Source organism: Sinohyriopsis cumingii, unplaced genomic scaffold (genome assembly GCF_028554795.1).
Source record: "Sinohyriopsis cumingii isolate HCF-2022 unplaced genomic scaffold, ASM2855479v2 utg000426l, whole genome shotgun sequence".
Classification (NCBI taxonomy): domain Eukaryota; kingdom Metazoa; phylum Mollusca; class Bivalvia; order Unionida; family Unionidae; genus Sinohyriopsis; species Sinohyriopsis cumingii.
This window is the reverse complement of record NW_028315897.1, coordinates 2,164,344-2,308,522: the sequence shown is the minus strand read 5'-3', so window position 1 is coordinate 2,308,522 and position 144,179 is coordinate 2,164,344. Positions and strand designations below refer to the sequence as shown.

Below are 144,179 nucleotides of genomic sequence, written 5' to 3'. Positions count from 1 at the left end.
ACATGGACAACCTGTAATCTAAGTTTGGTGAATTTTCATCCAGCCTTTTATACTCCTTCTTTAGATGTACAGTCTGTTGTTTTATCGTCTGAAAATGGCAAGGACAAAGCAAGGATAAGTTATAAGGAAGTGTGGTGAGAAACTTTATTACTAACACCTTTGTAAATTATTCATTAGTATACATAAACTTTATCTCGATCTAGTCCTCTGCATGCAAATAATCGTGGCTGGGATTAGCACGCAGTGGGAAAGAGTGAGATTTACTCAACATATATGTACTACCTGTCTAAAGAAAACCTTGTTTTCTTAGACAAATAGCCTTACTGTATTTAAGAACAAGTTCCCAATACTATTGATAGAATACAAAATTTAAAATTTTCTTTAAAATATTAAGTATTATCCGCTATAATTTAGGAAAATAACCCTTACAAAAACTTACCTAATAATAACAGTGTTGTGAGACCTGCAGTTTTTGTTTTTGTCTGAATGCAAGCAAGCAAGCAAGGCAACAATGGACCCGGAGACTATGCATACAGGACCATTACCGAGAGGCTCCAAAATAAAACAATACTTCAACGCCATAATAGAAGATATGAGGATGATTGTCAACCACCCAGACTGATGCAAGCAGAGAGGACGCGAAAAAAATTCCGGTCTTTTTCTACGTCCTTGGTTTCCGACTAAAAACGTGCTACAAGGGGATTTAAAATGATAGAGTGTGCCCCATGTGCCAACAGACAGGACATGGACATGGACTTAGAGACTGTCAAGCAAAAAATACCTAACCAGGGGGAACCTATGCAAGCAAGGTAGACACCCAAAAAAACCCACAGCAGCAGCAGCAACAACAACAACAACAAACAGGAAATTTGGAAGAAGGTTTGGAAATACTAAATCTTATAAAACAGATAACAGAGGAAAAAGACAAAGAAGAAGAAATTCGAGCATTACCAGAGCTTGACATTAAAAAATTGAAGGACAGAAGACTTTGGAGTGGGAGAAATATTTAAGCCCAAATAAAACCGGGAAGGTCCCCACACAAAGAACTGAAGGAGAGATAACTACAATGAACAAATTTGAGGGTTTAGAGATGGAGTAAAGCCATCAAGAGGAATCAAATGCACCCCTAAAATCAGCACCTCTACCCAAGAGAAACAGGAAAAGAAGGAAAGCAGACTCCATTTTCCACAAAGAGAGGGCAGCATCACCAACAAAGAAAACCAACAAGAAACATCAAACGAAATAAAAGAAGATAAGAGAAGAGGAAGATACTGATCAAGAGAGTGAAAAAGATACAATGGATGATGAAGAGGAAGAAGAAACCAACCTACACAGTAATCCTGGAGACAAATCGGAATATAAGACAGGGACAGAAATGGAAAATGAGACAGAAGAACACACTGAAAAAGAAGAGACAAGAGAAACAATAAAGACAGATACAACAGAGGAAACAAACAGCACAATGCAGGAAACAACAACTCCCATTAATACAGAAAATTACACTTAGCTCATTAGAGGGGGCGGGGAAACCAGTGTCCCTCTATGCAAATCTACAACTAATATTTAAATTTAAATTAATACATAATACAATTGTCTATAAAGTATAACCATCAATGCAACACCCTGGTAAGAGACAGGAATGGAAGGAATAAACTTGCAACTCCTGTCTATTAATGTAAATGGAATAAACAAAGACAAAATATTTAAATTCCTTAAGACTTAAAATATGATGTAATCTTTTTCCAAGAAACACACAACTGGTTTAATAATCGATATAGGATAGCATGTGAGAGTTATTTAGATGGTATACTTTTAACCAGTAATTATGAAGGAATGGATATTAAGGGGAGAGTAGCAACTCTTATAAAAAATAAAAGGGGTCTGGTGTGGGAAAGATTAGAAGAATTGAAATTTTTCAAGGGGAGACTGTTACACATAGTTATTGTGAACACACATTTCATAAATGTATACATGCCAGCAAATAGAGATCAAAAGAAAACTTATTTAGAAAATTTGTCAAAATATATGGAAAAGTACTCCATGGAAAATATAATTTTAGGGGGCGATTCTAACTGGGTGGGTGAAAATATAGACATAGAAGGAGATTTATTATCAAATGACATAAGGATAAAACCAGAAATGGAATTTTTTTATAAAGAAACATAAATTAATATATATACATATAGAAAGCAAAATTTATTAAGAAAACAATACACATATGAATATAAAATAAACAAAGGAAGTAGATTAGATACATTTTTATTCACCAACTATAATGAGAAAACACATAAAGAAGCAAATATAACTGATTTTAAAATTTCTGATCACAAATTTATAAACATGACTATGGAAATAACTAGTAGGATCAAATGGGGAAAAGGAAGATGGATGTTAAATAACTCGCTAATAAAAGATACAAATTTTACACATGATATTAAACAAGAAATAGAGAATTTTTTTTAAAAAATGGGAATTTGGATATAATGACAGAATGGGAAAATTTAAAAATAAAATTTAAAGAGATTGCCATAAAATACTCAAACATAAAAAGTAGGAAAATGAAAATGGAAAGAGAGGCAATTAGATTCCAACTCCAAAAATCAAATGATAGAGACTTAGAAACCAAAATAAAAAACAGATTGGATGAATTATCAAGGGAAGAAACTAGAGGGAAAGAAATAAGGGCGGGAAAATTTACACAAATATATAAAAATAGAGGAGAAAAGGATGGGGGGAGAAAAAACACTAGATAAACTAAAAATAGCTGGAAATGTAATAGTATCAGAAAAAAAAAATAATGGAATCTATTAAAGAGTATTACGCAAAACTATACAAATCGCAGGACATCATAGAGGGAAAAATAGATGAATATTTTTTTAAAAATCCCCTGCGAGAAAATTACGAATGAACACAAAATCTTGTGCGATGAATTTATCTCGCAGGAGGAAATAGCAGAAAGCATTCAGACCATGAATAAAGGGAAATCACCAGGAGGAGATGGACTTTCCGCAGAATTCTATATGAATTTATGTGGAGAGTTGTTGCTCATACTTGAATGGTTATATAATAATATTCTTTTAAAAAATAATGAAATGACTGAAACAATGAGAGAAGGTATTATTATTTTGATATACAAAGGAAAAAGAGATAGAGATGATTTAAAAAACTGGAGGCCCATCTCCCTCTTTAATACTGATTACAAGATATTAAGTAAAATATTAGCAAATAGGTTAAAAAAGGGTATAGACCAAATAATCAATATAAATAAATCATGTGGACCCAATGAAAGAGACATACAAAGTAACATTAAACATAACCACGATTATAGACTATTTAGAGGATAAAGGACAAAAAGCTGCTATGGTACATTTTGATCAAGAGAAAGCCTTTGATAGAATTGAACATAACTATATACAGAAAGTTTTAGAAAAATTTGGCTTCTGAGAAACCTTCCGAAAACGGACTAAAATACTATACAATAATATAACCTCGAGAGTACAGAATAATGGAGCTATGACAGGAAAATTTGAAATAAAAAGATCAGCGAGGCAAGGATGCCTTTTGTCAATGCTATTATACGTAATAGCAATCGAAATGCTAAGTATCAGCATAAAACTAAACAAGAAAATAAAAGGTATAAAAGTTCCAAACTTAAAAGACGAAGTGAAAATGCTACAGCATGCAGATGATTGCACGAACTTTGTAGATGATCCGAAGTCCTTTGAACACTTAATAAAGGAATAAGAAAAATTCGGACAAGCATCAGGATCGCAAATAAATCAGGATAAAACAGAAATTCTAGAGATAGGCAACTGGCGTGGTAGACACTCGGCTATACCAGCCCACCTGTTTAAAAATACAGTTAAAGCACTAGGCATATACTTTGGAAGAAATGTAAATGAAATAAAAAGGAATGTGGATATATGGGCACTTACGCCACTATGCTTAATGGAACGGGCCCAAGTGGCAAAAACTTACATGTATACAAATAAAAACTATATTATGAAATCAACAAATATAAACAACGTTACTCTCAATAACATAGACAAACTGATTATTAAATATATATATGGGATTTTAAATTACATTATATTAATAAGGAGACTTTATATAAATCTAAAGAAATGGGGTGGGGGGATTGGGCTGCCGAGCCCCATACTTTTAAAAGTAACAAATATTTTAAGTAGGTTTAACAAAATAATTGCTGATTCAAAATTGCCGTGGGAGGGAATTTATATATATTGGTTTGGTTTTATTCTAAGAAATAGGGTGGACATATATAATAACAATAAACTTACAAAATTATTAGAAGCTCCGAGAAAATTTAAAAAGTATAAAAGACTTATTATTAAAATATAGGGATAGGAAAGAACTGTGGGAAATGGATGAAAAATTAACATACCAATGGATTATGAATGATATAACGAAAAAAACTACCTTGTAAAATAGACAGGGAAAATATGTATATAAATTGGAAGAGAGCATGGGGGCACTGGTCTCAACTAGGCTCCCTCAAAATTCAAAGCGTCTCCTTCAAATACATGCATGATGCATGGATGACGGGAGAGGCGGCAGCGAGAAGGCACATGGTCAGGGCACCGCCAAAATGCCCGCGGTGCAAAATAGGCCCTTTTACAAAAAAAAAAAAAAAAAAAAAAAAAAAAAAAAAAAAAAAAAAAAACATACAATATTACAATGCAGGAAAACAGAGGACAGTAGGAAAGAGCTAATAACAGAAATACAAAGAACAGACACATATAAACCACAGAATCTACTGGATCTAGATGGGAATTTTGGAAAACAAACACTTTACAAAATAACAAGCTATATAATTAATACAATGAAAGAATGTCGCCAATTCATAATCATTGATACATAGGAGCCCTCAGGAGGAAAGTACGGATAAGGACGTTATGGGGCTATGCCACATGGCGCTACACGAAGTGAACAGGCAGCAGCAGAGGGACTGAGCCCACCAACCTTAAAGTCAAATAGGACCATCTATCAAAAACCTTTCCGACAAAAAGGTCTTATTTCGCAAAAAAACCCTTCCAGCCAGAAACTATGATGACTAAATCCTCTTTTCTGGCCGGAAGGGTTATTTCGACACTCGCGAATAACTCGCTATCGAAAACAGTTTCTTCACCAGGATGACGTCGACTGCGGCTTGGTGGTGTAGTCACTCTGCTGCTAATCAATGCTAGGAATTTTAGTTAAAAAATGTATCTAACCCAACTCGGTATCGTGTCCGAGGATCATGTAAATTTATCGTCACAAACCCGTGTGGTTTTCGTTGAGCATGACTAAAGAAATTTTTAAATTTATTGATGTCCATGTCACCACTGCACCAAGTCTGATGAATATTTCTCAGCGTGTGTGCGTCAACTCCGTTAAACACCGCAAGAACGTTACAATTATCTCTGATCACTTTTGAAATTTGTGTATACCGCTGAGTCACATAAATGACATCAGTGTTTTTGTGTTGACCGCGGGAGAATATTCTGGCTGGATTTTTTTGTTTATCCAACATCACATCGTCGTACACAACTAGGTTGTTAATTGATCCATCAAGGTCGTCGACGGATGGAGCTTCTTCGATGTCAGTTATAAAATCAATAACATCTTCATGAAAATCACTTTGATTTTCCATTATCGATTTTGCACTTTCGTTAAAATCTTTTAGCACTTGATAACATCGCTGATCGTCCACTGACGGGGCTATCAAATATAATTTATCCCACTTCATCCACTTCATTATTAAATTAAGTAACAGCTGTGTTTTACCCGACCCAGATGGGCCTATGATAATCATTCGAACAGAATTTGGTAGCACTGAGTTATGCTTGATTGGCTCTCCTCGCTTTGTCGCGGAAAAGTCAGTGATTTCCATTAGATATCTCATAAAATAATATGGATTTATATTGTGTGAAATGCCGAGCACGTACCCCAACTACGGATACGACAACAATTACAACAAAAACTAATCGACAAGCGCTCACGGGTAAGTGTGAACGATGTGGCACAAAAAAATTTAGATTTATTTAAAAAAAAAGCGGAGGTGATATCGCAGCCAAGTTAACAGCGCTGCCAGGAGCTCCGTGGGCTAAATATCCAGGAGAAAAACATCTTCCAGGATATAATTACTGTGGTCCAGGAACCCGACTTGATATCAGACTTGATGCTCAGAATCAACCAAAACCCGGTGAGTATCCGATAAACGCTATCGATGCAGCGTGTCATGCTCATGATGTAGCTTACCGAAGCAAGGATTTGCAACAGCGCCATCTCGCGGATGTGAAATTAATTCATGCGTTAAATGCCATCCCTGATAAATCTTTCAAGGAAAGGTTAGCGTCCTGGTTGATTAAAACTGCAATGAAGGGTAAATTAGCGTTAGGCACTGGTATATAATGGAGTCGATTTATTATTCCCCAAGCGGATATTGGAGAGGTAACGCGGCAATTGATAAACTTGCCAGCGCGGCATCAGTAACACGAGCGGTTGCCAAAAATTGGTTATCCCGACAGGCAATATGGCAAATTTATCTACCGCGCCCCAAACAAATTCACTTCGCGCATTTCGATGTTAGTGTACCAAATGAGGTTCATCAGGCTGATATATTATTTCTGCCACATGATACTATCCGGAGACGCACATACAAGTACGCGTTAACCATAGTTGATGTTGCCAGTAGATACAAAGATACGGAACCGTTAACGACTAAAACATCATCTGAGGTTGCTTCTGCGTTTGAAATAATTTATCGGCGAGGACCTCTGCGATGGCCACATCTGCTACAAGTTGATCCTGACAAAGAATTTCAAGGTGCAGTATCATCGTTGATGAAACAACATAACGTCACCATACGACGAGGACACACTGAAATTCACCGTGATCAGGCAATTGTTGAGCGATTCAATCGAACACTTGCTGAGCGGTTATTTGGATATCAATACGCGAAGGAATTCATTCAGGATACGAGATCGCGCGAATGGGTTGCAAGATTACCAAGCGTGATAGCTGCGCTAAATAATGAAATAACTCGAACAGCCAACATGAAACCTTCCATTGCGATCACGAAAAAAATTATACCCGTACGACGTGATTCTTCAGCGCAGCCGATACTGGGTAATGTTACTGTAAGATATTTATATGAACCAGGCGAACTTGAAGGTGGTAAACGAAGAGCAACTGATCCCATCTGGAGTGTTACCACACATAGCATATCCACCATGACAAGATCCACTGGCAGACCAGCAATCTACAGGTTGGATTCAACTGCTCCTCAACGCGGATTCACCCGTGAGCAACTTCAGGTAATTCCCGAGGACACACAATTGCCGCCAAAATCACTGAAGTGACTTAACTAGCGCTGGCACCCCGACGTCGATTACACTCAAGACAGGTCAACATGACATTATCACGTGTATGACCGCGACTGTTATCTTTTCTATCTACGGTAAATTGTCTTGAATTTTTATTCGAATACTGCCATAGCATTATACAATTACAGCTCGCACAGTGATTATTCTGTTGTTGTTTCAGCGCAACAACGAAGTCAACATCAAGATCAAAATCGCGATTATTTTTTTTTTGTCACTCTGTTTGTAACCGGCGAGTTTTTTTCTTATTACATCACCATCGGTGATGCTGTTGTTTTCATCGCTATCAGCGTTTGATTTAAAATCCGAAGGATTTTCCAAGACAATTCTTCGCAGTTGAGATATTCTTCTGACTCTGGACACCGCCAAGTAGACTAAGTTGGACCATTCGATTCGATCATCAATGATCCAGACAGTTGTATCAGAGATAGTCAGTCCTTGAGAACAATGAATGGTCATTGCGTATCCTAGCGTCCACGGGGATTTATTCATCGCTAGTGCATCCTCGACAGCATCGATGTCAACTAGCACAATATCATTCAATACTAAATTCTGTTTCTCTGTCTTTCCTGGAATATCAACATCTATATTTTGTAACCGCGTATCAGTTGGTCTATAACATAACGGCGTTGGCAGCATTGGAAACTTTATTTTTTGTAACCGAAATAGCTGTTGTTGAAGTGTGTCTCTGACTATCTTTCTACTTGCCACTATCAAATCGTCTGGTTTCCACACGCGTAAAAAGTCATTCATCGAAGTTTCAGGAATCACCTCGCGCATGATTTCACATTAAATTTTATTCGGTTGTAGCCTGATTAGTGTTTTAAATTCTTTCAGCGTTGCATCAAGTGCTCGGTAATCATCAGACACTTCTTCGTGATAATCAACAAAATTCCTTAGCCAATCATGCGGAGATGCGCCGACAAACGGAGGTGGTTGACCGTGATCGCCGCACATAATCACTGCGGTATTTTTCGTTAGCAGCCAATCAAGAAATGTTTTTAACGTTTCCAGCGGCACCGTACATATCTCATCCCAAATTATTATATCATTGATATATTTTGTGCCCATTCGATCTGGCGTCCACGTACCGCCGCTGTATTTGAAAAAGCTGTGATAAGTACAAGAATTGACTCCTCGCTGTTTCATCTCTCTGGCAAGTCTGTGTGTACGTGTTAGCACAATCATATCTGAATTCCGAAATAATTCAATCGCTCGAGTTGTTTTACCAGACCCGCCCGGCCCGTTCAAATAAACAGTTTTATGTCTGGTGATTGGATCATCCACAGACGGTGCGGAAGATATTTCTGGCATTGTTGATTTATAATAATTATCCTCTATTGCAACATCAGCGGATTCACAATACTCGTGCAACATCTCGGCTTTTATTCTCCACGAACCCCATTCATCTCCGCCGCAGAATTTCATTATACCGGTCAGTGATTCTGAATATTTCTTGTCGATGTAAAATGAATCCGTGGCAACTCTGACTGCGTTACCAGTATGGTAACGGCCAGGAAATCGATTTACCATCGATAACAAATTTATAGAAACATAAGCCAGCATTGAAGATCTCAAATGTGTGTATTGAGGCGATTCTCCGTCGATATAACTTACAATTGTGCCCAACTTTTTCCCGTCGGACAAGAACACATCCTCCCTGTTACAAAATATGTCTCTGGCAACCGCGTCGGCGATTATAAAATCCAATTCAGCTTCATCGATAATCAACCGCGAGTGATGCATTTTATGATCAAATGCTGCACCCTGAGTAAATTTACCGATTATTCTTCGTCCAAGATCTTTCGCTGTGATTTCACTGTTTTTGAGCCTAATCTTGAGAATTTTAGGAGCCTCACTGACGATGACATCCATCGGGGTATTTGGACACTCTCGTGCATACTCGCCGATAACTTCTACGAGAGTTACACGTTCTGGTGTTGGCAACCAAACTGAGGTCTGCAGTCGATAACATATGATTGCTTCGCTGACAGTCAACGATACCAGTATGCTGCTGTCAAGCATGTATCGCAATAACACTATTGGTACCCAGCGCTTTTCGACGAAGTGTCTGCCTAACCAAACATAACAGCACGGATGAAGTCCCGTGGCGAATTCAAACGAAGTCACACGAGCAAATCCTGTCAGGTCAGCGTCGGGTAAAACGCCGTTTACGGCGACTCGTGTCATCGAGTTCGTGGGGTGTCCAAACCGCGTAAAGTATTCGCGGCACTCGCCGTTTCCGAGAAAGCTTCCTGGGTAGCAGGCAATCATATCCACGGAAATCATGTCCCGGTAGTCATACCGGGTATTCCACAACCCGCCATGACCATACTCGACACAACTTAATTGTATATCCGAAAGAAACTGACTTCGGGTTGGTCTCCACGAATTTCTTTCTCTGGCGGCGTGAGCGGCAACACTTGGAACTGTAAAACAATTAATCAATAATTGCTCATCGCTAGCATCTCTCATATACAATTTTGCGAGTTTTTTCATTTGTTGGTGCAACAATTCTGTTCTGTATAATTCTCCGTTGGGTCTCACAAATTGATCATAGTCGCCATCTTCAGAGCTCCTAAATAACCACACCGACACAGGGTCGGTTTTACTCAGCGCGTAAATAACCTCGTATATGTTTCCACGATAAAACTTGACAACACGGTCTCGTGGAAATATTGTAACCGCATCAGTCCACGCGTGCGAATTATGATCAATAATTTCAATCGGTGTTCCTGACTTTTTATATTGCTTCGAACTGTATAATATTTCCCCGGTTAGTGTTTTTACTGTTATTGAGTATTTTAATTTACTTGATAGCGCAGCAACATCATTTATTGTTGCCCCGGTATTCTTAACCGATTCGCCCCAGGCTGTTATTTTTTCACGTCGCAGGTCGATTAAACCGTTTCCTCGTTTTGTGTTTTTAAAATGTTCCATTACTCGCTCGGCTACACAATTCAGCGTAGAAATGCGAGCATTTCCAGAAACGCTTGCGTTTCCAGAAATGCTTGCGTTTCCAAATCGCATCGGAGCGAGTTTATCAATTTTTGGTTTTTTTACCGGGTATATTCCATAAATGACTGCGGTTACAGGATACGCTCGAGCGTAATATGGTATATCAATCCCGGTGAGCATTCCTGGTTTACAATTGCTACTTAACAGAGCGGTCTTTCCGTTAGCAAGAACAGGGTCGAGTTTGTCACGGATAATCCACGTATCGTCGTCGACGTTGACAATAAATTTTATTCTGAAAAAATATTTCTTGTCGCGTTGATGAATATAATCAATAATTGTTTTTGCTCGGGCATCAGTCATTGTAGCATCGATGATTTCTTCGTCGCGGATAATTTTAAGTGTCGACCATACATGAGATGCGCCGTCGTCGCGGAATTCTTTCTTACCCTCGTTGATAATATCGAACAGATCAGTTAGATGCCGTCGTCGTGGATCCGGGTTTAGCCTGTCAAGATCGAATCTCCCAGCGCCAACTGCGGATAACCTCGAAAACTCCTCCATTGTTATATTTAAGACAAATATTTAAATAAGAAAATATTGTATATACAATGAACAACTGCAGATGGTTAAAAGTTGGATCTGTAACAGTCTGTGGTAAGCCCTGTAGGAAGGAATTCTGCGGTGAACATATACAGAGCATCAAACGAGGAAGCACAGGACCTATTCGTTGCCTGCGATGTGGCATTGGTGTCAGGGGTAAAACACAATTATGTGCGGGGTGTGGGGGAAACGATACCGGGAACTCAAGCGATATTACAATAAAAAAAAATAACGGAGACGCGCTAAAATCCGAGAGTGATTATATAACTAGGTTTTCAGACAAATTATAAATTAGACAAATATATTATTATATACATGAATCAAGAATTTGTCTCACATCCCACAATCAAGAATTACGAAGCATCACGACAGGGAATAGTCAGACACTGTAAGTTGAAAAAGCCAGTTGGTGTTGTTAATAATGCTGGTTATCTCCAATTTGTTGCTGGAAAGAAACATTATTATAACCACAGGTTTGTGTTCGAGTGTTTCCGCGGAGAGATCAAAAAAGGTCTTGTAATTGATCACAAAGATAATAATAAACTTAATAACTCTCTTCAGAATCTGCAAGCCATTACACCAAGTGAGAATTCTGCACGAGGTAGCACTGGTAAATTTGCAAAAATCCCCAGAGCTGTAAGATCTCTCAACAAAAATACTAATAAAGAAAATATATTTCGCTCAATGAGCTTAGCTGCAAAGTATTTTGGTATTAGACCGTGTTCGGTTCAACGTGTCGCAGAAAATGTTATCAAATCAACTTTTTCAAGTAAGTTTGATAGCTGGATTATATTTTATTACGTAGATAACTCTGCAGCGACTGCGTAAAAATCCGAAGGATTTTTCAAGTCAATGATACAATTATCCCCCCTTGACGCTGTCAAGAATGTCAACAGCGCGCTATAACACTTTACAGGTACGAGCAGACGATTTTCTGCACAAGGAAGTAAATAACTCCCCTTGTTTTTCCCTTTGACAAGTCAAGGTGACAGCCCAAGAATGATTTTATCTTCCGGATTTTATCAGACAAACGTGTATTTATCTTTTTTTTCACAGACAATATCGCTATTTTATTACACTTGTTCGGGTTTATGGTTCATCTGTAGTTTACACACGATAATATTTAAGAAAATACGTTTTAAACAAATCACGCTAAGCTATTTCTGAACCTTCGGGTAACAGTCAGTTTATATACAATATGATCCCGATACCATATTGGGGTTTCGAAACCCAACGAAGTTGCACACGTTCTCCGTTATCGCCCCGTTTAGGGGTAACCTTTTACCCGGAAACAGGGCTGATTTCAGGGGTACGTGTGCAACTTCGTTGGATGTAGAATTATAACCCCGCATTGTGTTTGTGCCGTCTTAGGATAAGTTATGTGTTTGTGCCGTCTTAGGATAAGTTATATGTTTGTACCGTCCTAAGATAAGTTATATATACAATTGTAAAATACAACTGCTGTAAATAGCTTCTACTGCTGTAAATACAACTGCTGCTGTAAATAGCTTCTACTGTAAATACTATATGTTTGTGCCGTCCCTAAAATTAAGTTATGTGTTATGTGTTATCCCCATATGAGCCTTGCTAGCATATCAAATGGTAAGCTAGGAGGTTCACAAATGGGGAATGTCTCGTCGTTTCGCAAACACACCCTCTGAGCCTTCTAGACTGTTATTTGGCGGTTTAGGGGCTCAATCGGGGGTAAGTGTTTCCGCCCCCTCCTGAGTTTGGTATGATGTCATAAGACACCCTAGAGAGTCAAAGGAGATGTGATGTTTTTTATTTCTTTAAATATTTATAAATATTTAAAGATTTAAAAATATATATAAATATGAATCAAGAAAATATCAATAATGTGATTGATGCTATTCAAAAATTAGAAAAACAAGGATTTAAAATATTACTAAATGTTGAAACTATTCTGTCAGATTTTGAATCATTATACGAAGCTAAACGCGTAGGGCGTTATATTCTTCCTGCTCAATATCGATTCATAAAGATGATCCAAAATAATTTGTATAAATCGCTAGCCAGCGTAGCGGAGACACAAATAAATGAATTTGTTGCACTGTCACGTGCAATCGAAAAGATCAGGCTGGCACTGGCAGCCGAGTATGAAACTAAAAAGATAATTAACAATCGGGTCCGGAAATTAAAGCATTGTATGTCCCTTGACTTCGTCAAGGATGACAGCGTCAAGGATGAAAATCCAGAGAATTTAGAAAGCAATGATAGCTTTGTCACCGATGACGAAGTCATCCTTGACGAAGTCAACGGGAAGTAAATACCTCACCTTGATTGCATTTTACCTGGAAGTGAAATCGAAAGTAAAAGAAAAAGTAATATTTTTTTTTTACTGTGTAAATTATGCAACTGTCCGATTTCGTTGGTTTTCATAGCAAAATACCGTTATGAAATCGAGGAAAATGGACAGTGGTAAAAAAAATATTTTTAAAGGATGGAAATGTCTTTGACATTTTTAAAAATCCTAAAGGATTTTCACTGAAGGATCTTATCGAGATGATCCCGTGAAATGCACGAGTGAGCAACATTGAGGATTTGGTCTGCATCACAAGTAATCATCGTGATATTGTTTTCGCGGAGTTGCTTCAGCTGAAAATCTGTCAGTAAAAAGTCATCATTGCCGTGTTTATCGATGATTATTTTAACAACGTCCCCCGGGGAATGATTTCCGGTAAATATTTTTCGGATGAATTCTTCAAGCGCACGCTTGTCAACGATGGAACATTTCACGTGTTGATACATGTGCTATGTTATTCGCGTTCATTTAATATAATTTATTGTGACAGTGCTGTCATTGATGATGATGCCGTTAGCGTTTCCCACAGTGCTATCATCGTCATCGTCGTCACTGTAAATAAAATCACTGTCAGAATCACTCTGTGATTCACAATCACGCTGTGTTTCATCATCTTCATCACTGACAATGGAAACACTTTGTGTTTCACAGTCACTGTCAGAGACATCCTCGTCATCATCATACTGTTGGTAATTCGAAGATTTTTTGGACATTATTATGATATGATGTTATTAATTGAAAGTCCTTGAAAAATACTTTGTATTTTTACGATGGAAATCGTTTCTGAAATTCTTCGAATTTCCATTGAAAGTCCTTAGGACGAAAATCCTTGAAAAAATCGAAGATTTTTCAGGATTTCACCAGCAGGTTAATACTAACAGTCTCCCCACGCAGGTCCAACAGTCTATGTTGCTGGTCAGTGACTTTAAAATTTATCCTTGTCAGCGTCGGATTCAAACACCGCAACGATACTGGATTAATTGGCTCTTGCACAATCAAAAATCCAGGCGGTTGTGTCGGAGTAAACGAATACAGTATAAACCCTTGCTGGGCTTGATTCGATGTTGTCGTGTCTATGTTGTAACTGCCATCGATGACATCACATACAAGATTGACCGCGACGACATCAGTGATTTCTACGATGCCCGGAGAAATATGCCGGCCATCGCTCGCTGTGGAATTATTGTGTGCCAAGATAACGGGTTCTGGTAGTGTTCGCGCGTGCTGTGCAAGTATGTCATCGAAGTATTCATCGACGATATCAGTGACGAATTTTCGCAAGATGACCGGGGAAACATATCCTGGTAATTTAAAATTCGGCAGTTCAGCTTCGGTCAGCGAGTACTTATCCAAAAATTGTTGTTTAATGATGGAGCTACTGTCGGTTACTACCTGAATCATTCGTTGGTTAATATATTCCATATCTGCGGCAATCTGATTTAATATTTCGATTTGCTTAATAATTTCTCCACGTGAACCTGTTACATCGGAAATGTGTTCTTGGAAGCGTTGCCGTAGATGCGCTAGTTGCGCGCGGTGCTCCAAATTAATAGTTTTAAAAAATTCAGTAATTTCGCTTAGATAAACACGAAGTCCTAATCCTCCCACCCCCGTTGAGTATGTTGCACGAGTAAAAGTCAACACAATATCGCCGCCGTCACTAAGAGGCGGAATCCACCTATCCACCGTTGCACCTGTTATGTCATCCAGACGCGCCCTATAACCTGGTGTAATTCCGTGATATGACTTCGCGTCAGTGATATAATCGGATTTTTCTGGTGCAGGTGGTATTGGTGGTGTCAGTGGTGGATTTCGAGGCCATCCTAATATTGTTCTGATTGAACTGTTATAGATATCAACGGCGTAACCCGGTGTTGAGATTTCGATGATCGTGGACAGCGTTGGCTCGTGTGCAGTGATTGATATTTTTGCTTCTTTTCCGGTGATACGTTTTATTTGACGCTGTATTTCTTTGTTGATTTCCTCTATCTGATAACTCCCAGTGGGTAACGCAATGACGTTCCAATCTGGTGTGCCATCAGCGCTATTCTGCTATGAAAATACAAATGAGTTGTTCGGGGATTGTCCGTGAAATGATGTCGACCTGATATTGGGCCAACTGTGATATACTCGTAATTGTGCCAACGCGATTTCGGTGACCGGAATTGCAGTTGGAAAATTAATGCTGAACTCTGGTTGCGTCGAGGACACTGATATCATTGTGGTCCTTGTCGGAGTTGTATTCGCGGCTATGTCGAGCAACGCTTGGCGCTGAATTATTTCCATCGTTATTGTTATTGTTGGTTTTCAAATGAAAACCTACCCCGCGCTCATAGTCGTTATATATACCGGACATCAGCGTGAATTCAGAATCTGATATGTTGTTGTCGTCTACACTGGATGATATCAACGAGGACAATTTCGAGTAGGCGCTGTTGGCCGCGTTGGCTAGTTGCTGATACTCGTGTAATTTTGTTATCGCACACGAGGATATTTTTTTCGCGATGATGTTGGCGACTCCCGCAATTGTCGTTGAGGCCGAAATCGCGATGGGGATCGCGATTGCAGCAGTTACTGGTGTCAGCGCAGACAATAGCACACCAGTGGATGCAACTACCGCGGATACCGAGTACACTGTTATGTCCAGCACGATCACACGACGTTTGTATTTTTTTATTTTTGTTGCGCATCTGTCAATGGTGTTTTTCAACGTTGATTGCCATTCGCGTACCTGATCATACCGGTATTGCTGAGCGCTTAATGACTCTGTCATCGGTGTTGTCGTTGATGCTGATTCCATTATTCAATTACGCGGTAACCAATTGAGGCGTTTCAGCGACGAATTCCAAACACCACCAGTAAGATGTTGCGGTTAATTTCTTGTCTGCGGCTTCAAGTATAAATATTTCTTCGGTTCCGCTGTTTAGTATTACGGTTACAACCCCGGAATACTTATCGGTGGAATGTCTCCAGGGATATGTTGTGAAGATTTCAAATTTAGCGGCTGAAAACACAGATAGCCTGTACACGCCAGTGACCGTTGCTGTGTATTTGATAGTGCTATTTTGTCGGGACCATGTTGCGAATCCCGATGATACCGTGTATACGATGTTGGTGATATGCCCGGGGGTAACTCCAGTGGGGACTTTAATCAAACTGGTTTTGTTAACGATCTCAGGAATTCCCGATACGACATCCTGCTGTGTTTGTTTGATCGTGTCAATGTTGGTTTTGATTTCAGAAAGCTTCATATCGACGACCAAAGTAGCCCCAAAGAACTTATCCACGGTCTCGTCGGTTTTTTGATAATTTCTGCGAAATCTTGCAAACGCGCCCACGTGAACATCATACTCTGCCCGCAACGTGGCTAGTTTACCGTCAACGACGTCTACGTATTGTTTGTTTGCGGCATCTTCGGGACCTTCCGGATTTTTTAGAATGGTTATTTTGTAGCCGTTCATGCTGAGTTCACCTGTCATTGTATCACCGGTCTTCGCTACGCGCGTCGCTGCGACTCTTCGTGCATCATCTCGCAGCATCGCAATTGATATCGACGAATCTCTGATTCTGCCGCTGTCAGTAAATACAACGATGTTGTCCGTGACAGCTCCAATAACCCTGCGAATTATGTCATTCCACTTAATGTTACTGGTTCTTAGTTTGCCGTGCCTGTCCTGAAAAATAACAACCTCATCTGGGTCTATCCCGGTTAGATTTAAAAGGTCATCAATTTCATCTTTGGTCGCATACTTCGATAAATCGATATCATTTTTTTCTTCCTTGGTTCTGCATGATCTTCCGTAAATATAAACCATTATCTGTTATGGGGGTGTTTAAATTTGGAAATCATTGATGATTTTTCAACGTGTATTCATGCACGACCTTGTGAGGAGGAATCGCTGGATGTTTTGTTATCGCGGCGAGAACATTCAAGACCTCTTGACCACATATCGGAGGATCGGTTCGTGTTTGTGTTGGTAACGTTGACTGCCAAACTGGAATTGAAAATCCTTGGACGTACCTAAGAAATTCAACTGGCGGTGCTAGCCCGTACGAATCGAAATAGATAATTCCACGCGGATCGATCGCATAAGCAACCCAGTGAGTCCCAGGGCCTTCCTTGTTGTCAAGATTAATAATTCCTGTTTCTGTGCTCGCCGGTCGTGCTGGTAATTGATCTCGCATAAATACACCTTTGAAGGATTTTATACGTAATTGTTTAGCAGCATTAAGTAAATCAAAATTACTCGCTGGAAGCTTCAACATCGGTGTGAAAACGCTAGCGTTTTTCAAAACCTTTTTGGGTACCATGACGCCGGAGTTCCCGGTAGTCTTAGACCGGATCCCTTTTTTTTGTATCCTTTCCAGGTGGCTTTCTTTAGTGCCATTCCAGCTGTGGTTCCAACAGCTCCTAACGCGGCTGGCTTTGCGACTTCGGGAGCAGCAGCAGCTATCAGTGCTGGTATCGCTGCGAGAAGAGGAAATATGCCGCCGGTTTTAACCATATCTTTGACCGCGGCCGGAGAGAGATCAAGTCGAACTCCAGTCGTTGATTGCTTCGCGCTATTGAAATGTTTTAGCTGAGTTTTGGTCAGCGACAGCTTGTTTGGGCCGCCCGCTTGCTGATCGTGTTTTAACGTTATTGATGTCCCACATGTGCTCGCGTTTTTCGATTGTAATTTCTTCACCTGACCGGGAGTCAGTGTGAGATTAACATGACTGTATGACATTTTATTTAATACGATATTGATCTAATTGCGCTTTTGGAGCACCTAAAGGTTTTCCACTGGCGCATCAACGACTGTCATTCTGCCGCCAGCGCCCTCAAGTAACATTGATTTATCGGAAAGTATAACCGCGACGGCTCTGTAACTAGCTATAGCAGCTCCTCTGTTCACGGTAGCCCTGAAGTGAATATCAACGACCGATTGTCTGGTCAGATCAAGATGCTCCAGCGAGAAGTAATAGATTGGATAATGAGATATAAAATCCAATTGCGATATTTGCAAACCAGTGTCGATATTTAGATCACGCGCTAGATACTTTGTCAATCGATGATATGCACGTGCAACATGGTTGTTAGCGAAATTTAACTGTATATTTTCAGATGGTTCTTGATGCCCGTTTATTCTCAGAGAAACGTCAGTGATTCCAAGTTGATCAAATATCATGTGCGAACGTGTTTGCGAGTTTAATCGATCATTATTTTGAAGAACAATGAAAATGTGTCTTGGCGCTGAAACCCCCTGCTGTGTTGCTATATTCCACATGAATAAACCATTGATGGTACTTTGAACACTATCTGTGGTTGTTGTAAGCCACGATAGCAGCTTTTTGCCACCTTGATCCATAAAAGAAAGCAGTTGCCGTTCTTGGGTAAGTGAAGGAGTCAACACTGGCATCCACAGCGACAGTTTTGTTATTAATATCTTACCAGCATCACCAGCACCAGCACCAGCTTCTCGCCATAGCGCATCATTGTCATCGCCTTTTCTAACAAGCACGACTGTATGTTTTGCTCCGAAAATTACCTTTCTGACATCTCGGCAAAATCCAAAAATATGAGACAGTGGAATCGCACAAGAAAATTTTCTACTATCTCCGATCAACATTTGTCTGCGTGAAGCGAAACCTAAATTAAATTCTGCATTAGCACCATGAACCACCGGCCACACATCAGCGTCATTGTTATCGGCAAAGTTTCTTGGTCGTCTAATATGATACTGATCACTATTAGGAAAATTAGAGGTGTCCTTGGCAAACATCATTGATGGACCAGTTGATCTTGTATAATCGTCGGAGTATCTTGCCAGACCAATTACTGTTGTGGCAACATCAACATCCTTCTGGATTGATTCGATATTTTTTCCGTCAATGCTGTAAATGGCACTATCAAACAGTGCCATAATTCCGTTGTTGACAAAACCAACTTTAAATGCAGCATCGTAGTCTGTGTTATCATGTTTCTTAATTTCACCCTCTATTTCAATAAATGCCTCCGCGGGCAGGAAATATCTACTGGTATCCTGAACCTGAAGTTCAATTCGTCCTCGTCTGTTTGGTTCTCGTGCGTCATAAGAGTAATACTGATAATCACGCACTGATACATTTTTAGAGACTGGCTCGGTTATGGCGAATGCTGTGTCAGACTCATATTTGTACATCTTTATTATAAAAGTTATCGTCTAAAACGAAGACCACTCCCCGCGACCAAACTCGTATTTATTTGTTCAGGAATTTCGTTAACTAGCGCGGCTAGCTTTTGATTTGCAGCCTCATTTATTACCTTGCTGACATCCGCTGGCATGTCTGCGGTGGTTGGTAACGCTACCCGCGAGGTTTTCTTTCTGCGTATCAGTCGTGATAGTCTGTCCTTGATCGCCGTGAATGCTTTACCGGCAGCGCTACCAGCAGCACCAATAGCGCGATCTTTAATAACATCAAAGGCTTTCACACCTAATTGTTTTGCAATTGGTATTGCTTTAGGTGCCACTCCCGCAAATAAACTCGTAACAACATCGCCAAATCCATCTCCGTAAGTCATTCTGTATACGGGCAGTCTTGAATTTATCACCCTGACCATAACTGGTCTGCGTTGAGAGTTATGTACTATCATTTATTTATTATTAATATTTCTCTAATCGTCGATTAACTCATCAATAAGTTCTCTGTAGACATGAGAATCCATGATACCGCCACGAAATAGTCGCTGACAAATATCTGCGGCTTCATTAATTATTTCTGGAGAGTTATTTCCGGCACGTTTTCCTCCGATGAGAACTTCTAGCCGAGATACGTCGTTGAGAATATTATCAGGACAAGTAATGTGACCACCAAGACCACTACCTGTAGTCGTAAAGCCAAGATCTTCGAAAACATCATCAGAACCTTCATCTGGACGTTTCTCTGGTGGCGGTGAATAGGGAGGAGGAGACCCTTGTTGCACACCTTTGTGAAGTTTATTTATTTCGTCTATAAGTGCTGAGTATTTCGGATCGTTAGTTTTAACAGTTTTCTTGTCGTAGTGCAGACGATAAGCCCACTTAACAAAATTGTCATTAGTCGTGGTCTTATACTTCTCGGCTAAAAATTTTTTTTGTTGCGTAAACCTTCTAACATCACTTCAGGCAATTCTTTTTCTGGTATCTTTTTAAGAATTTTAATAAAGACCGGATCAAATCTTGCAGTTAGTTCGGCAATTTCCTTTGTTGGTTTGGGTGTAGCAGCTTCGGCGACTTCAGCGGCGGGCAGAGGTTGAGCTACAACAACGGGCGGAGGTTGAGCTGCAACTATTTCAGCTGGAAGATCTTTTAAAGCCTTTTTTGTTTGTTTGGCTCGCTTTGCAATCTTTTCAGTCCGCTCAGCAGTTTGTTTTAGCACTGGTAGAATACCCGGTTTTGTTATATTTGTTGGATCTCCCAGTAAAGCTTCCTTGGTGAACTCCCCAGCCCTTTCAGTAGCTGCTGTAACGGGTTTAAATAATTGTTCTGCACCTGTTGCAAATTCAACTTGTGCTAGCTGCCGTGCTTGTAATTTTTCTCTGACACTATCTCGCACAGGAAGAAATTTTTCAATCGCCGCTAGTCGCTCTCGAGCTAGTCTAGCGGAATGTGCTTCTCCGATGTTGGCCATTATTGTTAACCCGAATTGTTAATTCACAACAGAAATCCTAGCATTGATTAGCAGCAGAGGGACTACACCACAAAGTGTTTCGTCGACGTCACCCTGGTGAAGAAACTGTTTTCGATAGCGAGTTATTCGCGAGTGTCAAAATAACCCCTCCGGCCAGAAAAGAGGATTTAGTCATCATAGTTTCTGGCTGGAAGGGTTTATTTTGCGAAATAGGACCTTCTATCGGAAAGGTTTTTGATAGATGGTCCTATTTGACTTTAAGGTTGGTGGGTTCAGTCCCTCTGCTGCTCAGGCCCATAAAAGAGTCTGGAAAATAAACCCTCTTGAGATAGGCAAAATAAACGAAATAACTGGATTTTCCATCTGACTTAATATAATCTGTATACTACTAACAATAGCGCAGCTCCTTACTGTGCTACAATGGCTGATATATATTGAAAAAAAATTAAAAAATCGGATCCTTCCATAATAATAGACAGACCTGCTCCATGGGGGAGACGTACAAAAAATATAAAAAGTGTGAACCCCTCCTGGAGCACAGTCTTATCATCATAGTTGACAGGTGATCTTAATACACACATAAAAACCCATCAGGTTTCAAAACTTAGATTTAAATATCATCGCTCGCCAAAATTCCAAATTCTTAATATACATTCCCGTGGTAATTATAAACACAGGATTTGCTAAGACAACTGGGCTCATGATACAGATTGGACAAAAAATGCTGTCCCAACAAGTACACAAATATAGCAATCATAACACATAGCACAAACACATAGCAAACACGGGACATAGGAGACCCTAGCAAGGTCACCAGAATACTAGGGGAAGTAATCTGAGAGGGCAATAGAAATCACTCTCGGAAGTACACCCCTATAGGCACACTAGGGATGGTACAAATACCCGGATCCTATTTATTCTCTTCAAAAGAACTCTAAAATAATACGTAGCTACACATCTGGTGGAAAACAAAAACACATAAAAAATTTAGACTCCTATTTGGAAAAGGGGGGTGGGGACATCTGGCTGGTGCCCCCCACCAAAAAAAAAAAAATTTTAAAAGAGCTACATACAAACAGTTGGATAGATGAATGGGCAGAAGGAGTTAATAGTTAATATTATCCCTTTTTGTGCTCATTCTTTAAATGCTGGAATACAAAGAAATAAATAATTGCACAATAAAAATTGTTTCATGAACCGGAATAAAGTAATAAAGGGACATAACTCATCCAAGAATGAGGTGCAACATAATCAGCTGGTCCAGGATTAGGTAAAACATTTTTTGGACATCATCCCTATTAATCATTCATTAAAAATACACATGGCCATGACCATCAGCTTAATGGACATTCTGGAATGGCCATGGGGAGACAAATCCTCCCATCCATGGGTAATAAGCTTTAACAGCTTTTAAAATATGTTTGCCAAGGATATTTCTATGGTTTCCCAGTAAAGCTCTGTTCTTTAATAGTGATAATAATCATATACAGGAGATCATTTAAAGAATAAATTGGAGATGGTTTTGACATATATCCTATTTAATTATATTTATCCCAATTAAATGATGAAATTGTTGATGCTTTGAAAGAAGTAAGAAAAATAACTATTAAAGGGATTTTTTTATGGCTGGAAAATGTGTCAGCCAATATTTTTTTTACCCACTCCAGACTATTTGGTCAAAGATGAATAACTTATTATAGTAGTATTTGTTCATTCCATGTTAGATATAAAACATGTATGCCACACCAATATAAATGTGAGAAAACTGTATCATGCTCTTTGGGAGTATGCCTACAGAAACCTCATTAATTCATTAGGACCATCAACAATAAGAATGCAATATACATCAGAAAGTGATCAATTCTGCCATCCACACACATTAAAAGGACCAATTATGTATACAAATCTTATTTAATACTATTTAGATGCAAGGTTCAATTTTCTAAGTTTAATTTGACCCCTATGTACAAAACTAGCTTTATGATAAAAATAAATCAGTCTTTTTTAAATCCATTATGAATTATACCACACACTTCAATCTCCAAAAGGATGTATCTAGCACAATTACAATCTACCTGATAAATATGTATTCCTTTCATAGCTTTTAAATTATTTTAATCATGCCTTGCTCCATCCATGCAATCTTAAGAAAAATCAAAAAGTGTAGTTGTAAATGGTAAGCACAATGCTAAATTCTTGTACAGGTGAAACAAATCTCAGTATAGACCTACTGCTCTGCTCTAATGGCTGCAGTTAAATTATATATATATATATATATATATATATATAAACATGCCTACTCATCTAATTGCTTTAGATAAAAAAAGGGGCACAAAATAAAATTGTCAGTTAAGTATAGTAGCAAAAAACTGTTTACTCCATTTTGATAACATTAGGACCTGCCTTGAAAGACAACTCCTGCCAAAACTTTTTGATAACATTAAGACCTGCCTTGAAAGACCACTCCTGCCAAAACAAATTGGTCTTAGAAGACAGGTGTTCCCTCATCACATATCACAACACTATTTAATGTACAAATCTACATTAAAAACCTGGTCTCTCAAGGCAATTAGTATCTCATACCAGCGGTCTTTCATGACAGGCTTTATTGTGCATACAAAACATTACACAATAATGTACTCTCTCATTACAGGTATTATTGTATAATTACACCAAACAATATACAGTAATGCAGTTTCATGTGACAGGTTTGACTCAATATACAAAACATCACACAATAATGTAGTCTCATATGATATGTTATATTGTATATACCAAGCATTACACAATCATGTAGTATCTCATTACACATTTTATTGTAAAATACCACAAACATTACACAATAACATCTATACATTTTGCAAATTTAATATATAAGTAGTATATGCCATATATAAAGGTTCAAACTTTTCACCACATAATCTGTATCCTATATCACAGGTTATATATATATATATATATATATATATATATATATATATATATATATATATATATATATATATATGTGACATAACATTTTGGGGATGAAAGATCAAATTAAACTATTCTCACATGTTTCTAACTTTGCAGTTATTAAATAAATGAGCAAATGGACAAAGTATATTGACCTATCTAGCATCTACAGCATTTTTATGACCTACTGGGTGTAAAGCCATGTAGAATAAGATTTCAAAACAAATATGAAATGTATCTTAGAGTTTGATTTTGTACCATTGGTACAATGAAAAGGTCATTGGTCTCTTTGAAAAATCCTGATAAACCAAGAATGCCCCTCAGAAGTCAAAGTTGTACACTACTAGCACTTGAATTTGCTATCCTTTAAGTTTTTCCCCTGTATGAAAAGTACAATCGCAATTGCCAAGGCATCTAAATCAATGGAGATGCTTACAAAAAATACTATGATACTTATAAAAAATACCATGCTATTAAAGCTTGGCAATATTACACAAGCAAACTGGATAGTTACAAATGTCTGCTTCTGAAACACTGGCAATTATTCTGTCAATTAAAAGAGATTGAAATATATTGACAACTCTCTCTCCCCTTCTCAAAGAATCCATGCTAACTTTCATGTAATGTCATTGCATTTAGCCCTTCATAACTTATGTTAAATTAAAGGACACATAACAGACATGTTTGCCACATAACATTAAGGTTACTATGATTATGTTTTGAAGTGAATGGTCACACCATCCTTTGTCCTAAATTGAACTCTATAGAAGGAAAACAATGTTGCTTTTATACACAATGATAAGTTTGAGGATTAAACATTTAATATTGAGATCAGGTGATCACACTAACAATGACTGCAAAACTGTACATGAAAAGTTGTCTGAGATGATGTGATGCTAGATTCATCATCACCTCAGCAAATGAAGTACTCTACCATTAAAAGTGTTTGAGAAAATAATTTTTTTTAAGGAAATGAAGCATAAATTATACGTGATGTAATACTTGCAGACACAATTTCCATCACTATTTATGAATCTACAATGGAAATTAACTTAAAATACAAATGCTAATGTTCAAGAAACACAGAAGGACCTACTTACGTATATCTGAGCAGTATACTCATAGACATACTGGTCCCACCAGGTTTCTTTACTCTAACATGGACAGAGCCTAAATAATTAAGGAACTTAAGTCCATTAGTTGACTCGTTATTGAAGAGTCGAATATGGTTGACATATCTTGATGATATAAACTCATAGCACAATATGGTCACAGCTGATGGTCAGTGCATTTTCTATTCAGTTTCCTGAAGAACACCTCTTTGGGATAAATGTTTTGATGCTCTGGACACTGTTATGGAAGACAGTATGTTGACTGCCTCATGGGGGCAAAGGTTTAGATACCAAGCATAGTGTCATGGATGACATAAATATCATATTCTCCTATTCAATATATTGTAACTGAGAAATAACACTCTTCATACCATTTCAGTGAAACAACATAATACAAATTTCACTACTCCTGTACTTGTACAAACAACATAATACAAATTGCACTACTCTTGTACTTGTACAAACAACATAATACAAATTTCACTACTCCTGTACTTGTACAAACAACATAATACAAATTTCACTACTCTTGTACTTGTACAAACAACATAATACAAATTTCACTACTCCTGTACTTGTACAAACAACATAATACAAATTTCACTACTCCTGTACTTGTTCAAACAAATAATACAAATTGCACTACTCCTGTATTTGTACAAACAACATAATACAAATTTCACTACTCCTGTACTTGTACAAACAACATAATACAAATTTCACTACTCCTGTACTTGTACAAACAACATAATACAAATTTCACTACTCCTGTACTTGTACAAACAACATAATACAAATTTCACTACTCCTGTACTTGTACAAACAACATAATACAAATTTCACTACTCCTGTACTTGTACAAACAACATAATACAAATTTCACTACTCCTGTACTTGTACAAACAACATAATACAAACTGCACTAATCTTGTACTTATACAAACAATAGCACTTGCTGTTGTCGCCTATAAGTATTATTAGCTTGCTGGAGATTAGGTTGTGGGAGACTGTAGGCTCAGCATTGGTATGATTCTGGATATCCCTTTTCTTTCACTTTGTTGACTAATCCTCTTGAAGATCACTCCTTCGGGGCAAAGACATGTATGCCAAAAGTATGGTCTCATGGACAATGGAAAGATCATTTCTCCTAATCAGTCTAACTCGTTCTGGTTTTCAAACACTTTGTAAAAATGAAAAAGAACAGAATGGTCAAAATGAGAAATAACACTGTTCATATTATTTCTGTGTAACTTTTGATAAACAAATTTACCTACAGTGAAGTCTAGCTGTTACTTTCAACAGATAAATACAAAGCTAGGCATGCTGTTATTCACACAACACATTTACTTACAGTGAAGTAAAGCTGTTACTGTCAGCAGATAAATGCATAACCTAGGCATGCTGTTATTCACACAACACATTTACTTACAGTGAAGTCTAGCTGTTACTGTCAGCAGATAAATGTATAACCTAGACATGCTGTTATTCACACAACACATTTACTTACAGTGAAGTCAAGCTGTTACTGTCAGCCGATAAATGCATAACCTAGGCATGCTGTTATTCACACATCAAATTTACTTACAGTGAAGTAAAGCTGTTACTGTTAGCAGATAAATGCATAACCTAGGCATGCTGTTATTCACACATCAAAGTTACTTACAGTGAAGTCAAGCTGTTACTGTCAGCCAATAAATGCATAAGCTTTGCACACATATCATATTTTACTTTATTACACATTTCCTTTACAATTTGCATGAAACGGACAGATATGAAGAACCATGACTGTTTGTAAATGCTGATTATGTCAATTGCACAAGATATTACTAGGGCACAGTTCCATACATATCTAATGGAAATTGCAAAATAAATGTTGAAGTTCTTCAAAAAATGTAATTAAAACGTAGGGGATATGTCGGTCTCTTACTTTTCCTTTTACTAATGAACTATTATAAAGTTAAATCTTCCATTTGACCCAAGGCAACTTGGAAACTTAAACTTCAGAGTTTTAAATCAAATTAACAGAATGAAATATTGGAAAGAAGATCATCTGGGTTTGACACCCATCTAGAAGATTGAATTAAAAGAAACAAACAGTCATAAGAATATAAAAGGTTTTTAATGATATTAAAGGTTTCACTCACACTGAAAGCAAAATACACATATTTTACTTTAAATTGTAATTCATAGTGAGGCCATATCTCATCCATCCATTTCACAACAACACACACATTCATACCAAAGAACCATGAAAGTGCTTGTACAGTACATGATATGCAATCTCACAGATACAAGAAAATACTTCACTGTTTCTTCCTGCCTATCATTGTATCCACATGAATTTGTTAGGGATAAAGGCAAATTAAATCACCTTGTGGCAGGACATCCTTCAACATCTCTACTTCCATTTGGTCCAGACTTCTTTGTTTTTTGAAATATGAAAATCAATTAAGCAGTATTAGTTAAGATTCATAGAGGATTCACTTTAATTTCTATCATTGCCTAAACTTCTTAGATTCGTTTATCCCACCATTATAATTTGAATAATTTCAAGAATTTACCTTGTTATCACAGGTGTCAGTGAAAGCAAAACCTGGTTTGTTTTGTGAGTTTTAATGACGTTGCTCAGCACAAGACAGATTATATATGACAGCCAGGTTTTAGGTGGAGGAAGACACTTACAATCTAAGAAAGAGTCATAGACCCACGGGAAGATAGCAATATTTCTCACATACTCACTATGTTCAAATGGTTAAGCTGGGACATGAACTCAACCTTATTTTTAAAGGTGATCACCATAGACAACTCATGCACCTGTGGCCCCTGATGAAAAATACATGTAGTTTTAAGTAAATAACTTACACCTGTACACAACTTGTAGTAGATAGAACAATATATAAATGGAGATGTGAGGTGTACTGAGAGAGGTTACTGCAGGTAGATATAGATGTGAAGGGTACAGACTGAGTGACCAATATATGGAGATGTGAGGGGTACAGAGAGAAGGACCAGTAGATAGATAGACAGGGATGTGAGGGGCACATACAGATGGACCAATATATGTATAGATATGTGAGGTGTACAGACAGAGGGACCAATAGAGATGTGAATGGTACAGACAGAGGACCAATATATAGATAGGTGAGGTGTATAGACAGAGTGACCAGTGGATAGATAGATATGTGAGGTGTACATACAGAGTGACCAGTAGATAGACATGTAAGGTGTAAAGACAGAGCAACCAACATATAGTTAGATATGTGAGGGGGACAGACAGAGGGACCAGTAGATAGATTTGTGAGGGGTACAGACAGAGGGACCAGTATATAGATAGATATGTGAGGGGTACAGACAGAGGCACCCATACATAGATATGTGAGGTGTGCATACAGAGGGACCAATTTATGGATACATATGTGATAGGTACAGATAGAGGGACTATTTAGCTAGATAGATATGTGAGATGTACAGACAGAGGGACCAATAGATAGATATGTGAGATGTACAGACAGTGTGAACAGTAGATAAAGATGCGAATGGTACAGACAGAGGGACCAATAGATAGATAAATATGTGAGGGGTACAGACTAAGTGATCAGTAGATAGATATATATGTGAGGGATACAGAGAGAGTGACTAGTAGATTGATAGATATGTGATGTGCACATACAGTGGGACCAATTTAGATAGAAATGTGAGGGGTACAGACAGAGGGAGCAATAAAAAGATAGATATGTGAGCATTACTTGCACCAATAGACCAGGGTAAATGTACCTAGTGTTATTATGATTTCAAATTAACATCATAGACTCCTACCTGTTACATCTTGATGAACCAGTAGATTAGTGTATATAATGTTTGAATTTGTGTTTGATATTATGGTTTCCATTTAACATCATAGACCCTTACCAGTCATCACTTGATGCAGCATTAGATCAGTGTATATAATGTTTGTGTTTGTTATTGTGGTTTCAAATTAATATCATAGGTCCTTACCTGTTATAACTTGATGAACCAGTAGATCAGAGTATTTATTGTTTGTATTTCTTATTTTAGTTTCAACTTAACATCATAGACCCTTACCTGTTATAACCTGATGCATTGAATCTATGTCATTATGATTTCAAATGAATATCATAGACCCAGATTTACCATCAGACACTGTATCAACAGATCAGTGTCAATGCTTTTTGACTTGGAGCTAAATGGCATAATCTTGAGAATACAGCTAGTCTTACAGACGTCATCATATTATGATGCAAAATTGTGCATGGCATGGTTATCATCTGAAATTGAACATAATGGCAAATAATGATTATTGTCAGATTTACTGCCATTTTTGTCTCACCAATAAATGGTTTGATTACAAATATAATGTCATTATTTTTGACAAATTGATGTTGTGGTCATTTGAAGATGCACATACATGTATCAGCAAACTGAATTGCTCCAGAGATTTGTGTCAGTTTCCTCTTCATTTATTTTAACTTTATGCTGGCTGTAGTATAATATGACAACAACTAGTCTGACACATGTTTCAACATAATGAAATCAAATTTTGTACATAAGACAGCCATATTAAGTTATGTATATGGACCACTCATTGTGACCGACACCAATTTTTCATTAGATATGCATGCAGACCAATTATTGTATTGTCACTAGTTTTACTGTATGTGTATGCAGAACAGTGATTGTATTTACAATATTTTCAGTAAATATGTATGCATACAAGTCCTTGTATTCCTAGCAGATATGTAGGCAGACCAGTCAGTGTATTCATACTATTTCAGTGGATATGTAGGCAGACCAGTCAGAGTATTCATACTATTGCAGTAGATATGTATGCAGACCAGTCAGCGTATTCATACTATTGCAGTAGATATGTATGAAGACCAGTCATTGCATTCATACTATTGCAGTAGATATGTAGGCAGACCAGTCAGAGTATTCATACTATTGCAGTAGATATGTCTGCAGACCAGTCATTGACCTCCCGTATCCGAGGCAGACGCTCTAACCACAAGGCCACCGGAGCGGTAAAAAATAAAATTATAAAATCAACTAAATTTACAAATTATGTATTAGACTAAATTAAAAAATCTATATTGAACACAAAAAAATCTATATTTTACTAAAAATATAAATTCTGTATTAGACTAAAATTGTAAATTCTATATAAGATTAAAATTACAAATTTTAAATTGACTCAACCTAAAAAAATTTTTTAGACCAATATTATAATCTTTATATGTGTGTGTGTGCCTTGGATTTTTAATGTAGATTTAACAATTTTTCAGTCCTATGGCTATGATGTCTGCAGTGTGGCAGCATATGGTGATGTCTTGCTCTGGAGCAACATGCTGCTGACATGTAGCATGATGTCCCACCCAGTCGCATTATCCTTACACCAGGCCGACCAATCCTAACACTAACCTCTTAATGCTGAGCACCAAGCAAGGCAGTTGTTGGTACCATTTTTGTAAGTCTTTGGTATGACTTTGATGGGAATTGAACCCACGACCTCCTGCATCTGAGGCAGATGTTCTGACCACTAGGCCACCTGAGCGGTTTAATCTTTAAATTAAAATAATATTAAAAATTCTATATTAGGCTAAAATTAAAATATCTATCTTAGACAATAATTAAAATTTCAATATTTGACTAAATTATAAAATCTATATTAGACTAATATTAAAAATTATATATTAGACCAAAATTAAAAATGTTATGTATCAGACTAAATTTAAAGAATTTAAAAGACTAAAATTAAAGCCTGTATTTTTCAGACAATTTTTAAAAATTCTATATTTTACTCAATTAACAATTCCATATTAGATTAAATAACAAATTCTGTATTTGACCTAATTAAAAATTCTGTATTGGACTAAATTAGAAATTATATATTAGACTCCAGTGAAAAACCCTATATTAGATCAAAATTAAGCATCATACTTTAGTAGCATGAAAAAAATTCTTTTATCAAGGAAAATTAATTAAAATTGTTATATTGGGCTAAAAGGTAAAAATTATATAATTGACTAAAATTAAAAACTTGATATAAGGCTGAAGTTAAACACCATCTTAAACTAAATTGTAATCAATCTATATTGGACTAAGAATAATTTATTTTTATATAATATGTAAATTCTATAATGATCTAAATGTGAAACATAAAATCAACTAAAATTAAAAATTCAATATTAGACTAAAATTAAAAATGCTTTACTAGAATTTATTAGTTGAAATTCTATATTAGACTATTTAAAAAATCTATATTATGCTAAATAAACAATTAAATATCACACTAAATTAAAAATTCAAGATTAAAATAAAATTAAAAATTATCTATTAGTCTAAACTAAAAATTATATTTAGAAAAAAATAAGACTTCTACATTAGACTAAAATGATGTATCTGTATCAAACTAAATTATAAATTCTATATTAACCTAGGATTAAAATTTTTATATTAGATAAATTTTAAAAATGCTATATTAGACTAAATTAAAAATTATATATTGGACTAAACTTAAAATATTTATTAGACTATATTAAAATATTCTATACGTGAATAAAATTAAAAATGCTATGTTAGAATAAAATTAAAAGTCCTCTATTGGACTAAAATGTCAAAATTGTATAATCAGCTAAAACTGAAATTATATTAAATTAAAGATCCTATAAATGCTATTTTAGACTAAAATTAAAAAACCTATATCTATGTTGTAAAGGAAATGAATCATCTAAAATTAGAAATGCTATATTAGACAAAAAGTAAGAATTCTATATCAGAAGAAAATTTAAAATCCTGTAATCCACTAAAATTAATCACTTTATATTAAACTAAAATTGAAAGTTCTATATTAGACTGCAATAAAAAAAACAATATCATAAACAAAAGTTACAAATTATGTGTCTGACTAAAAGTTAACAAATGTACAATTAACTAAAATTAAACTTTCTTTATTAGGCTAAAATTATAAATGTTATATTGTAGAAACAAATACAAATTCTATACTAGACTAATATTGGAAAAATTATATAATCAGCTAACATTTAAAATTTCTAAAATATTAAACTTAATTAGAATTTCCATTATAAAGAAAATTAAAGACATTCTATATGAGACTAAAATGACAATGACATTAGACTAAGATTACAAATCTAAATTAGATTAAAATTCAAAATTCTGCTTGACTAATTAAAAAGTCCATATTAAAATAAAAGTAAAAATTCTGTATTAGAGTCAATTAACATTTATGTATATACCAAATTATAAATTCTATATTAGACTAAATTAAGAATGTTTATATTATACCAAAGCTAACATTCTATATCAGAAAACAATTATAAATTCTATATTAGACTAAATTAAGAATGTTTATATTATACCAAAGCTAACATTCTATATCAGAAAACAATTATAAATTCTATATTAGACTAAATTAAGAATGTTTATATTATACCAAAGCTAACATTCTATATCAGAAAAAAATTATAAAAACTATATTAGACCAATATTAAATATTGTAAATTAGACTAATTTTAAAAATGATATATCAGACTAAATTAAAATGTTTATATTTGACTAAAATTTAAATATTTTATTGGACAAAAATGTTAAAATTATTTATCAATTAAAACTGAATAGTCTATGTTAAACTGAAATTAAAAATCCTATATTAGGCTAAAATTAAAAATCCTCTATTTTACTTAGATGCAGAAAGTTCATTCTTCAATAGAAAAATAATGCTATATTAGACTAAAAAAATATTTTTTTAATAGATTAAAATGAAAAATCCTATATTGTAGTGAAATGTCAAAATTATTTAAATCACTATAAAAATACAAACATTATATAATACTAAAATTAAGCTGTATTAGACTAAAATTTAAAAAAATGATTTAATCAACTAAATTTACAAATTACAGATTCTGTATTAGACTAAATTACAAATTCTATATTGAACAAAATAATAATCTATATTTGACTAAAATTAAAAATTCTATATCAGATTAAAATTGGAAATTCTAAATAAGACTTAAATTACAGATTATAAATCAGACTAAAATTAAAGATTCTAAATTTGACTAAAATTGGAAATTCTATATAAGACTAAAATTACAGATTCTAAATTAGACAAAAATTGGAAATTCTAAATAACTGAAAAAAATAAACATCGAAATTTGACTAAAAATAAAAATTCTATATTAGACTAAAATTGGGTATTCTATATAAGACTAAAATTACAGATTCTAAATTAAACTCAAACTCAATTTTTTTTAGATTAATATCAAAGTTTTTATATTAGAATAAAATAAAAATTCCATTTTGGACCAAAAATGAAAGTTATGTATTAGACAAAATTTATAGAATTTAAAAGACTAAAATTAAAAACAATATTTTAGACAAATTAAAAAATTATAAATTAGATTAAATTAAAAACTATGTACTAGACTAAATAAAAAATTATGTATTTGACTAAATAAAAAATTCTGTATTAGACTAAATTAAAAATTCTGTATTAGACTAAACTAAAAATTATATGTTAAACAACAATGAAAAACTCTATATGAATCAAAATCAAGCATCTTATATTTTACTAGCATGAAAAACACTTTAATCAAGAAAAATTTAAAGAGCTATATTGGACTAAAATTAATAATTCTATATTAGACTAAGAGTAATAATCCTGTATTGGACTAAAATGTAAAAATTATACAACTGACTAAAATTAAAAATTTATTCAAGACTGAAATAACACAGCATCGTAAACTAAAATTTAAAAAATCTATATAGAACTAAAAATAACAAAAATATATAATATATATATTCTATATTAGACTGAAAGTAAAACATTTCAAGGCCAACTAAAATTAATACTTCAATAGCAGACTAAAATTAAATTTTCCATATTAGAATTAAATTTAAACTTCCATATTAGAATAATATTATAAATAATTCTATATTAGATTAAAATTAAAATTCTATATCAGGCTAAAATTACAAATACAAAAAAAAAATAAGAATTTGTTGACAAGTCTATATTAGAATAAAAATGAAAATTCAATACTTGTCTAAATTAAAAATGATATATTAGACTAAATTACAAATTCTATATTAAGCCAATATTGACAATTCTATACTTGAGTAATATTGAAAATTCTATACTGGACTAATATTAAAAACTATATGTTAGACTAAATTAAAAATTATGTATTACACTAAAATTACAAATCTATATTAGGCTAAAATTAAAAATGATTTATTAGAATTTATTATTAAAAGTTCTATATCAGGCTAAGTTAAAAACTCTGTATTAGACTAAAGTCAAAAATTCTAAACAAGACTAATGTTTAATATTTTATATTACACCAACGTTAATTTTTATTTTATGGGCTTTTGTAATTATGCAAGAAAGATTGCCAGCAAAGTCCCATGGCTTCACTATAGTGTTTGCATGAGAAAGATTGCCAGTAGAGTCCCATGGTTTGACTAGAGCGTTTACATAAGAAAGATTGCCAGTAGAGTCCCATGGCTTGACTATAGTTTTTACGTGAGAAAGAATGCTAGGAGTCCCACAAAAGCAAACAACTTTTATTTTAACCAATATTTGTGATAGCAGGGTAAACATTTAATTTTTTTAAAATCAAAATGGTAGTGGAATATACAGATATAAGTAATTTGGGCAGGGATGGAATGTAAAGTCTGTTTAATACTGATGTGTCCTTTATTAGTGTTAATTAAAATCCTCAAATTGATTTTCATATTTCAGAAGACAATGAACTCCTGTAGGAAATAGTCAGGTTTGGAAATTTGGCCTGCCTCTCATCAATGTAATTTACCATTGTGACCAGCACATTTATGTGGAAACAGTGAGAGATGGAAAGAACTGGTAATGTGTAAACAGTGAAAAACAGGAATAAATGGTTATGTGAAATCAATGAGAGAAAGGAATAAATGGTTATGTGGAATCAGTGTGAGACAGGAATAACTGGTAAAGTATTTTCTTGTACCTGTCAGCTGCATGTCAAACATAAACCATTAAAATATTGCAGTCATTTGGTATCAATGTGTGTTGTTATGAAATAGAGTTATTAGATTTGGCCTGATGGTGCCTTTTACTTTCAGAGAACATGTGTGGATATTTCATTCAATGTGTCTAGGTCATCTAGTGCAATCTTTGATACCATTAAAAAATGTTAATGTTCTTACATTCCATTGTTTCCATTATTTCATTCTTTCAAATAGATTAACACCCTGTAGTATTAGTTTCCAAGATACCTTGGGTCAGATGGAGAGTATAACTTTAGTATATTCCACCAGAACATGAAAAGTAAGAGATTGATATAGCAGCAAGTGTAAAACAACCATAACAGGGCAAGGTATCTAACCTGTTCTTCACAATGAAGTTGATCCTAATTGGCTGAAATATACAGAGTCATCAGCATAACATGGTAAGTAGAGGAAAAACCAGGAAAATAATCAACTGACAAGCTATCTCACATTATCCACATTGGCCAAGCCAGTCTCCAACCCATGAGGACAGAGGTGAGTTGTCGGTGATTGGTAAAGGCAAGCAATGGCCAAGGCAAACTCAAATCCATGAGGAAACAGGTGAGTTGTCAGTGATTGGTAAAGGCAAGCAATGGCCAAGGCAAACTCAAATCCATGAGGAAACAGGTGAGTTGTCAGTGATTGGTAAAGGCAAACATTGGCTAAGCCAGACTCAAATCCATGAGGAAACAGGTGAGTTGTCGGTGATTGGTAAAGGCATGCATTGGCCAAGCCAGACTCAAACCCATGAAGATAGAGGTGAGTTGTCAGTGATTGGTTAAGGAAAGCATTGGCCAAGCCAGACTCAAACCCATGAGGACAGAGGTGAGGTGTCAGTGATTGGTAAAAGCAAATATTGGCCAAGCCAGACTCAAACTCATGAGGATAGAGGTTAGTTGTCAGTGACTCGTAAAGGCATGCATTGGCCAAGCCAAACTCAAACCCATGAGGATAGAGGTGAGTTGTCAGTGATTGGTAAAGGCAAGCATTTGCCAAGCCAAACTCAAACCTATGAGGAAAGAGGTGAGTTGTCAATGATTGGCAAAGGCAAGCATTGGCCAAGCCAGACTCAAACCCATGAGGACAGAGGTGAGTTGTCAGTGATTGGTAAAGGCAAACATTGGCCAAGCCAGACTCAAACCCATGAGGATAGAGGTGAGTTGTCAGTGATTGGTAAAAGCAAGCACTATATACCACTCTGACATCCAAGGCACCATTGAATGAATGAATGAAGTTTATGTCACATATTTATAACTTTGCAATTGGTACATAACTGAATTGACCAGGTATATTGACCTACATGCATCTAAGGACGGTACAGCTGTAACGCACAAGGGATACAACCTTGTTAATCAATTCATTGGTCTGACAATTATAATCGTCCTGTGTCACCCCCATATCTGGAAAGCATACCAAATTTTATTAAATCCCTTATTTATGGGAGTTATTTTACAGACAAAAGTGTGGTAGGCATGCAGACCAATCCTATTTAAGACTTATACAAAAAGTGGGGGATATTTAGTTTACATTCCAAAATGAAACAGAAGTTTTGCTTTAATTAAATTTTAAGAAGTATTACTTTCTTCTACTCTTCCTTCATTTCAGTTTGCAATTAATATGAAGGAACTAAACTATTAATACATCATACACCTATGACCTTGACCCCTGATACAATGGTTCTGAAATAAAAAATAATTATATCTTGTTCATTAAAGGCTTTCCTATCAGTGCGATATCCACTGACCTAGCTTAATAAATGCTATAGTAATTTAAATCATTAATGGGTAGAGGGTAGACCTGAACCTCAGCAATGACGACAGTCAGGTAGGCTTTACTACATGTGCTATGTTGAAGTTAGCGTGTCTATTTCTCTTAGTCAATATGCTTCATGTTTAATGAGTAATACCTTAATCATGAACCTTGAACACAAGGGAGACAATCACAAGACACTACATGTATGTGTCTACAAGAGAGACCACCTTTCTATACTACTTGTGTGATCAGGAATAATACATTGACCTTGAATCTGGCTACAAGGGAGACAACCACACTATACATGTAAAATGAAGAATAATACACTGATCTTGCACCTGGACTGCAGGGGAGACAACCACACGATATGACATGTATGATGAGGATTAATACATTGATCTTGCACTTTGACTACACGATAGACAACCACACTATACTACATGTATAATGAGGAATAATTGATTTTAGACCTTGACTTCAAGGGAAACAACCACTATATACTACATGCATAATGAGGAATAATACATTGATCAAGGACCTTGAATACAAGGGAGACAACCACTGTACTAAATGTATGATGATGAATAATACATTGCTTCTCGAACCTTGACAGTAAAGAAGACAACCATGCTATGCTACACATATGATGAGGGAACCTGAAGAAGATTTACAAGAAGGTAGTTAATCAAATCTAGGCATACCTTTCAATCCTGTGCAACAATTATGCAGAAGAAACCATAGTAATATGTTACTAATATATGGTCTTAAACTAAGAACACAAAGAAGTAAAACCAAAAAGTTTTGTTAAATCACAAATAATTTAATTATCCCTGTTATACAAGAAAAATAATGAGGAAATTAGATCATCATGAGTTAAATCCCAAATAATCCTAACAGCTCTATTACAAGTCCATATACAAAAGTTATAAAAGAACTCCAATCTTGAATGTGTTGATGTAGTAACAGTCTTCATGTATCAAACTGAAATAATCCAGAACGTCTTTTAATGAATTCAAAATAATCAGAAAGTATTTTAATCCAGATAATGATCACTTCAGCAATTTCAATAAATGATTGAAATAATTATTCCTCTCAAATTCTATGTAAAAAAAGCTAAAAGTGGTTTCACAAGACTGATATTGAAATAGGAACAATGCATTTTACTTCAGGACCATGTATACAAAACCAAGCATACAATAAGATGACCAGGATGTGTGTCATAAGTTTGCTTCCAGAACATTCTAAGTCCAACAGGTCACACAAACATGTTTACATATTTTATCATAAAGTACCACCTACTTTTTCAGCAGGGTCCAAAAATGCTGTCTACCACCTACAATGTTTTTGTTTTTCTTGTTTTATGAAACATGTTTATGCCAGATTTATTGTGCACTTTAGGACATATGCAAATACCACTGGGACAAAAAACAGTAACAAACAAAACCTATACTTTTATTTTGAAACAGCATAATTGTATGATATTTGCTTTTACAGATCATATTTGATATTACTATTATTATTATTCTTATTATTATTATTATTATTAAAATTATTATCATTATTATTATTATGATTATGGTTATCATCATCATCATCATCATCATCATCATTATTATTATTATTATTATTATTATTATATGGTGCCTCAGCAGATTGGATGACAACTTCCAATCAATAAGGTCATGGTGTGTAAGATGATGTAACACATTGCAAATATTAAGTCTGTACAGGTGATGATGAGTAAGATAATGTAAAACATTGCATATATCGTGTTTGTACAGCTGTGGTGTGTGAGATGACATATCACATTGCAAATATCATGTCAGTACAGGCCATGGTGTGTGTACAGTATCACTGTGATACTAAACAGTTCAAGGGAATTCATTAAAATAATATCCAAGCTGCTTGGATGTGAAGCAAAACAAAACTAAATATAAATTTTATGTATGACTCTGATTGTATAACAAAACCTGAAACTGATCCTCCTATATATATACATAAAAGAAATGAATAATATATTCAAGTTCGCTACTTTTGGTGATATATACTATTTGTTGATGCAATATGTATTGATGATGTAATATGTATAATGTATTGATGATGTAATATGTATAATGTATTGATGATGTAATATGTACACTGTTTGATGATGCAATATGTATAATGTTTGATGATGTAATATGTATAATGTTTGATGATGTAATGTTTTGTTTGATGATGTAATATGCATACTGTTTGATGATGTAATATGTAGACTGTTTGATGATGTAATATGTATAATGTTTGATGATGTAATATGTTTTGTTTGATGATGTAATATGTATAATGTATTGATGATGTAATATGTATACTGTTTGATGATGTAATATATACACTGTTTGATGATGTAATATGTTTTGTTTGATGATGTAATGTGTATACTGTTTGATGATGTAATATGCATACTGTTTAATGATGTAATATGTATACTGTTTGATGATGTAAGATGTATAATGTTTGATGATGTAATATGTTTTGTTTGATGATCTAATATGCATACTGTTTGATGATGTAATATGTATACTGTTTGATGATGTAATATGCATAATGTTTGATGATGTAATATGTATAATTTTTGATGATGTAATATGTTTTGTTTGATGATGTAATATGTATTATGTATTGATGATGTAATATGTATAATGTTTGATGACATAATATGTCTACTGTTTGATGATGTAATATATACACTGTTTGATGATGTAATAAGTTTTGTTTGATGATGTAATGTGTATACTGTTTGATGATGTAATATGTATAATGTTTGATGATGTAATATGTTTTGTTTGATGATGTAATATGTATAATGTATTGATGATGTAATATGTACACTGTTTGATGATGTAATATGTATACTGTTTGATGATGTAATATGTATACTGTTTGCTGATGTAATATGTTTTGTTTGATGATGTAATATGTATCATGTCTTGATGATGTAATATGTACACTGTTTGATGATGTAATATGTACACTGTTTGATGATGTAATATGTATAATGTTTGATGATGTAATATGTATAATGTTTGATGATGTATTATGTATAATGTATTGATGATGTAATATGTACACTGTTTGATGATGCAATATGTTTTGTTTGATGATGTAATATGTACACTGTTTGATGATGTAATATGTTTTGTTTGATGATGTAATATGTATAATGTTTGATGATGTATTATGTATAATGTATTGATGATGTAATATGTACACTGTTTGATGATGCAATATGTTTTGTTTGATGATGTAATATGTACAGTGTTTGATGATGTTATATGTATAATGTATTGATGATGTAATATGTATCATGTATTGATGATGTAATATGTATACTGTCTGATGATGTAATATGTTTTGTTTGATGATGTAATATGTATAATGTTTGATGATATAATATGTATAATGTTTGATGATGTATTATGTATAATGTTTGATGATGTAATATGTATAATGTTTGATGATGTAATATGTATCATGTTTGATGATGTAATATGTATAATGTTTGATGATGCAATATGTATAATGTTTGATGATGTATTATGTATAATGTATTGATGATGTAATATGTATAATGTTTGATGATGTATTATGTATAATGTATTGATGATGTAATATGTACACTGTTTGATGATGCAATATGTTTTGTTTGATGATGTAATATGTATAATGTTTGATGATGTATTATGTATAATGTATTGATGATGTAATATGTATAATGTTTGATGATGTAATATGTATAATGTTTGATGATGTAATATGTATCATGTTTGATGATGTAATATGTATAATGTTTGATGATGCAATATGTATAATGTTTGATGATGTATTATGTATAATGTATTGATGATGTAATATGTACACTGTTTGATGATGCAATATGTTTTGTTTGATGATGTAATATGTACAGTGTTTGATGATGTAATATGTATAATGTTTGATGATGTATTATGTATAATGTTTGATGATGCAATATGTATAATGTTTGATGATGTAATATGTACAGTGTTTGATGATGTAATATGTATAATGTTTGATGATGTAATATGTACACTGTTTGATGATGCAATATGTTTTGTTTGATGATGTAATATGTATAATGTTTGATGATATAATATGTACACTGTTTGATGATGTAATATGTATAATGTTTGATGATGTAATATGTATAATGTTTGATGATGTATTATGTATAATGTATTGATGATGTAATATGTACACTGTTTGATGATGCAATATGTTTTGTTTGATGATGTAATATGTACAGTGTTTGATGATGTTATATGTATAATGTATTGATGATGTAATATGTATCATGTATTGATGATGTAATATGTATACTGTCTGATGATGTAATATGTTTTGTTTGATGATGCAATACATATCATGTTTAATGATGTAATATGTATACTGTTTGATGATGTAATATGTATTGTTTGATGATGCAATACATATCATGTTTAATGATGTAATATGTATACTGTCTGATCATGTAATATGTTTTGTTTGACGATGCAATACATATCATGATTAATGATGTAATATGTGTACTGTCTGATTATGCAATATGTTTTGTTTGATGATGCAATATGTATGCTGTCTGGTAAGTCTTCGTATTCATAGACAAGGTTATTCTGTTATGTTTACATTACATATCTCCATTATGTCTTCATACTGAAAATAATTATACAATGTTATTTAACAAATATTGCTACACAATTTAGGGTCTGTTTATCTGATTATTGATTATTGCAAGTGGTCTGATTATAGAATAGGTTTTTGTGGCTAAGTGGTCTACATATAGAATATGTCTTATAAATGTGGCCAGGTGGTCTAAATATAGAATAGGTTTTATACATGTGGCCAAGTAGTCTAAACATAGAACAGGTCTTATAAATGTGGCCAAGTGGTCTACATATAGAATAGGTTACATAAATGGTATCTGTTCATACAATTGAGTTACATCTGTTTGCAAAGAAATATGTAGATATCTCTAGTTCACTTAAAGACAGAGTAATTTAACAATAAAATGTTGTAAAAAAAATGAACGGAGAAGAATATGGAATGTAGACATAGTTTGACAATAACAGATTTAATGAGGAAGGATATGGAATGTAGACATATTCTACAGTAACATAATGGGGCAGATTATGGAAGTATATATGTTTTGACAGTAGCAGAATACGGAATGTAGACATATTTTGTCAGTAAACGTTAAATTTTGAGAGATTATATGTTTTCAAAATAAAGGTGAATCTGATCATTTATGCAGTTAGGTGTGCTTGTTGACTTATCTCCACTAGAACACAATATTGTAATAACTACTCTGGCTTGGTCAAGATGTAGATATCATAACATGGAGAATAGTCATAGTAGCGAGTTATGTCCCTTACAACACTATTATATAATGACTACTCAGGCTAGGGCAATATATAAATGGTGTCACTGTACAGAACCTGATTTTGCACAAGATTAGACTTTTAAAGAAAACAGCTCTCAGGATTACCTCACTAGTTATCCTGGCCATTTCAAAAAGACCTTAGGTATTGTTAAATAACTTTATTTGCCTTTATTGTTTGCATGATTGATGGGTGTAATTAGGTTACAGAGTACTTTTAATTGCCTGTATTGCTTGCATGATTGATGGGTGTAATTAGGTTACAGAGTATAAAGCTTTGCCTTAATTCAGATGAACACTCATGAAAACAAAAGAAAGAAAAAAGAACAACTGCAAGCTCTACTTGGTCATTTTCAGTTCCTGGACTAAAGATGAAAATTATAAATAAAAGTGATGATAACTTATCTTTTTTAATTTTTATATATTTTGTAATTAATTCATTGCACTTTCAGAAGTTGGTTTTGTCTAATCTGGAAAGATTAATTTTTCCTATTTTTGATAACTGGCAATAATACTGTACTTTGGACTAATTCGGGTTGATTTTTCGAGCACATGGGAATACCCATTTTGGTTAGATGTGTGCAATATTCATCTACATTTTCAAAAAGCACAATTTCCGAAGAAAGTACACCCACAGTACATAAAGGTAACAGAGGTGTGTCAACATTCTGACCACTGTGCAAGCAGAGAACGTCACCTTATACCTGTCACTGTCTTAGAAGTACATAACATCTGTAGACTGACCCCAATCGACATCACAACAGTGATAATATTCACAACTGATTTGTAGAGTTACCTCCTCCTCAAATATAATGTAGTGACTTATCTGGCTTGGGCATGATGTAAATGCATATCACAACATGAAGAATATTCACAGTAAGAAGATAAAGTGTCTTATACAAAAGAGAATTAATTGAACAATTTCACAGTCTTTTGGGTGGTAATGTAATGTATGGTTCCCTACAACTGTTATATAAAAAGTGGAAAACAAACGTTTAAAATGAAATGATCTGTATCAGAGTATACTTACATATTGGGCAACTTGCATGATTGTTATCTGTTGGACATAAAATGTAATATCAAATTGCCTATTTTAGCTCTTAAAGTGCCTTGTCAGCAAAACAGGTTGAATTTGACCTTATATAGACTATACTTGTATATTGGGTAACTTGCATGCTGGGAGGTTGACCTTATATAGACTATACTTGTATATTGGGTAACTTGCATGCTGGGAACTTGACCTTGTATAGACTATACTTGTACATTGGGTAACTTGCATGCTGGGAACTTGACCTTATATAGACTATACTTGTATGTTGGGTAATTTGCATGCTGGGAACTTGAACTTATATAGACTATACTTGTATACTGGGTAACTTGCATGCTGGGAACTTGACCTTATATAGACTATACATGTATGTTGGGTAACTTGCATGCTGGGAACTTGACCTTATATAGACTATACTTGTATATTGGGTAATTTGCATGCTGGGAACTTGACCTTATATAGACTATACTTGTATAATGGGTAACTTGCATGCTGGGAACTTGACCTTATATAGACTATACCTGTGTATTGGGTAACTTGCATGCTGGGAACTTGACCTTATATAGACTATACTTGTATATTGGGTAACTTGCATGCTGGGAACTTGACCTTATATAGACTATACTTGTATGTTGGGTAGCTTGCATGCTGGGAAGTTGACCTTATATAGACTATACTTGTATACTGGGTAACTTGCATGCTGGGAACTTGACCTTATATAGACTATACTTGTATATTGGGTAACTTTCATGCTGGGAACTTGACCTTATATAGACCATACTTGTATATTGGGTAACTTGCATGCTGGGAAGTTGACCTTATATAGACTATACCTGTGTATTGGGTAACTTGCATGCTGGGAACTTGACCTTATATAGACTATACTTGTATATTGGGTAACTTTCATGGTGGGAACGTGACCTTATATAGACTATACTTGTATGTTGGGTAATTTGCATGCTGGGAACTTGAACTTATACAGACTATACTTGTATACTGGGTAACTTGCATGCTGGGAACTTGACCTTATATAGACTATACATGTATGTTGGGTACCTTGCATGCTGGGAACTTGACCTTATATAGACTATACTTGTATATTGGGTAATTTGCATGCTGGGAACTTGACCTTATATAGACTATACTTGTATAATGGGTAACTTGCATGCTGGGAACTTGACCTTATATAGACTATACCTGTGTATTGGGTAACTTGCATGCTGGGAACTTGACCTTATATAGACTACACTTGTATATTGGGTAACTTGCATGCTGGGAACTTGACCTTATATAGACTATACTTGTATATTGGGTAATTTGCATGCTGGGAACTTGACCTTATATAGACTATACTTGTATACTGGGTAACTTGCATGCTGGGAACTTGACCTTATATAGACTATACATGTATGTTGGGTAACTTGCATGCTGGGAACTTGACCTTATATAGACTATACTTGTATATTGGGTAATTTGCATGCTGGGAACTTGACCTTATATAGACTATACTTGTATAATGGGTAACTTGCATGCTGGGAACTTGACCTTATATAGACTATACCTGTGTATTGGGTAACTTGCATGCTGGGAAGTTGACCTTATATAGACTATACTTGTATATTGGGTAACTTGCATGCTGGGAACTTGACCTTATATAGACTATACTTGTATATTGGGTAACTTTCATGCTGGGAACTTGACCTTATATAGACCATACTTGTATATTGGGTAACTTGCATGCTGGGAATTTGACCTTATATAGACTATACTTGTATCTTGGGTAACTTGCATGCTGGGAACTTGACCTTATATAGACTATACTTGTATGTTGGGTAACTTTCATGCTGGGAACTTGACCTTATATAGACTATACTTGTATATTGGGTAATTTGCATGCTGGGAAGTTGACCTTATATAGACTATACTTGTATATTGGGTAACTTGCATGCTGGGAAGTTGACCTTGTATAGACTATACTTGTACATTGGGTAACTTGCATGCTGGGAACTTGATCTTATATAGACTATACTTGTATGTTGGGTAATTTGCATGCTGGGAACTTGAACTTATATAGACTATACTTGTATACTGGGTAACTTGCATGCTGGGAACTTGACCTTATATAGACTATACTTGTATATTGGGTAATTTGCATGCTGGGAACTTTACCTTATATAGACTATACTTGTATAATGGGTAACTTGCATGCTGGGAAGTTGACCTTATATAGACTATACCTGTGTATTGGGTAACTTGCATGCTGGGAACTTGACCTTATATAGACTATACTTGTATATTGGGTAACTTGCATGCTGGGAACTTGACCTTATATAGACTATACTTGTATGTTGGGTAACTTGCATGCTGGGAAGTTGACCTTATATAGACTATACTTGTATACTGGGTAACTTGCATGCTGGGAACCTGACCTTATATAGACTATACTTGTATATTGGGTAACTTTCATGCTGGGAACTTGACCTTATATAGACCATACTTGTATATTGGGTAACTTGCATGCTGGGAAGTTGACCTTATATAGACTATACCTGTGTATTGGGTAACTTGCATGCTGGGAACTTGACCTTATATAGACTATACTTGTATGTTGGGTAACTTTCATGCTGGGAACCTGACCTTATGTAGACTATACTTGTATAATGGGTAACTTGCATGCTGGGAACTTGACCTTATATAGACTATACTTGTATGTTGGGTAATTTGAATGCTGGGAACTTGAACTTATATAGACTATACTTGTATACTGGGTAACTTGCATGCTGGAAACTTGACCTTATATAGACTATACATGTATGTTGGGTACCTTGCATGCTGGGAACTTGACCTTATATAGACTATACTTGTATATTGGGTAATTTGCATGCTGGGAACTTGACCTTATATAGACTATACTTGTATAATGGGTAACTTGCATGCTGGGAACTTGACCTTATATAGACTATACCTGTGTATTGGGTAACTTGCATGCTGGGAACTTGACCTTATATAGACTATACTTGTATATTGGGTAACTTGCATGCTGGGAACTTGACCTTATATAGACTATACCTGTATGTTGGGTGACTTGCATGCTGGGAACTTGACCTTATATAGACTATACTTGTATACTGGGTAACTTGCATGCTGGGAACTTGACCTTATATAGACTATACTTGTATATTGGGTAATTTGCATGCTGGGAACTTGACCTTATATAGACTATACTTGTATAATGGGTAACTTGCATGCTGGGAACTTGACCTTATATAGACTATACCTGTGTATTGGGTAACTTGCATGATGGGAACTTGACCTTATATAGACTATACTTGTATATTGGGTAACTTGCATGCTGGGAACTTGACCTTATATAGACTATACTTGTATATTGGGTAACTTGCATGCTGGGAAGTTGACCTTATATAGACTATACTTGTATACTGGGTAACTTGCATGCTGGGAACCTGACCTTATATAGACTATACTTGTATGTTGGGTAACTTTCATGCTGGGAACTTGACCTTATATAGACCATACTTGTATATTGGGTAATTTGCATGCTGGGAAGTTGACCTTATATAGACTATACCTGTGTATTGGGTAACTTTCATGCTGGGAACTTGACCTTATATAGACTTTACTTGTATGTTGGGTAACTTTCATGCTGGGAACCTGACCTTATGTAGACTATACTTGTATAATGGGTAACTTGCATGCTGGGAACTTGACCTTATATAGACTATACCTGTGTATTGGGTAACTTGCATGCTGGGAACTTGACCTTATATAGACTATACTTGTATATTGGGTAACTTGCATCGTGGGAACTTGACCTTATATAGACTATACTTGTATGTTGGGTAATTTGAATGCTGGGAACTTGAACTTATATAGACTATACTTGTATACTGGGTAACTTGCATGCTGGGAACTTGACCTTATATAGACTATACATGTATGTTGGGTACCTTGCATGCTGGGAACTTGACCTTATATAGACTATACTTGTATATTGGGTAATTTGCATGCTGGGAACTTGACCTTATATAGACTATACTTGTATAATGGGTAACTTGCATGCTGGGAACTTGACCTTATATAGACTATACCTGTGTATTGGGTAACTTGCATGCTGGGAACTTGACCTTATATAGACTATACTTGTATATTGGGTAACTTGCATGCTGGGAACTTGACCTTATATAGACTATACTTGTATGTTGGGTGACTTGCATGCTGGGAACTTGACCTTATATAGACTATACTTGTATACTGGGTAACTTGCATGCTGGGAACTTGACCTTATATAGACTATACTTGTATATTGGGTAATTTGCATGCTGGGAACTTGACCTTATATAGACTATACTTGTATAATGGGTAACTTGCATGCTGGGAACTTGACCTTATATAGACTATACCTGTGTATTGGGTAACTTGCATGATGGGAACTTGACCTTATATAGACTATACTTGTATATTGGGTAACTTGCATGCTGGGAACTTGACCTTATATAGACTATACTTGTATGTTGGGTAACTTGCATGCTGGGAACTTGACCTTATATAGACTATACTTGTATACTGGGTAACTTGCATGCTGGGAACTTGACCTTATATAGACTATACTTGTATATTGGGTAACTTTCATGCTGGGAACTTGACCTTATATAGACCATACTTGTATATTGGGTAACTTGCATGCTGGGAAGTTGACCTTATATAGACTATACCTGTGTATTGGGTAACTTTCATGCTGGGAACTTGACCTTATACAGACTATACTTGTATCTGGGTAACTTTCATGCTGGGAACCTGACCTTATGTAGACTATACTTGTATAATGGGTAACTTGCATGCTGGGAACTTGACCTTATATAGACTATACTTGTATGTTGGGTAATTTGCATGCTGGGAACTTGTCCTTATATAGACTATACCTGTGTATTGGGTAACTTGCATGGTGGGAACTTGACCTTATATAGACTATACCTGTGTATTGGGTAACTTGCATGGTGGGAACTTGACCTTATATAGACTATACTTGTATGTTGGGTAATTTGCATGCTGGGAACTTGAACTTATATAGACTATACTTGTATACTGGGTAACTTGCATGCTGGGAACTTGCCTTATATAGACTATACATGTATGTTGGGTACCTTGCATGCTGGGAACTTGACCTTATATAGACTATACTTGTATATTGGGTAATTTGCATGCTGGGAAGTTGACCTTATATAGACTATACTTGTATATTGGGTAACTTGCATGCTGGGAAGTTGACCTTGTATAGACTATACTTGTACATTGGGTAACTTGCATGCTGGGAACTTGATCTTATATAGACTATACTTGTATGTTGGGTAATTTGCATGCTGGGAACTTGAACTTATATAGACTATACTTGTATACTGGGTAACTTGCATGCTGGGAACTTGACCTTATATAGACTATACTTGTATATTGGGTAATTTGCATGCTGGGAACTTTACCTTATATAGACTATACTTGTATAATGGGTAACTTGCATGCTGGGAAGTTGACCTTATATAGACTATACCTGTGTATTGGGTAACTTGCATGCTGGGAACTTGACCTTATATAGACTATACTTGTATATTGGGTAACTTGCATGCTGGGAACTTGACCTTATATAGACTATACTTGTATGTTGGGTAACTTGCATGCTGGGAAGTTGACCTTATATAGACTATACTTGTATACTGGGTAACTTGCATGCTGGGAACCTGACCTTATATAGACTATACTTGTATATTGGGTAACTTTCATGCTGGGAACTTGACCTTATATAGACTATACTTGTATATTGGGTACTTTGCATGCTGGGAACTTGACCTTATATAGACTATACTTGTATAATGGGTAACTTGCATGCTGGGAACTTGACCTTATATAGACTATACCTGTGTATTGGGTAACTTGCATGCTGGGAACTTGATCTTATATAGACTATACTTGTATATTGGGTAACTTGCATGCTGGGAACTTGACCTTATATAGACTATACTTGTATGTTGGGTAACTTGCATGCTGGGAAGTTGACCTTATATAGACTATACTTGTATACTGGGTAACTTGCATGCTGGGAACTTGACCTTATATAGACTATACTTGTATATTGGGTAACTTTCATGCAGGGAACTTGACCTTATATAGACCATACTTGTATATTGGGTAATTTGCATGCTGGGAAGTTGACCTTATATAGACTATACCTGTGTATTGGGTAACTTGCATGCTGGGAACTTGACCTTATATAGACTATACTTGTATGTTGGGTAACTTTCATGCTGGGAACCTGACCTTATGTAGACTATACTTGTATGTTGGGTAACTTGCATGCTGGGAACTTGACCTTATATAGACTATACTTGTATATTGGGTAACTTTCATGCTGGGAACTTGACCTTATATAGACCATACTTGTATATTGGGTAATTTGCATGCTGGGAAGTTGACCTTATATAGACTATACCTGTGTATTGGGTAACTTGCATGCTGGGAACTTGACCTTATATAGACTATACTTGTATGTTGGGTAACTTGCATGCTGGGAAGTTGACCTTATATAGACTATACTTGTATATTGGGTAACTTTCATGCTGGGAACTTGACCTTATATAGACCATACTTGTATATTGGGTAACTTGCATGCTGGGAACTTGACCTTATATAGACTATACTTGTATATTGGGTAACTTTCATGCTGGGAACTTGACCTTATATAGACCATACTTGTATATTGGGTAACTTGCATGCTGGGAAGTTGACCTTATATAGACTATACCTGTGTATTGGGTAATTTGCATGCTGGGAACTTGACCTTATATAGACTATACTTGTATATTGGGTAATTTGCATGCTGGGAACTTGACCTTATATAGACTATACTTGTATATTGGGTAACTTGCATGCTGGGAAGTTGACCTTATATAGACTATACTTGTATATTGGGTAACTTGCATGCTGGGAACTTGACCTTGTATAGACTATACTTGTACATTGGGTAACTTGCATGCTGGGAACTTGACCTTATATAGACTATACTTGTATGTTGGGTAATTTGCATGCTGGGAACTTGAACTTATATAGACTATACTTGTATACTGGGTAACTTGCATGCTGGGAACTTGACCTTATATAGACTATACTTGTATGTTGGGTACCTTGCATGCTGGGAACTTGACCTTATATAGACTATACTTGTATATTGGGTAATTTGCATGCTGGCAACCTGACCTTATATAGACTATACTTGTATAATGGGTAACTTGCATGCTGGGAAGTTGACCTTATATAGACTATACCTGTGTATTGGGTAACTTTCATGCTGGGAACTTGACCTTATATAGACTATACTTGTATGTTGGGTAACTTGCATGCTGGGAAGTTGACCTGATATAGACTATACTTCTATACTGGGTAACTTGCATGCTGGGAAGTTGACCTTATATAGACTATACTTGTATATTGGGTAACTTTCATGCTGGGAACTTGACCTTATATAGACCATACTTGTATATTGGGTAATTTGCATGCTGGGATGTTGACCTTATATAGACTATACCTGTGTATTGGGTAACTTTCATGCTGGGAACTTGACCTTATATAGACTATACTTGTATATTGGGTAACTTGCATGCTGGGAACTTGACCTTATATAGACTATACTTGTATATTGGGTAACTTGCATGCTGGGAACTTGACCTTATATAGACTATACTTGTATATTGGGTAACTTGCATGCTGGGAAGTTGACCTTATATAGACTATACTTCTATACTGGGTAACTTGCATGCTGGGAACTTGACCTTATATAGACTATACTTGTATATTGGGTAACTTTCATGCTGGGAACTTGACCTTATATAGACCATACTTGTATATTGGGTAATTTGCATGCTGGGAAGTTGACCTTATATAGACTATACCTGTGTATTGGGTAACTTTCATGCTGGGAACTTGACCTTATATAGACTTTACTTGTATGTTGGGTAACTTTCATGCTGGGAACCTGACCTTATGTAGACTATACTTGTATGTTGGGTAACTTGCATGCTGGGAACTTGACCTTATATAGACTATACTTGTATATTGGGTAATTTGCATGCTGGGAACTTGACCTTATATAGACTATACCTGTATATTGGGTAACTTGCATGCTGGGAACTTGACCTTATATAGACTATACTTGTATATTGGGTAACTTGCATGCTGTGAACTTGAACTTATATAGACTATACTTGTATATTGGGTAATTTGCATGCTGGGAACTGGACCTTATATAGACTATACTTGTATGTTGGGTAATTTGCATGCTGGGAAGTTGACCTTGTATAGACTATACCTGTGTATTGGGTAACTTGCATGCTGTGAACTTGAACTTATATAGACTATACTTGTATATTGGGTAACTTGCATGCTGGGAAGTTGACCTTATATAGACTATACTTCTATACTGGGTAACTTGCATGCTGGGAACTTGACCTTATATAGACAATGCTTGTATATTGGGTAAATTGCATGCTGGGAACTTGACCTTATATAGACTATACTTGTATATTGGGTAACTTGCATGCTGGGAAGTTGACCTTGTATAGACTATACCTGTGTATTGGGTAACTTGCATGCTGTGAACTTGAACTTATATAGACTATACTTGTATATTGGGTAATTTGCATGCTGGGAACTCGACCTTATATAGACTATACTTGTATGTTGGGTAATTTGCATGCTGGGAACTTGACCTTATATAGACTATACTTGTATATTGGGTAACTTGCATGCTGGGAACTTGACCTTATATAGACTATACTTGTATATTGGGTAACTTGCATGCTGGGAACTTGACCTTATATAGACAATGCTTGTATATTGGGTAAATTGCATGCTGGGAACTTGACCTTATATAGACTATACTTGTATATTGGGTAACTTGCATGCTGGGAACTTGACCTTATATAGACTATATCTGTGTATTGGGTAACTTGCATGCTGGGAATTTGACCTTATATAGACTATACTTGTATGTTGGGTAACTTGCATGCTGGGAACATGACCTTATATAGACTATACTTGTATGTTGGGTAACTTGCATGCTGGGAACTTGACCATATAGACCATACTTGTATATTGGGTAACTTGCATGCTGGGAACTTGACCTTATAAAGACTATACTTGTATATTGGGTAACTTGCATGCTGGGAACTTGACCTTATATAGACTATACTTGTATGTTGGGTAAATTGCATGCTGGGAACTTGACCTTATATAGACTATACTTGTATATTGGGTAACTTGCATGCTGGGAACTTGACCTTATATAGACTATACTTGTACATTGGGTAACTTGCATGCTGGGAACTTGACCTTATATAGACTATACTTGTACATTGGGTAACTTGCATGCTGGGAAATTGATCTTATATAGACTATACTTGTACATTGGGTAACTTGCATGCTGGGAACCTGACCTTATATAAATTATACATGTATATTGGGTAACTTGCATGCTGGGAACTTGACCTTATATAGACCATACTTGTATAATGGGTAACTTGTATGCTGGGAACTTGACTTTATATAGACTATACCTGTGTATTGAGTAACTTGCATGCTGGGAACTTGAACTTATATAGACTATACTTGTATATTGGGTAGTTTGCATGCTGGGAACTTGACCTTATATAGACTATACTTGTATATTGGGTAACATTGCATGCTGGGAACTTGAACTTATATAGACTATGCTTGTATATTGGGTAACTTGCATGCTGGGAACTTGACCTTATATAGACTATACTTGTATATTGGGTAACTTGCATGCTGGGAACTTGACCTTATATAGACTATACCTGTGTATTGGGTAACTTGCATGCTGGGAACTTGACCTTATATAGACTATACTTGTATATTGGGTAATTTGCATGCTGGGAACTCGACCTTATATAGACTATACTTGTATACTGGGTAACTTGCATGCTGGGAACTTGACCTTATCTAGACTATATCTGTGTATTGGGTATCTTGCATGCTGGGAACTTGACCTTATATAGACTATACTTGTATGTTGGGTAACTTGCATGCTGGGAACTTGACCATATAGACCATACTTGTATATTGGGTAACTTGCATGCTGGGAACTTGACCTTATATAGACTATACTTGTATATTGGGTAACTTGCATGCTGGGAACTTGACCTTATAAAGACTATACTTGTATATTGGGTAACTTGCATGCTGGGAACTTGACCTTATATAGACTATACTTGTACATTGGGTAACTTGCATGCTGGGAACTTGACCTTATATAGACTATACTTGTACATTGGGTAACTTGCATGCTGGGAAATTGATCTTATATAGACTATACTTGTACATTGGGTAACTTGCATGCTGGGAACCTGACCTTATATAAATTATACATGTATATTGGGTAACTTGCATGCTGGGAACTTGACCTTATATAGACCATACTAGTATAATGGGTAACTTGCATGCTGGGAAATTGACCTTATATAGACTATACTTGTATACTGGGTAACTTGCATGCTGGGAACTTGACCTTATATAGACTATACTTGTATAATGGGTAACTTGCATGCTGGGAACGTGACCTTATATAGACTCTACTTGTACATTGGGTAACTTGCATGCTGGGACCTTGACCTTATATAGACTATACTTGTATACTGGGTAACTTGCATGCTGGGAACCTGACCTTATATAAACTATACTTGTATATTGGGTAACTTGCATGATGTGAACATGATCTTTTGAAACAGGGTTTTACTTTAAAAACAGTTTGGGAAATAAACCTGGAGTATTATTTTGTACATCAGATTAACATATGGATTATATTGACCTGGAAGAGGTTTATATCAAGTCAGTATTGACCTGGAAGAGGTTTATATCAAGTCAGTATTGACCTGGAAGAGGTTTATATCAAGTCAGTATTGACCTGGAAGAGGTTTATATCAATTATTATTGACCTGGAAGAGGTTTATATCAAGTCAGTAGAAAATCAAATAAAATATTGAGGCCAAATGGTTCTGTAAATTACAAATTATATTTTTTTAACATTACTAATCATGCATCTTTGAATTTAATGTCCATTTTTTTAACATTACTAATCATGCATCTTTGAATCTAATGTCCATTTTTTTAACATTACTAATCATGCATCTTTGAATCTAATGTCCATTTTTTTAACATTACTAATCATGCATCTTTGAATCTAATGTCCATATTTTTAACATTACTAATCATGCATCTTTGAATCTTATGTCCATTTTTTTAACATTACTAATCATGCATCTTTGAATCTAATGTCCATTTTTTTAACATTACTAATCATGCATGTTTGAATCTAATGTCCATTTTTTTAACATTACTAATCATGCATCTTTGAATCTAATGTCCATATTTTTAACATTACTAATCATGCATCTTTGAGTCTAATGTCCATTTTTTTTAACATTACTAATCATGCATCTTTGAATCTAATGTCCATTTTTTTAACATTACTAATCATGCATCTTTGAATCTAATGTCCATTTTTTTAACATTACTAATCATGCATCTTTGAATCTAATGTCCATTTTTTTAACATTGCTAATCATGCATCTTTGAATCTAATGTCCATTTTTTTAACATTACTAATCATGCATCTTTGAATCTAATGTCCATTTTTTTTAACATTACTAATCATGCATCTTTGAATCTAATGTCCATTTTTTTAACATTACTAATCATGCATCTTTGAATCTAATGTCAATTGCATAAAGTAAAGGTATGGAATAACAGTAAAGCCCGACTATTCAGAAAAGAGGTATGAAGTCCATAAATGAAACTACAACATAATTAAAAAGGCAAAATGTGTTTTCATGTACACACTAAATAATGTCAATGATGAGGTGTCTACATTTCCAAGTCAGGAATAGATTAAATATAGATCACAATGACCTAATTCTGATTTGTAAAAGTAGTAATCACTAAGCACTGCATTATCACTATATTTCATGAGCATATCACAAGATCAACTTGGACACAAGATAATGAATAAAAATGCTGCATGAAAAGCAGTCAGCAGTAGCAATCAGGTAGCTTTACTTGCTATTTCATCTAGGGATTCCAAGAATGTTTCAAGGATCATTCTAAATCAGGTATATTCCAACAGACATTAGTTTTCCATTTATTGTGTGTCTGTGTGTGTATTTTGTGTTTTTTATATCGTTACTGTAGCTTAAGAAATGTCAGCTATGAAGTCTGCAGTGTGACAGTTTTCTGTGATGCCTAGCACTGGGACATTGTGCTAGACATGTGACATTATGTCAAACCCAGACATATTATCTTGATGCAAGTGTGACCAGTCCTAACATTATTAACCTCTTAATACAGAGTGCCAAGCGAGGCAGCTGCTAATACCATTTTTATTTATTTGGCATGACAAAACTGGCTTCAAACCTGTGACCTCTGCCAACAAAGGTGGATGCTCTAACCACATTTATTGCAAAATAAGATTTGCACACCATCATCACAAAGGAATAATTCTCTAATTAATACCTGCAATATACTAGCATTGTGTAATATATATGCCAATATAGTTGAAGGAAATGTTTATTGCCATAACAGAGGAGAACTATTGGGAAAAATGTTGTGAATACAATAATTAGTCATATCTTCTAATGACCACCATTGTACATGCATAGTTTTACAGCAATCCACTAAAAAGTGCAATAGTAGTTTCATTAAACAAATTGTGACATACACTGCATCAAGCTATAATAAGGGCAATAACTCTTCCATAAATTAAGGAAAGACCAAGATTTGTCACTATGAGCATTTATGAATGATGACCGTATCATATGAACCACGTTTAAGCACAGTCCATAAAAAGGCATGACAACTTGCATTCACAGTGAGTTGTTTTGCACTACATTCAGCAGTAGGACAAAAGGAACAGGACCTCCAAAAACAATGGCAAGTAAAGTGATTTGTTGACATGTTTGTCTTCCAATCATGACCATATATTTAGCAACTTTCATGGCAGTCCATCAACACTTCTGGGACTAATTGTGTTGACAAGATTGTGTTAGATGGAAATGGGTGTTATAATATTCAGACAGATATAAACAATCCATATAAAACATTCTTGACTCATAGAAATCAAATGATCTGTGTTTTATACAACATATATTACAACAAACATAATCAAATTATTTACATATGCATACACAAATGTATAACAAGTTTATTTTTCACCAGCACCCAACACTCGCCAGACATTTCCCTGTAGCCTCTGTGGACGGACGTGACTGTCACGCACTGGGCACTTCAGCCACCAGTGCGCGTGCAGCATGCATGGACATATCTCTTCCTAAATATTCGCAAGCGAAGTCAAGCCAGCAACAATAACTCCAGGCCTTGTTAGAGTGAATACTGACTTAATTACTCCAGGCCTTGCAATATTAATTACTGGCTTCATTAATCCAGGCCATGCCATAATCATTACTGGCTTTATCACTCCAGGCCTTGCCATAGTTAATACTGGCTTCATTACTTACAGTGAATACTGATTATTCCAGGTTTTGCCATACTGAATACTGATTTAATTAATACGGGCCTTGTCGTGCTGAGTACTGTCTTGATTAATCTACATCTTATTTCAGTGAATTAAAATGATCAGTTTTTCTACTTAACTTACATGAGTTGCTGCTGCTGCCAGGATTTTATGGCTTCATATCCTCTTGGGAACAGCCAAGATATGAGTATGGACCCCATTGTACCCTGGAATAGTCATCGATCTATACCATTTCTGCTCAGTCTTTAAGTACATTCCAATACAATAATGATTGCCAATTTTAATTGTCTTCTTATGAAGTTATTATACTATTAAGAACAATATTTGTCTTCCGTTTTTATCTAATTGAATCCCCTTTACTTCAACACACAAGATTAATTAGGAATTTGTTTGCTAGGAAGAAAACACGAATGCTCACTATGGCGGAGGGAGCTAAACTGGTGGTCACGGATTATCCACCCGCTGCCAACAATGAAGTTGCAACAAAGATGTATGCAGATACACGTCGTGTCAGAAGCAACGTGGATTTCGTGCCCATTCTCTCCGGAAAACGGAGTTATAGACACCCAAAAATGCTATAAAGTGATACAGACTCCGTAAACTATTATAAAGTGATACAGACTCCCTAAAATACTATACTACTGACATCTGAGTATCGGACAGAGGCCAGAGAAGTGGAGATGCCGTAAAAGTCGGTATTGTCACGTAATAAGCTTGTGCGCAAGCGCAGTACCGGAAGGAGCATGTGATAAAGTACGACAAGTGTCGGAAGGACTGATTTTAAGTGTCAGGAGAACTTTAATTCATATGATGAGATAGCAATTGACGACGTTAAATTGGTCATTGATTGTATTTTTAGAAAAAATTGCGATGGCGAAATGTGTCGATGAAATTGTTGAATTCATCTGATATATTTTATTAAATTGTTATTCCTTTCACCTTGAGTTATTTATACACCTAGACCATCGGCATTAATGACTGGGGGCTCGAAGCTATTGAAATTTTAATTGTCCACCATCTCCGGTATTATAAATAATACAGTAGGAGGCACGTGACATATTCCTAAGTATTTTATGAATTTCTTGTACATTTTTAGTTAACAATATTTCACTTCTTGTTCCAGAGTTCTGGTACAATTCTTTATAAATCATATATATTGTGTTTATTTATACAGCTTAATATTAAGAATTCTTAAATTCTGGTTTCATGTATTTACTGTTGTATTATTATGAGGTTTGTTTTTCAACATCTGTTATGAATCTGTTTCTTAGTTGATATACGTCATTCGTACCATGTCTATCACAGACATTATTGATATGCTATACATCATTCATGCCATGTATGTCACAGACATTATTGATATGCTATACATCATTCATGCCATGTCTGTCACAGACATTATTGATTTACTATACATCATTCATGCCATGTATGTCACAGACATTATTGATATGCTATACATCATTCATGCCATGTCTGTCACAGACATTATTGATATGCTATATATCATTCATGCCATGTATGTCACAGACATTATTGATATGCTATACATCATTCATGCCATGTCTGTCACAGACATTATTGATATGCTGTACATCATTCATGCCATGTCTGTCACAGACATTATTGATATGCTATACATCATTAATACCATGTTTATCACAGACATTATTGATTTGCTATACATCATTCATGCCATGTCTGTCACAGACATTATTGATATGCTATACATCATTCATGCCATGTCTGTCACAGACATTATTGATTTGCTATACATCATTCATGCCATGTCTGTCACAGACATTATTGATATGCTATACATCATTAATACCATGTCTGTCACAGACATTATTGATATGCTATACATCATTCATGCCATGTCTGTCACAGATATTATTGATTTGCTATACATCATTCATGCCATGTCTGTCACAGACATTATCGATTTGTTATACATCATTCATGCCATGTCTGTCACAGACATTATGGATTTGTTATACATCATTCATGCCATGTATGTCACAGACATTATTGATATGCTATACATCATTCATGCCATGTCTGTCACAGACATTATTGATATGCTATACATCATTCATGCCATGTCTGTCACAGACATTATTGATATGCTATACATCATTCATGCCATGTATGTCACAGACATTATTGATATGCTATACATCATTCATGCCATGTCTGTCACAGACATTATTGATATGCTGTACATCATTCATGCCATGTCTGTCACAGACATTATTGATATGCTATACATCATTAATACCATGTTTATCACAGACATTATTGATTTGCTATACATCATTCATACCATGTCTGTCACAGACATTATTGATATGCTATACATCATTCATGCCATGTCTGTCACAGACATTATTGATTTGCTATACATCATTCATGCCATGTCTGTCACAGACATTATTGATATGCTATACATCATTAATACCATGTCTGTCACAGATATTATTGATTTGCTATACATCATTCATGCCATGTCTGTCACAGACATTATTGATTTGCTATACATCATTCATGCCATGTCTGTCACAGACATTATTGATATGCTATACATCATTCATGCCATGTCTGTCACAGACATTATTGATTTGTTATACATCATTCATGCCATGTCTGTCACAGACGTTATTGATATGCTATACATCATTAATACCATGTCTGTCACAGATATTATTGATTTGCTATACATCATTCATGCCATGTCTGTCACAGGCATTATTGATATGCTATACATCATTCATGCCATGTCTGTCACAGGCATTATTGATATGCTATACATCATTCATGCCATGTCTGTTACAGGCATTACGACTATATGATTCACTTGTAATTCACATACTCAAGGAATACAGAATAAATGGAAGAACCCTGACAAATGGTTATACAAATTGTGTGTGTGTGTGTGTGTGTGTGTGTGCATTTATGCATATATGCATGTATGATTGGGATCTCAACAGTCTTAAAGAAATGGTATAGAAGTAAGTACCCAATTCCCCAGGATTTTTACTGCAACGTGTCTGCTAGTGACTTATGTCATTCAAAGAATATATGGTTAGAAAGTGTGGATATAAACTTCTGCCAAGTAATGATATAGTAGCAAAGCCTAAGGGGTATGATGTCATCTGGTCTGTCTTGGCTATACCTGTATGTCTCGTTATGTTTCTAAGCAACATCTTCACACCGTCCACCCCTAGAGCAATACAATATAGTGTAATCCAAAATCCCATTACGTAGCTTATATCCCTGGCCTTGAAAATTATAGAAACCAAACCCCAGATTGCCACTGAAAAACTTAAAATATTCAGATTTAAAAAATAAACAATAGTAACATTATTAATACCTTTGGTTTTCAGATTAGCTACATTTAGCTTTAAAAGTTAGTGGGAATTTAAAAAAAAATGGAATACTTTTTCATGGCATTTGTTATAGCTCAGTTCCTTAGTGAATTCAGGTATTCAAAGTCTTCTAAAGTTTCGAAGAAGCAAACATGTTCATGTTAAGAAGTAGACAGACTTGCTCAAAACAATAATATCGGGCATATATATCCTAACCACAGTACCTGCCCCAGAAAGTTGATATGATAATATTACCCTAACTACAAAATATGGGGTGCTAAGATAACGTACAGAAAGAACTATACAAATAATACAAATCTGGGGTGCTCAGATAATGTATAGGATGGACTTAAATAATAATAATAATAATAACAATAATAATGACATAGAAGAAAAAAAAGAAAGATAAACTGATAAAAAGCATCATACATTTTTTTTTTATAGCCATGATAGCTACCACTGGTGTTGCTACCAATCACTCACTTTCTGCTGTCGGTTTTCAATTTAATGCATTTATTGTTCAAGCTTTCATCAGATGGACTGACATTTATGCAAGTAGTCTATTCATATATCACACACACACACACACACACACACACACAGATATATATATATATATATATATATATATATATATATATATATATATATATATATATATATATATACGTATCGTTGTTTACAATGTATTTACAGATCACACATATACCGTATAACCTTACATTTGTGAGCATCTCTATATCTTCTCGCGAGACCGCTCTTGTGGTCTAGTGGTTAGAGCATCCGCCTAGGATGCGGCAGGTCGCGATTTGGAACCCGGCCGAGTCATACCAAAGACTTACAAAAATTGTACTAACAGCTGCCTCGCTTGTCGCTCAGCATTAAAAGGCTAATGTTAGGACTGATCGGTCTCTGTCGAGATAATGTGACTAGGTGGGACATCGTGATACATGTTTGCGGCATAATGTCCCAGTGCTAGACATGACTATAGACTGTCACACAGCAGACACAGTAGCGATATGACTGAAACATTGTTAATGCTACGTTAAAAATCTAAATCACACACACACACACACACACACACACATTCTCTCTCTCTCTCTCTCTTCTCGCGACACCAATTATAGAATGAACACTGATATGTTAAGTTAAACTTCAAGTTGCATAATAAAATTTGTATTAATGCCTATCTCGAGGATTGGACTTTTAATGCCTATGCAGAGTTCGACTTACTATCATACGTTTAATGAATGTCATACTATTTTACAACTCTACATTTCGACATATACCTTATCACCATCGTTTAAAATTTAAGTGCTACGAGCTAAATGTAATACCTCCCTCTCACTATTTGATCAAAAATGACGTACTGTCCTGCATATGACCTTATTGACAGTGTCTTCATTGAGGGATAATATAGTGCATGCATGTATTGTCTGTAAATTGTGTACGCACTGATAAGAGCTCCTGGTTGATGCTAGCCTCAAATTCAGATGGGCAGCTACATATTTATATTTGAGCGCCATCAGCGTACAATTAGCGAGACACCGGATATTGATCGATGACACTGTCGGCGACCCAGACGTCGACTTAGCGACCCAGTAGGTGACCCAGAGGACGATCCCGTCCAGGATCCAGCGACTTAGTCGATGACACACACGACGAATCAGCGACCCAGAAAGAGACGCAGACAGCGACAAAGTCGAAGACTCAGCGGACGAACCAGTCGGCGAGAAGAAGCCACGAATAAGATGGTATCCCGTTGGATAGAAATCTGTCGCACTATGGACAGCGGAGCATCACTGCAAGTATAAAATACATTCTAAAGAACCAGAGATTGCGAGACTCTGGGTAGTGTAAAAGAGGAAATTTCCGTTACAGTATGGTATTTATCTCTCAAGTGATATCGATTTTGCTTTTCGGATTTCAAGCACAAACTAAACAGATTTCGAATTGTCGCATTACTTGGTCGTATCGCATTTATGTCAACATGGGTTTGATACAATTACAGAAGATTTAGAGTCCTTGCAATTTTCCCCATTAAACAGAAATCAAAATGGCAAAGATGACAAGTCCCCTCGTTTGCCTACTAGTGTAACAAAAACTTCGAAAATGCGCTCAAAATAGCAATCTCATATATTATACTTAGACGAAAGCATCGTAATCTAGTTTTATCAGTCTACAAGAGGAACCAAAGCTTAGAAGATCCATAACGTTATTCTATTATAACTTTAAATTATACTAAGTTATAATGCATCAAAGGTTAAAGAGTTTAAGCTGGAGTTTAAGTTTTGCTTAAAACATCTGAAGTATACGCTACCTGATATTTAAGGAATCAACTCCTGCAATCATTGTAATCATGTCAACATGCCAAAGTAATTACCAATCATCCAGATGAAAGTAATACACAGTTACACTGCATTTTATTGTTCAGTGCCACCACACTGTTCTGATACAAATCTTGTAACTATGTTTTATACTTTCCTCCTTTCAGTCTAAGCTGGCAGTTTGAAATGAAAAATAACTAAATAATTAATTCATGTCAGCGCTATGTCTAAAATATCTAAATTAATATGACCCTATGTAATCAAATTAAATATTCTAACACTTTATTTAAAGCCATTGCTTTGCTCGTGCATTATCTTCACGAGCGATCACCTTTACATGCGTAGATGCGACTTTTGGTGAACAAATATCTTTAGTGCGAGATAGCATTGCTTTGTAAACAAGGAAGAGCAACTTAGAAGCTAGATACATGGGTATTTTCCGATAACCACTTTAAATTATGAGAAGCATAAAAAAACATTTGGACAAGGAAGAACAAATAAATCCACGTGACTTAATCCAATTTAGAAATGTTCAAAGGCATTTTAAATTTAGTAATCTAAGGATAGAGGGTATCAACGAGAAATACATGGAATAATGAAAAATGTGTAACTTCTTTAATATTTTCGTAACACACTCCTTCCCTGCAATCATCATGAGAATACACACAGGTTTGTCAGAAATTAAACCAAACCGCTTCATACTTATAGTATACATGATACGAAGAAATTTGGAAGAGGGCAGAAAATATCTAACTCATTGTTGGCATGTTTTCATTTCCCAACGAGGCCTCATCCTCTTGAGCCCCAGGAATATGATTTTTTTGCTCAAAATAATACTATCTGGCATATATATCCTAACCAGAGTACCTGCCCAGAAAGTTGATATGATAATATTACCCTGACTACAAAATATGGGACCGCTCCCGTGGCCTAGTGGTTAGAGCGTTCGCTTCGGATGCGGGAGGTCGTGGGTTCGATCCCCTGCCGAGTCATACCAAAGACTTACAAAAATGATACTAACTGCTGCCTCGCTGAAAAATTGTTAAAGCTACGTTAAAAATCCAAATCTCTCTCACACACACACAAAATATGGGGTGCTAAGATAACGTACAGGAAGAACTATATAACTAATATAAATCTGGGGTGCTCAGATAACGTATAGGAGGGACTTAGATAATAATAATAATAGTAATAATGATGATGATGATGATGATAATATTAATGACAAAGAAGAAGAAAAAGAGAGATAAACTGATAAAGAATATCATACATCACATTGAAGTAATGATTTTCCAGATTCATCAACATCTATTTTTTTTTAATTTTAAAAAATATATTTTTTTATGAGCCGTGATGGCTACTACTGGTGTTGTTACTAATCACTCACTATCTGCTGTCTATTTTCAATTTAATGCATTTATTGTACAAACTTTCATCAGATGGACTGACGTTTCTGCAGCTACTATATTCAGATATCACATACACACACACATATAAATATGTGTGTGTGTATATATATATATATATATATATATATATATATATATATATATATATATATATGTATGTGTGTGTGTGTGTGTGTGTGTGTGTGTATGTGCGTGTGTGTGTGTGTGTATTCGTATCGTTGTTTACAATGAATGTACAGATAACACATGTAGTGTATACCTCTACAATTGTGAGCATCTCTATCTCTTGTCGCGAGACTGCTCTGGTGGCCTAGTGGTTAGAGCATCTGCCTAGGTTGCTGTAGGTTGTAGTTTGGAACCCGGCCGAGTCATACCAAAGACTTACAAAAAAGTGTACAAACAGCTGCCTCGCTTGTCGCTCAGCATTAAGAGGTTAGTGTTAGGACTGATCGGCCTGGTGTCAAGATAATGTGACTAGGTGGGACATCAAAATACATGTCTGCAGCATGATGCCCCAGTTCTACACATTACTATACACTGTCACACAGCAGACATCGTAGCGATATGACCGAAACGTTGTTAATGCTACGTTAAGAATCTAAATCACACACACACACACGCGCGCGCGCGCGTGCTCTCCTTCTCTTCTCGCGAGACCAATTATAGAATGACCACTGATATGTTAAGTTAAACTTCAAGTAGCATAATAAAATTTGTACCAGTGCGTATCTCGGGGATTTAATGTTTTATGCCTATGCAAAGTTTGACTTACTATCATATATTTAAGGAATGCCATACTATTTTACAACCTACATTTTTACATATACCTTATCTGCCCCGTTTAAAATGTAAGTGCTACGAGCTAAATGTAATACTTCCCTCTCACTATTTGATCAAAATTGACGTCCTGTCCTACAGATGACCTTATTGACAGTGTCCTCATTGTGGGATAACATAGTGCATGCATGATTTGTCGGTCAAATGTGTACGCACTAATACGAGCTCCTGGTTGATGCTAGCCTCAAATTCAAGTGGGTAGCTACATATTTATATTTGAGCGCCATCAGCGTACAATTAGCGAGACACCGGATATTGATCGATGACACTGTCGGCGAACCAGACGTCGACTTAGCGACCCAGTAGGCGACTCAGACGACGATCCTGTCGACGATCGAGCGACTTAGTCGATGATACAGACGGCAACTCAGCCACCCAGAAAGAGTCACAGACAGCGACACGGTGGAAGACCCAGCGACCCAGCGGACGACCCAGTCGGAAACAAGAAGCCATGAAAAAATGGTATCATGCTGGATAGAAATCTGTCGCACTCTGGATGGCGGAGTATCACTCCAAGTATAAAATCTATTCTAAAGAACCCTAGATAGCGAGACTCGTGGTAGCGTAGCCGAGGGAATGTCCGTTCCATTACGGTATTTATCTCTCAAGTGATATTGATTTTGGTATTCGGATTTCAAGCATAAACATTACAGATTTTGAAATGTCGCATTACTTGGTCGTATCGCATTTTTGTCAACATGGGTTTGATAAAGCTACAGAAGACTTAGAGTACTTGCAATATTTCCCATTAAACAGAAATCGAAATGGTTTGTTCGTTTTTCGTCTTCTTCAGATAACATATAGACTACAGCGAATCAAAGATGACAAGTCCCTTCGTTTGCTAACTAGTTCAACATAAACCTCGAGAATGGGCTCAAAATAACTCAGATAGTGTACTTGGATGAACACATCGTAATCTATCTGTATCAGTCTGTGATAGGAATCAAAGTTTAGAAGATCCATAAGGTTATGCTATTATAGCTTCAAATTATACAAAGTTATAAGGCATCAAAGGTTAAAGAGTTTAAGGAGGAGTTTAAGTTTTGCTTAAAACATCTGAAGTGTACGCTACCTGATATTTAAGGAATCAACTCTTGCAATCAATTTAATCGTCAGCATGCTAAGAGTAATTACCGATCTTCCAGATACAAGTAATTCACAATTACACTGCATTTTATTGTTCAGTGCCACCACATTGTTCCGATACAAATCCTGTAACTACGTTTTATACTTTCCTCCTGTCAGTCTAATTTGGCAGTTTGAAATGAAAAATAACTAAACAATTAATCCATGTCAGCGCTATGTCTAAAATATCTAAATTAATATGACCCTATATAATAAAATTAAATATACTAACACTTTATTTAAAGCCATTTTTTTGTTCGTTTATTATCTTCACGCGGGAGCAGCTTTACATGTGTAGAAGCGACTTTTGGTGAACAAAGATCTTTCGTGCCAGATAACATTGCTTAGCGAACAAGGAAGAGCGACTTAGGAAATCGATACATGGGTACTTTCATGATACCCACTTTAAATTATGAGAAGTATAAATAACATTTGGACAAGGAAGAACAAATAAATCCACGTGACTTAATCCAGTTTGAAAATGTTCAAAGGCATTTTAGAATTACCATTTAAAGGATAGAAGGTATCAACGAGAAATACATGTATATGGAATAATGAAAATTGTGTAACTTCTTTGATATTTTCGTAACACTCTCCTTCCCTGCAATCATCATGAGAACAAAAAAAAGTATGTCACAGACAGCGACACGGTGGAAGACCCAGCGACCCAGCCATTTTTGGTAGGGTTTCATTTCCTAACGAAGCCTCATCCTCTTGAGCCTCAGGAATAAGAATATTTTGTATCTGGTAGACCGAACTATGGGCCAGTTTAGGTATACTTAGGTGCATTTGTGTGTCTGTTTATTTGTTTTCTAATGGGATGTGACCGATTAATGAATTTTCTATCGTATGACAAATACTACAATTCATGGCTGCTTAATATACATATACCGTAATTATTGCACAATGCTTTGTATTACATACATATAACCGAAACTAAGTTGTCAATATACAAGAGTAGTTCAAGCAAGTTTTGTCTTCATTTAATCAAATTGTCCATTCTTTACTTTATCTTCTTGTATATCACAATCACCGACGATACGTAACCATCTACATCAATGTTCACTTGTATTCGAAATTTGACTTAATTCCCACCCCTCCCCCACACACTTATATCGAAACTTTCGTATGTCGGCAACATTATATTTGGCCCAATTATGTCGGGATAAACGGGAGGAACAGTATACATTACCTAAGGACTACTATTCATGTCTGACTTTACGAATGTGTCTTGTGGTACACCGTCATTCTGGATGATACAAATTCAGTTAATGACAGGACCATTAGTATGCTAGGGTTACTTGTTCTGTAGGAGTTTTATGATTTTTTGGCGAGTGTATCAAACTAGGTGTAACCTAGATACTTCTACAACTACTACTACTAATAATAATAATAATACTAATAATAACAATTACAAGAAGAATAAGAAGACGAATATTTTTATACAATGAATACGCATTAAATGATCAATGTAAATGTTATTTTCTCTGCAGAATGATACACGTATGTACTGTAAGTCCAATAATTATTCTAACTTGTTTATTAGCTACATTATTGTCATGTAATAAACAATCACAATATGTGTTACTTTGACATGATACTTCTATGGCTTGACACTGTATTTGCCTACCTTGGCATGGTACTTGTCCGGCTTGACACAGTTTTTGTCTACCTTGACATGGTTCTTGCATGGCTTGACACTGTATTTGTATACCTTGACATGGTACTTGTATGGCTTGACACTGTATTTGTCTACCGTGGTATGGTACTTGTCTGGCTTGAAAGAAAAGGAACTTGATGTATTGCCTACTAAACAACAAATAATCCTAAAATTAGAGATGTCATGTGATTTTGATTTTTAACGTAGCTTTAACAATTTTTCAGTCATATCGCTACGATTCTGCAGTGTGGCAGTTTATAGTGATGTACAGCACTGGGGCATCATGCCGCAGACATGTAGCATGATGTCCCACCCAGTCACATTATCCTGACACCGGGCCGACCAGTCCTAACACTAACCTATTAATGCTGAGCGCCAAGCGAGGCAGCTGTTAGTACCATTTTTGTAAGTCTTTGGTATGACTCGGCCAGGTATCGAACCCACGACCTCCCGCATCCGAGGCGGACACTCTAACCACTAGGCCACCGGAGCGGTCTAGAATTAGAGATACAAGTGCCAATAATTAGAGTTCTGAATAAACATTAGTGGAAATTCAGATTAAAACAAACACATAAGTTCTTGATGTTGTGTTGATGTACCAACAGTGTTGTGTTGGTTCACAATAACATATGTCCTTATTTGAAATTTTAGTATAAATGCAAGGTTCTAATTCAAACAATTTTTTTTTAAGAGAACTCTGTATATCCAGAGTAGAATCACTGTGTGTGTGTGTGTGTGTGTGTGTGTGTGTGTGTGTGTGTGAACTGGATTTTTAACGTAGCTTTAAAACTTATACAGTCATATCGCTACGATGTCTGCAATTTGGCAGTTTATAGTTTTTAGTACACTAATTTGTAATAATATGTTGTAAATCATATTTTAGGTTTCGTGCCGTCTGAAACTATTTGTTATCGCTATATATATATATATATATATATATATATATATATATATATATATATATATATATATATATATATATGTATATATATATGTATGTATATATATCCCAACCACAACTGTTTAAAGTCAAATTGTACAATATATAATATTAATACAATGAGATATTAAAGTAAATCGAATCTAAAATGTGGTACATAAATTCTGCTTAGGACGATTAGATGAAAATCAAAAGAACTGATAGGTATGTAGCATCCGTCAATTTAGCCAATCGCCATAGTATTTCTGATTAGAGTGATTGCCGTTGGTCAATAACTACACAATTAAAAAATTGTGATGTTGGATTATACTCAAAAACAAAATTAACAATTTTGTATTTTCGATGTTTCGTTGAAAATATGAAAAATAATCCTCTATACTTTCTTTTCAAAATGTCTGGAAAAGTTTCGGTTGCTGCCGATTAGCGGTTTTGCTCATAATGCTATGTGGAGTGGTATGTAGTGTTACTCCTATGTGTCCCTCTTCTGTACGTCATGCATTCCGTTTCCATTTTAAAATATTTTACGGACATTATGGATTGACATGGAATTTCGTATTAAGTTTAATTTCAATACATAAATCGAGTTCGATTTTGACATGTTCATATCTCACACATACTATTTGATTGCTTATTGCCCCTCTTTGATTTAGTCATTCGCCAAATGTAAATTAAGTTAATTTTTGTAACTTTTGAAGGATGAATGAAAAGAACAAAGTACAGCTTTCAGCACTGAGTCGAATTTGGCCCCGGTCGGATTCCAATGAAACACATACAGATGAAAGAGGGACGTATCTCCTCCTTAAGGCATGTATTTGATCCAATAGTGCTTTTGATAAGGAAATGCGGTCATAAGGAAAACAAAAACAACAATTCAAACAACAACAACAAAACAACAACAAAAAGCTATGATTTTCTCTTTGCTTTTGGCACCTATTTGTTGTTGTTGTTGTTGTAGGGTTTAACGCCATTTTTCAGCACACGATAGGCTACACATGGCGGCCAGTATTAATGGTGGAGGAAGAACCTAGAAAAGCCCAGGAAAGAACCACCGACCCTCGAGAAGCTACTGGCAAGCTTTCTCACATGCCCACGCAGACAGAGGTGAGACGGCAGTGATCCATAAGGGAGAGCGCTTTAACCACTCGGCCACTCGGGTCCCCGTCACCTATTTGTAGGATTATTTGTTACTATTTATAAAGCTTGGTGTCTTCACTCTTTTATGTTGCTTCTTGGAAGAACCTAAACACTTGCGTTTCAAAATCATGTCAGAAGCGCTACAAAATAGCAATGTATGTATTTCTTCTTCATACATAAATACGCATAAGATGTGCATAACGTTTCACGTTACAAATAGCCAGATGTGGCTACAGTGTATCAGCAAATAAACTTGTTTTGTGCATGTCTCGGCTCTGGGAAGCTTATGTTATAGACTATGCCGTAACCAATTTGACAAAACTATTCTTTATATTGATCACATTTTATACTTTCCATGTGTATAACGAGAGAGAGAGAGAGAGAGAGAGAGAGAGAGATATCAGCTACAAACAATATGACACGCTTGAGGTGACGGCCTTGCACATTATGCAGAGTTTGTTAAAGTTACAGCACAAACTAAGGATACCAAATTTTAAATATTCATTGTCAAGACAGGGCATTTATACCTAAATTCCATATTTATTCAGTGGTATATATTATCATCGAAAGGCGCCTGCTTTGACTTAAAGAATTTATTTATATAATTGTTCATTTATTTCGAAGATTTTCTTAAGTTTATATTAATTTATTTTAATTTTATATGAACTTAGTTTATATATACAAAAAAAACTGATTGTTCTATTTGGAGTAGCCAGTCTATACTGTCAGAATCTTGTATTTTAAAAGGAATTCTATGTCAAATGATGCCAAAGTTTGAAATTGGCATGGAAAAATTGATCCTTGTTTCAGCATGTTAACACAACCAATCTTTTAATAACTGTACAACACGTATATAAGTTTTGACCAACTTATAAACAAGGGAAATCAAAATACTTTAATATGTACTGCTCAACCTCCAGCCTAAAATGAAATCCAATCCTTATCAATTCATGTTCGACAGCACATGTCACCTACTTACGTAACAAACATTCATAATCCGGGGTCAGATTGACCTCTTTGGAGGCAAAATAATTTCTTCGTTCGAAAAGGTTGACATAAATATAATGTATTACTGAATAAAGATAAACAGTTTTATCAATATTTGTATTATGTATAATGCACACTTATTAAAGATACAGAAAATAAATATATCAATAAATTAAATAAAACTTTTAAGAAATCTTGATAGAATTTTGACAAATCTTAAAGAGTTTACCAGAACGGAATCTGTGGAACGAAGCATCTTAGTAGCATCAAGTTTTATAAGTGGACTTTGGTAGTAATGAATTAACACATCGATACATTTACTTATATGTATGATTACATCCTGTTTGAAGCGCTGTGTCGTTCTGAACCACTTGAACGATGGACAAAATGTAGCTGTTTAATAGAAGAATCATACTAGTGTAAACTGGATGCTGTAACATTCGATAATGGCTGGATCGATGAGTGTGTGAACGAGATGTCCATTATCAAATGATGGTCTGCATTTTTTAAGAAAGAAGTGTTAGTGCTTCATCAGTGATGTTTAATTCAGTCTTGTGTGCATCTTGTTTACATTCTGAAAATAAAAACTAAGCTGTACCAACTTTAGAAGATATAACATATTAAACAACAATAACATCATGTTGGACACAGTACTGAAGTTCCTGTTATGCAATGCAATGGAATATAATGTACATTTCATACTGGTGAAATGTATGTATGTATGTATGTATGCATGTATGCATGTATGTATGTATGTATGTATGCATGTATGTAATCATGTAATCATTAGAGTATTGTGTTTGTAGAAACACATAATCATGCGCAACCATATTTTTATATTTACCCTAAACATTTGAGTATCTTAGGTATGAAAATGGGGGTAAGGACTGTACCTGGGGTAAACATCACTTGAGTATATGCACAAGGTGAATGTGTGGTGATCTCAACAGATTCCAGTGCAAGGTGCATTGGCAAAGTACATTGGGGGTAGGATGAATCCCAAGAAAGATGTCAGTAGTATGGCTTAAAGGTACAACCCAGGCACCAAATTGTTGGACGAGAGTTACGTTTGGACCCTGCGGGAGTTTCAGTTGCATGTATAAATGTGTAGTTCATGCCTTGTAAGTTTATACATGGTTATAGGGCATGGGCCTCAACAGTTTTTACATTATGAGCAGGGTGTAGGGAATGAAATCTGGGCGTGATTCAGGGTACCAGTGTGATATATGATGATCAATTGGTCAGTGATGACACAAGCTAGTCTCATAGTTGAGCCCAGCTGTTCAGGAATCTCCTGAAAATGATATAAAATTATCCCCCAAACTGCATGAGTGATGTCAAAATTCCAGAATTGCTGGCAGAGTTTACACAAATTAGGACAATATGTGACCCAAGTTTCATTTGTTTAGCTTTAATGGTGCAGGAAGTGTTCATGGTCATTACACATATGATGGTACATACACAATTACTCTATCAGAATATTACATACATTATTACTCTATGTATTGTATCACGATGTTCCTTTGCTTCGTTGACAGCTTAGGAACAATAAAGCACGGTTGCCAAAAAATAAACATTTATTAACAATTTTATGTGCTAAAACAAAATGTAAGGCTTTACATTTGCATGAACAAATATATTCATTTTACTTTCTTTTAGAATCTCATTAAAACTCCAACATGTACTTTTGAATTTAAAGTTGTATGTTTGACAGAAAATTTACTGAAATTCTTGGCATTACAGCGTCTAATTGTTAAGTGGGTATTTTCATGCTTTCACTAAACTCACTGCATTACAACATTTAAAATGTTTCCCCCATTATTTGAATTGATTTTGAAAAAATCAAAATTCTATTTGATATAACATTTTAGTGACTGGTTCTATACTGTTGTCAACGCACAAAAACAGTTTGACTGGTTCTTTGCAGTTTTTAAGCCACAAATATTGATGGGATGTCTTCTGTTGCCAAGACACAAAATAGATTAACTGGTTGTTTGCTGATGACAAGACCCATAATTACACAATCTTTGCGATCATAAAAATTAAGCAAATTCAATTTACACAAAGCGTAGTCTCTTTAAAATCAGCGGTTACATGAAATGTACTGTGAAAGAGCAAAGCGTAATGTGCCGCATATGCGAAATGTTTAATGATGTTGAAATCTTATGATTACATGATGAAAACAAAATGTTGAAAAGAAATAAAGATAATAATAAACCCGTTCAACCATTTATTTTGCACAGAAATATACATGGAATAGATAAAAAAACACATGCATTGTCTTTCTTACAACAGGCCTACTGACGAAAACAAAATAATACTACCTCATATAAATAAATATAAAACATCTCCAGCTTACAAGTCAACTTAAATATGGTTCAAATTTCACTGAAAGAAATAAATTTAAACTGTCATTAGTATAGCACATACGATTGTGATGAAAAACATTGCTCTGTATGTGGGAAATGAAAGAAAACGATTCTTGCATGCAAGACTGAAATACACCAAATTAGCTAATATTCCTTAAAGAGAATAGTGGTTCATTAAAATCTAACGATATAAATAAACTGAAAAAAATTCTGTTGCATTTCTTTCTAAAGCTGAGAGGTGTAATGATGCCGAAAATAGTGATTCAATGAAACATTAATAAGTACACATCAAGCTTATCCTGACTCGTTAGATAGTTCTTAATTTTGTTTCAGGAGACAAAACAATGCCACCAATGGGCACTAATGGAAGTGCCCCGCTTCAGTCAAGTGTAAAACAGTTAAGTTGTTGTTCTATCTAGAAATTACTAAGATATTTGCTCATCTTTCTAATAGTTCTGGCCTTGATATGCCTTTAACATAAGCCTTGCATACTTTTTAAACCACCCCCACCCCCGCATGCCTCAGAACAAATTATAAAGTATGTATTGGAAAATAGCAAAGAAAATCAAAAAAGGAAACACTATATTGAGGTCTCACCCCATAATGTTTGCAATGTTTCCTGTGTCTCTGATATTGAAATGAAAAATTAGGTTTGTCAATAAACATTCATTCGTGTTGAAAACTGAATGTTTTAAGTTCTTCAAAAACACCGCTTAGCAAATGCTCTATATTTTCAAATATTTAATACACCATTTGTTTTAATCCAACTCATTTGTCTTAGTGAGACACTAGAGGAAAACCTATTTAGTGAGCAATCCACATTGACAAGAGCTTACCTAGCACAACATGTTAGGAATACGCATACACTACTTTACACATCCAACCCTCATAAACTTTATGTTAACCACTTATTTTGGTTGCGTCAACATGAGAACTTCTATAAGTCTGTCTGCCTGCCACCTTTGGCATGTGAATGGTATCCCTACATATATAAGGACTGGCACCCAAATTCTTCAATTGTCAGTTATCATACGTGTATGTGCACATTCCACAAATGTAACTGCAGGAAGAACTTCAGATGGTTTCTTCTTCAAATATGTTATCCAATCATAATATATCATGACAATGGGTAAGAGGAGGAGTGAGTTAATCCTCTAACCCAAGGGCTATCCATATCCACTTTCTTCTAATATACACTATACTAGATTTCAAGTTGTGATAGGCATTGGCTATGATTAGCTCACATTTTGTACTTGAACGCGGATGGATAAAATACATCCAGCAGCAGCAGACTTATGCGCACATTACAATGCTGTTGAATGTGCTGCTGATACAGGTAATGATATATCAAACCAAGTCTTATGATATGAAATTTCTCGGAGGCACATGATAAAGAACAACATATTTGACCTCCAGCACATTGTTTGGATAATGTAAGTTTAGGAGTAGTTGTGCTCAAATGTTGTCGGTGGTAATCACCCTATGCTCCAGAGCAGGCATGCATGAAAATTTGATCTAGACTTGGATTACTTCCTTGTATGTACGGCAGATAATGCATTGCATCCCGAATTAGAGAGCCTGAGCATAAAATCCCAATCTCCTCACAAATTCATTTCACTTTTAGTACCACTTCAGAGACCTGATGGTGTCCTCTAAATGCTCTCTGGGACAAAAGATCCAGAGAAGACTTCAACAAAGTACCATTTTACAACGAGCACAAATTGTTCTTGACTGTAACAGCAAGATATATCATGAACAACATGAACAAAACTGAAGCAGCATGGAAGAACTACTGATAGGTAGGAACAATCTGCTTTGATATATTTAAGGTCCTCCCATTTGCTTGTACTCAGAAACTATGATCACTGGATCTGATAGGCAATGTGTCAGCAATCACTGAAAATAGGGGGATCTATATGGATGGAAGGGTTCCAGAATTGAGAAGACCCATACTCAATTAGATTTTCACAATGAGACTTCTCTCATCAAGCATATATTTAGTAATGAATGTGTTGATCCCCAATATATGTTCTGCAGTGAAACAGACTCCGAAGCAAAAGTAGGTTTAGGACCACAAGCCTAGATAAAGTAAGAGTTCAGGATTAATGAGACATGATCTGTCCTTATTGACAAGATAACAAAGATGAAGGAAGAATAAAGCAAGGTATTTCATGTCTTGCTGGACAGTGGCGCACACCTTGTACTGTTTACATGTAAGGTCTCACTCGTTAACACAATGAAGAAAAAATTTGGTTAATAGACCTTCTTTGCCTGAAAATGTTGGCTGAGAAACCTTTGACCTTGCACAGTTTAGGTGCAGCATTACTATGGGATTAGGTTGTAAAGGACTGTTTCTGCTCTTTTCTGAACAGTGTATCTTCAGTGGGAGATACATATCATTGGGACATTGTGTATTTCATTCAGTGGTAATGGTGAAAATGTATGCAGTGAGGCACTTTATAGTGATGTCTAGCACTGGGGCACACGTATTATGAGGTCACACCCAGTCAAATTATCCTGATGTCAGGTCGACCAGTCCTAACACTAACCTCTTAAAGCTGAGCGCCTGGAAGTGAAGCAGTTGTTAGTGCCACATTTTTAAGTCTTTGGTATGACTCGGCTGCGGCTTGAACCCATGACCTCCCGGACGCTCTAATCACTAGGCCACATGAGCGGTCCGGTCAATGTATTATGTATCCTTGTCTTCATATACTAACCTAATGTTCAAGGTAGTACTAATCGCTTTCTTCATATTCTAATTTGATGTTCAGTGTAGTATGTATTCATGTTTTCCTATGCTAATATAATGTTTAATGTAGCTCTTATCCCTATGTTGATTTACAAATGTATTGTTCATATAGTATTTTAGTATTTATCCCTGTCTTTTACCGTAACTTTAAAAATAATTCAGTCATATCACTCCGATGTCTGCAGTTTGGCAATTTATATTGATGTCTAGCACTCGATCACCATACCGCAGACATGTAGTATGATGTTCTACCCAGTCACATTATCCCGACACCAGGTCAACCAATCCAAACACTAACGTCTTAATGCTGAGCGCCAAATGAGGCAGCTGTTAGCACCATATTGGTAAGTCTTTGATATGACTTGGCTCGGGTTTGAACCCACGACCTCCCTCTTCCAAGTTGGACGCTCTAATCACTAAGCCGCATAAGCGGTCCATTCATTGTATTATCTATCCTTTTCGTCAAATACTAATGTAATGTTCATTATAGTATATATCCCTGTCTTCATATACTAACTTAAAGTTCGTTGTAGTATTTATTCCTTTCTTCATATACTAATTTAATGTTTATTGTATTATATATACCTGTCTTCATATACTAACTTAATGCTCATTTTAGTATTTATCGCTGTCTTCATATACTAATTTAATGTTCAATGTAGTATTTATCCCTGTCTTCATATACTAATATAATGTGCAATTAAGTACGTATTCTGACTTCATATATTAACTTAATGTTCAATGTAGTATTTGTCTCTGTTTTCATATACTACCCATACCATAATGTTTAATGTAGTTTATTTTCAAGGCTGTTGCGAAAACTGTACGACAAGGACCACACTAGTGTCTTAATTTACATCTTTATTGGCAGCCCACCCCCCAAGTAAATATTTTCCAAAGTACGTATCTATATTCCTATGGGAATAAATTGGCCATCAACTGGTGTTTCAAAATTCAGCAAAATGGGTAGCTTAATACTCACAAAAGCATTACATTCAATGATTTGTTGCATATCAGTTATGAAAACTGATCCAACCATTTTCGTGAGACATTTTGCCATCTTTGGATTGCAGTTGTCACCACTATCAATTCTCATTATCTTAAGCACGATGGGTATATGTTTAAAATCTAAGATAACTATGAGTAAAATTATTACATTGTGTATTTACCAGAATACATTTTCCCCTCCCTATAACAATATTTATCGGAGTCTTACAAGTATACACAGGGCTATGTCTTTACCAGACACCTGTATACAGTAATATATGCCTAAAACACAATTCATGGTTGTCATGGAAGTGTACACAATGCTGTCTTTACAAGACATATATACCTAGCATTCGTTCCCTACATCACTACTCATGTGCACACTTATATCTTTACCATATACATGTACATATTAGTCCCTGAATATAACACAATTTATGGGAGTTGTACAAGTGTACATAATGTTGTTTTTACAGGACAAGTGTATAGACAACTCATTCACTATAACAATATTCATGAGATCATACAAGATTACACAGCGATGTCTTTACCAGACATATATACCTTGTACTCCCTCCGTAATACACTACTCATGGGAGTCATACAAGAGTACACAGTGCTGTCTTTACCATATACAAGTACATATTTGTCTCTCAATATAACACTCTTTATGTGAGTTGCACAAGTGTACATAATGCTGTTTTTACAAGATAAATGTATACAATACTCCGTTCCTATAACATGTTCATGGGAGTCATACAAGAGTACACCGTGTTGTCATTAACATGTATATGTATACTGTAATCTCAGTATAACACTATTTATGGGAATCATATATGTGTACACAGTGGCGTCGTTACCAGATATCTGTATACAATAACCCCTCATCATCACACTATTCATGGGATTCATGTATATGTACTATTTTAATGCTGATGTCACCTTATAATGACGTTCATTATAATGGTTCTTATCTTGAACGGTCATCCCCTGATGAACATTCGTTATCTATGTATGGCTGGAAATGTTTTGTCTCTTTTTACAAATCCAGAGTCAGCCTATTAGTAGAGAAAATGTACAATATACCAATCCCAATAATATATTGCTAAATGTACTGAACTAAGTGCCATACCGTGATAAATGGTTAAATGTGTTGGACATGGTACCAGATAATTATCAATGGTTAAATGTATTGCACAGGGTACCAGACAATGCTAAATTGTTAAATGCATTGGACGGGGTATCATAAAATGATCAATTGTTAGATGTATTAGACAGGGTACCAGACAATGATCAATTGTTAGATGTTTTGGACAGGGTACCAGACAATGATTAGTTGTTAAATGTATTAGGCAAGGTGCCATATAATGATCAATTGTTAGATGTCTTAGACATGGTACCAGATACCATTTCTAAAAGTGAAAGGCAGTTACAAGATTATCTACATGATGAACATAATAATTAATGAAAAACTTGATAAAGCATCAAATGAATGGTATTATACAATGACCAGATATTATTAATTTGCATAATCCGCCTGCTTTCTCTACTACTAGATTAACCTAACAGTAACAACCGTTTGCATAAAAGCATATTTCGTGGGTCGTGGTAGAGCTATTCATCCTTTTATCATATCAATTTTGTATTTTTTTTTCTTATATTCGTTTCCTTCACATTTTAAGGCTGTATTAAGGTTTATGAGGTCAACTTGAAATTTTAGGATTCATTTAAGCTTTTGAGATTGACTTATATGACCTTAATGCTATTGTCATGAATAGTGCAATATGATGTGCTTTAAAGTGAGTTAGTACTATACACAGAACAATTTAACATTGATGTATCTTATAGTGGTGTATGCCATATAAAGGACAGTTTAATCCTGGGGTGTTCTAAAGTGAGGTGGTACTTAAATAACAGTGTAATACTGAGGTGTTTATAATAAAGTATCATGACTTAAAGGAAATTGGAATTATATTGAAATATTTTATAGTGACGTGATATATTATAAGTGGCTATACATTACTTTATAGTAAATTATACTACAAGGGTGAAAGGTCAAGATCACGTACTGAAGAAAAACGATTCAGGCACAACATATTTTAAGTTATCAACATATATGTCTGTTTAGCACTTGAAATGCATATAACACTATTCACTATACTCCTGTGCATTTTATATTTTCAACAAACATATAACGTTTATGCAAACGTTAAACAGTATTCAATCTTAGCATATAAGTGAAATCATGTCATGTATGCAAATTGAGATTGGTGATGTTGGATGCCTTCAGTGTAACCAAGGAATTGAAGGCATGTAACGATATATCGATTATTCCAAAGCTAGATGTGATATGTGCTCTTATTGTATAGGTTGACACTATTATTAATATTGTTATATCCTCTAAAAACAAATTAAAGTCCAAACAATCTTTTCATTTAATTATGAAATGAAATCATTTATGTCTAAAACAAAGCAGAGAGATGAATATAACGAATGATTAAATTATGATATTGTCAGAGAGACAATGTTGATATTTTTATATCTGGTGACAATATTTTCTCCAGTAGAAATAATATTTCAAATTTGAGTATGTTATCATTGTACAAATGTCAGAATATTGCTACTCTTATATTATCATATGGTTTTATCTCCATTGTTATATTAATATTGCTCCAGTTACAGTAAAGAGGATAATGTCTAGTTGGTAATTAACTTGGATAAATAATAAAAAAACTGAAGTGGCAAAAAATGACCTCTTGTTTTAAATTTTTGGTCTTTTTACCGTGAATATTATTTTAGGTACAGTCATTTTTCCATACAGCAGTGTGTTAATTTTTCTTTTGAGAAACAAGGTTACACCCTTCCTCGCAACTGTGTAAAATCATTTGTATGTATTCAGAAAGTAATAGGATATATACTATCCGATTGCTAATAGGTAAATGGCGAGGTGTTCAAGTGTAAATGTTTTATTGATATTTACTAAACAGCCAACAACTTTTTTATTGTGTGAGTGTGTGTTTGAGAGAGACAGACATACATATTGATTTCACAAATTTTCAATGAAAAGTACTCATGTGCACTTTTGGATAATGGATTGTCAATACATTGTATGTTTTTAACACAACAATTATTTGTACTTTGTTAACCAAAGAAATGCTTTGTCTTTGATAAATAGAAGTAATACTACTACTAATAATAGAGAAAAGAAGAATTTTAATGATGATGATGACGATTACGACGATTCTTATAACATCAATATGCAATATTACGGTTTAAGGAAACCTGCTATTTAATAACCCATTCTCATAAATAAGTTTGCATACTGATTTAGTCATATCAGCGAACATACACATCAATCTAAATTTCCATGGTGTGTAAATTTCGGCATGAAAATATATATATGGCTTGTAAAGTTTGTAATGCCAACAAATGTACACACTAACCTAAGGTTGTCTTCGTGTACATTTATTAGCTTCAGAGGAATTACCCACCTATCTGCATTTGCTTGGCGTGTAAGAGGTAGTCCCTTCAATGGATTTACACACCTAACTTTGCATGGCGGGTAAGAACAAAAAGTAATTGGCACAGGTGGAATTTGAGCCTTATGGAAATTTCAGCATGTATATATATCCTATAATATGCATAATATTGTGCTTTTAGATGAATACTTTACAAATTGTGGCTGCCTCTGCGCGACCTTGGAAAACATAGATACCTCCCATTGTGTCTGTTCTAAACCCACGTGTAGCGGGTTCGACACCCGCCGCTGGATTGGATACTTGTACGTATCGTTGGAACAATACATAGTTCCTAATTTCTCTGCTTGATATGGCCAGATGAAATAATGAAAGTTCCGTTAAAAACAAATCTTCCAATATTACTAATGCTAAACACTTTTGATGGCTCGTGTGTTGGCCTACTGTTGACCATGTTCATGGAGAAAATCATAAAAGACCACCGACCTTCGATGGGATACTCTTTCATCCCTTTTCATGCTGGAACAGGTACAGAAGCCGGAGACTGCGTGGATATGAAGCATGCGTTCAACCACTCTGCTATCCAAGTCATACTATTATCAAACGTTACTTTGTTATATGATTGGTTGTTAGGCATACACGATACAGTATTAATTTCTACCATTTCGAAAGAGATTTTCTTCGGTAATTGTCTGAAGATGTTTTCTTTTCTACTCTCTCTCTCTCTCTCTCTGTTCATCTATTATTTTTCTGTCGAGCAATTTTACAGACGTTCATTCAGAGAATTTTTTTTTTTAAATCATGTCTTAGTTTTATTTTTGTTATTTGCATTTGCTGTTTCATCGACTTTAATCAGTATTTTTGAACACAGAGTTGTATATTCAATGTTGTGAGAATTGAAATATTTCTCCATTTCTGCTCAAAGCACGTCGTTTGGTATCTATGTCGATGGTTTACGTGGAATATAGTGTTGTGTCAGGATATAACGGCTTATTTTGCCAAGCGCTTTCAGTGTAAGGAGTCTCAAATATATGTATGTTACCCAATTACTGCCAATGTAATTTCAGGCTTTCCTCAGTTGTAACATACCAAGGTCTTTACTATGTATCAAAAAACGGATCGTCTAGTTCTTTTTATTCAGTTGTTTTTTTTAAATATATTCCTTCTTTTCAAATGCCTTGAGCACCTACATTTTGATAATGATCAGCGCTTGAAGTATAAGTAGGTTTCAACTATCGTTTTAATGTTTGCGCAACGTGACTATCTGCTGAAGATAACCAACTCAGCAGGAGGCAAGATATATCTTAGTTTTGTTTGCTTTTTTAAATTCATTCTTATTTGTATATTTTCATTTTGCTATCTCATTTATTAAGGCAAAAGCTATCGTAAAGTGATAATTAATTGGCTGGATTGTCGTATAGATGACTCATTGGGTATGACACAGGTTAATGAGTCATCCGCACACTTCTTACTTGAAAAACAAACTTGAGCAATGTATTTGCAATAACATGAAACACACCACAGGCTCATCCTAAGTCACAGTCACAATTATGCGGAATACTTGGGATTGTATGAAATTGGTTTTGCCTGTTAGCGAACCGCGAAACCATCGATCGAAGAAGCCAGAGTCGCTCAGACAATGAAAAACAAACTCAGAGTAAAAACAGAACACTTACTGGTATTATCAACGCTAAGATTACACAAACACATAAACTTTTGCTTTGGCGCCCTTATGATGAAAGTGAAGGCCCATTCGACATTTTGGATCCCACCCCAATCACTTGAACTGTTCAGGCCTGTAGATAAGTTGAATAACTGCTACTTAAGTTTAATTTATTGTTTTTGCAGATATTACGTTAAAGGTAAAGTATGAACAAAACATTGCTTTCAATCGAACGAGACATGTATTGATCTATTAAGCTTGAGCACGTTCTTTTTCTCTTACTATATGCGATCTTGTTTGACCAAGATATAATCTCTTACATACAGAATTCTGGTTTTGTGTTTGTTTCATCTTTGAAATATAGCCAAAGGTGTCAGTCTCTTCTCAACTAAGTTTGCTTTACTCTCTCCTTTCATTTTCCAGCTGACCAAGAGAAGAAAAATAATGAAACAAATCGTACAAAACATGTTTTCAACTCAATAATCTGACATTAGTCACCCAAGTTTTGGTACTAAGACAACTTTTATACTCTCTAAGTTTCCTTCTCCCAAATTAATTTTTTTACTCAGCAAGCCAATTTAACGATCTACACACGCACTCACCTATACAGCAGTACGTGTATCTTTCTATTTCTCCATGATTCACCGAGTGTAAACAAAATGAATAGAAATATACACAAATCAATATTCATCAAACAACTAACCAAGCTCATTAAAGCGCCCATCTGAGCTGAATAACTTTGGCAGCTAATTTCTTCGTACATACAATACAACGATATTTGAGACGCATCACCGATAACACAGTGTTCTCTTCACTTGATAAGAGCGAATACATTTAATGACAATAAGAAACACTCGTGTAAAAGCTTGAGGTTAATATTTCAGACCATAGTATGTTTAAATTAGAAACTTGCAAACTCACATTATAGCTTTAAAAGGATTGTAGAGGTACTATTAGAAATATCAATATTGAATGGGCATGAAGTAATACTTTCATCCAAGGGCAGCGTAATTATATTTTAACTTATGACCCAGATAACATACAACTTTTCCGAAAATAGCTATTATTGATTTCCAATGTTCTAAAACTATTTTCAATTACCAAGAAGGATAATAAAGACTAAGCGAAAACGATATAAAAACAGATACCATATAAAAACAGATAGCAAGTGAATCTCTCTATCACTCTCTCTATCATATATAAAAATCACATGGAATTGATTTATAAATAAATGAATATTGAAGCAGAGAGAGAGAGACAGACAGACAGACAGACAGACAGAGATAGACAGACAAGAGACAGAGATAGAGAATGGACTTCAAAATAAAACATTGGAGGAAAAATAATATAATCTTGTATTTTGGAGACCGATATAAAACAACCCTGTTTTGTGCAAGGAAGATCATATCAGCTATATTTTAAAGCTATTGTTTACATAAAGATGACTCGGATGCTTCAATTGTAACACGATTACTTCACTACTATGCCATGCTGATTTCAGCCTGGTGTAGCTGTATCGATACCAGTATCAGGGTCGGCTGCCTCGGCCTGTCACAAACTCTCTGGTTGATATAAACCAATGAGGTACGTAAAGTAGTAATTCAATTCAATTCAAAATCTTTCTTGGAATCCGTTTCATTTTATTTCCTTCCTTACTTGCTTAAATAATTAGAACGTTTTATTTCAATTGGTTCCTCTGGAAGTCTGGTTTTGATATTGGTGGAATTGGAGGGGGTAGGGGGTGGTCTCCTTCGACACCATTTACCTGTGCTAATGAAGGAGAATGAAAAGAAGATTGAATAATAATAATAACAATAATAGCAATAATGAAAAGAAGAAGAAGAAGAAGAAGAAGAAGAAGAAGAAAGGAGAAGAATAAGAAAAGGAGGAAGCACCAAACAAAGAACAAGAAGAAGAAGATAATGAAGAAGAAGGCCCCACTTTCTACCCCCAAACGCCGGTCCTGATTATATATATATGTATATATATATATATATATATATATATATATATATATATATATATATATATATATATATATGTGTGTGTGTGTGTGTGTGTGTGTGTGTGTGTGTGTGTGTGCCCCGATAAGGATTGTGCTAATTTTTTTAAAGTGATTGTCTCTAATATTTTCAACCTCAGAAAGTGACACAGGATGAAAATTTCTCTCTATCTCTTTCTCGCTCTCTCTCTCTCTGTAATATTCAGTTCATCTACACCCATAAATACATGATATTATCTTCACATATATAAGGATTGTGCTATTTTGCATAATACAATAAATTCAAGAGGTACCACAGGAAGAACTGTAGAACAGAAAAGGTAAAATGGTCTGATTTAAAAACAGGTACGAACAAGAAAGAATGATAAAGAAGAAAGGCTCAGAAAGCATCAGGCATCTGTGCCCCGTCCAGAACCCTTAACAGATTGGGATGAAAGGGTTTGCATAACATACTTGTGCCCTCAATGATTCAAAATTGATCTGTAACTTTATAGGAAAGATATAATTATATATATATATATATATATATATATATATATATATATATATATATATATATATAGTTAATATATTGGCAGAGGTAATTGTCACCAGAATCTTCTGTTCAAAATAGTATTGATTTTGGACACAATAAAGACCACCCCAGTGTTTTCCTTACTCGCAATATGTCGGCCTATTATGCGCACAGCTTTGAGAATAAGTAATGTTTATATATCGGGCTATGGAAATGAAATACCTTACTTTGCACTGTTTCTGTCAATATTTCGGTCGATTAATTAGGTCAGTTTCATATCGGGTTGTACAAAATTCAACGTAACTATACCTATAAAAGGCAAGAGATACTAAAACAAACTAAACTGATTGTGGAAAAACTTAGTAAATTTAAACATTTTATAAAAAAAAAATAAGCTTTTATGTTGAAGAGAACCAAAACGGAATAGGGTGTAATGTGTTTACAACGTCTCTTTTATGGGAAAATAAATTATTAAATAATATCGAAACAGAATATACACCGGGAGATTTCTTGAGAATTCCGATCTAGCGGCAAATTGACATTTTGGATTGCAGATGAATTTGTACGTGTGGACAAGTTCTAGCAAGATAGGAAATGGGGACTAAAATCCGGTATTGTTTTAATGTTTAAATTTCCATCTTTTATATATTGTATTTTTGTATGATTCTAAATGATACATAGCAGATATGATTTTCTGGGTTAAATGTTCAAAGAGATCATAAATGGGGCCTTCATGTTGAAATTTAGAAATCACATTCATATAGGCAATTAGCGTAGACGTGTGGGATACTTTTGTTCAATACCATTCTATACCTGATGCATTTGTATAGAAAGTCAATCAATCAAATTATTCAGTTACATAATGAAAAACAAGATAAATTCATATTAAAAATATAAATGTCATTTATGTCATGTTATTTAACTTTCCGATTTACTTTTGAAGATTTCATTTTCGTTTCACAAATTGATCTGAAAGCAGAAACAGTCAAATGACTAAAAAGAACAGTTTAAATTTTCAATGGAAAGTTTCAACAATATTGCATCAGGTAACATTATCATGCATGGTGATGTCGGGAGTTTTAAACTAAACAATATACAGCGCCTGCATTAACTATGATGTTGGGAGTTCTAAATAACACACTATACGATACCTGATTGCACTGTGATATTGGGAGTTTCATATTAAGCAGTATATAATGAATAGATTAATATGAAATGGATAATTCATATAGTAATTGTTTTTATTGCTCATATTAAAAATAGTAGTTCTCATGTGTTCACTCAAAGAAGAGATACAGATTTGCTTAATTCAACAATGCTTTGGGATAGGAACCTGACAGAAATATGCACAGTACAGGTCCACAGTGACAAAATACAATTGTTGCCGCATAGACCTGTCATGTTAAATAAATATTGACCATGAAATTGAATTAAAAAAGTAATTCTGAGGGAGAATAATTTTTCATACATATATATAGAGAAAGGTATTTTGTACTGAACATAATTAACTAAACGTTACCATTTCATTCGGACAGTGTGACCACCATGTGCAGCTGTCAACTCCTGTCCAATAATGTATAGTTTTATTTGTTTAATTCATTAACGTTTATACTATACATGTACATGTACTGTTATTAACTAAATTTGTATTTTCAATAATGTGTTGCAGAAAATGGTTTATGTAGAGCGCTTGATGCAATACCTGCAGGTATAATATTTTGTATTATATTTGCACATACATTACATTTTTTTGCATGAAATCATAAATACTTCTTATTCTTGGCATCTGGACTTAATGGGAATCACTCACTCGTCAAATACATACAAGACTTATAACAACCTTACAAAACATGAATACAAATTTATTGTACTGTTTCAATTAAAGCTGACATTTTATGCTGTACTTTTTTGTCAAACAAAGTGTATGTCATAAGGAACCAGGTTTAACATTAAGGTATGATAGGTTTAAGGTTGATTGATGAAATGATTTAAAAGATTATTGATTTTTATTCTCTAAAGGTATAAAATATATAACACAGACTCATATATATATATATATATATATATATATATATATATATATATATATATATATATATATATAAGGTGTTCTCAAACAGCATCTCCTTTGGCTTATTCAATGTTGGTATAAGCTACAAAACATATACTTGTAAATTATCTGTTAGCTTTACGCCTAGAATTTTAACTAAAACGTTTACGAAATTTTAACGCAATTAAGACTTTAGTAATTAACACATTATTTTCCACATAACTAGGAATGTGACTTTATGCTATAAAACATAATAAAGAATATATCATTCAGAATCATCTAACAATCATTCAGTACAACAGCTAATAACATCAAAGAATAAAATAGGTCAAGTGCCGTTGCTAAACCTAAGCAAACAAATGACAACGATTTCAAGTATTTTAATAATTTCAGTTTATCTTACCTACTTAATGGACAATGTGATAATATTTATTTAATTTCATAATCTCTATAGAGGTAAACAAATCAAAGAAAATGTATCATCCATTTTTCTCTAATAATGACTTTACTCAGTTTTATGGTACTTTTGAATAAAATAGAAAACATATATACATGTTTTTCATTATCCATATGCTCTTTAAAAATATGCATATTATCAAACAGTACATATATTATGTATTTGCTGCCATATACACATGCATACGAGTGAACATGGTGGCAACATATTTAAAGCATTGCTCATAATCGAGGTAGATGTTTCTTTCTTTCTTCAATTGGCAATCATGCATACATGTTAGGTAATTCAATAGATATATCCGACCCTGATCTGAGATCAATAACAAACATTAGGTATATATTTAATGATACTGGTTTACCCAGAGCATTTGGAAATGTGTTGTCATCTGAACACACACTCACAAAGAATATATATATATATATATATATATATATATATATATATATATATATACATATATATATATATATATATATATATATATATATATATATATATATATATATATATATATATATACATGTATCCCACGCATCCATTCATGCATACATGCCACACTGATATTTATGCAGCAGTGTAGTAAAAGCAGGGGGAAATCATACTGTTATACATGTACTAGATATAAAACAAACATGTGTAGGTTTTGGTGACCAGTTACAATACTGTAACAAGATAACCGGATCGGATTTCTGGATTCACAATATAACACTTTTGACGATGATATCAATACAATGTTTAGTAATGGATGACTTCAATGAGCAGTTAATTATGATCAAAGTGTGTGTATATAGAATCCAAAATATTGGATTAATTAACATAATAACACACAGACTTAAGAGTGAAAAATAAAAATAAATTACTTTACAGTATAATTTCTGTAAGTCAAGGAGTGAATGATTCGCAGTGATTTCACAATGAAGAGATGGATATGGTTTACTAAGCTAGTTAACAATGTTGAGTTTTACTCATGTAGTAAAATGAATTCACTCAGATAGTGAAATTATGTAAACAAAATCAAGAAGAAAAAAACTGATATACAAATCATCTTTACAGTCCCGAAAGATAGAATGGGTTTTACGAACCCCAAAATTAGCCCACGGCTGAAGCATTATATGTAAAGACATTCACTCCGTCATCAGCACACTTTATTTCACATCCACGCCGCTAGAGGTCAGCTTGACAGCTGCTACAGTTAATTCCTGTGGTTGGCTTTACAGCTTGCACCACGTTGACCCCGATCACTCCGATAACTTTGAATGCTCCGGTCACTCTGATCAGACCGACTACTCCGACCACACTGGACACTCCAGACACTCTAGACACTCCATACACTTTGGACGGATCTACACAGCTCTATGCACTCTGGCGGGAAATTAAATTGAGATTATATATGATAATAATCAATCATAAGGAAAGGGGGGTTCACTCCCCCACGCGAATATTGGCAGTTGACATAAATGACAAACAATACACTTACAAGCCGAATGTGTTGATTTATTTCAAAGAAGTTGTGGAAACTTTCTGGATACATATAATAATTGTATAATCATATAAAAAATAGAAACATCAAACAATACATAGATATTACTAATATGCATATATTCTAAATATGATTAGCTTTCGGAATTTTAATTAATGGATGCAACGTTATCAGAACTGTATTGCTGCATTAATTTTATTCGTTTCTATGTTCTTTGACTGATGTAGAATAGGATAACCAATGTATTTGCTAATGCTAACATTGCTCTAGCTAATGGTCTATTCCTGCGAATTGAGAGCTTCTGTGGTGTATATATTTACTCAATGACTTAATGACGATAAGCGAAAACCGGTACGACATGTTAACGTCTTGCAATAATGATTATTATCCTAACTGATATGAACTGAGTTCAGTTGTGACACCGAGGAGGTGAAGCATATGTGCTTACGAATAACGCGTAGGCTCATTTACTGCACTCGTGACATCAACAGGAATATATAATAATGTATCCTACTGGTGAAATTGATGTTTGTATAAACTTATTTTCTAATATTAGAAAATGCTAATTGTGCCCACAACAGCTTACTACATATGTAATTCTACTTACATTTGTCGAAAAAACTGATCGTATCTTCCAAAATGTCCGCTAGCAGACTCGAATGCGGTATTTGCTTGGACAGATTTAAGGATCCTAGGCTAATATCCTGTCACCATAGTTTCTGTTACAAGTGTATTGAGGATTTGGTGCAAAATACTATTAACAACGGCTTTTTTAATTGTCCCCTTTGTAGGGAAAAGGTGAAATTACCATGGGATGGCGTGTCAGGTTTCCAAAAAAACTTTTACATTGATATTGAATGCGGTGAAAACTTTCTCAACCCTGACTCTGGTGAAAACTTTGTTTGTGACATTTGTGATCCGAAAAAGATGGGATGCATTAGATGCTTGGATTGCGAGCAGAATTTGTGCCAGTCATGTTGTCATGTCCATGAAAAATCGAAAGGGACTATGCATCACAAAATATGCGACTTGGGAACTCTTGATTATAAAATGAAAGGTAAAATTAGGCAACGAATAGTTTGTGATCAACATCCCAAAGAGGAAATACGGCTTTTTTGCCAAGACTGTAAAGTGCTTATTTGTATCGTGTGCAAAACGGATATGCACGAAAAACATGACACAAAACTTGTACCTGATGCTGCAGCTGATATGAAAAAGATTCTACAGACCAAACTGAATGAATGCTCACACAAGATGAAACGTATCAATGCTTATAAACAAAAGGTAGAAGATCTTACAAAGAGTATTAATGATGCAGAGCAGGAGGAAATCAGAACAGTTGAAGCTAAGCATTCACAGTTGAGCGATCTACTTAGTCAAGAAGTGGCACAAGTTAAATACAGAATAAACACTGTTTACCATGACCTGAGACAGCAAAACGCAGGTTTAGAAAACTATGTGCAGGATGAATTCAAAATGTGTTCTAACGTTATGAACGATGCGCAAGAGTTGAAAGACCACGGAAATGACATCGAAATACTTAAAAAAAGCCCGAATCTTGAACAATTAATGTCTGGAGTTATATCAAGGACTGATCCAACAACGAATATACGTCTGAAGAATAAACTCTTTTCTCCAGCTGATAACAATTTAAAGATCTTGATTTCTTTGATTGGCACTATGCAAGGGTCTACTGATTCAGTAAGTATCAACTTCGTAAATTGCAGCCATAATTTAAGTCCTTTATTCTTACCTGTCATTAACTAAGCAATGTGTGTAGTCCCAACGGAAATAATATACGTTTGTTCATATATTCAGTTTAGTTTCTGCGTAAATATTCTTGAAATAAAATAATGAACTTGTGCATTCATTTGTGTCTATTACAGCGATTGCCTCCGCTAAAATATTAATTGAAAGCCTTGTTGAGAAGGAAAAACAAATAGAAACAGCAATAAACATGATGAAATTGTAACAGACATACCTTGCAATAGAAATTTGATCTGTATATGGGCCAGTTGCAAAAACATTTGCTGCAGGCAATATATTAATCTGATGTATTTTACATGTGACGAGTGAATAATCACCAAGTAAAAAGAACCAACACTAATAGACTCAGAAGTTATCCCAAGATAAATCTAGGCCTTTACAGTTTTTAAGTAGGTAATATGAACGACTTATATGTATATTTAAAGCCTTAATGTAAAAAAACGACCATTTAACTACAAAACAGTTACATTTGACTTAATTTTCATCCGTATGAATATTTAAGCATAGGAATGAATGTTGAGTATGTTCAAAACAGAGAACAAGGTCAATACAAATAATGAAGAAAGGTGAGATACATAAGTAAATGGTTGATATTGTACCTACCAAATTTAGATAGGAGATAAACAAAACCTACTAGTTAAATGTTTCACTGGATTGAATTTTTAAATCAAGCACACGGGTGTGTATAAAGGATGAAAGCATGGCTAAAAGTATAGTAATTTTAGTGATGAAACATTCCAAAATGCATTTCATTAGAGACTTCCATCTCTGAACCTTCAGCATCCTATTCAACTATGTGTGAAATATAGTATGCAACGTCATGCACATAATATGACTGGGTGCATACTGCTCTTTGGTGTATTGCACGGGGCCTTTCAAAAGCGTCTCTTCAATATTGGTAATTACTGGATAGAAGTGGGTGTGAAATGATGAGTCTTCATATGTGTACCTGAAGTTATTTAGATTCCACCATATACTTTCACGCCTAAATTCACTAAATTGGCTTAACGTACACAACCCGTTCATTATATTTCATGGTGCCGTGTCTGTTGCGGATGCATATGCCATATTTTTGTACTTAAAGTTGTTTTCTAGAAGACGAAAGGTATCATCCGTGTGAGACACGTTGAGCTACTGCGGACATCAAAACGTTCCAAAATTAGGTTGCATCAGATTTAATCTTTATATTTTAGATCTGTTTTATTTATGTTGTCTTTGTCGTCACCTATCCATTACTCCCACTACTATCCATGTACGTTCAACGCAAATCATGGAATCAGGAATTCTTTTGCAAAATTGAGACTTTTCAGGCCACGGAGCGGTTAGGGGGCTCCTGGTGATGGAGTGATCTTAGACTTTTGCCTTTACAGATAACTGACATATCATGTTTGACCGCACGGGTTCGAGGTTTCGGCGAGGCCAGCGTGTGTTTTACAATGTTTTTAGTAGCTTCCCTTGGGTTAGTAGTTCCTCCTGACTTTCTTCGGGTTTGCCATGAATCGAATATCCTGGCCATCATGTATTGCCTAGCATGTGCTGAAAAGGGCGGTGAGCCCAGAAAGACCACGGCCAACCTGGCAATCACGTGTTTCACGCTTTTGCTCATTAATTTGGCTATAGTGCACATTTCTGAATGTGTACGTCTCTTTTAACACGTTTCCGTTTAATATATATATATATATATATATATATATATATATATATATATATATATATATATATATATATATATATATATATATATTCAGCATAAAATGTCAAATATAGCACACTTGCACAGTATAAAGGTACGCAAAGTCAACTGCTGAATATTTTTTACATGTGGGTAAAGTATTTACTGTGATATCTCATTATACTCAGGCGAAAACTGAGTCTCTATCCTCGTAGCAGTGTTAATGTGGATTCAGTCACATACTTTTCAGGTCCGGCATGAAATCTTCAAAATAATTAATATATAGTACTAAAATAACGATTCTGGGATTATTGGAATTAGTAAAGCTAACAATACTAACAATATTAAAGAAAAATTCCTTACTGACTTTCTCTGAAATCATTTGATACCGTTCCTATCATGTCAAGGCTATCAACGCATCAAACAGTAAATGAGGAGGGTTCATTATTTCAGTGGAAATAAGGTCTATATAGGCGTTCGACATGCCATTACAGAACTCACGCAAATTAAACAACCATCTAGCAATTTAAACACCCGTCCACTAATATGATTTCATTATCGTTCATATCTTCCCCTCAACTCCACAGGTATGTGTAGTGATCCCATATGCCTTAAATTTACAACTTAAATCTTAACAGTTTTATCGATTATTCACCCTCTGATTTCCCAATATTTTGTGAGATCGTCTGACATAACATAAGATAAGATGTTCAACCTTTAAAAAGTGTCTCTCCTACTAAACACTGTCCCGACAGTGAAGGTGACAGTCCACGTGACAAAATTGCTGATAGTTTTGAAGACTGTCATTCTTATATTGTCCGACGGAATGCTGTATCAGATACAACAAAGCAATTTATTTTCCTTCCTGTGCTGGCAAGGTTCTCATTAGCACACATCCATTACAAACATCGATACACTCGGTTCTAATCAGACGTTGTTAGTGTAACAATAAAATTAAAGTGAATAATATCAATTGCGATCGTATATCTTCAATATTGCAACACTTAATCTAATCTTATTGGATATCAGATATTATTTTTATTTCGTCTTGTGCATGTGTCCCATATTAAGACATATACCCACACAATGTACACATACTCACAGTACACATTTTCATTAAAAGTACAGATAGTCACGAAAAGTAATAACTGAAAAGACACTAAAACTACTCACTAAATTGCACATATCCACTAAAATGTATCATGCTCACTTAACATATACATTCTTACTAAAGGTACTCAATACAATTACACATGCAAACTTGAAATACACATAAAGGCTAAAAATACTCATACTCACTAAAAGTATAATTAGTCGCTAAAGGTATTATACTAACAGTACTCACTATAAGACTACATATTCACCATGTCTACTCACTAAAAATACACATGGAAAAGTACACATGTAGAATACACATATTTAATTAAAGTACTGATTAAAAGTAGACATACTCACTAAAAGTACTCACGAAAAGTACACAAACTCACCAAAGGTACACATGCTCAAGAAATGTACTCTTGTTAATTTTTGGCATATGCTGATGCATGAAAAGGATAATTTTTGTAGGAAATCCTCTTTAAAAATAGCCGTAATGTCTGGAAATAAAATCTCAAATCTCTAACAGGTTTGAATTTCACAAAGCGTCACATATTATATTACTCTCTGTTTAAAAAGTAATTTAATTAAATATTTAAAGTTTCGTACCTTTCATTGCTTCGATTTTTGTTTTACTTTGTAATAATGGTGATATTAAGCAATACGGAGGTTTAAGTCTGATACATGCAATAAGTAATGGTGTTTTCCAAACTTTTTGAGTAAAATATTTTCCTTTGGGTAGAAATCTATGAAGTATCACGATATAATATAACTGAATTTTGAAAATGTGTTAGTAATGTTTACATTCTATTTTGTCCTAATTCACATTTATCTGGAAATATTTGAGGAAAAGGAAAATACAATTATCATGTACTTATATGATCCCCATGCGTAATGACAGGTTAGAGAGAATATCGTGCTATTATTGTCCGTCAGCTGGTCTGTCCATCCTTCCTCGTTTCCGTAGGCTAGAAAGACTGTACTTTGTTATCTGACGACAATTTTCGGAGTTTTTTTATTGTATTTATTTTTTATAACGGAAACTGTAACCGCTGTATATGGTTGGTATTTATTCACAAATAGGATTGTGCCTTCTTTATCTGTTCCCAATATGCGGCTATGCCATTACAAAAATGTACAAAATGGGAATTTTGAAATTTCGATCGTCATTTATCTCATATCACAGTGCTTGGAAGATGGTGTTCAAAGTTTTGTGCTTGGAATATTTGGGGAAAATGTGGAATATAAGCTCACACAAACACACAAACAAAACACACACACACACACACACACACACACACACGCACACGCACACATAGATCTCGAAGGAGTTTTAAAAGATTGTAGACTATTAAACTACAAGTTAACACAGGCTTTAAGCTTTCTATCTAGACATTTTTTGGAGAATATTTCGCTAAATATATCAAAGAAAATGTAATTGGGGAAAAATGTTTTCATCACCACTTTTCAAACACAACTTCTTGGATTGTATTGATACTGTGTTGACAAGTTAGGGGGTGGTGTGTACTATCGTTTTACATTTCCTCTGACTCAGGTATGGGGACGATTAAAAGAAGAAAGGAAATATATTGAGATTAACCTTCGTATCGCTGCTCAGACCACTTTGAGGGAAAATTTAAAATATTAAGGTTGTGTGCATATGGGCGATGTATTTGGTTGGTGTAAACACACAAAGGGTCTTTAATGTTTTCCTCTGAAAATTTCCGTTGCGCACTCTTTTGGGAAGCTCGATGTAGCGATTACTATGCAGGTGTGTACTTCCGTCCTCACCATGGACTAATCTCCTTATTGAAGAGCAATACCTACATACAAGCTGGTTTTAGAAGAGAATTGGCTTTCGATTCATTAAGCAGTTTATATATTCTAACATCTATAAAATATCGTTAATAAGATACTGGCGAAACCTTAATTATGTTAAACAAAGCTCTGGTATAAAATGCAAATAATGTTTTAGTGAGTAGATTGTAGTCTCAGAAACATTCACTAACATTAGTAATGTTTGTATGTATATTAGCCAAAACGTACAATATCTTATCAACTATTTATTTGTGACCCACTCCTGAGTTTCAGCATGTAGATTGTATTGATTACCCATACGTTGTTGCCATGCCGGACATAGTTATAACTGAATAAGCGACACGTTTCCAAGAACTTAAAACGTATTCCTGCTTGTGTATCGGTGTTGAGACGCCGCACATTCAAATGATACAAATTGTGAAAAGTAAATTTTGCATTTCAATCCATCGAAAAAGAAACATAGTTGATTATATGAAATCATGCCCTTTGTATTTCTAGCTGATTTGACAGTAGGAGTTCTTGATGGTATAGGATGCTGTTTAGCCCGGATTGCATCCACCACTATTATTTACACAGGTGGTTAAGCAATGGATGACATTGTATGCATGGACATTTGAGTGGGAACTGCTGATAATGAGTAGAAGTGAGTACAATCACATCCTAACAGTCAACCTCACCCACCCCCACCACAAAAAGGAAAAATAATAATGCGATAGAGAAACAAGGTAAAGAGCCAAGAAAAACAAAACACAAATATGAAACCCAACAACAACAAAAAGATCACTATGAAGAAGAGCATTTTCTTTGTAATTATTCTGTCTGTTAGATATCTGGATTATTAGCTGTCTCTGGAATATTTGTCTCGCCCAAATATTACGAGTCAGGTCCTATCATATATAAACACAGACCTCAAGTAGCATAAAATTATATATTATATTAATGTTCAAAGAATGGAACATTGATCTATCGGAAATAAAAAGCCACACTATAATCCATTTATCAAGGAGTGTCGATAGCATCTACTTGACAATGTTGCTGTCTTTCAATGTGCATTATTTATGTTCTGGGTTTTATTTCGTTTGATAACAGAAGAAATGTACATATTACATCGACGTAAGGAAGTATAAACACAAACTATCAATATTGTACGGAATGTATCCTACTATGGCTGGGCTTTTACCTTTTTTGGGAAATCCTTTTGGGCACTCATATCCGGACGAGACCCTGTTTCCCCATGACTGGCTCACTCACGTCATTTGAGTGTGTGCGTATGTGAGAACAATATTAAAAGTGATCAACATGTAACGGTAACTAATACGATACATGTGTAATGCGGGCAGAGGTGTGGAGTGGTGTATTGGCCCTTATGGAGACAAAATAGACAAAGTGACAAATTCTCTACTTCTATACGAAAGCGGAATGTGTATGTATTATATACCCCTTTTTGCGCTTTCTGAGAATAATAGCCTTACTGTATAAATAAATTTATGTGACTTATACATTTTGAATTAATGTTTACTGCTAATGGCATATGTGCATTCAAGTGATGACTAAAAAATCTCATAAATATTTTATCTGTGGACCTCAGCAATAAACATATATTCCGCTGCACACAAGGACAGTGGTGACAATTAAGATACTACTGCAAAATTGGGAGAGAAAATGTCATCGTCAGAAAGAACATTAGAACACTGGGATCTACGGGAAAGTTGAAAGAACTTACACATGAGTTGGAGAGGTACGACTGGAACATTATACTCTACGAAGTGCGCTGGAAAATCTTTGGCGAAATAACAATATATGAAGGGCACAAGCTCCACCTCAGCATGAGAGTGAACACAAATTAATGGTATAGGATTTCTTGTCCACAAGGTTTTTGTGAACATTCATACATATATGGATCATCACTGTCCTCAGAATTACTGTGTAATAATTCCAATTTATACGAATGAAACGGATTTTCTGCAATATGATTGGATGTAAACGGTCACTGATACTGATCTAGCATATTTTACACATCGATACATTCTGGAACTACTTTTGATTTGCAATATAAAGAAACATTGCAGACACGTCGATGTGAGAGATTGTTTCCTCTTTTAAATTTTAATTCAGCAAATTAATGTAAATTCTACACTTGTTATAACATTCCCAATATTATTGTGATTGAAATGTACAGTTTACAATTTAGCGTTCGTCTCTACATAATCGAGCAAAATGGGCAATAACGGTGATTTTCTGCGGAGTTGTTTTTATCAATCAGGAGTTTAAAAAAATGATAGCAGTGATTAAAGCAGCTGAGATGAATTTGATGATGTTGCGATGGATGTTACAAGCGCGGAAAATGAAACAGAACAACATAAATTGACAAATTCTCTCACAGAGCACCCAATAACCTCAGTCACCCTAGCCATGCACAACAACAACAATAATTGCGTGGGAGCTGCGACAATCGATTTTGAACTGCTGAGGGATATAAACCAAGAATAAAGAAATTATCTGTGGAGCACTTAAAATCTTATCAAATAAATCAATACTTAAAGGCTACTAAACGAAACATAAAATGGGGCGATTGCGTTTTTAATGGTAAATGTTTTCATTTTTGTTTTATAATTTTGTTCTCTTATTTTCAAAAGTGGGTGGGTGTTGCAGGCATGGTGTGAACATGACCACTTACACAAAAAATGCAAGAATTCCTTGTAAAATATTCGGGAAGCCATAACAGATACTTGAAGGCAATGGAATAGATATTGATATTCTCAAAAACAAAGAATTTAAAACTGCTAATTCAATGTTAAATGCAAAACTGAAATTGAATTTACATTCAGGTATTTCAAGGCCCAGTCAGCAGTACCAAGCAATTTCCCTGGAAGAATTTGAAAAAATCAATGCGTTTCTTCAAAACTTTGACCCTGTTTCCCTTCGATTCGAAATATGGCATATGCTAGTTATTCATTTCCTGGCCAGATGATATAATTTCATCATCAACGGATTCCAACTTCCTTAGAATTTGCAAATAATAAATCTGGCATGGAGTAAATTTTTTTTTTAAAATCACGAAACAATTAAATAAAACAAAACAAGATATTATTGATGATAAGCTTGAAGAAACGTCAGACAAAATAATGTATGCAACTGGCACGAACACTTCAGAAATGTAACAAAGCAACAAAGGCCTTATTTACGCAGTGCAGTAAATAATCACCAGGATCTAAAAATTTCGCTGACAAATTGTAGGCCTATACTTGTGAACCGGTCAAACCACTGCAATTCTCCTCATTCATGCCAGACATCTGCAATAATGCAGGAGTGCAACGCTATACTGGTCAGTCCCTTCATGCAACAGCAATTCAACAGCAATTCAAGCTATGAGTGATGCTGGATTTGCGACCATACCTGTTTTGTTTCCGATATAGCACAAACGTGAGGAGTCTCTGAAAACTTATAGTCGAAGACCGAGCGCTGAACAAAAACTAATTAGTTCAGTTTCAGAAAATATGGCCAATGGTGGCCAAGCTCTGTCAGTATCAGACCCTAACACCCACCTTCACTACATATCAAGGTCAGCAACCATTGGTAAAATCTCCAAATCGGTCATCCCTTCCAACACTCCAACACTCAATTATTCAACCAAGCAAAACACATGGCCGGTTTAATAACTGCACATTTAATTTCGCATTTGATAACTGAAAGGGGTCTTTTATGAATTAACGGTGTTGAAAATGTTATAAAATGTCATTCCTGTAACAATTTATTTAATTATTACCTTTTTTGGTAAGGGATAACATCATCTTGTTCACATTTCCATGTTGTTCATTGATACAATGCATAATGATTTAAGGCTTGTTTGGAAATTTCATTTAGCACACTTGTTCAATCGGTATCAGCTGTTAATTTGCAAGGTCGTCATCATCTGAGGCAGCAGATGGGACTACCCAAAATTGAACAAGAATGTTGAAAATAAACGAAACGTGTTGAAACCACTGATAGCCATTGAATAAGCTGGAAAGTATGAAGTTTCTGAATAAACGTAAGTGTGGCAGTAGTCAATATGTTCTTGTGATTCTGTACAGGTTATTTATTATCGGGCGATTTGAAGCGGCGAATGAAAGGAAAGTCATTCGAACTTTATTTACTTTGTGAGTGATTCGGTAAAATGTACACATCGATTAATACCCAACAATGATGATTTATTCCCATATTATTTTAAATCAGGTATTCGATTGAGAGAACTGCGGAACATCTCATTTCTTGTTATATAATTGGTCTTTTTAAACGGGCTCCGTGACAAGTGGCTGTAAAAGGGGTATTTTTTTAAACTAAATTTTCCTGTCTTATTAATTCCCACGGCGGATACATTAAATTAATTTCTTACATGAATCGTGTATTTTAAGAAGTTCCTAATCAGCATACTAGCGGAATTATATTTCTTCTTTCTCGTCTTATTATTATTATTATTATTATTATTATTATTATTATTATTATTATCATCATTATTTTGATTAATACTAGTAGTAGTATTAAAAGTAATAGTAGTGGTAGTAGTAGTATTAGCAGCATCAGTTGTGGTAGTAGTGGTAGAAGTAGCAGTGGTAATATTAGTTGTGGTAGTAGTAGTGGTAGTAGCAGTAGTGGCAGTAGTAAGATTGGTAGAAGTTGTTGTTGTTGTTGTTCTAGGGTTTACCGCCATTTTTCCGTACAATATAGGCCATATATGACGGCCAGTATAACTGGTGGAGGAAGAACCCTGGAAAACCCAGGAAAGAACCACCGACCCACGAGAAGCTACTGGCAAGATTGGTAGAAGCAGTGGTGGTAGTAGTTGTAGTGGTAGTAGTAGAAGTGGTAGTATTAGTTGTGGTAACAGTAGGGATAGTAGTAAAAGTAATAGCATTAGTTATGGTATTCGTAGCAGTGGTAGTAGTGGTGGTAGTATTAGTTGTGGTGGTAGTAGTAGTAGCAGTGGATGCATTAGTAGTGGTTGTGCTAATAGTGGTAGTAGTGGTGGTATAAGTAGTAGTGATAGTAGTAGTAGTGGTGGTATTAGTAGTGATAGTAGCGATTGTAGTATTAGTAGTGGTAGTATAAGTGATACTAGTAGTAGTGGTAGTACTAGTATTGGTGGTGGTAGTAGTATTAGGTGTGATAGTATTAGTTGTAGTATTATTAGCAGTGGTAGTATGAATGGTAGTGGTAGTGTTGGTAGTAGTTGCAGTAGTAGTAGTAGCAATAGATGTAGTAGTGCTGGTGGTAGTGGTAGTATTAATAGTAATGGTAGAACTAGTGGTAGTATTAGTAGTTGTGGTAGTATTAGTGGTAGAAGTAGATGTAGTAGTGGTTATATTAGTAATGGAAGTCGTAGTAGTGGAATTAGTCGTAGTAGCGCTAATAGTAGTAATAGTAGTGGTTGTAGTAGTGGTTGTAGTGGTAATAGTAAAAGTGGTAGTAGTAGTTGTGGTAGTAGTAGCAGTGGTAGTAGTGGTATTAATATTAGTGGTAGTAGTGATATTGGTAGTATCAGCAGTGGTAAAAGTAGTATTATTAGAAATGTTGGGAGTAATAGTGGTAGTAGTGACAATACTGGTGGTAGTATTAGTGGTAGTTGTAGTTGTAGTATTAGTTGTAGTAGTAGTAGTAGCGGTAGTTGTAGTAATAGTGGTAGTAGTGGTGGTAATGGAAGTGGTAGTACAAGTACTTGTAGTAATAGTGGGAGCAGTTATGGTATGGTAGTAATAGTAGTGGTATGGTAGTATTAGTTGTGTTGATGGTAGTAGTAATAGTAGTGCCACCAGTAGTAGTAGCAGAAGTAGTAGTAGTGGTAGTAGTAATGGTATGGTGGTATTAGTTATATTAGTAGTGATGGTAGTAGTAGTACTGTAGTGGTATTATTATTAGTGGTGGTAGTAGTTGTAATAGTAGTGGTAGTGTTCGGTTGTTGTTGCTGTTGTAGGGTTTAACGCCATTTTTCAGCACACGATATGCTATACATGGCGGCCAGTATTAATGGCAGAGGAAGAACACTGGAAATCCCCGGAAAGAACCACCGACCCACGAGAAGCTAGTAGCAAACTTTCTCACATACCAACAGCAGACAGAGGTGAGATGGAAGTGATCAGTAACGGATATCTCTGTATACCACTCGGCCACTCGGGGCCCCCGGAAGTGTTAGGAGTGGTAGTATTTGTAATTATTTTTGAAGTTGTGGTAGTAGCTATAGTAGTATATGAAGCGTTTGCTGGTAGAATCTTTCCACGCGTATCTTCATACTCGATCAATTTCAATTTTGGAAACTCATTTACGTTCATGGTATAATAATATAATTTTAAAAAAATACAATTGGAATCGTTTGTTTTTACAACAATCAGAGGTTCTTAAATATATAGACTTGAAACCTAAAACAATACAAATTGTATGAATTTTCATCGTATACGACCTACGCATCAACCCCGAAATCAAGAGTTAGAAGGTTGACCAGACAACTAGGCACAATATTGTTATGACTACCCGGTAATTTTTCAAGACTTGTGGAAAACGAAGAGTTATTTTTTTGCTAAGATTGTTAACCACGTCTTCTTTACTCGTTATTGGTATTTAAACAAATTCACGGTCAGATATTAGTCTACCTGCATTAATTAACAGCTTTCGTGATTGATATAACCTTACCTGATGTGTACGACACGTTTATGCGGCCATAAACAACTGCGGTTGTATTATATCTCCGGAGAATCTATTTTTAAAGCTATAAAGCTAAAAGAGTCACCATATAGTTTCCATGCTATCAGCTCGGAATACCGCAGAGAGGTAACACGAAGAAGTAAAGTATTACATCAATTATATATATATATATATATATATATATATATATATATATATATATATATATATATATATCATTGAACTGTTCACAGGAAGGAAAAAATGTAGGTCTTTTCCACATGTTTAGATGCTTTTCAAAGTTGAATACCTATATTATAGTGTTTATTCTCTAACACCCTGATGTCAAGGAAACAAATAGCGACCGAAATAAATTGTTGAGTTTTCAAAGTAGAACATATTTGTTTCGGCGGGGCCCGGCGGTGGAGGGAGATGGTTGATAGAATATTATATATCGCTTTAGATTCATTTCAATGATACGCCGGAAACGTCCACGGGTTCTTTACGCGTAATTGGTATGTAAACAAATACATGGCCATATATTAGTCTACCTGCATCAATCAACAGCTTTCGTGATCGATATAACATTACCCAAAGTGTACGACAAGTTTATGTGGCCATAAACAACTGCGGTTATATTATGTGTCCGGACAGTATTTTTAAAGCTAACTAAAGTCAATATATAGTTTTAATATTATCAGTTCTGACCTCCACAGAGATAATACGAAGAAGTACAGTACTGCTTTAATAAGATATATGAATACCTATATTATTGTGTTTACTACCTTGCACCCTGATGTAAAGGAAATAAATATCCACCTTATACATTGTTGAGTTTTCAAAGTATAATATATCTCGTTCGACGGAGCCGGGTGGTGGATAGGTAATTGATAAATATTATATATATCTTTATACTTCGTTTCAATAATACACCGGAAACGTCTATCTTGACGTCAGACACCAGACAAAAAAGGGAATCATACTGGATACGCAATCTTAGAACATTGACACCAAGCAGTTTAAACCAAGAAGACTAGATACATACTGCCATGCACAAATAAAATTATCCTTGGCATGAAGAACATTTTCTGTCAAAGAATAATACAAAATTGGCTTATTTGTCACCCAGTAACCTATATATATATTACCATAACAATGAAATACCCTGGATATAATTTGCGTTGCATAAATTAACTGCAAAAAACTGACGGCTATAAGGCTCATTGATATCTAGGACAATATAAAATATTTGTTATCATCTGCATGGAGTTGATGTAAAATAGTTCAAACATAAAAAAATTATTTTCAAGCTTTTATTCATGTATAAATTTTCATGTAAAATTTCGCATCCTCAACGAATTTTATGTTGTTGTTTTTGTATTTGCCTTGTCTTTTTTGTATATGGCTTTGAAAAAAGACTCATTTAAAGTCTAAAACACTCAGGCCAGTTAGAAACAAGTTTTGCACTGTTCGTCGTGAGTCTACTGCATTTATCTTAATCAATCATTGACACATGTGACCCCTTGGTGGATCCAGGGCACATCAAAGGACTGTTATTCGCCCTATGATTTGTCTTCTTAAAAGGATTTTGTCTTGCGCGTATAGCAACGGTGTATAATGAGTTAAGCATCACTACTGACTCACAGGCGTGACATTTTTATCCAAACACTGGGACGGTTATGTGTACTAGATGTTATTCTCTAGCTTTTGTAAGGAATTGTTATGTGATATTTGGATCAAATAGGAGAAAATATTTGCTGAAACCTGTAATTTCATTACGCAGATCTGTCTAATATACTCCCACAGAGCAGCTGAGGACATGATTTTGGGCGTTTTCTCGCAAACATTTAAGAACAGATGCAATGAAATTGGAAAAAGGCACCAAGTGTGTAAACTGGGACGTTTATATTCATCATGCTTGTACATTATTCTGGGCCAAAATTGTTGTTACCCTTTTCAACTAGTGTGGGTAGTCCGATTCAGTAATTATGTACTTGATATGTATATTTGCGAATATATGCATGTTTATCCACCTTTCTAATACAACATATATTATATTATTTCAGGAAGAGAGAAAAAAGAAAGAAATGGTAAGTTCTAATATGCCTGTCTTCATTGACAAATACAACATTATGTATTAAATAAGGTTGTGATATCATTTTAGACGTGTACATTTATTCGAAATATTCCTCGAATTTAACTCATCTTTTATTACGGACTAAACAGTTACCAGTTCTTTTTTCATGCAAGTTTTCAAGTTTTAGGCTTAAAAGAAAATAAATGCCTCTCAGATCATAAAAGGTAATGTAGATGATTTGCTTCAGCGCGTAGTGAGATACGCCTCTGTTTGAGTTGCATAACACTTGAAAAGTATGGGATACATTTCGAGATCTATGAAATAAATACGAATATCACATGTGAACTATAACATGCACATGCTTCAACATTACGATAGTAATTCAATAGAAACAATATCATTTAATTTGTAAGCTTTATCCAAAGTTTAATACTTTCTTTTTCGATTTAGAATACACCAAACTATCACGATAGCAAGAGGAATGAAGCCCCTTTTATTTTCTCAAATTCTTGCCCGTTTAGCTATGCGATATGTGTACTATGTTATGTGTTCCTCAAATTACGTCTCCACAATGAACTTTCTTTAAAACAAGAGCTGAACGATGCTAACTTCTCATCTATGGAAACATTTTTTTTTGTTGCGTAAAGATGTTATGGGAAAACACAGTGACGAATCATAGGAGAAATGTATGTGGTGAATCCCAAAAACCTTTACACATTCTGATAATGATTGGATCCTGCTTTCAGACAAGGAATGGAAGATGATGATATATTCCTGTCTTATGGAACATATTTAGCTCAGTCCTTCTACGAATTTACAATTATACCATACAATATACTTATATATCATGGTTTTGAAAGTTTATCATATTTATAACTTATATGGATCGAACATGAATGTTGGTGACAGACATAAAATTCTTACTAAGAATCCAAAAAACAACAGCTACATTTTTGTTGCAGTCTGTAGCATAGGCTGCTTCAGGAAAGTAGTTAACTAAAATCGTTTTATATTTTGTATTTCAATCATTTGAAGGGGAAGTAATTAGAAACAATTAGAAGCCTTATCAATAAAGATAATCTTAAGAAGACAATTCTACCGGTCCGGGAAGCATACATTGAGTATGGTGAGCATTAGGTATTAAGCTCATTGTTCAATGCAGATAACACATTTGGAACTAGTCGGTGCCCTGTTTTATTTTTGCTGCAGTGGGATCAGTGATAAGTCATATTCGCTAATTCACATATTCTGGTTTTCATTGTAATTACTTATCCTGTCACTATTGCTTAGCTAATATCTTCTCACGCCGAATCTATACCATCCATATGATGTGAATGCATCCTCCCAGAGCGGAGGAAAAAGTCAGTAGGACCATTCGACCTTTTTCAAACCCCTCATGCGCAAAAATGTAGATGTATCTATATGTTATTCCATTTAGGTACGCGATGCTGTACAGAAGTCTGAAGCCGTGTGACTGACACATTATGCCCGTGGATAACTAAAATACCGCAGTTAGTCTATCTCTACAGTGTTTAATAATTCTTCGTGTTACTATTGTCCGTTCGTTATTAAAATCGTATTGTAGCTTTTTGTTAACTCACTTAGAACTTCATTCTTTGTGGGACTGTGGAAGCTATCTCTTGATATACCCATGATGGTAGAAACTTTTACTTAAAATATTGACTGAATGGTACAGGTAAGTCCATATGTTCTAGGAAAAATAACAGGCCCCAATTAAATGCTGATGACATCGTTTCTTCTTTTATATTTTTCAGTTATATACTTAGTTATAACTTCTAACAACGCTTGCCTTGATATTCATGTATGTGTATATTACCTCAAGAAGCAAATGTCAGAAATGGAATATCTTGTTTCTTTGAATAAATAAACACTTCAACGATAATTAACATCCGTTGTTTATTCGTGTGTAAGTCGAGTTTCGCAATAACAAGGGACCACAACACTATAAATAAGATGTCATCAAAACAGTCTGTGGGGCAGTGTGGCCACATGAACGACTTGTGGGCTACACAGACAGCAATAAGTGCTCCCTTTGCACTAGGAAACCTGTTGCATCAGGTAATGAGTAGATTCCAAGCGCAATTATCAAAGATGGAAGTACATTCACTCTTCTTCATGCAATATTTCTGTCTTTTCTTCCAGATCTAACCTTATAGGTCAAACATCTTCAGCAGCTGTTGAAGCCTCTCCAGAAGGAGGGTATTGACGTTTGAGAAGCCTTTCAACTTCCCCCTAATGTATGGGAGATGACGGAACGTTCACGCGTCCCTAACATCGTTCACGATTCAGGAAGCTGTTGGTTCCTTCCTGTTGGATAGGTCGAGCACTGCGACCGCAGGCTGTGCCCTCCTGGTAGGGAGGTATAGAATTGCGACGGCCAATTCCACCCTCCCATCAGGTAAGTAGAGAAATCAGGCAGCAGGTTGCGTCCTCCCTCTAAGTAGAATGAGCACCGCGACGTCGGGTTGCGCCCTTCCCTGAAGGATTTTGAGCATCTTAACCATTGGTTGCACCCTCCCTTTAGGGATGACGAGCACTATGTTAGCGATTTGCTCCTTCCCATCTAGGAGGTTGAGCACCACAAAACATATTGTGCCTCTGGCAACGTGTTGGCCCCTCCCGTTACGGAGAAAACACATCGCACACATGATGCACAGATTGAATATAAGGTTTTCCCCATCTATCACTGATCAACCTCACGGTACGGCTACAGGGATATGACCTAGCTTCCTCTTCTCCTCTCTCACCCTCCAACGTCCCACCCTGTGCAGGTTTTACAACCCATACACATGATTTAGGCTACGGATGGGGACAGTTTCGTTGTCCCTCTACCCAATAATACTAATTAACATTTATAGGATGCAATGCACAGCTACTATACAACTCAGTGTCCCTGACTGTGAGGATGATGAGGCTCTCTCCATCCCAGTTGACTCCAACGCGTTTGATACATAAGCGGTGGTAAATACCTTCTCTAAGGCCAACTCCATACTCTCAGGTGAATGAGGAAGAAAAGGAGGTATGGTCGTTTGATAAGGTGGTAAACACTGTTTACCATTTGTTCACCCACACACACACATGTGACCCAAACTATCCGGCACACAGTTCTAAAAGATCCATTTCAATTTTGGAAAAGACCTCCGGGGTACCACTTCAACCAGAACTCTTTTTCTTGTCCCACATTCGTCTTCGATTGATTAAATATGACGGAGGTTTATACGAGGACAAATATTGCTCGACAACGTACAGATTGGTCTGTTCCAGACCCGTTATCTGTTATTTAAGCTACTGAGTACATTCCCCGAAGCCGTATATTAAACCTTCGCCTTTGGAGTCTTATGCGGCCAAACTGGGTATTTCCTCGGGATTCTGGGCACTCCTTCCCATCAAAACCATTTGACGCCATAGGACAGAAAACCTGGTTACATGTAACCTGTGATTCATGCCGACCTTTTAGCAGCTGCTTCCTTTAGTATGCTGAGAGACGCCTCCCTGAATCAAGCCACGTTACAGCTTGTGCTGGAGGTTGTGGCAAAAAGTTTCCGGAATGCGCTATTTGTTAACATAGCATTATCGGCAGAATTTCCGCACTTCCGCCGTGATGATGCATTTGGCTAGTCGAAATTATTGCTTAAACAAAGTATTGACCTTCTAATGGCTGCTCCTATAGAAGCCGATACCCTCTCTGGGGGTCTCATTACTACCGTGGCTTCTCAAGAATTATTCGATGACCAACATTAATATTTTACACCCACTCCTTTTTCATCGCAATCGACTATGAATCTAGGTCAGTCGAATCGTCCTCAAAGACCAACTGAATTTTTCAAGCAGGCACAACCACAGTCCAATCTACAAACTCTTGCTAGACCACCTCCTCCCTCATCCTGTCTACGGCGACCAGGTGGCCGCTAAACCAAATGGAAGCTTTCTAACCTACCTTCATTTCCTACCAGGACAGGAAGGTGGCAGGTACAGCACTAGCAATTTGCCCCATCCCCTACCGTGTAACCCTTTTGCAAATGATCCAGTAGGTTCTCGCCTAGGCATTTTCAAGGATCTCCAATTTCCTTCCGCAGTCCAAAGTGTTGGAAATAAATGAAGATATGCACACCCTTTTGAATAGAGGGCCAGTCGAGAGGGTTTTAAATGATCATTCTCACGCCTTTAACTCCAATATCTTCCTGGTCACCAAGAAAAGTGGGAAATTTCTAATCATTATCGAACTCCTCCAGCTCAACTCGTGTATGTCTGAGGAAACCTTCAAGATGGAGACAACCTCCTCTATCCGGAACACTCTTCGCCCATCCGATTGGCCAGTCTCTACCAACCTTCGGGATGCCTATTCATATGCATCTATTTTTCAGCCGCACCGAAAATATGTTTGTGTTTGCCTAGAGCAGGAACATTTTTAATTTCTTGTTCTGCCGATCGAAATATCTTCTGCACTCAGAGTCTTTACCCGGGTTACGGAAGCAACCGCGGTCTACCTTCGAATACAGTGAACACGTGTTATCCAGTATTTCGACGACTAGCTGTCTGACAGTGTAAATGTTCAGTCGCTTCAACAGAATCTGTTCAGCTCTTGGTCCATAATAACTCATTTGGGTCCCCTACCCAACCTCGAGAAGTCAGTTTACGTGAGGATGAACTTCCTCACAAACGAAAACTGGGTCAGGGTTCCACTAGATCGGGTTGATCGAATCCTGGCTGTCCTAAAGTCGCTACCAAAGTACACCATTTTAACTGCTCGCCTTTATATTTCTGCCGAATTGGCTCCTTTAGGACGTCTTCACATACGTCCTTTTCAGTTCCTCCTTCTGACATGGTGAAAACCTCGCATTCTCTATGAACCCTGATCATGCTAGGACCAGTTTTCCGCCACCACTTGCTTTGGTGGATGAATCGAGACAAATTTCTTATGGGGTTCTCAAGCATGCATCCTATCCCCATTCTTATCTGTTTGCAGATGCCTTTGATGTAGGCTGGTGAGCCTATTTACTTCGCCACATTCAAGGCAAGATAAACATATTAGCAAACAGCCTGTGCAGAACAGAGCGAGCCGTTCTGACAGAGTGGCCTTTTCACCATCAGAAACTGAATCCGTCTTTTCCGTTGGAGAATACCTCTAGTGGACCTATTTGCGACCAAGCTAAACAATGCAACGTTCCCTTTTACGTGTCTGCTATCCAGGATCAGAGAATATGGGCAGTCGATGCATTCAGCGTTCAGTGGGGTATGCATTCCCACCTTTCCGACTGCTACCTCAAGTTCTGCAAGGAATCCGAAGTTCCACTCCTCTGATTATTCTCATTGCTCCATCGTGGCTCCAACGACCACGGTCCAAGGATCTCACAGACCTCTTGATTGATCGACCCAGGTCTCGTGTCATAGCATCAGGATCCCTTTTCTACAGCAGTCTAGACATTATACACCTTAAAGCAGCTTAAGAACCATTGAGTGCAGCTTCCTGTTTAGGTCTCACGCTCAAAACTGTATACCTTCACTGTTCATTCTCTCCCTTGCCTGATCCATTGACTACGGCTTTTTAATGTTAACTACAACTCCGCTTCTCTTTAATGCCAACTTGATTTTTCTGCAAGCAACATTTACCTCAGTAGCCCCTTTACCGTACAGATTCCATGCCTCAGTAAAATAATCGCAGGTGATGATCAGGATAGCCTTTTACGCCTCGTGTGTGCTATTCGTTTCAGTCATAATGTCTCCAAAGCAAAAGGAAAAGTAGGAAAGACTCTTTCTCCCTATTTCTCCCCCATTAATGGCTCAGTAGACATTTCAGCTGCCACTATCTCCCGTGGATTGGCATGACAATCACATGAGACTATGACTCTCTCACCGACTGAGACCTCAACTTTATGAAACTTAAAGCTACCTCATGCGCCTGCTTTAATCATTCCATTCTGGAGGATATTATAGAAGCAGCGTTTTGGCACTCACATAATACCTTTTCCTCATTCTATCTACGCTCATTAGCACAACAGAGCGCAGATGTTGTTTTGACTGAGACCCTTTGTTACGGCACAGCATGCTACTCAGAGAGACACGAACATTATATATAACTGAACAGCACCATGTAAGGTGAGTACATTCATTTTATCAGTTTGGGATTACCTTACTGACAAATGCAGCTAAGCAATATTGAAATGATAAGTAATTGCTGCTATTAAAATGTAGATTTCTGGTGGGTAAACTAATATTACTAATGCAATACTTACACGTCGCTATTGCAGAATATTCTCCTCCCAACTCACTCTGATATACTGCGTAAATATCGTAGGTGAAAAGACGATATATATAGGTACATCTACATTCTGCGCATGACCATGTAACATAGTGGTGTGCAAACGGTCAAAGGGACATGCTGACCTTTATCCACTCTGGGAGGATGTATTAACATCTTAAAGACGGTATATTTTGGCATGAAAATAGATCAAAAACCAATAGCAGCAAGCAGGAAAGTATTGTATAATTCAAATTAGGTTTACCACCCACTACATTTTTTTCATTGAAGTAGTACCAGATGGTTTTTGTATTATATATTTGCCATTTATTTTGTATTTTCAGTTTTTATTTTTATGTAAGTGATTCCAAAAATACAGTCAATTGCAGTATTTATTATATAATTGCCGCCTGAAGAACTCCCCCTTGTATTTGATAATTATGAGGCGAGTGAACTTGTTGATATGAGGCATATCAAACATCACTAATTTGTCTCGTCAGAAATGTAAGCAACGTTGAGTATCTTACCGCGAGTATCTTTCAGGATCGAACTGCGAAGTTCGTACTACATGTACCTTTAAGTTAGGGAATATTGACCAGTCATGTAGAACACCCGGTGCTTTTTGCTATCAATAGCAAAATCTGCTTAAATTTGAAATGCAAATAAAACGTAAAAATGCATTATTAACACAACTGTTCTTGTATACAGATTGGTGTTTTGTGTTTTTATATATATATATTATATTATTTTAATGGGACATCATTCACAGTAGAACTATGGATGCATGCTTAACTCATGAGAATAATATATTTAAATAATGACATACACTGTATGTATATTTGCGAATATATTCATGCCTATATATCCTCTATTTTGAGACAAAATAAGCTATGTTTGCTTCACATTTTTAATGCAATATGTATTATTATTATTTCTGGAAGACAGAAATAAGAAAGAACGAGTAAGTTTTAATATATTATCTTTCAAACTACAAAAGTGTTTTCCAATCAGGCCGCAACATCATCTATAGACGTGTACATTTATCAGAAATGTTTGTCAAATTTAACGCATCTTCCAGCACGAAATACAAAGTTACGGGTTCATTTCTCACCCATTTGATATTCTTTATTTAGACTCAAATGACAATAACTGCATTTTAGATCACAGTAGGTTACGCTAATGATCAGCTACAGTGCATAACGTCTGCTTAAGTCAAATAACACTTGAAAAGTTTGTCTAGTTCAACTACTTATCGGGCATTTGCACTTATCGCTTTCGGCAAGAAACAAGATAATTTTTATTTAGATGTACAATGGAGATAGCGCATTTTTATGTATATATAACTCAACACATGTATTGAACAATGTATGGATACTTTTGTTTCAAGACGTGCTCATTATCATAAAGGAATGTCCACACAGCCGTGGATTTTCTCTGGCTTCCCCACAATTTCTTCCACCACTAAATATACTGCCCGTTAAGTATAACCATTGTCGTTAAACCGATTACAACAGCAACCTTCTATCCCGTGAATGTATTGAATGTCTGGGAAATACTATTACAAGCATTCGATATATCTTGATAACGGTTTCGATTTTCCAGATATGTATATGTGTATATGATATAATGTATCTACCTTGATACTGACATTTCATTCATATGTGAACACAAATGTTTAAAAAAACCAAGCCTTTCAAAACTATTTTTGAATACTTCACAAGATACGAATACAATTTATATTAAAGTAAATACTGAATGTGATTTAATATTAAAAGCTGAGTGGTGTGGCAATATGATTGTTTGTCAAAAAAACTGGATTGTGGAAATGATAAAACCGCTTGGATTGAATTAATCAAGACCTCATACCTTATAAGTCTTGTAATTGCCGATTATCTTCCTGCCGATGATAATCTGTATTTATATGAAGAATTTCATGAGATTTGGAGTCGTTGTTTAAATAGTATGCTTCCAATAATGTAACAAAAGGCTTGACATATTATAATGCTAGACATGATGAATGTTCTCATTCATTGTATTCACGTACAAATGGCAGTTACGGACAAACGTTATTGATAAAAACAACTGTGTGGCCCTGAAGAAAAAAAAACATAACAAGAACATAGTTATACATATGAGGTTCTTTCTTTATCTCCTAATGTACATTTGTTTGCAAAAACTTGCTTCATAACGCAAATGACTGCATGGTCTTAGCAAATCATGATTCATTTATTTATTTTACAAAACCAATCTCTGTCAGTGTGCAAAAGGTATGTTTATCGTCTATATATATCTTCTCTCTCGGCCAATCTACCGATATGGAGGAAGTGTTTAGATGATCCTGACAAATACATGACTTTGCTACCTGTTTTGTACAAACTAGTTTAATAAGGGCTACATATTCGATTTATACATGGTACAAAACAAAATTCGGTGACAGGAAGTGTTTTGAGAGTGTGAAAGAAAGGTGCCAATAGATAGAGAGTGTAGAGAGAGATGTGATGTGATGTGATGTGATGTGATTTTGATTTTTAACGTAGCTTTAACAATGTTTCAGTCATATCGCTACGATGTCTGCAATGTGGCAGTTTATAGTGATGTCTAGCACTGGGGCATCATGCCGCAGACATATAGTATGATGTCCCACCCCGTCACATTAACCTGACACCGGGCCGACCAGTCCTAACACTAACTTCTTAATGCTGAGCGCCAAGCGAGGCAGCTGTTAGTACCATTTTTGTAAGTCTTTGGTATGACTCGGCCGGGGATCGAACCCACAACCTCCCGCATCCGAGGCGGACGCTCTAACCACTAGGCCACCGGAGCGGTATAGAGAGATGAGATAATGAGATAATGTGATCGCAAGAGAGAGAGAGAGAGAGAGATAGAGAGAGGGATAAAACATATGTCGAACCATATAATTACTGTTAATAACACGTTGATACTGAGGCATTGTAGAATTACGTAGGATATGCTAAGTTAGTCATCATATATCTGATCAATTATTTTCCTTTGGTGTCAATTGTTGTTTTTTCTCCGTGTAAAAAGTCGTCATTTGTAGAGACAAACATAGTAGTATCGTGCACCAAAAACGACATTTAAATATTTTAATCTTCCAATTCCAGCGAGACTAATTTACTTGTTTTTAAAGGTATTGCATTCTTTCTCTGACTCTTGGAAAAATATTTTTACTTTAAGTGTCAGTTATTTTGTCATCGAGGACATTGTCACGTTCATGGACATTCCGGCCGAAGCTTGCTCCTCATCAAAAGTTATAAATCAATTTGCCATATTTAAATTCACAATGTATAAGTTAAAAAGGGAATGCAATACAACTTTGTGATATTTGGATACATTACTTATTCTAACACAACATGCGTTCTTGGAAATTCTGTATTTTTATTTTTATTTTGGTTTCAACTTTAACAGTACCCATACTAAACTTTAAATTGGAATAGGTCAACTATCGTTATAATTTCTAACACGACCCTAAATACATCTATAGAACTAACTATACCCGCCGTCTCACATATTTGCACATGACAAACGTAATTTTGACATTGGCAGGCATCCATACGGATTTAAAGCCATGCAGTGTTCATTACCTGTTAAATGTGGTAATGTGACTCCTTCTATGAATATACCGGCCTAGGTTTATATCGAATGAAACTAAAGTTCGAAAGAAGGATATCCTGTCCACATTTCTTAAAATATGTCAAACAAGTGTTACTTCCTTTGTAAATATTGTTAAATATGCAATTTCGAATAATATCAACAGTACATCACTTTGTGCATAATATACGTTGATCAAATCGATCGAAGAGAATGAGCGTCAGAATTCCTGGAACATATCACGTTACAAAATCGCTCAATAATATAACAACAAACAGCAAAATGTCAAATAATGTACGTCTTCAGGAGAATTATGTACATTATTGATAGCTACTTTCTAGCTCTTTTTGAATTTAGTTTGTTATCCTGTAAACAATACACGAGTTCTCACTCTCAATCTGTTCTCTTTCTAATATATACTTATAAACATATGCACAACAGGGACATCACATACTTAACAAAGGAAGAATCCTATTTTAATCCATTCAAAATATTATGGGCAAGTTCTAATGTCACAACTGGCGATAACACACATGCAAACGGACACAGATACACGCATACGCACACATACACACAAACATATATATATATATATATATATATATATATATATATATATATATATATATATATATATATATATATATATATATATATTTCCTTACAATATTTTGTCGCAAAACGCATGCCGAAATCGACGAACTGACAACCATAAAATGCCGAAATTCTCACCATTTGAAATGCGGCAATTGGCACAAGATTAGTTTTGTTCAAAAACAGATACTAGTTTTGGACACAACATATACTAACCCTGTGATTTCATGACTCTTGATATATCGGGCTATTCTGCGCTTGGCATAGAACAGGTGTAATATTTATGCATTGGGCTATGAAAATGAAACACTCTACATTGGACTCTTTCTGTCAGCATTTCAGCCGAAGAACTAGGTCATGCTTATAGCTGGTTTTATAAACTTCAATGTCTCAATAACACTTAATGGCGAGATGTATTAAACAAACTAAACCGCTCATGTAAAAACATTAGGACAAGTTCATCATTTAAAAGAAATAAGTTATCTTGCTGAAGAAAATGAACACATATTAGGGTGCAATGTGTTTACAACGTCTGGTTTATGGGACAAAAAATTACTAGATAATTTAGAAACGGACTATTTTCCCAGGAATTTAATAACAGTTTAGTTCGAGCGGCCAGTTGACAAGTTGGTTAGTAGACGATAAATTAGGTGCGCGTTCATATCAATGATCTCTACAATATTTTGGCGACAAGTTGAATTAATGGATTGTGTTTGAAAACATGAAGGTTAATTTGAGACAAGTTCCCTTGTAATTCAATACTGATAGCAATCTTATCACTTTTCGAAAGTAGATTTTTCGGTCTGCCTCAGGTATATTACTTCTTGAAAAAGCAACTCTTCAACTTGGATATAGATGTGAATCAGTGCATGTCCCATCGATATGTGAACTGACCTTCTTTCAACGTACTGACTCATCTTCTGATAAAGTATTTACTGAGACGATCCTAATGTTTATCAGAAGCAAAACATTCAGCTCTTGAAGATACTTGTCATTGTTTAAGCAAGCAAGTGGCTTGTAAATATGTAGTATGCAACAAATTAACCAATAAAATGTCACACTCCTTGCCTCCTGCGTTAATCTCCCAATATTGGGATGACACTGCTGGGTTGACCAAAGTAAAGAGCCAAGGCGAGTTAACATTTATGACCTTTATTAATTTAAATCGTAAAGGAAAACAAGTTTCATTTTACTTATAGCCTTATCGTTAAGGTATGCAAAACAACAACACGAGAATAAACTAAAATTACCCAAATCATAACACAAATTAGCCAATAACGTGCTGAAGCACTTGAAGTATATTGTTCAAAATAGGACATATGGAATGGACAATTTATGAACATAGTAGTAGACCTTTATAGACCTTTATACATAGACTGCAATTAATGCAGACTCGCTGCCTGTTAATTATTATGCCGATTATAAAATTGGGTTGGCTATTGACCTGGAAGAAGGTACGAGAGAGGTATTATAAATATTAGTTCTGATAAGCTGGTCTTAATCAGCGATTTTAAGGCAGACTGCTATAGAAACTAATGCAATATTGTCCCATTAGTCTAATTCTTTGTTTGAACATGGCAAAACCAGTATTTGGCCAATACACAAAATAGCTGCATTGAATAATCACCAAGATTATCAAGCCGTTTCGTGCATTGATATTTTTAACAATATCCTAAACGGTGTCTTGATTAAAAGGACTGAGAACGTGGACAAGTTAAAGGAAAATAATCAATGAAGTTCAAATGGGTTTCCCACAAGGTTACTCTAGTATTGTTTTGCCATATGTATTTTTCGAATGTTTGTCGATAAATAGTTAAGTCGACTTGCTAGAAAAAAATAGTTTTATGTCGAATTTTCTAAGTCTATTTTATTTGATAGACACTCACAATTATCTGAATGTTTATTGATGGAGAGAAGAAATGTTTAACGTACCATATTTGCTGTGTATAATGGTGTACGTGTCCACTTTGATTCGCCGAATATATTTTGTTTTCCTTCTAATACTGGAATCAGAACCAACTGCAATCTAAGTCCTCTAATTTTGAATGTATTTATTACTAAAGTGATCATCAAATCCAGAGATAAATATATACATATACTATTTGTTTTACGTTACAAATATATCTATACGGTATTGTATACTGATGATATTGGTAATTTCGCATATACAATGATAAATCTGATTATCAAAGTTGTGGCTTAACTTGCGAACAAACAGTGGCTAGGATTAATAATTACAAAACTTAAAAGCACAGCTTATAGCAACTGGCTAGGACTTGTAATTATATGCCGATATGTCGGCGATTTCTTCCCCCCCCCCCCCCCCCCGAACAAATTGGGTACGTGGTTTTGTTTTCATTACCTATCCCCTGTCTGTTTTCTGGTTATTTTATTTGTTTTAGCGTAATAGTTCAAACAACTCAATCACGGGAATTGATCATTATGGAAGATAATGTACAACTCACAAAAGAATGAACAAAAAAAAAAAGAAACAACCAACACTATGAGATGTTGTTAATTGGGGCTAGGCCCAAACATTTAGTGTGATTCAATTTAATATTTAGATTCTTATTTTACAAATGTGTTGCATAATATATAGACTAGCATTTAAACTGCAATTACAGAGAAGTAGAACTTTGTATTTTACTCAAAAGAAATGTAGGTTATGGACCCGTAAATTAACATATTTCAGTAAAATCTAAATTAGTAAACACAGACTACAATATCGAGCAAATGTTGGGGCATTGATTAACATACTGAAGGTAGTAACTAAATGCATTCATCATACCATCCTATTGAGGCGTTTAACTGTACGGTGAGAATTTCCATATTATTTTTGACACAGTTTCGATTCATCATTTTCTATCATCTTTGTTTGATTGGAAATGTCTTCACAATATTTCAGCGGAATGTAACTATGCTTGCTAAGAGAATTCAACATTTTCCCGCAGACAGTTATTTCAGTTGAAAGTGAAAATGATGTACCGTAGTTATTTTCCTTTAAATATATCTCTGTTGTATGTGTCCATTAATATATATATATATATATATATATATATATATATATATATATATATATATATATATATATATATATATATATATATATATATAGCACTGTGATAACTTTTACATGTAAGATTATATGGTTAATAGTAGGGATAATAAAGTGACCAGGTACGCAAATTGTCCAAGCAAGCAAGAGTAAATGTGATACTTTCCATTTTCATCGGACAATGTGGCTTTGCTGACCATGCCTTGAATCTTGTTACAACTGCCTGAGTCCTCACCGACTTTTTTGTCACGTTCCATATAAGATTTCAACTGTCAAGTGCAATTGTTTCTGTCTCAGTCATATTTATTGTAATTTTGCATAGCAGATTCACCTGAAACCACTTCTCTAAAATGTTATTGTCAACGTAAAGTATAACTTTTTTCGGGAAAGAATCTGTAAATTTCCTATAAAATCCTAGTAGCTGCTTACGGTGATCCCTCCTTAGGTCACATGGCCTAAATCAGCAATTTTTTAAATAGATACATGGTGCACCATGGAATTTTACATTTATATATTCTCAAGGTTCTCATTTAAGTTATTAAAAGTTTCATGATTTAGTTTCGTGTCTTTTCGATTTGTACATCCGGTAGTATGTAGTTAGTTTTCAAAGTTTAATAGAATTATATGCGAATGGTTATCCATGTTAGCATTTGGTTGGGTAACAGTACTTTTAAGATTCAGCTCCTTTGGTTTTAGCAACAACTTAAACAGATATATATATATATATATATATATATATATATATATATATATATATATATATATATATATATATATAGCTGTGTGTGTGTGTGTGTTGTGTTTATTCAGTATTACGGTTAGAAAATTGCAAAGCAGTTATGAAATCGTTTGTGGGTTTGGTGTGATGCCGATATATATATTGCACTGGTCATATTAGATGGAGATAAAATGGTATCGTTATAATGATACCATTCTAAATTAGCTTTATTAGACACACATAAATGACAACCGATCAAATAATGTGAAAACAAATTTTATATAAATAATATACAGTTTTCATTTGCATTAAATTAATGAATTGCTTTCAGCCAACAAAGTTATATAGTGTTTATGAACGATCAAACAGTAATTCATCTATACTTGTGCTTCACGGTATAACATATAATCATACATATGTGTTACAGAAAAGCACAGATGACAAGAGAAATAAAAAGGTTATTACCATTTCCGATACGACCTCGACGCAAAATTTCAGAATAGGATCATATTATGCGACTATTAAATATTACAGTCTATTCAGTTAAAAAAAGTTGTACTCCTGATGAGTTTCGTATTCTTAAACAATTTACATTTTATAATATTCTTAAAAAATTTACACTTTATATTAATCGTATCTAAAACGTTTTGAAATCAATAAATGCGCAGGGATATATATTAATCGAATTCAATATTTCAGTTATGACATCATGTAAAGTGAATACACCATCTGTAGTTGATTGATTTATTTGAAAACCAAACTTATGGGTGTTTTGCGTTCCTTTTGGCGGATAAATCATTTGTATGGTAACTGTGCAAGATTTAATATGAGCTAAACTCTATTTTGTATAACAGTGAATATTGCTTCCTCACTCGTTTCTATGGAATAACTACCAGAGTTTCAAATATCATTTCTTAGTTTCGTTGAAAATTATTGACACTATATGATCAACTAAGTCAATAATTGGACAATTAATATATTGTGTCCCACGCTCTTTTAGTTTCATCTGTGTAATCTAAATCATCATTTATACTATCATTCTGAGGGAACATTAAAACAAATCTCCTCGATCTATTTTCCAAATTTTCAGTCTACTATATTGTTCCAGGTTTTGGTTACACGGTGCAAAGTGAGTCCCTAATGCATTCGCTCATTTTATATTTGTTCACAATGTTCGCCTTTTGGACTCAAACGTCTATATTAAAAGTCAATAATTCGTGCGATTCCTGCAATAATTCTAATACAACCCCAGTTTATATAACGCCAGTCGGAACAACATGTTGTTTCCGAACTAATAGTTAAATCAATCATGATTGTTCGTTAAATGGAGACGTTGAAAGCGCACACGCTGTGGATATTTACACATCCTAACTGATTCACAAAAACATTGCAACATATATACCGTATCCTTTCACCTGTGCTAAAGCTACCCCCTCCATTGGAGTATGTAAAGATCGTGGACTGATCATTCAGCAACTGCTTGGACTTTATGATATAGTCGAAGGCAACATTGAAATTAACAAGTATGCTATTTAGTGACATGACTTTATAGACTCCTATAAACCTAGGCTGATATCGTGTCTTTCGCTACTGATTTTGCCCATAAATGCATCCCATTAATTTCCAAATGTTATTTATTTGCTCTTACATCTGAAACAAGGAGCACAACTATTTGCGATGATTAGTCCTGAGAACCCTAAAATGTATCGAAATGGAAATATATATTTATCTAACTATAAGTAAGGGGTATTATGTATATGTAGCAAGAGAGTGAGAGAGAGAGATTGCCCCTACGACCAGATGGTTTATCCAGATAAGTGCGCGTATTCATATGTTGATGATACATGTATATATGTTTACCGCAGCCTCATTAAATCTACAGAAAGAGCACGCACCGTATGGAGTTTGTGACTATACTACCTTATGTTAGATAACATAAAGTTATACAACTACATCATCTCATGATTGGAATCATGGTGAGTTTTTCAATTTCATTTTGATATTGATGAATGAAAAAATGTCCTTGAAAATTATTATATTTATACATGAAAATATATATTACACTGAGAAGATAAACATTATATAAGGTAGATGACAAAATATACGGTTTAGAAAAGTAAATGCATGGACACTCTGAATTTATCATACAAACATCCTTGCATATTTTAACACAGGCGTTACGATTGTTATATTTTATTGTCTGATTATATTAGAATGAGAGATTTCACACGCTGTCACTTATGACTCAACTAGCATTTCAGCATAATAGTGGACAAAAGTGTAAACATTTAAACACATCCACAGCAAATTGTATATCATCTAATCACATGTCCTTTAGTCGTGTTATATATATATATATATATATATATATATATATATATATATATATATATATATATATATATATATATATATATATATATATATTCAGTTCAATTTATGTCAAAGATCATATATTGTAATGGTCATTTTATAAAGAACATATTACGTAGCTTCCTTTTGGGCATGATTGCAGACGAAACTTTAGGATATTATTTATAAGATGGTTTCTTTGACTTGACTTGAGGACATTGAATTTTCTCTGTGGAAATTAAATGGTTCACCTGAATTTTAACAGGATATTTTCTCCGAATGTAAGACCTAATTTACAGAGTTTGGTGTAATTTTCCATTACGATTATGAAGCTCTTCCATAATATATTATTAGTTATAGGTCAAGTGGGAATGTATAAAAGGTTGCTGACATAAAACTTATTAATTATCTTTATTGACATTAGTCTCTTTGGAATCAATTTTACTTGTATTGAGAACATTTATTTAATGAAGGTGTCCTTTAAGGTAAAAGCTGTCCTTGACTTTCGGAAACAATCGCTATTTTGGAATTATGTGAATTCATTCAACGACATTCTAAACTATATCAGCGTGATGCAAATATTTTGTTCGTAAATCAGCTAATTCAAGACTACTGGCACATCAGCACATTTAGTAATGAAGTTCATTTGGAACACCATATGCCTGTGTACTTGTAATAAAACGTTTAGGAGTATTTGTGATTGACTTCGGAGTAGCAAGGTTCCTTTTAAATTTTCACTTTGTATTCGAGGGAATTACATTACTTGTTGAATTTGATTAATCTTGTTGGTTCGTTTTTATGACATTTTCTTTAACATCATAGAGTCGTAACAGTTGATATTACAAATAATTGGTCCATTGTGTTTGCTTCCATTTGAATAGAACATTAGCTCTCTAATGGACCTAGATTGATATTGAGGTCATGGAAAATGTGGCATGGACACGACAGTGACAAGTGTGGAGAAGATGAGTGTATGGCATGGTGTCACGGAAGTGTGCGTACTTAAAAAGTTGTGCATTATGCATGAGCGAAGTGCTTGCAATGTGTAAACAGTACCTTAGGAGTTGTGAAAGTTTATTTCGTCATATGCGGGTTACCTATATAATCAGGTTTGACAGCATTATGACAAGACACAGGCAAATATAATTGTGGCATTATACATTATAAAGCCTTTTGTACACTATGTGTACGAGACTTTTGTCTTTTTATTCGTGATTATATTAAATTGTAATATTTAGAAAAACAAATGTATACGGTGTTGTTCGTTTCATTTTTTATGCATAATTAAAATGTATGCATTGCGACCGAATCAAATAGCAATTATTGTGCCCATATGGATATGATATAAAACAAAAATAAAGGTTTCGGAAAATAATTTATTGGCATTGCAAATTCGTGATACACATATTCTATGCATTATTAAATATGTTTACTTTTGTTTCCATTGTATTTACTCATATTATCATTAGGATGACAGATGCTTCACACCTCTTCTCACGACTAACCATTTTTCTACATAGTAGTGGAGAAAGAGGAAAAGTCTGGAATACGTAATAACAGCTGGTACATTAATGTTTAGCCCGTTTGGCTGAATAGATATCGAAATATGGTTCCTTACTTTTGTTTATATTCTAGTCGTCATTTGAGCCCTCCCTGGATTCAAACGGATATGTTGAAATCGGCAATGAAAAAGACTGAGAACATGCATGTACAGCTCGTATTTATCGACGCAGTCTATGTCTAAACGTTTTTCGCTGCATACTACTGACCTTCAACCACACATCAACGCATTTATCATTAAGAATTTCCGTTGGTAAAAAAAGATCTTAATGATATTTTTTCAAATATCCTTATGACATGTCATGCAGTTTAAATGTCATCCCCTCTCGAGGAAAATGTATTTATCTTTTTTATGCAATATGCATACTATAATAACACTATGTAACACAATGTTTGTACTTAATACGCTTATTAGAAATAAGCAGATGTTCATTCTTAAGAAACGTTACGCGTGTAAAGTATGATATGATTATCTTGCATACATAAACAATTCACATTAAACACATAACGCTATAACTGCACTATGCAACACAAGTTTGGTTCCTGGTTAGTAAGTGCTATTTCGTAATTGCTTATGCCTAAAAAGTATAGAAAGTGGTTATTATGCCCACAGACCTTGCTTTTGTGACCTGCACAGTGATAGTTTCAAATGTACCTATTTCCAATGAGAAAACGGGCGAATTTGTGTTGTTTTTTTTGCATTTACATAAGTCAGAAAGACAGCAACATATGAATCAAACTAAACATGTATTTATACTAAAGTAATACAAAACTGATCACAAAAGATTTAAAAGTGAGTAGTTTTTCGAGAATTGCGATTATACTGTAAATCACGTTCACTAATCAAGCCCCAGGTGTAGTTCTCCCATCATGTTCTCCCTTTAATGTCCTTGGTAGCGGCGATCAAAGTTCATTATACACAGGTGGAAGCGCTCGTTTCGCTCCTCCGAATACGCGCCCATGTTATCCTTGCATTTTTCAAGATGATTATCAGGATATGGACTTTTCGGGACATACTGAAGCCCATTGGGCCGTAGTTCTTCACCAGAGTCTCAACCAGCTCCAAATTGTGTTCGGTCTTGTGATTGCCCAGGAAGCCCATAACCACTTCGATAAAATTGTTCAAGCCGCTTTCTCCTTACTAGTAATCTTCTTGGGGAATTAATTGCAATCCAGGAACTTCTTGATCTGTGGTTTACAAAGAGACCAGCTTTGACCTTTGTCTCAGGCACCTTAGGGAAGAAGTCTTAAAGGTGCTTAAAGTCTGCTGACTAATTCTCTAGAGCACTAACAAATTGTATCATAAGGCCAAATTTGTTGTACGGTGGTGGCATCAGCACCTTCAAAAGGGGTCGACCAGTGGCTCGCACTTGATGTTGTTTCTGCCCACAGTGAACTCGGTCCACTGTAGCCAGTCCCGAATGTGTGCACTGGTGGCCCTGCTGTCCCAGAGGCAAATATACCAGGGAAACGTGGTAATGCCACGATTTTGAAGTCTTCGAGGACTTCCCAACCGTACTCATCATACTTCAAGGTGTCCATCAAGGTCTTGATACTGTTGTAATCCTGTTTGAGATACACCGAGTGAACCATTGGAAGAGACGGATACTTGCTGCCATTATGGAACAGCACGGCGTTTAGGCTCATACATGTGCTCTCAATGAAGCTGCGCCACTCATTCTGCTTACAGGCATTCCGATTGCCTCGAACAGACTGGTCATATTGATGCAGCCACAGAGCCCATCTTGACGGGTGAAGAAGCTGGAAAAAGCTTGGTGTTGCGACTTGCACGCTTGCACGCTTTCATCCAGCAAGTTCCACTGCTTGAGCCTAGACGTCGAACCTCGGCATTCGACTTGGCGAGACCAAGATCTCTGATCAAGTCGTTGTCTTTTTGGCTGGAGTAGCATGGGTTTCTCTCCTTAGCTCCACATCTGAACTTGTCATCTGGATCTACAACGTCTTCCCCGCTCTCTGACTTGTTGCTCTCTTCTAAATAGGGCTGATATCTCTGCTGATGAGTTGGTACGTGGAGCACAGGACAATCTGGCACCGGGGCAATGGATAACGGATAGTCCGGATACCTGATATAAAGTGCATTATTGACAGTCCTCCTTTTGGAAGGGTCCACCATGTAGAATTACATTTGCTTGCGTGGTCATGGGGTTCTCTCCAAATTATTGGGATATGAAACTACATGGCTCTCCTTTCCTCTCTGTACTATCCTACACAACTACATTTATTGCACCCATGACTAATGTGTAAAAGATTCTTGCAACAGTTGTCATATATGATATATTTTTCCAATAACATTGAAAATTGTAAAGCATTTTAAAAACTTTTACAATTGTAAAGATTTGAAGAAATTGTATAACATAAAATTCCAAGGAACACTTGCCCATCTTACCTTTTTAGAGTGTTTTAGTAGTGATCGCAGGTGAAATGAGGTGCCCAGTTTTGCTTGATCCCCGACAGGCATGACGAAATATGGCTTGCAGGCCTCACACATCTTAGCAGAGTTTCCAAGGAGTAATTTTTCGTTCTTGTCTTGATAAACTGTGCCGCATACATAACAAATGCGTCTGCCGGATGTTTGCATCCTCTTGATGCTATCTCAGAAAAATACAGATATGTATCCACTTAGGACGCTGGAACTAAACTGAACTAGTCGGTTTAAGTCCCCTGTATCTATATTAATATTTATATTGCTGAAAAGCTGTAGAAAGTTCTAGAAGTTACTCCGAATTTACTCATTACTGAATCGATCATTGATATTCTGGAAAATAAGTAAATTTCAAAATATCACTGTCCTTGTCACAAAAGTTTTTGGGAATAATAGACATTTTCTATACTTTTGAGGCATAACCAATTAGGTAATAACAATTACTACCCAGGAACAAAAATGAATTGGTATATGACATGCTATGTCAATATATCTATATATCGTTGTATCTATCTATCCATCTGTTATATATCTATATATCTATCTATATATCTATCTATCTATATATCTATCTATCTTTCTATCTATCTATCTATCTATCTATCTATCTATCTATCTATATATATATATATATATATATATATATATATATATATATATATATATATATATATATATATATATATATATATATATATATATATATTTATCTATCTATCTATTTATCTATCTATAAATCTATCTATCTATATATTTACATATATATCTATCTTTGTATCTATCTATCGTAATCACTTACTCATTTTTGTTAATTTCCGTGACCAATGTATATCAAATGTTAACTAGGAAGAAAGTGAAAAGGGATGTTGTGTCCATCTGATAGAAAATAGCTTATACAGCAAAATGCAAAAATACAGGTCGACAAGAATGATCTTTATTTGACAATGCAAGATAATTGTTAAAGGAGCGAAGGACTATCGAGGAATCGGTATTTTATCGCAAGCATCATTCCTGTTCAGCTTGCCATAATTATCTCGCTTGCAGAAAGAATGTACATTGTATGTAGCCCTCTATAGCTATTTGTCAGCTAGATTAGGTTTTACTTAATTCCAATGAGTTTTTAAGCCACACTGGACATATATGCAATTGCATAAAACTATTAATATCCGTTTCGTCATTGTTATAATCTTCACGGTGCGAAAAAGTGGATTTGACAACACTTACTGAACGGAGGACACAATTTGTGCACACTGACGTTTATCATACTTAGTTTTATAGTAATAATCCTCTTCATGATTTTTGTTACAACTTACTGAGTGTTATACCTATGCTGTCAGTTTATTGTATCTGACCCAAATCATGCCTTACAAGAACGAAAGAGAAACATGGAACATTAAAATAGATGCTGAAATTAGCGTTGTCTAAGACCTACATGAAAATGCATGATTATTCGTATGAATAGCTATTTCGATAAGCTGAACTGCTTTTAAAAACATGCAGCCAATTCCCTTTTCCATTTTTAATTTTGAAAAACCGAACGAGCATTATCTGTTCTAAATTGTATCAAGTGTACAATGTGCACCTAATTATTTAGAACCGTATCAATCCCATATATTGTTTAACTTATTCCTTCGAATCATCCATTGTGAAAACAGTGAAGTAAGCTGATATGATTTTAGTGATCAGCTGATATGTATCTGTCAAGAATGCTAAAATGAGCACATACACAAATACACATTTTGATCAATATTTTGTGTAATATTTACAAATATATTTTCTATTTTCAACAATGAACTCAAACAGCCTGTAGAGTTGTGTGACTCAGTGCTTGATCCATACATTTATTTCGTTTTTTTTTTCAACAGCACGTCAACCTATTGTAAAGAATAATTGTACTATACTAGGAATTAGATTCAGTTTTTAATGCCACCATAATACAATCTTCAATTTTATGAATTGTGTTATTTAATTACCGGAGAATAAATCTTGGATTAGGAAACCAAACTGAAAGTTCATCTCTTCGAAGATATAAATATATGATCATCATTGAAAACGATATACTTGTCTGATAAAAACGTTTTCTGCTATCAGAGGAATGTGGCCATTGTGAAATCCGTGTCTTGATAGTATTTTGTACACCAATTGAGGGCGTAAACAAGATCATCTCCTAACTATACAATGTGCATATTTGCTAATGGGCTTTCTGATGTTTTATTATTTGGTGCAATCAGCAGCACATTCTACTTTGTACCAAAACGGTTTGAGGTACTGGATGACGGACAACATGGCAGCTTGTTACTTTCTATCTATTCAGGATGATAAAGGCAGAACAGTTAAACTCAGAGATTTAAATACGAGACAACCCTTATGGTATCACGGTACCAATTGTTTCTCCATATACCTCAATGCTAATGTTCTGTGAAATAAATATACTTTCTGTCCTACTTGGGCATGCATGTCACACACTGCCATATAGAACAATGCTAGATTGTCAATTTGACAATGACATAACCAGGTACTCCATTGCATTTAAGAGAGATAACTCTACTGGAACTAGACAGTGGTTAGAGTTATCTAGTCACAACAAGCACATTTTCAGCCATGTGTACCATATTTTAAAAAAATCATAAAAAATACAAAATATGATCTAGATAGAAATTAACACAAACTCACATGTTGCCAAGAGGCTCAACATTTTTTGTTAAGCCAAACAGAAAGTACAACTCTTACATAATGCACCAATCACAGCTAGAGTTGTTCTTTAATTCTGAATACAATGTTCCATACACCTTAAGCTCCGCCCACCTGGACTTGCACAATTGGCACCGTTATACCTTATAGCAGATTCGTTCAAACGACAAACGTTTTAGTATAATCTGTTCACTGTATTTGCATCTGCACATGAATGTATGCGTGTCTGCTCTATTATTAGGGAGAAAAAAGGCAAGGTTTGCTTCGCCTTGTTTAATCTTTGATGTATTTTATTCTTTCAGGAAGAACGAGTGAAGAAAGAAATAGTAAGTATACGTACAGCTGCTCTAAGTACATAAGCATAAATCCTACATCGCATACATTTTTGTAAGATTACTAAGACAGGTACACTTTGGACAAATAATTATTCGTCAGCTTTACTTCATTTTTTACTATTTGCCAAAGAAGCAATGTTTTCAAGGCTTGCCCTGTTCATATCTTTTTATATCGAAAGTATATGTAGTAGCATCTTTATATCAGTAAATACATTTAAAGGGAAATTTTTACGGTCTAATGGATTATATATTGTATTAAAGTTCGTGAATTAATAAATGATGGCATGGATACATAAAAGGGAGATAACTCATGATGCTCAATGCAGTTGACGAAAGGAGTACTCTCCCGTATTTAACATATTATCTCGTCAAATGTTGGTCTATCAATATTTAAGCAGACGTGGTAACAGTTCATAGTGTCTTTTATTGACATTTTCAAGCCATGTGACTCGAAACACCATTCAAAATGTTATGTTTGTTTAAAGAAGACGATTATCAGGATCAACATTCACGGCAATGTATAACATTATTGCATATATATCCACGTTGATCGGCGGTATACACAATTAATTATTCTAATATAGGAAATATACAAGTTGTGATTCTATGTCCTCTGATTTTGATTACATTTAGTAATAACTTGATTACCAAATTAAGAGGGAAATATGTACATATAATACATGCTATAATTTATAATTTAACATATTGTAAGTTGGTGATGTTGCTAAATTTTCAGTTACTGCCATAAATCTATAAATTAGTGTTGTGGAGGAAATTTGGGAAGGAATAGATTCAAATTAAATGTACTGTTTATATAAATGTAGGTTTTCTGAGAAAATTGGATTAGAATGATCGCTCGTGTTTAATATACAGGTCAGATGTGTGTGTATGAATATTTAAACCAGAATGAAAATGTGACCAACATATGTTGTACCATTTTCTTAAAACTACCAATTAATACGTTGTTTTTTTGGGGTTTTTTTGCATTTCCTAGAGATGAATCGGGCCAATATCCCGTTTACATTCATGACTTTACAACCTACCATAAAAACTTGATGATATGGACCAGAACGACCGATCAAAAATGTATTAAGTACTTGACACAATGAACCAGGACAGTCAATCATAAAATGTACCAAGAGAACTCTATAAAATGGACCAAAATGACCGACTAAAATGTATTAAATACTAAATAATTTAGGCCAGAATGACCGATCATACATACTCTGCAAAAGCTTGCAAACTATTAGGCAAAAGGAAAACGAACAGAACCCAACAAGGCCTCTCCCAACAAGTCTTGAATCACTATCTTCATAATATCCACTAAAGGATAAATGGCGATCTTCGTTCAAAAACTGCAATTGACAAATAAAATACAACTAACAAAACGCATGAATCTTTTCAACAGGCCCATCATGGATTCCGAAACACTTTTTTCCATTGTGCTCAATACTTACTCTGGATAACAATTTTTGCACCTATGAATTGTACGTATATACCAATATATCACAAATATGGCATCTCGTATCTAATAAACGGAGTTTTGCTGAGGAACATTTACACGCAGTAGATTTGGAAAAAAATATATGCAGTCGGATCTATACGCCATTCTTCTTTAATACGTAGAGATCATGCACATATTTAACCTTTTAAAACAAATTTAGATTTTCAGTCAGAAAATAATCCTGTTTCACAGATAACCATAACCATTTCCTGAAGTTTGTTTTACAATTCATGGAAAGCCAGATGTAGATATTTTGTATAAAGATGTGGATTTTTAATTACCATTAACGATACCATTATGTAGATTACATCATAACAAACTTTGGTGGAATCATAGATCTACTCAACGATTTAGAAGCATCAGTTGTATTAATAAATAAATTGAAGTTTCCTCCCCTTATGTCTGGAGCATACACAATGATACAGACGGCATCCATAGTTCGATATTGTTAATCGGCAATGGTATTCTGGCTGATGTTTGTATTTTGGATGATTTTTAATTGTGGAACTAAGGTCATCAGTAGCAGCGGGTGTGGGTGGGTGGTGTCAACCGACCAGGGCGCGAATTGACATGGGTAAAACAACCAAGCAAATAAATACATGGGACCGTTGGAATTACCAACTGACAGTAACATAAACTATATATGACACATCGTATGCTTTCTTATGTCTTATAAAATGTAAATGCTTGTATTTGATATGAGCAACAAAGGGGATTTAATCGACATAAGTCTTCACTAACTTGTTTAATATATCTTTGACTAATTTGAGTAATTTTATTGTTTTTAATATCACGGTCTATGCAATTTTTTGACTTTTAATTCTTACATCATCTGAAGCATTTGTTAAGCCGAAGTATCTTTTCAACGCACGATATTTCTTTTCCCCACAAGCTACACACAACTGTGTTTTTCTTTAAACGCCAACTCCAGAAACCAGACAAGGTTTTGGGCCGGTACTTCCACGTTGAACACTCTGTAAAGGTGTAGACGACTCCACTGTCAGCCACTCAAAGCTGTTGTATGTTTGGTTGATCATTATACAAGTGGTAAAAGTCTAGATAGATGAAAGGCTAAATAGAGAAATACTATCATATATATTTAAAAAAAGGTAATCATATGGCATGGGCCAATGGGGCGAAGCTAGATTACTACAACGAAATGATCAAGATCTCACCCGCAACAAAATCATATTACCAAAATTAAAAACAATATTTAAAATCATCAAAATTATATCAGATCATTATAAGCAAAATAAGATGAGTTTACTGCGATTCAGCCATAGCACATAACCAAAATCAGATTCTGACAGATTAACCAGAGATAAGAAACAAGTACCATTTAAACTACAGTTGCATGACTTTAGCAGAATGGCGTATAATGAATTCGTTAACAATTTGGCGTCTCATGTTTGTTCAAAATTTAAGATTGATGGATATGTAATATTTATTGATTCCACAGTGGATGACTAACGAGGATCTGCTATCATTAATAATCATTTTGATGACGGCAATTATATATTCAGAATAAAATTTATTGCTGGACATGTTAGAGTAGATGGTCCAACTTGGATTATTCGTGATAAACTCGAACTTGGTAAGCTATTATATCTTCATAATAGATCAAATTGTAAAGCAGGTAGTATTTTCTACTACAATAACGCATATCCAGTTTCCGCAGTTGTTAATGCGCTTTAGCGTTTGAATAAACCAGAGCTAGCTGCTCTTGGTCCGATGCAAATAGGCTCGCTATATTGTGGCTCAACACGTCAGAGAACATTTTGCAAACTCGAGACGAGGAAACGGACTTTTAGGATCAAGAATGAAAAAAAATGGGAAAACTCTCTTATAAACGGACCTACGACAGATTATGTGGTTATTTAAGAAGAAAAAACCCTGATGGTTCTAGTTGTAAAAACAGTAACCAATGAGACTTTGTATAATTCTGGTAAATACGGTAGTAAGTGTGCTCCAATAATTTATATATGATCATAATTCGCATGCGTGGACCCACTCGGTAACAAACTTTCCAATGGAGAAAATAATACGATTTTATGAAGGCAATATCTTCAAAGAATATCTACAACATCAGTAAGTATGATCCTTGTTGGTCTGGCCATTTCACAGGGTAAACTCTGATCCTGATGAATCAACATTTGATCTGTTTCTTCAGCCGTCTGGGGTTCTTTATCAAAACGAATCACTCCAACAAAATATGAAACAAATTTTGGCAAAGTATAACAAAGACAACGATTATTTACTCGTTAATTATTTTATAGCATCGTGCGTTGTGGCTCATGTAGCCCAACAACAAAAATAATTGGCGCCAGACTCCAAAATATTTTCGGATGATGTATCACACTATTGTGTTGAGTGTGGCTATGTTTGTCTTTGGAAAGCAAAATCTAATCCCTCTGATATATCGCTGATTATCAGGCAGCTTCTCTTGGATTTTGCGAGTGCCATCGGTAGTTTGAACGATTCGGGCACCCAACACACGAAATTACACGAGTTAAAATAAACGGACCATAACAAAATATTGTTCAGAGTAGATTTGCCGAGATTTAATCATTCGAGTTTTCATCGAGTATCCATCCTGTGATATCAAGATTGGTTAACATAAGACGACAAAGATGTATGCAGACCAATTATTAAGTTCACCCAGGGTTCATCATCTGATAATGCTCATCGGTTTACAAGATTGTTCATGGATCCCATGGACAGCCTCCACAGTTTACATGCAAATCACCACAAGAACGGTTAAGCAACTACGAAATGGTTTCGTACGGCCATTGATCAAAGGACGAACAACTATGACAAAAGAAAACGAGATAACATTCAATGTGGAATTATGTATACCGTAATTCTAGATACTCCATATTTCTGGAACACATGGGGACTTAATGATCTAATAGTTGCATCCAGAAAACACATCGATGATTCACTTCAGCGTAACTTATTTGAAGTTCACAAGGAACAATTTCTAACTCTGCAGGTCCCGCTATGTTATCTACCATCATATACAAGCCGACAAACTATGCGAATTGACATTCCTGCCACAGACACCGGCGGTGTCCGCCAAAAACAAAACGTCGTCCTTAATAATATCGTGGAGGTTCCAGTAGAGGCTGTACAACATACGTTACAAGAAATCCGCGTTAAGGGGCTGTTCAATCTAATCCGTAGATTGGTGGACGCATAGTAGATCTTACCAAGCTGGACATTGTATGTGGTGTTAGACTTCACTAGGAATAATTTGTCCTTGATTCATCACCAGGTTCAAATAAATACCTGACTGTATCTCTACTGTCCAACAATGGCTGTTGTAGCTGCTCTGGTGATTTTTGTCGTCGTATATGTTGTTTCGCAATGGATTTCATTTAATTCCATTCGTGACCTAGTTGTTTAATGAGGCCTCCAAGCGAAAACGTTTCGCAGCCCACTCGCGACAACTGTCTTTAATATGCAACAATTATTCGGCAGATTCGTGTCTAAAGAGTTGGTGTGCAAGTGTTCGATTAAATCGTTCAATGATTGCCTGATGGCGATGTATCGCCATGTGTCCTACTGGCGCCAGAACATTCCATTGGTTATTGCGTCTATTCAATATCCAGACTGAAATGTCATAAAAGCTCCTAACCGATAAATAGTATTAGCATGCATATTTACCTAAATTTAATTTGTTTTATTTCAAGTCGAGAGAAAGCATACTTGTCAAAAGCAATACACATACTTAAAAGACGGCGAATATTCAATGGCATGAAGTGCCAATAAAGTAGCAAATCGAAACAAACAGCTCGCACGAACAGAATGTAAATAATGGTCATTATCGAAAACCGAAAACCGAAAGATACAGGTGCGAAAGAGGAACTGTTTTGAGAGTGTGAGAGACAGATGCAGAGAGAGAGAGAGAGAGAGAGAGAGAGAGAGAGAGAGGCAAGGTGAGATAATAAATGGCTTGATTGTGAAATAGACATATGCAGATTGAGAGATAACCTGTTTAGAACTATACAATTACATTTTGTAACAATTCAGTAATGATACTGTTTCAGAAGACGTAGACAATACCAAATTATTCGCATGATATAAATTCCTACATATCAACTAAAACATCTAAACATTTATTGTATTTTTTTATTTTCTCTGCATGTTAAAATATGTTTATCACTGAGACAAACCTATTAGCAACATGCACCCAAACGGCATATAAGTCTGACAGTTTTTCATTTCCAGACTAATTTATTCGTCTGTAATGTGCCGTTTTCCTTCTCTTCTTGCTGAACAATATGTTATTCTTTTACGTATCATGAGTTTTATAGTAGACGCAATTCCACTGGCCTTCGTCGACGAAGCATGATCATCATTGAAATAAATTGAGCATTTTGACATAGCTAAATACATAACTTTTAGATCAAAAGAGGTCTTATAGGCATCATTTATGATATTTGAATAAGTTAATATTCGAACACGTGATCTTTTAATGGAAAGTCTATATTAGAATTTTATGTTTGTTTAAATTAAATATAGCTCATATTAATTTGTACGTTGGAAAATTGCAACTATCGATTATGGACATTCTTACTTTTGTAAGAGTTTTGTAATTAAATCTCTAATATTACACTGAATACATACAAATAACATCCTCACCCACACGCACATAAAAACGTAGTTGTGATACTGAACCTTTCCATATTTATTTTCCAGCCGTTTTACAAGCCAACAAGACAGATATATTGGTCATGTAATTCGTTATCCTGTAACCAATAAATGCTCTCTCATTATCCGTGGTTTTGTGCGACTCTCTCTTTCTCATATACGAACACAAACATACCCGTAACATACAAACTCAAAATGATATCATTATATTTGAATGTAAGGAAAGAGCTCAAAAGAGCTGCGCTCAGTGCCCTGTGATAGCAAAAATTGCTGTGAATCCTAAACATATTTACCAAAGCCAAAATTGTCTTTTAATGTACTGAGCACATTATTTGTATTATGTAAAGTCCTATTGATTACGAGTCCGAAGCTGTACTGACTGAGTTGAAGTGGCTGGAAGCCAGTTTATGATGCATTTATATTGGTTAGTTGATCGTGTAGCTCGATTTGTATCAATGGATATGTATTTTTCAGTCTTTTGAAATAGTATATTGTTAGCTGTTCATCACGTGATGGCATTTTACCAATGACATTGCTCCGTTAATAACAAAATTCGTACACACTTTATATATATATATATATATATATATATATATATACATATATATATATATATATATATATATATATATATATATATATATATATATATATATATATATATATATATATATATATATATAAAGAGAGAGTGAGAGAGATACAGATATGTGAATCGTTCACCTGGAGATCAAACTAAGATAATATCGATAATATAGATGTTGCATTTAAGGGTGCTGTATATGCTGAATAAGAAATTAACGTATAAAAAAAGGAACTCATTCGTGCAATTTGATTAAATTTATATCTAGTGGTATTTTCGCATACGTTTGCATTGCTATGAAGTGAACTCGGTTGCAATGTTACACATCCGATTATAGCAACGATATCCTTTATCTATTATTTAATAGATTTTATGAAAAATCTGCATTGTTATATTTTGCCATATTTTGTAATCATCAGCCCAAAAGAGTGATCAAGCCTTTGAAAGGCGTGTTGTGGGTGTCTTGTAAGCTAATTAATTTCATTTAATTCATACTCCGTTAATAACAAAATTCGCACACACTTTATATATATATAATATCGATAATATCGATGTTGCATTTAAGAGTGCTGAATAAGCTATTATGTCGCAATCAGAATCTAAATGTTCTGTCAGCCCACCTGAGATGTTTACTTAAACTTAATAATGCTATACTCATGCAAACACCCTGAATTTTTTTATATCTATATATATCAATTACACTGGACAACAAATTTTTACAAAAGTCATGTTACTGAAATAAAATTAGTCAATTCTTATCAATTTTTATGTGCTGAACACGAATATGACAGTCAAATTGCAAAATTGGCTCTAGTTTTTTTGTAATCTGCAAGAAATTAATGTTTACATAACGAAATGCATTCCAATAGTAAAAGGTCAACTGTAATAGCCTACCTATAAAAAATCAAGTCATTGACTACATCTTAGATTTCTTCGCCTGTCTCTTGTACAGCTGTTCGGGAGCATCTCTGAGGAGTGTCCAGCAGTAGTCAGCCAGCATTGTAGTGGACCATTTTCCCTGGTATCTTTGTTCCATTGTTGCGATATCTTGATGAAAACGTTCGCCGTGTTCATCACTAACAATACCACAGTTGCTAGGAAAGAAATCCAAATGGGAATGAAGGAAGTGAATCTTTAGAGACATATTGCAGTCAAGTTTCTTATACTTCATCAACATGTCTTCTACTAGTTCCTTATAGTTTTCTGCCCTAACATTTCCGAGGAAGTTTGTAGAAACTAGGCGAAAAGCATTCCATGCTTGTTTCGCGTCACCTTCCAGCAAGTTGTTGAACCGGTCATCTTTGAAAAGCTCTCGAATCTGAGGACCCACAAAAACTCCCTCTTTAATCTTTGCTTCGCTGAGTCGAGGGAATTTTTCATGCAGGTATCGGAATGCTGGCAAAGTCCGGTCAATGGCTTTCACGAAGTTCTTCATCAAACCTAGTTTGATGTGAAGGGGTGGTAGCAAGATTTTCTGAGCCTCAACCAGAGCTGGGTGTTGGATATTCTTCTCTCCAATGGCTACATTCTGCCTGTGAGTCCATTCCTTCCTCATGTAGTGCATTTCCCTTGCTCGGCTATCCCACTCGCATAAGAAACACATGTATTTTGTATATCCTTGCTGCAGTCCCATTAAAAGGGCAACTACCTTCAAATCACCACAGAGGTGCCAGCTGTACTTGTTATACTCAATGGAATTCAGTAGCTGCCTTAAGTTATCGTATGTCTCTTTCATGTGGACAGCATACGCTACTGGAATAGATGGAAGAATGTTTCCATTGTGCAAAAGCACAGCCTTGAGACTCAGTTTCGAAGAGTCCACAAATAGTCTCCATTCTTGTGGGTCATGAGTGATTTTTAAAGCATTCATGAGGCCCTCAATATCGGAACAGAATATCAGATTACTTTCCTTTCTGAAGAAAGGCTCCAATTGCTGGTGGCGCTTTCGATATGCAGTAATTGTGACATCTTCTTCTAGAAGATTCCATTGTTGGAGTCTTGATCCTAGCAATTCTGCCTTGTTCTTTGATAAGTCCAAATCACGAATCAGGTCATTTAGTTCTTCCTGTGTTATTCTGTGTGGGGTTGATGATGCACCACAGTGAAAATCTGGATCACTGCATGCTGATGGACCAGGAGAAGAACAGGTCGACTCACCTTTGTCTTCGTCAGATGAATCAAGAGAATATTCTGCTGGAGGTTCTGGAATAGGAAGTCCCTCACCATGTGGAACTGGTCTCAATGCAGACGGAATCTTTGGGTAGACTATTCTCGACTTCTTTCGCTTCGTTATTCCGCCGGAAAGAGGAGGAACCAAGCAGAAGTAACAGTCATTTAGGTGGTTGCTTGGCTCTCTCCACACCATTGGGACTGCAAACGGCATTGATGACCTTTTGCAATTCAACCACTGTGAAAGCTGTGTTGTACATATAGCACAGCATATATGCGGAGCCCAAGGCTTGTCTTGGTCACCAACCTTGCATCCGAAGTAAAGATGATATGCCTTCTTCACTTGAGAATTGATACTTTTCTTCTGGTTGGCAAATGTCACTTCCCCACAAATATAGCAAAAATTGTCCGCGGTATTAACACACTTTCGAGGCATTACTGTTCTTTATTGTACGTAAATGGATAAAATAATAAGTTTTATGTAACAGTAGCTTGAACTGTCTCGCACAACGTCTAAAATATTTTAAATGCTGAACCTATCTGATTGGGCTTTATATAGTACACTGCTTACGTCAGCTTCAGCAGCCGCCTGGCATTAGTATAATAGGCCTACACATGTATAGTACACTGCTGACGTCAACTTACTTCAGCAGCCGCATGGCATTAGTATTGCATTGCATCAGAAAATGATGCAATCAACTGTGGATGATGTGAGCATGATGGTATTATGCAATGTTACATCATTATTCCGGATGTTGCTGCAGTCCTACTGGAGAAATTTACACAGTGAAACATAGAAAATGAGGTATATGAATATCTTCAAAACGAGAGCCAATACAAATTTTTCACGGTTATATTCGTGTTCGGCACACCAAAATACTACAGATTAGGGCCTTTTCAAGTCAGTAATGATTTCACTGTTGACCAGTGTTATCTAGCTTCCTTGCGTTATCTAACCAACGTTTATGTTTATCTTTTTTTTTTTAAAGTGAGCGGTACCAGCTTTGTTGGTCGTTAATACCATATTTAGAAGAAAACAAAACACAAACAAATAAAAAACAAACAAAAAAAAGATAAAATCAAAAGGAATAACAACAGGAAACCATTTCAACCTAATTAATGTCTTCGTGGCATACTATTTAACTGACAAATATTTATATTGCGTGCTTGACATACTCGCTACATAAAATCATTTGTAGATGATAATTTACTTCGATAGTGCCGAGGACAAATGATCGTGATAACTGCATGTTTCAATCCAGCGCAAACCAATTATTAATTTCGCATTGACATCCTAAACGATACTAAGATAAATGGAACATTCTTAATAACGACGTCAACAAACGGAACACTCATATAAATAACATCAGCAAGTTGACTCAGATCGGTTTTGAAAACAGGTTGAAAAGTAGGGTAAAACTTATGTCAAAATTACTTATATAGGTGGTTACCAATCAAAAAATTGACTGTTATCATTCTCATGTGCATCAACAATATTGTAGGAAGCACATACAAAAAATATAGCAGTTATAAAACAGGTGAATTAATAATTAGCATAAATGTTTCAAAGATATGAAGTTATTTTAGTGACCCGTATCGCATACAATGCAATGCTTTAATTATACATTTTTGATGACATATAAAGTCCCTTCCTATATTTATATGAGTGAATTTGGACTTCCATATCCTAAAGTTCTTGAAATATATACATGATACCGTCAGGTATCAAGGTGTATAGAATCATTCCGTCGTTACCTAGACTTAGAGCCTATTTGACCCAGTATTAAATAGTGACTCTCTAATATTCATGAATCTAAAGTCATATTCTACTTACACCCAACAATGTGGACCACTAGCAATAAGAGCAACAGGCAACATATGCAAAGCCCGCCCTGTAACATTATTTAAAACAAGCATGGATGATCAATATACAGAATGTCGTTGAGAGCAGGGATCTACCTATGCGGTTGATGTTTACAAATATAAACATTCAAGCTGATTTCTCAAAACAAAACTATTGTAACCGCACAGCTTATTCAAAAATAGCATCATCGCTTAATAATTCCATGCATTTGCCGACAATAACAAACATTCAAGATTCATTGAACTACTGCTTAGATTTGATAAAGTAGTGCTAACACCCCCGTCGTTAGGCTGGCAAGTATTCTTACATGATGTCACAAATGAGGATATCCAATTCATTTCTGGATTACATTATTCTTTGCATTTCGTTTACATGTATCTCAGTAAAAGCTGAACAAACTAAACGAACATGTAAGTTAATAGTTTATTGGTCTGGGCATTCGTTTCTTCTCTATAAAGCAATAGTGAGAAGTGTATATTTTCTTCTGTTTTCAATTTAGTATAATTGGGTAGAACGAAGGATATAATACAACCGATAAGAAGTAGCAAAACATATATTCCCATGACCAGCAATTGTTTCCTCACTGAACCTTTTCTTTCTCAAACAACTTGATGATTTATCTTGCGCCTAAAAATGTGTGCAGTCAATTTTAATAGAAGTAGTGAGACAAATTAACTGTTGATGATATAACCTTGATATGTTTCAATTGGAGTATTTATTGTGATTAAAGCTGAATTAGTTGTATATTTGCAATCGATGCTTATAATTAATTCCGTAATATCTGATACGTCTGATCTTAAATAACAGCAACATATATATATATATATATATATATATATATATATATATATATATATATATATATATATATATATATATATATATATATATATATATATATATATATATATATATATATATAATGTCACCAGAGGTGGGGAGTGCTAGTATGACATATTAGTCTGGAGTCAGAGATGAATATTCGCTAGGGCACTAACCCAATCGAGTAAATGGTATTTAAATGCAAGGATGTCGTAAAAATTTCGCTGGCATAAATGATGCACATTACAGAAGAACCACTATGAATGTTTATCAGCTTGATCATGACCTAGTTACACCCAACTAAATTTTCAGAAAGATCTTCTCAAATGTGCATTTTCATCAAATTATTAACTGCCGATTTATCGTTCTAACAATGTTTGTGGATACTGTGTCAGCTACTAGGTAGTTCGCGGTACACCAGGAAGACACCTGGCACTAGATAATGGATATAGACATATTAGCTTGAAAGAATCAACACAATTTAAATATTTTATGGTTTCATTAACATTTTATCATACTGTTAAATTTGAATGAGTTGGCATTATTTGAATCAAAAAGATGATCTGCGAACCGAATTTTTTCATCGCACGTTAGCTACTATGTCCAGTAGTATATACATTCATTGCGTTGACGATGTAGGGTGCCCTCATCAGTTGGGGCCAAGGGATGGATGGACCAGTAGAAAGTTGTTTAGGACGTTTGATTAAAGTCGTAGTAGTAATAATTAGAGATACATGTGGTCTGTATACCAATTCTTGTTAGTTTATTGTCTGCACCAACCGCGATAAAAGTCTAATATCCGCTATATTTGTTAAGTTATCTACGTCACTATGACTCAACTATCCGCAAAATTTCAAAAGTATATAATTGTGTATCCTTGAGTGGATTAATTATTTACATATCAACTCTTAAACTTGATGATATATAAGAATAAGTATATTTTCAATTAATGTATGAACTGACATCTGGTCAATATGAGGACATCTACTTTGATAATGCATTTACTTTGAATTTTCATATGATTTACAGCACCGAGATATTTTAATTGTGAAATATAATTATGTCATTGTTATGCCACCTAAAGAATAGTAAATATGTGCATTCAGAAACTGGTGGCATCATTTTCCAATACATACTCATGATATGTTCAACGTAATGAACTAAGAACAGTTAATGTGTAAACAAATTATATACGTTAGAAAGTATAACGCATAAGATTATTTCAATGTTTATTACATTTTTTGTGCGCACCTAAATACTTAAACACAATGAAAGCGTATACAAAATTGATCTAAAAGTGTAACAATATAAAATTAAAGTAAGAGTAAGTCTATTATAGCACAGAATAGCCCACCAATGTTTTGACTCTCGTCAATTATACTAGATATTTCATAACATTTGTAAGGGGCATTTCATGCAAACAGTGTTTACATCACCTTAGTAGATTATTTACGTAGACAATAGTTTCCACAGAGCTATAGGCAGACAGTTAAGGGACACTAACTACGGTGCATCATTCCATTTTAACTCAATGTATTGCTAGCAACGGAATGCTGATTTCTCAGCAGAAAAGACAGAAACTGGTATTGGTTAAGAAATCTAGGGACAGAAATTGCTGTAATGTGCACTTGTTGATCCTGTTTCCAGTTGCTGGATTGAATAACCATAGATGAGACATTCCACAATATATATATATATATATATATATATATATATATATATATATATATATATATATATATATATATATATATATATATATATATATACACACACATATATATATATATATACACACACATATATATATATATACACACACATATATATATATATATATATATATATATATATATATATGATCTATAATGCCAATACCAGTCGAAAACCACTTCAATTTCTGATATTCAAAATATCTTCTACGTTATCTTGTATTTTTCTTTATTTTTGTATTATTATTATTATTATTATTATTATTATTATTATTATTATTATTATCAGTATCATTATTACTATTCGTGTTTTCAGTATTAATATTATTGGAGCAAGAGCAGGTCGATTAACTTTCAGTTAATCTATCAATATTGCTGAGGACACAAAATCAATGAGTAATTCCGGAGATAACACATATAAACATTTGCAGAAAAACGGTAGCTATGTAATAGACAACCGCAGCTCCAAGGTCTTCGAATGAAATGTTGATGAATTTTATATTTATAGACGTTTCCGAGACGTTTTAGTCACCTTGACACAAGCTGGGTATAGTAATTTTTCCTGATTTTTAAATTCTTACGAGTTGTTAGGTTTGACAATGAAAACAGACAAAAATCGTTTAGAATGTTAATTGAAATACAAAATATGATATGTTAGAGAAAATGCACACACTTTGTTTGGTAAAAAGAATATGTCAATTGTCGCCTTAAAGTTAAATACATCAATAATGTCATGCCATGAATGTGTTTAATTACTGTCAGTATACTAGGCTTTGTCCTGACATTTGCATGTAACTGAAGTGTTCACTCAGTAAGTCGTACGTAAAAAAAACGTATCCTTTACGGTTCAAAAACCTATGTTCCTTTTGAGAAATAAGGGAACATTAATGTTTCTGCAACTGTATATTAAATCCTGTACGTATCATTATATATATTCAAATCTACTAGTAAATCATTCCCCAGTGTATATTTGGGCCTAGTCCCTGTTGCGTATGTCTCTTGAGTTATTTTTCCGTAAGCTGTATTTTATCTTTGATAAGCCAACCCATGACATTATTCAATTATATTAAAGGATATTCTTAAAAAGGTTGAGCGAATAAATATGAGTTATGTAATAAATGCAACAACCACGAGTCCGAGGCAAGAACTCGTTTGATACGGCGTAGAAATATACGTTCCAGTCTGAGGGCATAGTCATATTTATACTGTTATGTCTTTAGGTTTGTTTAATATTTATTACACGATAGTATTTAGGTTTTGTTTCACCTTTAGCTCGAAGATTAAATGGGATCTATTATCAGGTGTTTCCGATCATTATTACTGATATTTATAATAAACCTATTTGCAAGTTTGGGGTTTTTCAGATTGCATAGGTGGGCCAGGTGGGTTCTAAAAGATTGACATTGTTTCACAATATATTGGTCTGTTAGATGGGTTCTTTGACGATGCATTTATTGTGAAATTGCGTTTTAGGGCCGTATGCGTGCATTCAAGAAAAGAACTGAGCAACTATTTCATTCCTAGTTCATATTTTGCATTCATATTTCACAATTTTACGTTTTAAGATCAGCATAATAATGTGTTTAATATTGTGTTGCGGAATAATGTGTTGCCAACATTTATTTGGGTTATTCATGGGAATTATACATTGCTCATTGGACTAAAATATTATTGTCACGCTATTGTGAATGTATTCAAAAGCAGTTCTGGACAACGCCATTGTGATACATCTGTACAGGCGGCAAACCAATATATTTGACTATCAGGAATTCATTGACATTTTATTCTTTTGGACACGTGTGCAATCTATTTTAGGAGTAGTTTGGTTTAATTTACACTTCTGTAAGTTTCTCGTAATGTTTCATTTTACAATTTGGGTAATTCAATTATTACGGGGCATACTATTTAAGTGCAAACAATATATAGTATTGCAGAATTATCTAGCCTGCTGAAACAATAGCCATTACATTCATACCACTATGGCATTGTGTAGATCACGCTTGTCTTACTATAGACTAATTTTTAAACCACACAGGTAAAATATGTATATGCATCCGATTATTAATATACGCATTACCATTGTTATAATCGATACGGTGAAAAATAGAAAATTCCAAGAGCTTACTTAGCGGATGACAAAGCTTGAACATTCTAAGGTATATATTTTTATTATTTCCTAAATATAATTTGAATCCTCCTCCTTTGGCATATTTGTGCGTACAATTTACCATATTTCATGCATATACACTATGATAATTATCTCATGTAAAGCCATGCACAATAAGAACGAAAGAGAATGATTCAATGTTGCAATTGACGTTGTCTGACCGGACTAGAGAAATGCGCCCAGACAGGTCTGTAAACCTCATACTGTAAGATACAGCTTTGAAACGTGCAAACTAATTCGCGTTTTATCATTGTAACAATCTTCACGGAGGAAAATGGGGAATTCATAACGCTTACATACATAAAGCAGATTACAAAGTCTAACGTTGAAATGGTTTAGATGAATTATTCTGAAAAGTGCAACAGTTTCTCTCTTTTTAATTATAATATTCAACTATCCTCTGTGGATTATCTACTCTAAACCGTATCATATATGCAATTTGCACTTAATTGATAAGAACATTATCATTTAATACTTATCATTCTCACTTCCTTTATGATAACATTGAGAAAACAGTATATGACTTCTTCATCCTTTAATGTCAGTCTCTCAAGAATGTTAACACTAACAGGTATGCACAAAACAATTGTCTAATTTTGTGTTAGAATTAAAGGTAGAATGACCGATTTTACCAATGTACTGAAATGTCCTTTTCAATTTTGTAACTCCGTATTTGCTTCATACTTTAATTTTTGAGTTTGTCTTCAAGAGGACTTCAAGATACAGGAAAGGTTATTTTATTACATACCATATTTTGTATAGAGCAGGGTAGTTGAAGGTTTTAGTGTTTAATTGTATAAATTAGTAAATAACTGAAATGAAACATCATTTATTTAGAAAAGACAATTCGGTTAAATAACCAGATGAGCATCTTTGAAAATGGTAGGCTATTCTAAAAATATTCGTTTTCTCGGAACACATTCACTAGACAACTTACCGAAAAACGTTAGGTTTTTTTTAGCTATAGGCCAACGCGGTCATTGAAGGATAAGAGACTTGATACTATTATATGCATCGTTTGACTGGGAATGGATTAAAGCAGGAAACAAACAACCACTTCAGATCTTATTTGGAGTAAACCGAGAACAAAATACAAACTGCAGATTTGATGATGGGCTGTCTGCTGTTTTGTTTGTTGTTGTTATCGGCAGTGCAATGTATATTTGCCAAAGTGTTAAAAGCACTATATGACATAACACTTTACAGCTTGTTAATTTATGTCTGTTCAGGATAAAGAAAAGACGTACAGGCCGAAATTAAGATATTTACATACGAGACATTCTGTATAGTATATTAGCTGAAACGACAGCTATGTTGGATTACGCAATATAATGACTTACACTGAGTGACTTACACTGTATTTCCATTTGTTAATATTTTCATGCGTGTCTACTCTCTCTTTCTAGATGAAATAAGGTTTTGTCTTCTTCATTTGTAATATCAGATCTATTTTTTTCTTTTAGGAAGAAAGAGAGAAAAAAGAAAGAGTAAGTAAAATTATAAGCGTTTCAGTAAATAAGTCCAAATCATCTATTACATAAAGTTACTACATGACTAATACGACGTTAATATTTATTAAAAATAATTATTCTCTAAATGTACCATATCTTA

At 34.9% G+C, this 144,179-nt stretch overlaps 1 protein-coding gene across 1 annotated transcript; it reads left to right on the top strand.

The window, feature by feature from the left end:
* The first annotated feature begins 57,280 nt into the window (after positions 1-57,280).
* LOC149774072 (transcription intermediary factor 1-beta-like) lies at positions 57,281-95,254 on the top strand. Its single transcript, XM_089945842.1, has 4 exons — positions 57,281-57,370; positions 84,240-84,280; positions 89,046-90,096; positions 95,246-95,254. Exons 1-4 carry the CDS (start codon positions 57,281-57,283, stop codon positions 95,252-95,254), a joined length of 1,191 nt encoding a protein of 396 aa, XP_089801968.1.
* Positions 95,255-144,179: the final 48,925 nt, after the last annotated feature.

Coding starts and splice junctions, on each gene's coding strand:
- LOC149774072 (XM_089945842.1), top strand. CDS start 57,281: ATGGCGGAGGGAGCTAAACTGGTGGTCACGGATTATCCACCCGCTGCC. Junction 57,371..84,239: donor TGTATGCAGATACACGTCGT/GTCAGAAGCAAC, acceptor ATTTAAAAACAG/GTACGAACAAGAAAGAATGA. Junction 84,281..89,045: donor AAAGAAGAAAGGCTCAGAAA/GCATCAGGCATC, acceptor AATGTCCGCTAG/CAGACTCGAATGCGGTATTT.